This window comes from Cornus florida, unplaced genomic scaffold (assembly GCF_030987335.1).
Source record: "Cornus florida cultivar Cherokee Brave unplaced genomic scaffold, ASM3098733v1 CherokeeBrave_3.0.0_Hap2_Chr02, whole genome shotgun sequence".
Lineage (NCBI taxonomy): Eukaryota > Viridiplantae > Streptophyta > Magnoliopsida > Cornales > Cornaceae > Cornus > Cornus florida.
The window spans coordinates 14,158,670-14,302,848 of NW_026775572.1; the positions used below are offsets into that span (position 1 = coordinate 14,158,670).

The 144,179-nt window shown below is 35.0% G+C and overlaps 9 protein-coding genes across 14 annotated transcripts in view; 4 read left to right on the plus strand and 5 right to left on the minus strand.

The window, feature by feature from the left end:
• Positions 1-6,078: 6,078 nt before the first annotated feature.
• On the plus strand, positions 6,079-63,447 carry LOC132293774 (uncharacterized). Of its 2 annotated transcripts, none has more exons than XM_059791396.1 (39): positions 6,079-6,300; positions 6,608-6,678; positions 8,770-8,869; positions 8,966-9,073; positions 11,301-11,417; positions 12,051-12,201; positions 21,024-21,271; positions 21,436-21,618; positions 24,622-24,698; positions 24,778-24,895; positions 25,822-25,905; positions 28,261-28,356; positions 28,454-28,555; positions 30,455-30,523; positions 31,814-31,909; positions 32,050-32,157; positions 33,446-33,559; positions 33,729-33,812; positions 34,730-34,858; positions 36,818-37,016; positions 37,132-37,278; positions 37,452-37,495; positions 41,663-41,746; positions 41,866-41,934; positions 42,039-42,115; positions 44,677-44,746; positions 53,426-53,575; positions 54,363-54,428; positions 54,584-54,728; positions 56,473-56,537; positions 56,635-56,700; positions 59,467-59,560; positions 60,179-60,215; positions 60,341-60,398; positions 60,581-60,691; positions 60,777-60,844; positions 61,834-61,900; positions 61,985-62,053; positions 63,107-63,447. In XM_059791396.1, the coding sequence occupies exons 1-39, from the start codon at positions 6,235-6,237 to the stop codon at positions 63,197-63,199; spliced, it is 3,900 nt and encodes a 1,299-aa protein (XP_059647379.1). In that variant the 5' UTR covers positions 6,079-6,234; the 3' UTR covers positions 63,200-63,447. The 2 variants fall into 2 exon arrangements, with proteins under 2 accessions (XP_059647379.1, XP_059647380.1); XM_059791397.1 differs by having other exon boundaries at positions 37,132-37,275.
• Positions 63,448-64,108: 661 nt separating this feature from the next.
• On the minus strand, positions 64,109-71,420 carry LOC132293776 (protein NLP2-like). Of its 3 annotated transcripts, none has more exons than XM_059791400.1 (6): positions 71,166-71,420; positions 70,126-70,353; positions 69,234-70,019; positions 67,636-67,683; positions 66,533-67,547; positions 64,109-65,474 (listed from the first exon to the last, which is right to left on the minus strand). In XM_059791400.1, the coding sequence occupies exons 3-6, from the start codon at positions 69,951-69,953 to the stop codon at positions 64,585-64,587; spliced, it is 2,673 nt and encodes an 890-aa protein (XP_059647383.1). In that variant the 5' UTR covers positions 69,954-70,019; positions 70,126-70,353; positions 71,166-71,420; the 3' UTR covers positions 64,109-64,584. The 3 variants fall into 3 exon arrangements, with proteins under 3 accessions (XP_059647383.1, XP_059647382.1, XP_059647381.1); XM_059791399.1 differs by having other exon boundaries at positions 69,234-69,961; positions 70,057-70,353; XM_059791398.1 differs by having other exon boundaries at positions 69,234-70,353.
• A 7,213-nt stretch (positions 71,421-78,633) lies between these two features.
• Positions 78,634-80,262, minus strand: LOC132285556 (zinc finger protein ZAT3-like). The gene has a single exon (XM_059787753.1). The coding sequence runs from the start codon at positions 80,135-80,137 to the stop codon at positions 79,094-79,096; it is 1,044 nt and encodes a 347-aa protein (XP_059643736.1). The 5' UTR covers positions 80,138-80,262; the 3' UTR covers positions 78,634-79,093.
• A 1,248-nt stretch (positions 80,263-81,510) lies between these two features.
• On the minus strand, positions 81,511-94,265 carry LOC132293777 (uncharacterized). Of its 2 annotated transcripts, none has more exons than XM_059791403.1 (5): positions 94,120-94,265; positions 90,816-90,879; positions 85,319-86,051; positions 85,133-85,216; positions 81,511-81,938 (listed from the first exon to the last, which is right to left on the minus strand). In XM_059791403.1, exons 2-5 carry the CDS (start codon positions 90,822-90,824, stop codon positions 81,877-81,879), a joined length of 888 nt encoding a protein of 295 aa, XP_059647386.1. In that variant the 5' UTR covers positions 90,825-90,879; positions 94,120-94,265; the 3' UTR covers positions 81,511-81,876. The 2 variants fall into 2 exon arrangements, with proteins under 2 accessions (XP_059647386.1, XP_059647384.1); XM_059791401.1 differs by having other exon boundaries at positions 85,126-85,216.
• Positions 94,266-98,446: 4,181 nt separating this feature from the next.
• On the minus strand, positions 98,447-108,728 carry LOC132293778 (ubiquitin domain-containing protein DSK2b-like). Its single transcript, XM_059791404.1, has 8 exons — positions 108,239-108,728; positions 104,306-105,088; positions 103,025-103,236; positions 102,819-102,932; positions 102,484-102,542; positions 99,304-99,332; positions 99,108-99,197; positions 98,447-99,003 (listed from the first exon to the last, which is right to left on the minus strand). The coding sequence occupies exons 1-8, from the start codon at positions 108,471-108,473 to the stop codon at positions 98,855-98,857; spliced, it is 1,671 nt and encodes a 556-aa protein (XP_059647387.1). The 5' UTR covers positions 108,474-108,728; the 3' UTR covers positions 98,447-98,854.
• A 4,146-nt stretch (positions 108,729-112,874) lies between these two features.
• On the minus strand, positions 112,875-113,922 carry LOC132285568 (heavy metal-associated isoprenylated plant protein 34-like). Its single transcript, XM_059787764.1, has 3 exons — positions 113,835-113,922; positions 113,617-113,692; positions 112,875-113,418 (listed from the first exon to the last, which is right to left on the minus strand). The coding sequence occupies exons 1-3, from the start codon at positions 113,853-113,855 to the stop codon at positions 113,015-113,017; spliced, it is 501 nt and encodes a 166-aa protein (XP_059643747.1). The 5' UTR covers positions 113,856-113,922; the 3' UTR covers positions 112,875-113,014.
• Positions 113,923-128,865: 14,943 nt separating this feature from the next.
• LOC132293779 (G2/mitotic-specific cyclin-2-like) lies at positions 128,866-132,639 on the plus strand. Its single transcript, XM_059791405.1, has 12 exons — positions 128,866-129,072; positions 129,289-129,365; positions 129,520-129,655; positions 129,779-129,835; positions 129,917-129,962; positions 130,111-130,266; positions 130,355-130,480; positions 131,063-131,152; positions 131,386-131,607; positions 131,704-131,802; positions 131,910-132,088; positions 132,186-132,639. Exons 2-12 carry the CDS (start codon positions 129,311-129,313, stop codon positions 132,313-132,315), a joined length of 1,296 nt encoding a protein of 431 aa, XP_059647388.1. The 5' UTR covers positions 128,866-129,072; positions 129,289-129,310; the 3' UTR covers positions 132,316-132,639.
• Positions 132,640-135,422: 2,783 nt separating this feature from the next.
• On the plus strand, positions 135,423-139,339 carry LOC132293780 (SEC1 family transport protein SLY1). 2 transcript variants are annotated; one of them, XR_009477912.1, is made up of 3 exons: positions 135,423-135,611; positions 135,743-137,781; positions 138,993-139,339. XR_009477912.1 is itself a non-coding variant. In XM_059791406.1 (2 exons), the coding sequence occupies exons 1-2, from the start codon at positions 135,581-135,583 to the stop codon at positions 137,566-137,568; spliced, it is 1,857 nt and encodes a 618-aa protein (XP_059647389.1). In that variant the 5' UTR covers positions 135,423-135,580; the 3' UTR covers positions 137,569-137,898. The 2 variants fall into 2 exon arrangements, 1 of the variants encoding a protein (XP_059647389.1); XM_059791406.1 differs by lacking the exon at positions 138,993-139,339 and having other exon boundaries at positions 135,743-137,898.
• A 2,365-nt stretch (positions 139,340-141,704) lies between these two features.
• Positions 141,705-144,179, plus strand: part of LOC132293781 (isocitrate dehydrogenase [NAD] regulatory subunit 1, mitochondrial-like) — a 4,929-nt gene continuing 2,454 nt past the window's right edge. The window contains exons 1-2 of the mRNA XM_059791407.1: positions 141,705-142,409; positions 143,395-143,634. Coding sequence (XP_059647390.1) covers positions 141,885-142,409; positions 143,395-143,634 — 765 coding nt within the window. The 5' untranslated portion in view covers positions 141,705-141,884. The remainder of the gene's footprint in view (positions 142,410-143,394; positions 143,635-144,179) is intronic.

The window sequence follows — 144,179 nt, forward strand, 5'->3', positions numbered from 1 at the left end:
ATACTGGCTTATAAATTTGTCACATAGGTCCCGGAAACTATCCACTGAGCCTCTTGCCAAGTTCTTGAACCAATTGAGTGCCGGTCCAATCAGGTTTATAGGAAAGCACTTGCACATTAAAGGATCATTCTCTGTGTTCAGAGCCATTTTCAATTGAATATGGTAAACGTGATCGATCGGATCGCTTGTTCCATCAAACAGAATGAAAACTGGCATGGAAAACTTTCTCGGATTTGAAGCATTCAGGATCTCGTCTGTAAACGGTGAATCAACCGTTTGTGCTGCTGAACGGAGGGCTTCATTTTCCCTCAGAAACCGCAAGAGTATCTTTTGATCAACATATTTCCTGTTCGAACTTTTATAGTCATACGTGGCCATTGACAGTCGGTAAGGAGGATCGAATGACCTCTCCTCTATCAATTCCCTCTACCACGACGGTGCGGCCTTATTGCGACCAGATTCCACTGTTTCTTCCCGCCTGAACCTTTCACGGTGTGGATCAATCTCTATGAACTCTTATCTTCTAATTCGTTCACGATGTGGATCTAAATGGACAGATCCTTCCTGATCTTCCACATAATGAACATTTGGTGGACTATCGTCGGGCCTGATCTCCTCACGACGGGGATCCAGGTGAACGTTCCCCTCCTGTTTAGCTTGGTAAGCAACATTCGTTAATATAATTTTTTCTCCTACTGGAGGCGATCGTGGAATGATCAGAACCTCTTAACGCTCCATTCTAACTCTTAGTTCCGCATTTTCTCTTCTCGGAGCTTCAATCTACTCATCAATTCGTCGAGTTTTGTTTGCTGATCAACCTCCTGTGGATTACAATTCTCTCCTCATATCATCGTTCCTGATCGGAGCAGAGTTATCAACCGCGAATTCCTAATCGGATTTGAACTCTGCTAATGCAAATGCACTAGATCTAGTCTCGGTCTGGCTGAATTCTGATCTCCCTCGGTTGAATTTGGATCTTTCCTACCATAAACTCGTCAAATTTGGTTTCGCAAAATAGATCATAATTCCGCAGATCTGGCTCCAATCTCCGAAGATCAACTAGAACCAAGACTCTGCAAGATAGATTATAATCTCGCCAATCTGAATCCGACTTCCAGAGATCGAGCTTCTTATTCACGAATCAATCTCAATCATTTCCCACAGACGGTGCCATTGAAAATGCAAGAAAATGCTCTCTTAATTTGGAAAGAATAGTTCTCCACCTCAAAAATATTTCAACCCCTTTTTCCCTCTCTTTTCAGTCTATTTATAAACTGTTACAACATTCTAGAAGCTTCCTAACTAACTCCTTACGTTGGACTGACCTTCTGGGCTCATCTTGGTTATAGGTCCATTTCCTTTTATCTTAGATTAGGCTTCCAAACTGATCCTCCGGTCCTGGGCCTGATAAGTGAAGACTTGGTTTTGATCAATTGCTTTTACCCGACCCGTTCCTAGTAATCTGGGTCGTGCCCGGCCCAGTCCATTTTTAGTATCCTCACTTGGGGAAATTTTTTAAAGCATTATTGAATTAAGAACAAGGTTTGATATTTTACAAGGTCCGGAGATTCGAATGGGATTTCTGACGGATGGAAAACCCATTCAACTGAGGCAGGGTGAATAAATCACCATCTCCACAGATTACAGCATAAAGGGTGATGATAAGCTCATATGTATAAGCTACAAGAACTTGGCTGAGGATTTGAAACCATAGAGTGTGATTTTATGTTCTGATGGGACTATTTCACTCACAATTCTCTCTTGTGATAACGAATTGGGCTTGGTACGGTGTCGTTGTGACAACTCTGCATTGCTTGGTGAGAGAAAGAATGTCAATCTTCCAGGAGTTATCGTGGATCTCCCAACCTTGACTGAGAAAGATAAAGATGATATCTTGAATTGGGGATCGAATACCCAATAAGATTGACATTATTGCTTTATCCTTTGTTCTTTAAGGTTCAGACCTTGTGGAGGCTCGAAAGTTACTCGGAGATCATGCCAAGACTATCATCCTCGTGTCAAAGGTGTATATATATATATATATATATATATATATAAGATGAATGCTGACGTTTGAATTTGAATGAAATCTAATTGGAAAGGTTGCATGGATCAAAAATTAGTAATAAACTCTAAATTAGTTTTGATGTTAATTTTCTACAAAGTCTCTTACATATTTACAGATTAAGTGTATAATTTGTTATTCAATTTAAAATGGGATTAAAAAGAGGTAGATAAAGCTATGAAAAATAGAACTCATATATATAATATATTTATGAGAATATATATATATATATATATATATATATATGTATATATAGCTAAAGAAAAAAATTAGGGGAAATATGAGAAAAATAAAGTAATAAAAGGACTAAATTTGCATATTTGCCATAAATATGTAGTTTCATGATAATGTCATGAAATTTTTTTTTGCGACATGTACTAATTCTCATAAACAATTTGGGACATATTTGTACTTTAATTGGGTCAAGGAAAAAAAAAAAAAAAATCGTATAGCATGCATATTGGCTCGGGGTTTATAGACGTCATCATTTCGGCGTGTATGTTGGACGGGTAATCTATCCGTTTCTTTTTTTTTATTATTTTCTTTCCCATCATTTACGGTGTAACATAAAGTTGACTGTTTAAGGTCCAATCCTGTCATACATTCTCTCTGTATATAAAGTAATTATTTGAACGGTAGTTTGGTGGCCTTCCATTGGCACTTCAATCGATGGAATTGGAAAGAAAAGAAAAAGAAAGTGATGAATTGTACTTGAGTAATGGTACTTACACCGATTTATTGTATCGAATTGTTGCACCGAATATTTCTGATTGGTTATTTATGCATAGTGGGAGGTCCCACTTCTTTATTTATGCGATTTGTTGTAATGAATTGTCAAACCTATTTATTTTAATCGACTCATTTATGTATAAATAAATAGGGCCTTCCATTACATGTACTATATATAAATAACCAATCAGAAACATTCCATGCGATAATTCGGTACAACAAATCGGTGAAAGTATCTTACTCATAGTACTTTTATGTTTAATTTGTCATAAAACAAGATGAGGTCCCCCGCCCATGCGTTATATCATTTTTCAAAAACCTAAAACTAAGGTGGTAAGTGCAAATGTTTTTAATAATTCAAAAGAGTCATCTTAATTAATTTTAGAGGAGAGGAAAAAAAAGTGGTTGTTGTATAATAAAATATTCAAATCATAATTATCTTTTTTCTTTTATTTTTCAACTTTTTTGTTAAATTTTAATTTATTATATATTAACACTCTAGAAGAATTAATTTTCCAATACTCCATAATTTGTTTCTAATTTATTAAAAGGGCAAAGTGCAATAAAGCCCACTTAGGGTGTTTTGCAATCCCCCTCGATTAATTTTTTACCAAAAAACCCCCCTCAGTTATCTAAGGGTGAGTAGTTAGATGGAAATCAGCCCTATGTTTTTGAGACGAAAATAGCATTATTCTTATTATATAGGGCAAATTGCATAAAAACCCCTCTACTTTAAATTTTTGGTAAGAAACGCCCCTGAAGAAAAAGTTAATATAAAATCCCCTAACTATACAATTTCTTACAAAGTGGTGTTATAATGATCCATTAATCCACAGCCGAAACCCCGACTGTAACCTCTCTATTCTTCTCACAACCTCACTTTGTTTCTCTCTATTTCTCTGGTCCGTGAATAGGGTTTTTATAACCTTAGCAGACCATGATGTTCTATATATAAAGGCTAAAATAAAACCCTAGTCCATGTATAATTAGAGACAGAACCCTAATTAAACCCTAGCCGGCCCATACGTGATACAAAAGACTAAAACCTAATTAGCACCTTAATAATTACAACTAACTATATAGAAAACAAATAGTTAAAACAAAACCCAATTAACTCATTTAGATAACCTAGTAAACCATTTAAAACAATTAAAACCAAATAATCCATTTAAAGCAAATAAAAATACAATTAAATAAAACGATTTATTTAAACAAGACAATTCAAGAATTAACCCAAATAATAAAGTAATTTAATTAAAAACAATTAGACAATTAATTAAAATAAATAGGCAAATACAACTATAAAATGCAATAAAATATTTATTAAAATGTCGAGACCATCCTTTTAAAATTAGGGGCTATCTGGGTTAGTCAAAGTGCCTAACGACTATAATATTTATTTACTGATCTTTTTTAACAACGGTCAGCGAAACAGCCCTTACTGTTTGGTTGACCAGTTGCTGAACAAACAACACATTTTTTTCTATTATCTTTTTAAAAAAATTATAGGTTAAACAAAGAAAAATTATAGCGTGAAATGGTCATAACGGTTAAAACAATTTTTTTTTTATATTTAAAATAAGGTAAAGTGCATAAACCCCCCTGAACTTTCAGCCAATTGCACAAACCCCCCCTAAATTAATAATTGCCCCCTAAACTATGATAAAGTTGTAGTTAAGGACATCAGGTGAAGTCTCCAGCACCGGAAAAAGAGGATTACAATATTACCTTTTAGTGGTATTGTCTTACCCTCAGCTGATGACTTGCCAAACAAATCTTAACCATCCAATAGGATTGTGACAGCACGCCTTATCTACCTCATCCTTATCACCAAACCAACACTCATTTCAGAGCGCCAAACACGGCCTTACACACGACTTCCTCTCTCTCTATGCTCTAGTTTTCTCCCACCGTCGACCAAAAAGGTTTCGCCTTGGGTTTGTATGATGCTTATAAAAAAGGTTTGTTTGTGGTTCACTGGAATGAGACTTCACTGGCTTGCTCGCAGTGCTGGCCATCATGGAGTTTGAGGTTGGCTCTCACTAATTTTGGTGCTTGTTGATTCTTAAAGCTTCTCATCGGCGTCGGCGGTAATGGAGTTTGAAGTTGCGCTCTCACCGGTTTTAATGGAAAAGCTTTCATTTTGATTGGAGTGGCCGAAAACAGTTCCAATCTTATCCCCTTTGGCGGGTACAGTCTTTGGCGGGTACAGTTAAGTGTGATTATCAAAAAATAATCCATCAACACCATTCGCATCCCCATACCATTGACCTAAAAGAGAGAATCCATCAACACCGGTGAACAAAAATAAAGAATTCATCAACACCATCCCATGCTGCACCGGTGACCCAAAAAAGAATCCATCGAAGCTACCATCTTACTTTATTGGGGCCAAATTAGTAAACACTAATCTTTAATCTATACCTCTAATTTATCTGTAAACCATTTGGGTGTCCTCTGTTTCTTCCTGGCAAACGCAAAATAGTTACGTAGTAATTTGCAGAGGGTTTTGTCGCCGTTGCTTAGGCTATAAAAGTGAAATCCCTAAATCAATAGCAGCAATTGAAGCCTTGCCTCTGCCCATTCGAACCCTAAGCTTGCAAATCGTCGATGTTCACCGTTTTGATTCTCTGCAACTGCAAGGCATTTTAGATTCACAAATTGAAGCACTGTATGTGATCTACAAACCCTTATAAGTGAAATTTATTTGATTTATAGTGAGAGAAACTAAGGTTTTGTTGAGCTTTGTTGAAGCTTTCTTTATCTTTGGTTTGGTAGATAAGCTCTTTTACGTTGCCGAAGTAGCTCTGTTACAATATTTATCTCTCTGTGTACAGGTTTGGTTTGTGATGGTTGTGTGGCTCGTAGAGAACCAAAACGGCGAAAGGAGTCTCGATTTTTGGGGTTTCAATAATTTGGGATTTTTTAATTTTGATTTTATACATTTAATAGTATAAGGGTAGCTTTGTCATTTTAAAAATAGAGTGTTGGCATGTGTTCATCACGCGCCTAATTGGCCGGAGAAAACAAAGGAATTTCAGGGATGGATAATTTTTGCAAAAAAATTGATAGTTTAGAGGGTTAATGGTAATAAAAATAGTTTAGGGAGGTTTTTAGGGAGTGAGAGTAAAATTCGTAATACAGTAACAGTTAAAACTTAAAGAATCAAGAAAAATGATCCTAATATTCTTCCGTCTTCATGGTGGGTGAGTGCGTGACAGGTGTCCATTTTTCATGTACAATTAAAGTAACCGCCTCCGTTCCGAATCGCAGAAGATCACTACCTTTGTTTTCTTGTTGACTCGCTTGCTTTCACCGCTCAACTACAACTTAGACAGAGAGAGGGAGGAGAGAGAAATTAGAAATAAAGGAGAAAAATTAGGAAGTATAGAATTGATGGTTTGATCAATTTTCGTGTTCTATCCACCGATTACACGGTCATGGCATTCTCACACACAAAATCGCTATCCTCTCTAGGTCTTCTCGCCGTTATCTTTCTATTACAGGCAAGAATCCATAATCTTCTACTTGCACTTCTATTACCGTTTGTTTGCCGAGAAAAACTTCAAGAGTATGAAAGAAAACAGATATGAAGGAAGGAATGAAAAGGAAAAGAAAAGTTTTACGAAACCTTGCTTTATTCTGTTTCAATTTCTGAAAATAGGAAAAAGAAAGAGAAAAAAAAAAAATGGAGATTATACTCGTATGCTATCTTGGTCAATGTATGTGCCACATTATTGGGTCTTTTTTTTTTTTTTTTTTTTTTTTTTTTTCTCTTGTTTAGTGACTTAATTTTTATTGATTTTTTGTTAGGTGTCTGGGTTCGCATGTTTATCCAGTTCAGAGAAGGGTGAGGCTCCGTTGTTTTCCGATTCCCCTAATGGGTAAGTGATGGCTTGATTCGACCCATACGAGAACGGGATAGTCAATAACTATTTATTTTTGCAGTTTTCTTGCTTTTATTGAGTCTTTGTTTATAAGAGTGACTGCGTGTGAGAGATGGTTGATGTGCAAATGGATTTTTGTTGTATAAAGTTGTAGACATGTATCGGTCGACAAGTTGTAAAACCATCGACGTCGGTTTTAAGTCTCCTAAGCCCAATTTGACATATACCGAATATGGAAGAAGGTTGACACTTGCTCCTAAGTCTAGAATGGTCACCAATGATGCAAGAAGTAGTAGGTGAACTGGGGTCTTTAAACTTTGGGAGTGTGTTATGTTGCAAAATGGAGCTCACTTGCTCGGTCAAGACCACTTTCCTTTGGTGGTGCATTCAAAGGCATCTTCCCTTTCTCTCTAGCAGTCAAAGTACTAGCTATTTGTCCGACTTGGGTTTCTAGCTTAGTAATGGATTGAGAATGGGAATGAAACAATTGAGTATTCGCCTCTGAAGTACCTAGAGCGGTTAACACTTTCTCCTCAAAAGCGGGACTCCTAGAATTTCCTTGGGAATACGATGATTGGTTAGGGAAATGAGAATTAGAGAATTGATCTCCATGTGATGATTGAAAATAAGATCTAAAATCTTGGGAACCTTGGCTTTGCATTGGAAGTGGAACATACTTGTTTTGAAAACCACCTTGGGGAGGGTTTGAGCCTTCGCCTTGGCTTTTCCAAGAGAAGTTTGGATAGTTCCTCCAACTTGAATTGTAATGAGTGCCATAGGGATTATTTTCTTGGTTGACAAATGTAGCATTGACATGCTCAAGGTTTTCACTTGGCACATGTCCATGGGGACAATTGGAAGTAGAATGTAAAATACTTGAATAAGTCATGCAAGATTCATTAGATGCACGATGAGAATGGTTAGGGGAGGAAGACATTTGATCCGCCGAAGTTTGGTTAATAAAAAATTGATCAAACTTTTGAGACAAAGATTTCATCTCGGCGGCTATGTCATTGGAATTGTCAACTTGATATAAGCCAATATTCTTCCTTCCACCTAGATTTCTATCATTTTTTAGAGGACAAAGATCTATGCATTGAATTTTCACTCATACTTTCATACAATTGTCACACATCATCCTCATGCTTATCAAGGGAAGATCCACTCATAAATGCATCAACCATACCCTTGTGACTATCCGGTAAACTTTCAAAGAAATATTGAACTAGTTGCCACTTAGGTATGTCATGATGTGGGCACTTGAATAGTTTAAATTGTTTATCATTACTCTAGCAATTTAAATGGAGGATATATGGTTATAAACATATACTGGATGCATAATAGGATCTTGCATATATCTGGTTTCTATTATGATTGTTTCTGGATGCGTTGGATGTTCAAACGAGTGTTACATCATTTACGGATCATATGCGTTATATGCACCAGTATGGGACGGTGGCATATGAGGATGAAATTAGATCAAAACACTAATCCTTACCTATTCATACATACGGAATGTATTTATATGTATATGTAGAATTTTATGTCTCTGATTGGTTCTTGTAGGTTAAATATATGTAGACATGTATTTCAGATTACGGCACTTTTTTGGTACTGCTTGATTGACTCTGGACTCCTTTGATTTTTTGGGCTTTTAATTTACCTACATTGTTACCCAGTTGCAAGATACAGTTTTTATGCGTTTTCTCTGTGTTGTTTTGATGAAATAGTTTCTTGAAAGAAAAAAAAAAAAAATCTAAAGAATCTGTTTTATCTTAAATAGGGTTTTTTGATGGATATGTTACTGTTGCTTGCTGTACTTGTTATGTTTCCTCAGTTAATTTCTAGGAAAATTTTCTCCTTACACATGGGATGTATATGCTTCTTTATCTGTATGGAAATTGTCCACTAACCTGTATGGAAATTGTATAGCCATTTGTCCGTTTTATCTTCGCATTCTTGATTGTCCTGACCATTTCTTAACTGCAATATTTGAGTTGAAGACTTATATGACCACTTTTGATTTCCATGTGATTGCTGAATTTTCTTGAAAATATTGAAATTTCCTGTGCTTGATTTGTCGATCAGAGAAACACATTCTAGAGAATACTGTGCAATGTATGATATTTGTGGAGAACGAAGTGATGGGAAAGCATTGAATTGCCCATATGGTTCCCCATCTGTGAAGGTATATATGATATCTGTGTTTGTTCTTGAATTATTTTCATTTGCAGTCATCCTGCATATTTTGGGCTCATAAGATTTTATTTGATATGCTTTGCAGCCTAACGAGTTATTCTCTGCAAAAATCCAAAGTTTGTGTCCGACAATAAGTGGAAATGTTTGTTGTACAGAGACGCAGTTTGATACGTTGCGTGTTCAAGTTCAACAAGTAAAGATTTTTTCTTCTCATTTGTTTATTTGAAATTGAAATTAATCACTGACATTTGGTTTCACGCATACTATGATTAAGATTATTTGCTTGGAAAGGGTTATGCTGCTACCAACATATGTTTTCATGCATTATGTGAAAGAGAGAAATTTTCTTGCTGCTGCTAACACAACCATTTTATGGGATTGTTTTTTTTCTTATTTATTTTTTGATAGATGTTCCTATATGAACAATTTATCTGGGGTGACCTAATATGAAACATTTTGGTATTTGATAGCCTCTTTTGCAGTTATAATTTTCTCTAATGAGAAACTAATATTGATTTTATGGGTTTGTGGGCGTTTCTTTTTTCATATTTGACACCATGCTTGAGCACATTCCTTATTTTCCTCATGCTTCCAAGTTTTAAACAAAGCCTGTGATTGATGCTTCAAGATTACATTAAATATGTTTTTTAAGCAAAAATATGCTTGCTTGTCACCTTTGAAATTTAGCGGAAATTAAGTTGAATTGTTGAAGATGTAATATTGTAGACTAGCTGTTCGTGAATGGTGAGTAAAGTGGTGTATGATCGAGTAATTCTTTTCTTCTTGTTCGGTTAGGGTTTATAAATTAAATAGGCTAGGGTTTGTGAATTTTGCTTTTAATGATAGTTTCCCGAAATAAATGAAGTGAAGGCTGGAAATCCCAAATGAAACAAAGGTAACAACCAAATCAATTGACAACTAATTATCAAATACCTTTATGATACAATGACCACATGAATCCATTAGTAAGCAGCCTCAAATTAATCTTATTAAAGTGAGGAGTCTGGAGGGCTCAACTAAGAAGGTATCTAACTCAATCGATTATGGAAATTAGCCAATAGCTTACTGTGCCCAACACTTTAAGAAGCTTGGACACATATATGGGATATAAGTATGAGTCATATGACACGTTGATATGGCAAATTCTCACCAATATCTTACTGGGCCCTGCACTTTTAAGAAGCGGATATAAATACGACACATTGATATGAAAAATTCTAAAAAAATAGGATATGGATATGACGAGGATATGCCATAGGTATCTAACTCTATTGATTATGGAAATTAGCCAATAGCTTACTAAAACAAAAAACACTTTAAGAAGCTTGGACACATATATGGGATATAAGTATGAGTCATATGACACATTGATATGACAAATTCTTGCCATTATCTTACTGGCCCCATCACTTTTAAGAAGTGGATATAAATATGACACATTGATATGAAAAATTCTCAAAACATAGTATATGGATATGACGAGGATATGACATTATATATGTATGTACGTATGTGTCAAAATTATACATATGTTTCTATTTATAAATTTGATTGTTTTATATGTTATATGCATATTTTATGTCTTAACATTTGCTTACAAAAGAAATATGACCAAGAAAATTGTTATGAATCTGTTATATTTTGTATTTCTAACTTATAATACTAAAGATCATACGAGAAGTTGAGAATTACATTGCATTGACATAAACTTGAAACTAAATTACACAATATATACTCTCTATCTCTTTATTTTTTCCTTTAAGAACTTCCAAGTATTCGAAACCTTTGTTCACTTTCTCTTTCTAACAATTGGATGATAATATAATCAAAATGCTACTTTTGATGTTCAATAGTTGTTAGACATGTATCAATGTATCATGATTTGAGAAGTATCAAGTATGTGCTCGAAATAATAAATATGAATACATTAGGAAGTTTCAGGCATGTATCTGTGAGCTAAGTAGCATGGACACATCCTTGCCTCATCTGTCACGTTTGCCTAAGCTCTTTGGATACTTGAATGCTGGTATTGTAGCTTGTGTGGTTTATTAGATAAATTTTATGATTTAATTCGTGGTGTTATGTTAAATCTCTTGTTCATTAAATTCTATATGAAGAATGAGGAGGGCATATCATGCGGCCTGCTGATTAGATTGAAGCTGCTGCTTCTATTTAATTGTTTCTGATGGACTGTCTTTTGTGGCTATCCGGCTATAGGACGTTTGCATGGCATACATGAGATAGTTTTCGATTTGTACCTGTGTTACTACTTATGATGTGGGCCATGATTGAGACTTCTCAATGAGACTCTATGCGAGTCCGTTGAGCCAAGAACAGACATGAATTTTTCTTTTGACTTGCTAAATATCTGTCTAGCTATTTCCACTTGCATATTTCTTAATGAATTCTATTTATTGCAGGCAATTCCTTTCCTTGTGGGCTGCCCAGCGTGCTTACGGAACTTCCTAAATCTTTTCTGTGAGCTTTCCTGCTCTCCAAATCAGAGTCTATTTATCAATGTGACTTCTGTTTCTGAGGTGAGTCATACTTGATTAGTGCTCAGAGCTTGTTTTAAGTAATATGGTGTATCAGTTCTGTTTGATATTATTTATGCTTATAACCTCATATTTGCTCTCTCTAAACTCACATTTAATGGAGTAACCACAATTACTTGAAAAGAAAAATGAAAGAGAAATGGATGAACAGAAAATCTATCTATGAAACTTATAGGAAAGCTCCCAGAAAATGACTTCAATCTGTGTTCCTCATAACATCATAACTCCAGACTATTTGCTTGTGCCATGGAGGTTTGTGCATTTGATACTATTTGTTACCCGATTTAAGGAGTGGGAGATGGTGTAGGGTGGGCAGCTCGCATTCTGAGTTGACTGGCATATGAGATTGTGATTCATAGTTAGATAAATATTTTGTGCATGTGCTTGATTTTAATGTGGGTGAGTTAGTTCTTGCTTTAGCACGCTGAGAATGGACAAAGTGTGTTACAAGCAAGAGCATCATCGGAGATTTCTTAGAAGAGGAGGCTGACAGCATTTGCTAATAGTTATTACTTCCCAGAAAGAAAAAATAGTTATTACTTTTGATTTGATATCGACTATGAAGTTAGTAACACCTATTGTATGACTTCTCTTTTTATAATTGGTGTGTTTCAGATTAATGGGAACCTGACTGTGGATGGCATAGACTTCTTAATAACTGATACCTTTGGAGAAGGGTTGTATAACTCATGCAAGGAAGTAAAGTTTGGGACTATGAATACGCGGGCCATCGAATTTATTGGTGCCGGTGCTCGAAATTTTAAAGGTGACTTCTGCCTTTTATGTTCCATTGCTCTCTCTCTCTCTCTCTCTCTCTCTATTCATACATATGGGTGTAGTGTGCACTTGTAAGCATCATGCTTAGCAGTATCTCATGTGGCTTAATAGTTCAAATAAGAAAAATCTTATTAGAATACGGCTAGAAACAAGATAGAGAACAACTTTTGTTAGAGAGATGACATAGGTGATTCATTTTATTTATTTATTTACTAGAATCTTATTTCTCCTCTTTGAGGTGTCTTTGGGTCTGGTGGGTTTTTTTGGCTATAGATTGTTTAGCATCATTATCTATCTGTCTTGTCGTTATGTTACTGTTTTTTTATTGATTTGTTTGGTCTTGAACATTTCCTTTTTTTTTTTGATAAGTAATAATTGAAATAAAATAGGCGTTCAAGAGGGGAATGCATCCCTTATACAAAAGTGGAACTAGGGATTAAGATCCCAAAGAAGCCAAAAAAATAATTAAATCTTCGGAAGAAGAACAGGACTTCCTTTTTTTATTTCTTATTTTCATTGTATACCCCTCCTCTTGTGTGTGTATCCGTAGAGTGTGTTTCTGTTTGGATCAAATGGATTTTGAGAGTTCTCTTTCCTCTCTCATGAACAATATTTTAAGAGATGGGAGGAATGGAGGGATGATCTATGGAAGCGCAATTCGGAATGTTTTAGAAGATTATTCACTCTGAGAAGGAATGAAAGCTCTTCGGCTGGGCTTGATCTTCGCCGGCAAGAGGGTTCCCGGGAAAGGCAGAAGGGTGGAGGTTTCATCGGGCTTGGCCGTCCGGCGTTCGTGCAGATGTGGAAAAGGGGGAGTCACCATGGTGTTTCTCACGTCAATTAAGCGCGTGGGAGGGGGAGCCTTGACGCCCATACACGTGGTTGGCGCAGAGGGCTTGGCCGTTCAAAGTGGATGACAGCTGCTTCCACTTTTATTTCAAAATCCTGGGCTCCGAAAGATGTGAAGGCCTCTTCTGGGGTTAAGTCTGTGGTTGGGCTTAATATTGGGCCGGTGGTTAGAGCTTCTGGATCGAACTCCCTTTCTTCTTGTGGGTCTGTGGTTGGCAAGTCTGGATTGAAGGATGTTGGCAGTTTGTCATCTTGTGGACCGGATGGAGGTAAAGCGGCCCACCCATCAGATGTTGTTTGTCTTGGCCAAGGACCTGTAGATTTGGGCTGTGAAATGAAGGGAGGATCAGTTTCGCCCAATGTTATTTCTGGCCGGGCAACCGCTTCGGGCCTTTAAGTGATGTTGTGGAAGGCATTGACTTTCATCCGTCCGGTGTTTTCCCTGAAGGATCTAGAAGAGGTCGACGTCCTAAAGGGCTTGTGCAGGGACACCGTATGAAGAAGAAAGTGTTATTTCCCCCTTTTCGCAAAAGATGGTCTAGAAAGGAAAAGCAGAAGTGGATTCCGGGTTTGCAGCTCGACTCTGGTTCGGGTATGTCTTTTTTTTTGCATGATCATTCTCCTTCTCTCCCTTCTTCTTCCTCTTCTCACCCTTATGGGGTGTCACGAAGGAGCTTGGGGCTGAAAAAGGGAGTGGTGTCTTCTGTTTCAAAATGCTTGTCCCCGGTTTTTGAAAGGGAACCGGTGCCTATTTTCGAGAAAAGACCTGGTGGAGACAGTGGTATTGAGATGGGATCCTCCCGGTTGTGTGATGTTAGCAGTGAAGGAATTACTGTGTGTGGGGGCCAGGATATGAAGATTAGGATTGATGATGCTTCCGCTGCTGTGCTTTTGAGGGCTCATCTTGTCTCGAAGGGTTCTCATAGTGAGTAGAATGATCTTTTGGCAGATGAGGTGTTTGGGACCCCGCTCTCTAGCTGCTCTCCATCTTTGTCATTTGTTGAGAATGGGGAGGATGGGTCGTGTTCCTTTGTTCATGGGGATTTGGGTATTGTTTTGTGGAACGGATGTGAGTCTGATTTTGATTTGCTTACCCCTTTGGCTGTTGTTAGACCGGATGGGAATTTTGCTGAAGGGACGGGATTTGATGCAGGGTTGGCTGATTTGGAGGATGATTGGGTGAGGGAAAAGGGAGTTGAGATAGGTTCCCTTTTGGGTGTTTCTTTTGAGGGTCGGATGGAGGAGGCGACAAGTTTATTCCTTGATATTCTTAATGCTCAGTTTGCTGATAAAATGGGTAGTAGGGGGAGTTTTCTAGTGGGGAGAGAGGAGAGGGGGGTTCCAAGCCCCTCGACTCTTGTCACTTATGAAAGGAGGAGGAGGGGGGCTAGGGAGAGGGCCAATGAAAGGAGGGGTGAGACTGTCAACTCTACTGTTTCACTATGAAGCTACAAATTCTTTCATGGAATGTCCGAGGTCTCAACGACCCGGCTAGAAGAAAAGTGGTGAAATTGGTGATTTGGAAAACAGGCGGTCATGTTGTGTGTCTGCAAGAAACCAAGATAGCATCGATGACTGATGTGATTGTTCGAAGTTTGTGGGAGGGAGATTTGTGGAGTGGTTTGCTTTGGATGCGATTGGCTCTTCGGGTGGTATCCTGATCATGTGGGATAAGCGGTGGATCTCTTTGTTGGACTCTCAGGTTGGGTTTTTCTCGGCGTCCTGTGTTCTGTCTATGGTGGAGGATGGTTTTCGTTGCGTCTTTTCTGGAGTCTATGGGCCTTCGGAGGATTGTGTTTGCCATTTGCTCTGGGAGGAGTTGGGGGAGATTCGTAGGTGATGGTCGCTGCCTTGGTGTATCGGGGGGGATTTCAATGTTGTGCGTTCCCCTTTTGAGAGGTCGACAGGGGGCAGGTGGACGGCTGACATGATGGCTTTTTCAGAGTTTATTGATGCTTTTTGTTTGTTTGATTTGCCTTTGGTGGGTGGGCCTTTCACTTGGTCCAGTGGACGTTTTCCTCCTACTCTTTCTCGGCTTGATAGATTCCTGGTGTCGAGTGATTGGGAGGAGAAGTTTTCTGATGTTGTTCAGGCCACCTTGGCTCGTCCTTTGTCTGACCATGTTCTGTTGATGTTGGATTGTGGTGGGCTGCGTAGCAGAAGATCCCCTTTTAGATTTGAGAATATGTGGCTTCGGGTTGAGGGTTTTCGAGAGCAAGTCCAATCCTGGTGGGCGGGGTATGGAGTGGTTGGCACTCCTAGTCATTCTTTGGCAGGCAAGATGCGTTTTTTGAAGAATGATCTCAAAGTTTGGAACAAAGAGGTTTTTGGTAATTTGGCCTGGAGGAAGAATCGGGTTCTCTCTGAGATTGCTGATATTGATAAAATGGAGAGTCAGGGTCTTTTGACGATTCCATTGAAGCTTAGGAGGGTGGAGTGTCAAGCAGAGTTTGCTGAGATCGCTGTCATAGAGGAGATTTCATGGAGACAGAAATCTAGAGCTTTGTGGCTCAAGGAAGGTGACAATAACACCAAATTCTTTCATAGACTTGCCAATGCTCACAGAAGGGGCAATCAAATTGGGAGGATTCGGGTGGATGGGGTGATGTTCAGTAAAGAGGAGGAGATTTGCAAGGGTTTTTCTGACTACTTTTCGAAGTTAGTCACTGAATCAGCTGGTTGGCGCCCTTTACTTGATGGGCTTCATTTTGACTCTATTTCGGGTGAGGAGTGCTCTGCTTTGGAAGCGATATTTTCAGAAGAGGAAGTTTTCTCTGCTTTGAAGAGCTGTAATGGGGATAAAGCCCCTGGTCCTGATGGTTTTTCTATGAGATTCCTTTTGGAGTGTTGGGAGGTGGTCCGTGAGGAGGTGATAGGCTCTTTTCACGCCTTCCTTGTGCAGGGCTCTTTTGAGAAAAGTTTGAATGTCACTTTTATTGCTCTTATTCTGAAGAAGGGAGAGGCAATGGATGTTAGAGATTTCTGCCCTATTAGTTTGGTGGGATGTTTTTACAAGCTGATTGCGAAAGTCTTAGCCTCTAGGTTGAGGAAGGTTATGGTTGGCGTCATTTCTGACTCTCAGAATGCTTTTGTGGGAGGTCGTCAGATTTTGGATTCAGTTCTTATTGCTAGTAGCGGTGTTCCGGGTGTTTTTTGCAAGCTGGATATTAAAAAGGCATATGGCCATGTGAGCTGGAGTTTCCTTCTCTATTTATCGGAGATGATGAGGTTTGGTGGGCGTTGGAGGAGATGGATTCTTTTTTGCATTTCTAGCGCTCGGTTCTCTATCTTTGTGAATGGTGCTCCGATGGGTTTTTTCTCCAGCTTGAGGGGTTTGAGACAAGGGGATCCGCTTTCTACTTTCTTGTTCCTTTTTGTGATGGAGGCTCTTAGCAGATTGCTGAAGAGGGCCATGGAGTTGGGCTTTTTGAGAGGTTTTCGGGTGGGCAGGGATGTTGCTAGTCAACTGGAGATTTCCCATTTGATGTTTGCGGATGACACTCTTGTGTTTTGTGATGCGGACGCGTCCCGGTTGAGATATTTGAGATGCGTTTTGATATGGTTTCAAGTTGTTTCTGGTCTTAAGGTTAATATTGGCAAGAGTCTTCTTGTGCCTGTTGCGGATGTTCCTGAGATTGAGATGTTTGCTCAGATCCTTGGATGTTGTACCGGCTCTTTTCCCATTTCTTACTTAGGATTGCCTTTGGGAGCTCCTTCGAGATGTGTGGGGAGTTGGGATCCGGTTGTGGATAGATTCGAGAAGAGGTTGGCGGGTTAGAAAAAGCAGTACCTTTCCAAGGGGGGTCGGGTCACTCTGATTAAGAGCACCGTTTCTAACCTTCCTACTTATTTCATCTCTCTGTTTCAGATTCCTTCTTTAGTGGCTGAGAGAATTGAGAGATTGCGGTGCAACTTTCTTTTGGTTGGGGGGAGGGATAAGAGTTAAAGTTTCACCTGGTTCGGTGGGATCATGTGTGCCGACCATTTCGGTATGGAGGCTTAGGGTTAAGGAGGTTGTTGCCTTTCAATAAAGCTCTCCTTGGTAAATGGCTCTGGAGGTTTGGGATTGAGAGACATTGGCTTTGGAGGAGAGTTATCGCGAGCAAGTTTGGGGAAAGTAGTGGTGGGTGGTGCTCTCTTGCGATGCGTGGTCCAAGGGGGGTGGGGCTTTGGAAGGTCATTCGGAGGGGTTGGGATGATTTCGGCGAGCATGTTCGTTTTCGAATTAAGGATGGCAGGAGGATTAGTTTTTGGAAGGATCTTTGGTGCGGGGAGCTTCCTCTTGCTCTCGCTTTCCTACGGCTCTATAGGATTGCTTCTCACTGACAGGCTATGGTAGTTGACTGTTATCACCTTGATAAAGGGAGACTGACTTGGAATGTTCAGTTCAGGAGGCATTTTCAGGATTGGGAGATCGATGATGTTTCTCGTTTTTTGGAGCTTCTGTATAGCCAGGTGATCACTTTTGGGGAGTCGGATTGTTGGTTCTGGGTTCCTAATTCGCAAGGCCGTTTCGAGGTTAGGTCTTTTTTCAGATGCCTTCCGTTTGTTACTGGAGACCCTTTCCCTGGAAGCCTATTTGGCATTCCAAGGCTCCCCGCAAGGTCGCCTTTTTTGCTTGGACCTCCATCTTGGGTAAGATTTTAACTCAGGATAATTTGAGGAGGAGGAATTAGGTGGTGGTCAATCATTGTTATATGTGCTTGTGTGATGAGGAGACAGTTGATCACCTCCTTTTACATTGCAGCATGGCCAGAGACTGTTGGGATTTGATGCTTGGATTATTTGGAGTCCATTGGGCTATGCCTTGTTCCTCTAGAGGGTTGATTGAGGCTTGGAGAGGCGTCTCTGTTGGGGCTATCATTCAGGATGCTTGGAGGGCTACGCCTCTTTGTATTTGGTGGTGTATTTGGCTCGAGAGAAATAGGAGATATTTTGAAGGAAAAAAGAAGCCTGTTTCTTTGCTTAAGTTCTCTATTATTACTACTCTTTTTTGTTGGATTTCAGGGAGAGATTATAGATCTACGGAGGAGATTATTGTTTTTTTGGCCTCTTTGAAGGTCTAAGGTGCCTTTTGGCCTTTTGTTTCTTTGGGTTCCGCTCCCCTTTTGAGCGTTTTCAATAAAATCTTACTTATCAAAAAAAAAAAAAAAAGGGCAAATTTGTGAGGAGTTGAACACTCCTTTTCGGTATCAAGATTTAAGAGCACAAGTATAAACTTTCTTGGTTAATATTTTCTTGGAGTGTACTGTAACATTAATAAGATGAAGAATCTTGCTAAATGAGCCAATTTCTCTGGCATTTTATGCCATGATCCCCATACGTTGGTTATGTACGACCAACTGATTTTTCCAAGAACTTTCTTCCATTTGGGGGGACGAAAGAGAAGAAAAATCATATATATATGCTCAATCAAGGACGAATTTATGAAATGCATAGATTTCTGTTGTGAGTTTAAATTTATGCTCCATTTTTTAATAGAAGAACCTCTAAAATTTTAAATATGGAAAATTTTATGTTGAATTTTCTTTCTTTTTTTGGTGATATTTTATGAGCATTAATTTTGGATTTTCATATACCTATTCATAATATCTGAATCTTTTTTACACTTACAAACGCGTTTATTGGTAAAGTAGACTTTTGTATACTTTCTCTATATATATAAATAAACAACCAAAAGGAAGGAAAGAAAGGAAAATAAATCCTTTTCGGCTCATTTTTGCATACCTTTCAGGCTTTCAAATAATTGTAATATCTTATGGATAAATGTCACACAAAAGCTCCTTATTCAACAAAAAAAATGCACACAGAGATTTAGATTGTGCTTCATGATTTTATCTTAGTGGTTCCGTCATTTTCATAATAGTTCCCTCCATTACTTAGTTTTAGAATCTGTTGTTTTTCTTGGAAACAATAAGATTCACCTAAGAAACAAAATCTATTATCATATATTTTCTAGAATTATATATATTTTTTGATAAGTAATAATAAATTAAAAAAGGCGTTCAATAGGGGAACGCGTCCCGTAGACATAAGAGAAACCAGGGTCTAATGCCCCAAAGAATCCAAAAAAGAAATTAAATCAACAGAAGAGGAACACGAACTTCTGTTCACATAACTAAATAGAGAACGAATAATAAAAAGTTTCAGAGTCGCTGTAGACGACTCATTCCCTTCAAACATTCTACTATTTCGCTCCTTCCAGATGCACCACCAAATACAATGTGGTACAGATCTCCAATAATCACGAACACTCCTACTCACATGACAACGTCTCCAAGCATGAAGCTCCTTAGTAGAACATGGCATTACCCAGCACATGCCAAATAGGCCAAGAATGAGATTCTAGCAATCGTGCGCTACAGAGCAATGCATTAGGAGATGATCGACTGACTCCCCATCCTGCTTACATATGCAACACCGATTAACAAGAACATTTCCCTTTTTCCTCAAATTATTGATCGTCAGAATTTTACCTCAAACAGCAATCCATACAAAGAATGCCACCTTAGTAGGAGCCATAGAGCGCCATATAGTCTTCCATGGAAAATCATAGGATGCAAAATTAGACTAACAAAAGAACAAAGACCTTACTACAAAACGCCTGTGAGAGGAGGGAATCCAATCAAATTGTCATAACCCATGCCAATTCCTTCTTGCCGATACAATTGATCCAAGAAAATGCTCACCTCTTCCAACTCCCAATCCTGAAATGAACGCCGAAAATGAACATTCCACGTAATTCCACTATTATCAAGCTGATAACAGTTAGTTACTATGGCATGTTTATCAACTGTAATACTATATAATCTGGGAAATGTATGACATAAAGGCTGGTTCCCACACCAAAGATATTCCCAAAAACGAACGCAACTACCATCACGAACTTTGAATCTGATATGAGTGGAAAAGGCATCCCAACCTTTCCGAATGGATTTCCAAGCCCCAACTCCTCCCGCAATAGAAACCGGACGTGTAGTCCATCCACCAACATCTTCCCCATACCTGCAAGATACTAATCTGCGCCAAGGACGATGTCTTTCCTTCCCGTATCTCCACAACTATTTGCGCAGAAGAGCTTGATTAAAAGGAATCAATCGTCTAATACCGAGACCCCCCAATTTTATAGGCTTGCACACTTGCTCCCATCTAACAAGATGATACTTGAACTCATCTCCCCTTCCTCCCCAAAGGAAATTCCTTTGAATTTGTTCAATTCTATCAGCAACGGAGCATGGAATTTGGAACAAAGAAAGAAAATAAGTGGGAAGGCTTGATAAAGTGCTCTTGATAAGAGTTACTTTACACCCCTTGGATAAGTATTGCTTCTTCCACCCTGTCAACCTCTTTGCATACCTATGAAGCACAGAATCCCAACTCCTCACTAACCTGGAAGAAACCCCTACGGGCAATCCCAAATAAGGGATAGGAAAGGAGCTCACCCTGCATCCAAGAACTGCAGCTAAAGAAGAGATGTCCTGTACATTCCCGACCGGGTTGGCCACATTCACCTTTAGCCTGGATACTGCCTAAAAGCAAGCCAGAATGTCACAGAAAACCAGAGTATCATCTGCAAATAGTAGGATTATATGATTAAAACAAAGAGGTAACTGAAGTAATTTTCAAGCACATACGATGTATTCCCTAGAGTCCTGGTCATAGTCTCATTTGGTAAACCCTTGTCATACTTTAAACAACTTGTGCAGGTTCATAATCGATAAACCTTCATAAGAAAATTCTATAAAAGCCTGAATATTTTTATCAGTGGAGGGTGAGGGCATCAGGGTTGATCAGAAGTGCGTAATGATCTTGCTTATGTAATTTGTTGAGTACAAGTTACTTGCAGCTGATATTTGAGCCGAATATTGCATGAAATGTTTTACCTCTTCTATTTTTGACAAACATTTGCTTTTCTCCAAGTGTTGAACTGTTGATGCTTTTATTTCCAATTGTATTTGCCAGAATGGTTTGCCTTTATTGGTCAGCAAGCAGACCTTGGTGTTCCTGGTTCACCCTATGCCATTAACTTTCAGCCAAGTATTCCTGAGTCATCTGGAATGGAACTTATGAATGTGTCCATTTATTCTTGTGGGGATACTTCACTGGGCTGCTCTTGTGGAGATTGTCCTTCATCTCCCGTGTGTTCCAGTTCAGAACCTCCTTCTCCACACAAGAAGGATGCTTGCTTGGTCAAAATTGGGTCTTTTAAGGTTAGAGTTGACCAACATAGTTTTTCCCTTTTTGTTTTGCTCTACATTGGTTAATTAGTTGCTCTACATTAGTCTTGAAGCTCTATCTTTTGGTAGCATTGTGTGTTAATTTAGCCTTTTGATATATTTTTCTTGGTTTTGGTACCATTGGTTGCTGTTTGCAGGTCAGATGCATTGAATTTTCACTAGCAATCCTCTATATTATTTTGGTTTCTGCATTTTTTGGATGGGGTTTGTTCCATCGGACAAAAGAAAGGAGGAGAGCTGCATCTACCATGAAACCTTTGTTGGAATATAAGGATGAAGGTGAAATCAATTATGTCAATGTGCAGAAGCATGATATGAAGGTGTTTCCTGACTTCTATGTTCTTTATCTTGTGATCTATTATTATCTTCTTTCTAAACTGTGGGCTAGTTCTGTAAATCATGCTGTGTTTAATTATCAATATGTGAAACATTATATTTCCTGGAAACTATTGATCTTTGCTAATTTACAGTGCACTTAAATGGATGTGTGTGTGTATAGATGCTGTAATTATCTAATTTCCAAATATTCTTCATTTGTTTTGGTGTCAGATACACATAGCTAAAAGCCCAAATGAAAAAAGAAAGGAAAAAAGATCCACATACTTGTAACCATGACGAGTCATGTCATCAGATCTTGGAATTTTATTGTTGTTTGCTTTATTAAAACAATTCCTGTAATTTTACATGGTTGAACCATTTCTGATTTTAAATTTAGGATATGCTGCTGTTTATTTTTGCAAATAATTAGCATGCTCTGAATGAGATTTAGTTCATGTTATGGTTTCCTCTTTAATTCAACGTCAATATAATCTGGTTGGACATATAGCCTTTTAAGTCCACACATACTTGATTGAACTTAGCCAAATCTTTTGTGTGTGTTAAATAGCCCTTTCTTATGTTTGTTTGCAATTCCACGTGCTTCTAATTATTAAGGACCTGATGAGCTATTCAAAATACTTGGTATGTTGGCTTATTGAAATGACACACGACATTCAATTTTTTATGTATCACACATTTTCCTTGGTGGTTGTAGCTCCATTATCTTCTAGGTAAAATAATGTCTTTATGCAACATAGTGGTGCACTATTGGTATTTCATTCATTTTGAAGCAATAATATAATGAAACTGAATCATTAGACATGGTTTTTAGGTGCATATCTAATCAAAAGTGTGAGAAACATATGCAATACCCATGCCCGAGCAATGCGTGTCGGACGTGGGTACTTCACCTACTCTTGGAAAAGTCCATCTAGCATAGCATTAAACACGTCATAGTATGCAATGAACAAAAACATAATGATAATGATAAGATAGGAGAGTAATATCATATATAATATAATATATTCTTTTAATAATTAGATAGCTTAATTTTCTAACTTATGTAACTTTAGTATAGAAATTATAAATCAATTAAAGTTCTATAACTGCTTTAACCAATAGATATATGATTGAAAATTTATGTTTATATTTAGATATGCCCACGCCGTATCCTACTTTTTAAAAATTTGACCTGTTGGCGTATCCGTGTCCTAATTGTGTCCAGGTCCATGCTTATTAGTATGCCAGTGTGTGTGTGTGTGTGTGTGTGTGTGTTGGCGTACTGGGAAGACCATAGTAGGAGTTTGTTTGTGTGTTCATTGAAAAAACTATAGTGGCAAGGTATATTTAAAATCAAATATATTGCAAAATGGAGCCACAACCACCAAGGAAAATGTGAGATACATAAAAATTGATCGCCATATGTCATTTCAATAAGCCAACCTACCGGTGTATTTCGAATAGCTCACCAGGTCCTTAGTAATTAGAAGCACATGGAGTTGCAAACAAACATAAGAAAGAGCTATTTAACACAGAAATATTTAGATAAGTTCAATCAAGTATATGTGAACTTTTGGTCGTATCTCCTCTACCTCCCAAAGTGGATGGTGAGGGTTCGAGTCCCCAAAGGGGCAAAGTGGGTGTGTGTTTCTTGCCAACGAAAAAAAGAAAAGAAAAGAAGGTATATGTGAACTTAGAAAGCTATATGTCCAACCAGATTATATTGACAATGAATTAAAGAGGAAATGATAACATGAACTAAGTCTCATTTAGAGCACAGCAAATTATTTGCAGAAAAAATCAGCAAATCCTAAATTTAAAAATCAGACATGGTCCAACCATGTAAAATGTGAGAATTTGAAAAAACCATGTCTAATAATTCAGTTTTATTGTATTATTGCTTCAAAATGAGTGAAATGCCAATAGTGCACACTATGTTACATAAAGACATTATTTTACGTAGAAAATAAAGTAAAAATATTATATAATATAAATATTTAACAGTTTTAATGTATCTTTTTGTTTGGGGATTTGACACAACCGATGCATCTATATATACCCGCACCCGACAGACGTACCTGAGTCCATGTAACATAGATTTAATGCCAATTTTAAAGAAAAAGAGGTTGGGACGCTTTGATGTATGTTTGTAGTTGTTGTATTTAGGACTATCATGTGCTTGTTTTATATAAGACGAATAGTGTAGTATGTGTTAGTCAAGTGTTTGGAATGTGTTGATCAAGTGTCCCAGATGTGTCGGCCAAGTGTTTGTTATAATAAAAATTATATTTAAATTGTGGACACGTTTCACGAAACGTGTCCACGAGTGTCCGACATAATCACAACACCTTTGTTGAAGTGTCCGTGTTTCTTAGCTGACATATATGAAGACATGCTTATATATACATGTTCAGTAATTTTAATCCATAATTTATTTATTTATTAATATCTATAGAAGTGCTTTTATTTTTGCTGATGCTACATTTATTAATTATTTTTAATAAATATCAGGTCCTTGGATATACACCTGCACCCGACGCATGTACCCGAGGCCATGTAATGGTTTCATGTCAGTTTTAAAGAAAAAGAGGTTGGACACTTTGATGTATGTTTATAATGGTTTTAGGGTTTTCATGTGTTTGTTTTATGTAAGACGAAGAGTATAGGATGTGTTAGTTAAGTGCTCGGAATGTATTGACCAAGTGTCCCATATGTCTCGTCCAAGATGTGTCGGCCAAGTGTCCGATACAATAAGAATTATGGACATGGCCATGATATGTCGGAAACGTGTCCAGGAGCGTCCGTGATGTGTTAGTGTCCGACCCGAACACGGCACGTTTGTAGAAGTGCCTGTACTTCTTAGTTGGCATATATGAAGTCATGCTTATATATACATGTTCAGTAATTTTAATCAATTATTTATTTATTTATTTTTCTAATATCTATAGAAGTACTTTTATTTTTGCTAATGCTACATTTGTTAATTATTTTTTAATAATTATCAGGTGCATGAGAGGGTCCCTCAAATGGCAGATGAGGTCCATCTTTCAGTTGTCCAAGGATACATGTCAAGTTTTTTCAGGTTCGCTCCTATACCATTAATATTTAGTTACCCAAGTATTTGGCAGTACATGCTGAGTAATTTTTGGTACTATGTTCAGGAGATATGGAACATGGGTTGCTAGATATCCTGCACTTGTGCTGTTCTCATCGTTGGCAGTTGTTCTTGTACTTTGTTTAGGTTTAATACGCTTCAAGGTGGAAACAAGGCCTGAGAAGGTATGATATTGACATCTCTGTGTCTGTCTGTCTGTCTCTCTCCCTCTCTCCCCTTTCTCTTCTCAGAGTATCCAAGGAGTTTTTTTCTTATCATTTTCAACAACTTTGTTCCAACAAATCAATTTGTGTATTGTCGTCGTAGTATGCTCGACTATAGCTTCAAGATGTTTGGTAAGATCTAGCATTCAAGATGTTTGGTAAGATCCTGGCTGGAAATGTTCTTTCGTTCGGTTTAGCTTGCAGTATAGCAATAATTTGCATGCAAAAAAAATCATTGTTAAAATTTACTGTCTTATATCAAATTGTCCACTTGAGTAGAAATCATTTTCTTAAAATTTGGGCCAAAATTTTCCACATATTTTTGTTCAAGACGAGAAAAGCATATTAAAGCACTTTGGCTTTTCTGTGCTTAGTAATTACCTCATTGCTTCTTGCCAGTATCAAAATGGAAGGACATTTTCATCATGTTTTCTTGCTAGCGAACAGTTTTCTTCACCTCATTTCAATGAAATTTCTGCTTTCAGAAGTAGCATTTCATATAAAGGTGTTCAAAATTATTTAAAATATTTTGATTTAGAGGTTATATGGACCTGTTTGCTTCGTAATCAGAAATACTTCTCTCTTGTGATTGTCTGTTGTCCCCTTACTAAAATGATAAAATTCCGAACTTTTTGTTATAACATGAATATAATTATACCATCTTTTTCTGCTTGATGTTTTAAATTGCGACATCTGACTATTGATGATGGCTTCCAGAAGTTGATTATATATATATATTTCTTTACTTTACTGCACCTACTTTTTTTTTTAGGATTTAGATGTGCAATTTACTAATTCTTACTAAAATGTTATCGGAATACTTGTTTGATGACTTAGACTATTATGCTTGAATCTCAGTTAAATATTTACATTGGCTGTTCTTGCAGCTGTGGGTAGGTCATGGGAGTAAGGCAGCTGAAGAGAAGCATTTTTTTGACAGCCACTTAGCTCCTTTTTACAGAATTGAACAGGTGTCCTTGCTATACTTTGTATAATTTTTTTTCCATTTGGTTGTTTCATAATTTGTATCGTCATCATTTGGGATATGTGATGGACAAATTCCAATTTCCCTCACTGTTAATGCAATTGAACTTCTTTTTCCCAATGAATAGTGCTGCTACTTAATATAGTTCCTTATAACTGTAGCGAGTAGGATGAACCTTGGCCGCTAGTTCTGGATAATCCTCTTGACAAGACTTTTAATTGATACTTGATGAGTTAGCAGCAAATTTATTTATTTATTTATTTCGTATTACGCCCTGAAGAATAGTAGAAATAGTTGAAGTTCAGTATAATTCATAGTATCCATTATGTCACGGGCCTAGAGATTTGGCGCAGCGGCACGGCCCGTGCGGCACCAAGGCGTTGCTTCAGCTCGCGCAAGCGCCCTGGTCAGCCACCACGACCTGCCCTCCCAAGGATACATGCTGACTGGTTTCGGCCTGCCATGGCCTCGTCAGGGGAACGGCTCCAGCTCCCGACCAGTTTGTGCAGAGATGGCCAACTCCCTTCTTTATAGTCAAGTCCAAGACTAGCGACAAGCACCTCGAACTGAACCGAGTCGACCTGCCTGAACTCTGAAGAGGTACCATCCTGTGGTCCTGCACGCCCCTTCCCTGGAACCATTCCCAGTCAATGAATGTTCTTAGCCAACCAGCATGCGTGTCTTCTATGTTCATGGCGTCGTTAGGAATCGGATCGTGACATTCTCCCCCACCCAAATCCTGCGACGCCCTCGTCGCAGTGCGGCGCTGACTCCGCTGCGTCCAACATTCCAAAGCCTGTCTCCTCCAAGTGGTATGCTCGCCTGCCCACCATCGCTTCCTTGTACAACCCCTGGCTGCACTCGCCCAATGATAGGGTTTCGGGCTAAAGGGACGCCCACTTCTTCGGGACGCAACCCCACGTTATGCCGCCTCCGCGACACCCCGAGCAAACAAGCGCCCTCCGGCTGACTTGATACCCGCCCTTCACAACGGTTTGCACGCCTCTTGAACTTGCAAGAACTTTGGTGCGCGCGGCCCTCCGGCTTAAAGGACGCGTCTTCATGGGGAGATGGAGGCTCTCCTCCAACGGCATTGATTGCCCACCGACGCTTTTTCAGTGCACCGTCTTCATTCTCAAGACCCCCGGATCGACAAGGGGGCACACCTCTGTGCTTTTCCCCAAGTCCTGTTCTGATACCATTTGTCACGGGCCTAGAGATTTGGCGCAGCGGCACGGCCCGTGCGGCACCAAGGCGTTGCTTCAGCTCGCGCAAGCGCCCTGGTCAGCCACCACGACCTGCCCTCCCAAGGATACATGCTGACTGGTTTCGGCCTGCCATGGCCTCGTCAGGGGAACGGCTCCAGCTCCCGACCAGTTTGTGCAGAGATGGCCAACTCCCTTCTTCATAGTCAAGTCCAAGACTAGCGACAAGCACCTCGAACTGAACCGAGTCGACCTGCCTGAACTCTGAAGAGGTACCATCCTGTGGTCCTGCACGCCCCTTCCCTGGAACCATTCCCAGTCAATGAATGTTCTTAGCCAACCAGCATGCGTGTCTTCTATGTTCATGGCGTCGTTAGGAATCGGATCGTGACAATTAGCTTTCCACATTGATGGTCTATTGAAAAGTATAGGGTTCTTCTGGAGTTAAAAAAAAAAGGAAAAAAAATCCAGTTTTGGTCCATTGATACTGGGTGTTCGGAAAGGTGGACTGGGTAAAAAACAGATTCCCTCGCATTGTTTGTAAGGGGCCATTGCTTGGTGAAATGGTTAAAGAGCGGGTTGTTAAGTGAGAAGATTGTGGGTAAAGAGGACTTTTTTTTTTTTTCAAGGATGCAGTGGAGGATATGACACTGATTAAGCTACATGGGGAAAGAGGATTTGTGTAGCTGTCCCAAATAGTTCGGGTTGGGTTTTTGTTGGGTTGATTTGAGAATGACTCAAGTTAAATAGAAAATAAGATCAGTTCTACGATTATGCTCTTATTACTTCTTGGAACAAAACTGGCCTTGCATGTTTATGTCATTTTTCTGGTTTTCCTAATAGCTCACGTATTTGAAGTTAGTTATGAGTTGTGATTAGACAGCCACGTGTAAGATATTGTAGTCTTGATGATGCTGATGCCATGCACACTTAACGAGATTTATCAATCCATATTTTACCTAAGGAATGCAGGGAGGCCACCGCTAAATGTCCTTTTTGAAAAATGATTATGCTTTGATGTTGTTCTGAATAACTGATTTCCTCCCCCCTCTTTTAGGTATTGTTTCCCATCTTTTACACACATGGTGTAATTTCCATATGCAACTTATAACATGCTACTAGGTGTTTTTTTCCAGCTCATATTGGCAACCATGCCTGATCCGAAGTATGGCAAGTCACCCAGTATAGTAACAGAGGACAATATCCAGTTACTCTTTGAAATACAAAAGAAGGTGCTTTTATTGCTTGCTGCTACCGTTCGAATGATATTTGTTTGTTCCATTTGTATAGGGAAGATGATGACTGTCTGCTCTTTGCTCATTTTGACAGGTTGATGGAATTCGGGCAAACTATTCTGGAACTGTGGTATCTCTGACTGACATTTGCTTGAAGCCTCTTGGCCAGGACTGTGCCACTCAAAGTATTTTACAGGTCTTGTATTCTCCTGCATGTATATATATCGTGTTGTCCACATGCAGGAATAGATTCCTCTTTGTTGTATTATTTTAAGCTTAATTCTTAACACGTAGAGTTTAGATTGTTGGTTCAGGAGTGGTAAAACGGAGTGAAAGTCTAGGCCCATTCCCCATGAGCTCATTTTCCACCTTTACCCCCTATCAACATAATAATGGTGGTTTGCCATCTTGAGCACCTTAAAGACTCAAATGCTGCGATGTAATACAAAAAGGAATAGATAATTCATAATACGCACTACGCAGGTGAAATTGCTTAATAACTGGTGTCAGAGTTTGACCTAGAGCTGCCTGGTTGATGGGGATGGGTATGGGATGTTATGGAGTATTTATTGGATGCTCCAGTCTTGAATTTTATCTTTTCCCTTTTAAAAATTTCAGTTGCATTTTAAGTATTTTTCAAATGTAAAATCAATTTCATATAATATATGTATATATTTTGTGCAAAGGGTCGTGGGCTTATTTTGGGTTTGGTGGTACTTGGTTTTTTTTGACCTACTTATTTTCAGTCTATCTTAACTCAACCAACTGGCTACTTTGTAATTTGGACATGTTTCAGCCAACTGGCTGCTTTGTAATTTGGATATGTAAGTTTATGGGCATGTCTATTCCTCTATTCTTTATGTCAAAACAATTTTTTATTTTATTTTATTTTATTTTAATTTATTTTCTTCTCCATTGCTAACTGGCTTTTGTTGCACTCCTAAATTTTTTTTTTTTGATAAGTAAATAAGTATTAGAAAGTGTTCAAGAGTGGAACGCGTCCCAAGTAAATAAGTAAATAATTTTTTTTTATGGCTTTTTTTTTTTTTTTTTTGCACTCCTAATTTGTGTGCATTCATATATATATATTTTTATCTAATTTATTTTCCTTCCTTTTGAATTAAGACTCCAAGATAAGTTCAAATCCTATTCCTTCTTTACTCATATTCAGCGTCCAGGTTCTATGAATTATGGAGTGACCTTCTTCGGTTCTTATGAGTCTTCATTCTCTTTCCTCCATTCCCCCATCTGAAAATCAGTAAAAATAAGAAGAGGCGTATGCCACATTCCCGCCATTGTTCAATTTAACCTCATTTTGACTGACGATGAGTTGTTAACTACTTGATATTTTGATTGTCCATGGATAAGTGGAAATTCTTCAAAAAAAATATAATTTTGTTGAGCAATAGTGTGTTTGATTCTACATACAGCAAAGTTTTGAGATTTCTTTGAGCTTCATTTGGTCTATTTAGCTCAAAATAACGAAGCTTGTACATCTATCTTGAGTTAAGGTTGTTGGAAGTGGAAGTACAAATAAATATAGGACATTGGACTTGCCAGTTTGTGTTTTTTAACTTATTTATTTTTCTTTTGTATGGTGCCATTTGGACTTTAGTTATTGCATTTCTACTCATTTCTTAGCTTTTGAGAGCTCTCTCTCTCTCTCTCTCTTTCTATAAATTCATTACTCTGGAAATTATGTTGTTGTAATGCGAGGATGCAAACATAAATGAGGTACTAAATTATGTTTTGCTTCCTTTTTGTTCCTAATTTCGCCAAGTGCTTCTTCTGGGATATTGAGACTTCCTGTCTGCTCTCTTCCTGAATTATCAAGATTCAAAAATCATTTAAATTTGTACCTTAGTACTGCATTTTTCCCCCATTCAGACACTTGTTTCCTTCTAGCACGTAATTGTGTAATTTACTTCTGATTGTTGTCATATTTGCAATAGGCATATCAACTTGGTAAAACTTTCTCTTACTAGAATTCATTTTCTTTTTATTTTATTATATTTTACATTGTCTTCCTTGTTGAAACTGTGACATATGCTGTGCTGTTATTACAAGTTTTGAGATAGAGTTGTATTTCCTACAGTATTTCAAAATGGATCCTGAAAATTTTGACAATTATGGGGGAGTGGAACATGCTGAGTATTGCTTTCAGGTGTGCTTTATGATCTCCATCTTTCTTTCTTTCTTTTTTCCTTTGTTGTTGACAAGTATAATCTCCATCTTGTTTTTGTTTTTTAATCAGCTTCTTCAAATTAGTTATATTTGTTTTTGCGTTCTATATTAACTGTGAGAGAATTGTTACAATGGGAATTATGCTCATTTTATATATTCAGATGGCTGTCTTTTTTAGCTGCTCAATTAGCAGCTGATCTAGTAACTTCCTTAGCATCGATTTGGGTTGAAATCACTTTTCTAATAGTTTCCCGGATCCTATGGTTTGATTTTGACGGAGTAACGGCTTGGAAAATGAGGGTTTGCGTTTAATGATGATACATTTAAGGTGTAGTTTTGAAAGTGGTGATGACTTTGAAAATGCACAAGACAGAGTTGCAACTACTAAATATTGTTCTTAGCTCTTAGAAAAAACCGAAAGAGAGGAATAAAGAGATGGAAAATAAGTAAAAGATACAAAGTGAGAAAGATTAGTGTGCTAATTCTCCCGTGTTAGAATTAAGCAAGACACGCCCTTTGAATTAAGCATTTGAAGTATGTATGATCTGTACCATTCACCCCTACCAGAATCTTGGATTGTGTAGCCAGTTTAGTTGGCCAGAATTTTGAAGCAAACACATCCGTAGAATGTATTAGAGAAATTCTCCTTGATGTGCATGGTAAAACTGTTTTAAGTAATGGTAGCTATATCAGCCAAGTGGGAATACATTGTTTCTGTGCTGATTTGAAGTTTGATCAAGTTGTGGTCATATATGACCTGAATTCTTTTCAATCAACAAGGAGCTATAGTATTGACACGGTGGTGGATACAAGATTCAACAAGATCTTTAATGCCTATGCTTTGAACTTGCTGGGCAGCAGGCATGGATCTATTGCAGATGCCCCCACTGAATTTTTTGTTTTTGTATTATATACCCATAAAAATTTGAAATTGCCCCCCCACTGAAATTACAGAAAACACCCCCCCACCACAAATATAATTTTCTTCAAGAGGTACTTCAAGGCGGGTTTCTTTCTTAGATTGTGTTTCCTAAGATGGGAGTTAAGGGGAAGTGACTTTCTGATGAAATAAGGACTGCTACAATTCTTAACCAAGTACGATATGACATTTTTGCTCTATTCAATGCACGAATCAAAGAGTTAATTGGTCACTTACTTCGTGGTCCATCTAAAATGGTTGCAACCACATTATCATTGTTGGCATAGACATACTGCTCTATACTGTCGAATACATATTTTACTTTTCGTAATCGCGTTTCCTGCTTTGCAGCATTACACTACTGCTGACACATGTTTGAGCGCATTTAAGGCTCCCCTTGATCCAAGCACTGCGTTGGGGGGATTTTCAGGAAATAATTATTCTGAGGTAATATTTTACCCCTTGCTTTATCTATTGGAAAATATACTAATCATATGATATTCCAATTGAAGGCTTCTGCATTTATGTCATTCCCTGCCTTGGTTATTTGAGTATATACTTATCATTTGATGATATTCCAATGACAGGCATCTGCATTTATCGTAACCTACCCAGTCAATAATGCAGTTGATGAAGTGGGCAATGAAAATGAGATGGCGGTGGCTTGGGAAAAGGCTTTCATACAGTTAGTGAAGGTTCTGTAATTTTTTCTTTTTAAAATTTTTCCAAATGATTTTATCATCTTCATTTTTGGTGTGATTATTTGGTTTTGATGCACTTATTATCTGCATTTTTATTTTAATACAGTTTGATGTCTCTCCATTCACTGTTATTGAATTGCTTGGTGTTAGAGAATTTAAATATTAAAGATACACACACTCTAATAACTTAAGCTTGTAGACTAGATGGTTTCTTGACATGGGGTCAAGAGCAGACACGGTCTTGAGTTCAAATCTCACCATCACCATAATAATTAAATTTGAAACACGTTTTGGACCAAAAAGAAGGCTAACATGAGGGAGCGTGTTAGTGAGTTTAAATATTAAAGTTACACCCTCTCTAATCACAAAGATTTTAGAGTAGATGGTAATTAACACTTAGAAAGTCAGATATTCTTCGAATCGTAAATACTGGATTGATGATGTGCTATAACCATGTGGATTATTGACTTCAACTTTTTATTTGTTTGGGCTGTTTACTGTTGGGCATGAAAAGGGTCTTAAATTTCGTTGTGAAGTTAATCAATGACTGTTGCTATATCGCCGCAGTGCTTTGTCAAATTCCACATCCAGCAAATGGCAAGACATTAGTGTGAAGATTTTCTAACTACAAGTTGGAACCATAATGTCCCTGTATGTGTATGTGGTCATGTTTATTTTCGCATAATATGAAGTTTGTGTTGGTCTCTATCTAAAGTTTGTGGTTTTTTAAAGTAGGACAACAAAATCACTCAGGAGACCATTATGTGCATGTAGACACTCAGGAGGTGGGTGTTTTCTGCGTTCTGGGAAAAAAAATGATTCTAGCAACATTTTTTTTTTATTTTTTTTATTTTTGCGATGACAATGAATCTCATTGATAAGGGTTCTAAAAAAGGCGAGGCAGTAGTAACTTGTGTGTTACTCCTAGTCCCTTTTCTAGGAAGGCTACATGATGATTCCTCCTCTCTCTCTCTCTCCCAGAATTTTTTGGGGTTTGATCATTAAAAATTTCATTTCTACCTCTGCATTTCTTTGTCTGTGCATTAAAATTTTGGAGATAACTTCCTCCCAGGTTGTTATGTGGTTGTTTTTTTCTTTAATTTAGTATTTTCTCTCCCTCTCTCCTCAACAACACCAACCCCCCACCCCCCCACCCCCCCTCCTCCTCCTCCTCCTCCTCCTCCTCATCCTCATCCTAAAACAGAAAATAAGGAACTCTCCCTGAAATCCCCAATTTAATGTTTGCTTAAATATTTATTATGGAATGCTTTGTACATGACAGGATGAACTGCTGCCAATGGTACAGTCTACCAATCTCACAATTTCTTTTTCATCTGAAAGCTCAATTGAGGAAGAATTGAAAAGAGAAAGTACTGCAGATGTTATAACTATATTAGTAAGTCATTATCATATTTTTTTAGTTGGTTATGGGCCATTATTTGTCGAATTTGTTGTCCTGTACTTTCTTTTAATTAATTGGGTCATTGTTTAATAATAGTAAGTGCTTATTTAAAGTGGGTTGTTTCTGAGTTTGTCTTTAACCTTCTTGGCCAACTTCCTATCAGATAAGCTATCTTGTAATGTTTGCTTACATATCGTTGACCTTGGGAGATGCAACACATTTGTCTACTTTCTACCTTTCGTCCAAGGTAAGACAACAATGGTATAATTTCCCATTATATCTATGTAAATATTGTATTTATTTTGTTTTATGCCAAGTGTGCTACTCTGGCCAGATAAATGTTTCTCCCATCAATTGTTGTTATAGTTTGTATGAGTTTTTCTCATATCAAGATATGATTACATGACATTTTTGTGTATAACATCATTCCAAGTGGCACGATTTGTTCCTTGAGAGCATGTAGTGCATGCTGAAGTCCTTTTATCGTATGGATAGGTCGTCAATGCTGATTGGTTGTTATATCTTTCTGGTGAAATGCTCCCTGATAGTGAAACAAATTGTGAGTTGTATTAAAGATGTCTTGGAATGGGACATCCCTCTCTCTCTCTCTCTATATATATATATATATATATATATATATATATATATATATGCGCCTGCTTTGCATCTTTCGGTCCACTTTGGTCGATAAGTTGCTGCAAAAAATATATGAACGTCAATATTTCTCATTAAAGAAATGCATCTCTTGCTGATGCTGTTTCTGCCTGCTATTAAAATCCTCTTTATGTCTTCTCTACTTTTGTTTTTCATAAATTTATTTCCGGAATGCTAGCAATGACTATGGTAAAGGCAACCAAATCTTAATACTTCATCTTCATTTCCATACATTCTCAAGAATTATGTCTGATGTGAAGAAATGCTGATTGTTGTTCATCAATACATTCTTATTCTTTTCATTTTGGAAACATTTCTGTACTTTTCCCTCATTTGCTAAAAGATGAGGTTTTGGGTAGGATTTCTGTAGTGTTGAGTTTTTAATTGTTATTTCTTTCTTTCTTTTGGTCTTTTCTGGTCATGTACTGATCTACAAAATATGGGTTGCTAGGCATGTATCTGCCAGTGTTTACTCTGATCATACCTTATATTTGGCGGTTCAAATTTCAGGTGTTACTTGGGCTTTCTGGAATTATCATTGTCGTGCTTTCTGTCCTTGGATCTGTAGGAGTTTTTAGTGCCATTGGAGTAAAGTCTACATTGATCATAATGGAAGTCATTCCGTTCCTAGTTTTGGCTGTAAGTTGTTCATAAAATTATTTGTGGCTGTCAGAGCTGTGTTTATTATGGTTGTTTTTGGAGATGTGTCCTATTTTGATCTAAGGCGCTGATGTTGTAGGATGAGCTCTTCTTATTCTTTAATTTGTTTCTCTGTCACCATGTGACATGCTGAATATATTTCATGTTTGTGAACTGAAAGTTAGAATATATACCTTTTGGATTGATAGACTGCATGTGAAAAAAATGTACTGATAATAGTGTATCGTAGTGAATTGTTACTCAAATACGTTGTATAAAGTATCATGAATCCTACTTTTGACATAGTAATAAAGATGATTGATTGGTTAATATGAAATTGGGTTGAATGAATTACACTATTGGCATTTCACCTTTTAGCTTTCACTCCAGTTCCTTTAATTTCATGATCTTGTATGTACTCAACATGGGGTTTGGTTGGCGCTGCCCTGACTTGGAGTCGCAAACAATTTAACAATTTGTAAATGATACCACATGCTGTTAGCTTAAACTGAGTTGACATTGATGAATTCTATATGACTATATCTAGTGCCTAATTTTTTAAATTGGGATCGAGTTCACACCAAATTTAGCAGCCTTATGAACAATGATAATTATGATCTGACTGTGATGCCCTAATGCAACCACATATTTTCTTCCATTAAGCTTTATTACAGTAACATGCTGAGTTTAGCTGGTTATATGGTGTTAATCTCCAATTGTTACTAACATTTGTTCTCCCGTATCTCCTTTTTGCAATCTTCTAGCTGGCAATTCTTGTTAAAAGATATTATTTTGCACTGTGATATGTCCAAGTTTTTATAGTGGTTCTATATAGCTCAAATCGTGTGAGATATTTGTGTGTTACTGGTCACAAGTCATATCTCTTTGGTAGTCCGTAGTCCATGCAAACTTCTCATGCTTCTTTCAAGTCGATCTAGGGGTGTCAGCAAGCCCTCCTTGGTGATCCATGGAGTCCAGCATCCAAGTCAAATGCCCTTAGGATCTCTTTAGGCGAGCCCTATTGCTACATAAGCCCTCTAAGCCTTTTTTCCAGCCTTTAGTAATTTCCTTGTAAGAGATGAACTCTTCATGGTCTTCAATTATTATTATTTTTTCTGAGTTTCTTCTGTATGGGAGGACCTCTTCAAGGTTTTCAATGTTTCCTCGAGGTTTTATTTTACGAGAGGAGTTCCTTGAGGTCTCAGTCTCGCTATCCATGTTGGGTTCTGTTGAGTGCCTCTTTAGTAAGGCGTCGAGATTATGCCTGGATAGTAGCTCCTCGAGGCAACGGTTATCCGCAAAGAAGAGGCCCTTGCCAGCTTTTTATGTTAGTAGTGAGGCTTATCTGTAGGAGAGGAGTTCCTCAAGATAGTATTAAGTGCTTCTGAAGAAGGTTGGGATTGGTGGAGACTACACGGAGGTGAATGGTGATCCTTTCTCGCCTTGAGATTTATCCCTTCCCCCTTTTCCTTTTGCAGATGTATACATTGCACACATCTGCATTTATTAAAAAATGAAAGAAACATATTTGATGATCATGACGGAAATATGAAATCACCTACTGGAAAAAAGAAGAAGCAGAATAACCAGTTGCATTTGCTTATGAATATTGACATTCATATTTTAATTGGTGTTACTCTTGAAATGCAATATTCTTGTGAGTTTCTCCTTTTTCTTACCAATTGCATTTGGTTATGAATATTGACATCCATAGTTCAATTGATGTTACTCTTGAGGTGCAATATTCTTATTTCATCATATGTTTGTTTCTCTGTACTTTGTTACCTTTTAAAAAATTTAATAGTTCACCCCAGTTTGGTTCAGTATTATTTGAACTAATTTATAGTTAATGCCTGTATTAGTTTAGAAATTTCATTCTTTATTGGTTCAAGTGTTGCATTGTATCCATGAGAGTTAAATTATTATAAAAAACATCTTTTTAACTATTAGTTATATCAGGTTGGAGTGGATAATATGTGCATACTTGTACATGCTGTAAAACGGCAGCCTTTGGAGTTGCCTCTAGAAGGGCGAATAAGCAATGCACTTGTTGAAGTTGGTCCTTCCATAACACTAGCTAGTTTATCTGAAGTTCTGGCTTTTGCTGTTGGAGGTTTCATTTCTATGCCGGCATGTCGTGTCTTCTCCATGTTTGCTGGTGGAGTAGTTTTCTTTTCTTTCATTCTTTCCCCCCCTCCCTGTGATGTCCTAATGCATTTAACTTTGAATTAGCAGTTTTCTAAACCTTTGTTTCATTTTTTTTAAATCTGTAGCATTGGCGGTTCTGTTGGACTTCCTTCTGCAAGTTACTGCTTTTGTTGCCTTGATAGTTTTTGATTTACTGAGAGCCGAGGATAACAGGGTTGACTGTTTTCCATGCATAAAAATTCCTAAGTCTTCTGTGGAATCTGATGGAGGTGGCGTGTGCATAAGCTCTCACTTGTCTTTTTTGCATTTATTTATTTTATCTTTTTGCATTTATTTATTTTTTATTATTATGTCAGGCTAGGTTGGCTGTACACTTCTGAGTTTAATTTGCATCTTTTCCATTTTTGTACATATACTCTGATTAAAGCATTTGAATTTGATGTAGGCATCAGCCACAGGAATCCTGGTTTGCTGGCTCGATATATGGAGGTAAGTTCTTTGGTCATCTAAATGGAAGTTTTGTTTCACTTAATGTCTTACTCAGAATTTTTTCTACTTCAGGAATGTATTTATGTTCTATTGTTTTATTTTATTTTTTATCCTCCTACTCATGAACCTTTTACCAGCTTAAGTGCGGTGTCAAAACTCAAAAGTAACCAATGACGATCTACAGCTTTAGTAAATCAGCGTAGGATTTCTCCAGCACATCATTGGGAAAGTGAAGTGGATTGAAACACTAAAAAAATGATTTTGTATTTACTGAAATGACTTAGAGATTGGATACAAGTGTAATTATTATTCAAGTTTGTGCACCCCTTAGTAGCAGCGAGTCGTCAGGTTTTTTTGCTGTGGCACTGCGTGAACATATTTAGGATCCTGATCCATTGTGGATAGACATTTGAAGTTTTGAGGGAATTAGATATAGTATCATGATGCTCTATTTTGTATAAAAGACAAAAGGATGTACTACTTTGGTTTGAAAACTTGTCAATTGTCATTTGCGAAAGCAACCAATGAGCAAAGGTTGCATGAAAGCTCTTAGAAGTCATATTTCAGTTCGAACTCGGTCATACTGCTGGAAGACTTACTAGAGTAAGTTTGCACCATAGAAGTACAATAGTGTTCTGGTAAAAACTTTCGAAAATCAGTTTCCCATTCAAATTAAAATCCTTGTAACATTAGAATTTGTTATGTTGTGGCCCGAATTTTGTTTCAGCCCGGGTTGCAACAAAATGGCTTTTGTGTGGGTTGTGGACCCTGTTTAGAACTCTCTTGTTGCCCAGTATATAAGGGCATTCATGGTTTGGAGTGAGAAACATGAGAACACTGAAAATTGCAGGAAAGAGAGTGAGAGTGAGAATGTGAGTGAGAGCTAGGGTTTTGGAGATGAAATCTTTCGCTGGAACTTCACAGTGGACGTAGGCTTTGCCAAAGCATGTAATTCTTTGTGTGTGGCCTGTTTACTTTTTCTATCGTGTTTCTTGATTTGTTCTTGGTTCACAGCGTTTGTCATAAAACAGTACTCCTTTCCCTGTATAAAAAAAACTTTCCATTTGGTGGATATGAATCATGGTGCTCTGAGGAGTAAGCACCTAAAGATGCAAAAGCCGCTTTGTGCTATTACTATGACTACCCTAAACAAGTCCATTAACGCATTTTAGGTCTTGGAGCTGCTTTGTAAGTTTCTCAGTGTCACTCCTAATCAAGAACCACAAAGCCCCTCCACTGAAACTCCCTCTTCCCCTTCAACCATCATTGGAGACACCTAAGAGGTTCGATACCACCATCAACACAAAAAGTAAATAAATGAATAAAAAAAGTTTCCCCCTCAACCATCATTAGATACATTAGTTTCAAACCTTATTCAAAAGCAATCAAGCTTGATTGTTCAATCACTTAATCAAATTACATCAAAAGCAATCAAGCTTCAAATTACATCAAAAGCAATCAAGCCTGATTGCTTTTGATGTAATTTGATTAAGTGATTGAACAATGCCTACAAAGGGTTAGATGAGATTAATGATAAATCTATCGCATAGAAGAGAAATTGGGAATTTCGACTGATGAAGAAGAGGATGAATCTGATGGTGGAGTTGGAGCAATTGGTGGGGGTACTAGCGTGTCAGTGTTTGTGCAAGTCTAAGAGTGATTTTTTGTTCTAAGTCATTTTTCATATGCCTATGTAGTTTAATTTTTACTGCGGTTAGGTTAAATGATGTTTTAATAGGACTTGAGTTTTGGGCTGATTCTATCAGGTAAGAATCTCAAAAAATTTATGGTGTTGTCATCATCAATTTCTTCAACTAGGTTGAATGAGTTATTCACTACTCCCTCCGTCCCTTATTAGTAGTCCATTTTTCTCTTTTTACATGTCCCAAATTAGTTGTCCTCTTTGAAAAGTCAAAACATCTTTTCTTTATATTTCCATCGTTGTCCTTTATCTTTTTAAAAAATTTCAAACTTTGTAACTATATATATTTAAATTAAAAAGGACAATTTAGCAATTTTAAAAGGGGACAATGCATTAATTGCATGTCCCCTTAAAAAGTTATAAAATCAAAGATGGACAACTAATAAGGGACGGAGGTAGTATGTCATAAAACTCGTCAAAAGTTTCATACTCTTCCATTCTTTTCTTCTCAAACCTCGCTGCAAACAATTGTAATTTCCTGAGCTAAATTGCATTGATTCTTTTTATGTATAACCTCTTAGTAATCTAAGCCACTCTAGAGAATTCGTTAGAAATTCTTGAGAATTAATTATGTAAAACTCTTGTTTTGGGGGATTTCTGATAGATTCTTCCTTACTTCAATTAATTTTCCAAAAATCTCCCTATCCTACGACAAGTTATCCCATTTTCTAGCATTTTGGTAGCCGGATGGCGATGGAGGTCAACAATATGCTGCTATCACACTGAATATAAAATTGAGTGCTTGCACAACTTAAGTTTTTCTTCAGACCATTTAGCCTTAGTTTCAAAATGGTTCTAGCTCATTTTTTGTCATTTGCTTCTCAGTTTCATGGTTTGTGTCCATCGGACCAACCTACTTTTACAGAATGCAAGATACAGTTTCTTTAGGTTTTTTAAATAACTTTCACTCTAGCTTTCCAATAGCCATAGTTGATTCATTTTCAAATAAAGGAAGTTGAGACCTACTGAATCTATTGGAAAAAGGTTCAAAGAAAAAACTTTCCGAAAATAGATCAAATCATTATTTCTTAATTTTTGAGTGATGTGCTTTGATGTCAAGTGGGAGTGGCATGTACAAAGAACCAATAGCAAATTCGCAGTATGGTAAAGAGTAGAATTTTTATGTGGAAATCTAATTGGGAAAAACCTCAAAGACTTCCGATGGGCAAACCGGTTGACTAAGACAGATTTTGAACCCCTAGAATCACCCATAGTCAATTTACTTCCAACATACTGTGTTACCTAGTAAGTCCAGACTCTAGTGCCTTTGGAATTACCAAACCGACAGCTATCCACGTGATGCAGTCACCTTCTTGATGATCTGTTTCTTTGTTCAGTGATCTAGTACCTTACTCCTAATGGTAGATCCTTACAATTCAGTTATAGGGAGTGGACTGCTGCTTTGTTGTCCTAAAAAGATTCACTATTAGTAGCACAGAACAACTTAACTCACAAAGTACGTGTGTTTATATATGAATTGAAATAAAAAGCACTTGTAATTTACAAAATAATCAAAATTCGAAAATGAAAACTCGCTTTTTATGCAGACGCGAATGTGTTATCCCTTCTAATGTACAAAAAAAACAAGTCATTTATAAATACAATCATGTAAAGGAATTGCACAGAAGACGAATTCTTTAAGTAGGAAAGGCTTGTTTAAGCAAAACAATCGACTTAAAGTTGAATGCAATTCAAATAGAAATCTAATTGGGTTTTAAAAAATCTGTCTTTCTTTGTTACTTTTACTGCTTTACTTGTGATTGAGTTGTCTTGTTGAATTGAAATTGCCAAAGTAATTTAATCAATATAAAATGGAAAGACCTATTAATCTCCTACAGGACTGATCATACTGTGAATTTATTACTTTTTCCGTCTGCATCATTTTCATGAAACACCTTGAAGATTGGTGATTGAATTATTATTTTTTATTATCTTGGTGCTTCGTATTATGGCAAAGTCACCTGAATGCAGGAACACAATCTTTTTGAGAACTAATCCGCCGTGGCAGTTCTCTAACCAGAAGAGCTACATGAAATCCCAAAATCAATGATGGGCTCTAAAGGATCGATAAGATAACAAATTTGATATCTAAACTTGAACAATAATTGGGTGGACCTGCGTTTAAGTTGGCCAGTTCTTATTTTGCTTTTAGTTTGACCTGATTTGGATGTGCCCCAGTCCAGCTTATTTATATATATTTAGGAGAGAAAAAGGTGAAATAGAACCTGGCTGAGTCTGGGATATCATATATGCAAAGCATGTTAGTATGAACCATGTGTTTAATAGGGCTAAACAAAATAGTGTTTGAATGGCAGGCCAAGCCTCCAAAATGTTGTGATAGGGTGCCGTGCTTTTTGTTGAAACTAAATTTTTTAATCTTTTGTTCAGATATTTGAGCATTCTAACTTCTTCTGAGGGTGTCCTTGGTGAGCTGATATAGCTTTTGCATAATTTTTATTATCTAGGAAGTTCATGCACGCATTCTTGGTATCTGGGGAGTCAAGATAGTTGTTATCGCTGTCTTTGTTGCGTTTTCCCTGGCGAGCATTGTAAGTTGCTCTTATTTATATCTAAATGTTGTTATTTGCTGGTTTTTGTGTTTGTTAATTTTGGAATTGAGTGTATCACTGTATCATTTCACATATATTTATATGTTTTATCCTGTTAGGCATTGTGTACAAGGATTGAACCTGGTTTGGAGCAACAGGTTGCTCTTCCCCGAGACTCATATCTGCAGGTCTAACTTTGTGGATCTGTTACCCTATTTCATGTGTTGCCTTACATTAAACATTTTTACCATTTATCTGGTCTTATGTGGCAACAAAGCTTTATCTGCTGCAGGGATATTTCAATAATATTACAGAGCATCTCAGAGTAGGACCACCATTATATTTTGTGGTTAAGGACTACAATTACAGGTTTCAAATCCATTCTTATAACATTATTTTTTTATGCATTGATCCTGTTGTATTCTAAGTTCAATTTGAAGGAGAATTGTGACTATTTCCAAAATTGGGAGATTACCCCATGTGATGCATGTGATAAGATAAAACAAAAGAAATTGAAATAATCCCATGATCGTGCAGTTTCTACAAATGAAACTTGGGGCATAAAAACATTTTACAAACTCGAGAATTTCAAAAAAATTCCCCGAAAGCATCTGAAGGCGCATATTTGTCTTCATATTGGACTTGTAACAAAACAAAAAAATGGAGGAATTGGTAGAAGAAAGTTTGGTGGAAGAAAGTTTGTTGTTCACAAAATATTTTTAGAATAATTGACAATATATAAAGGTAGATGGACATAGTTTTATCTTTTGTTTAATATGAAAATCTATTGTGCCAATATTGATGATTGCAGTAATAAATTTCTGTCTCGAAAACTGGTCAATGGTCATTAGTGGTAATATTGGAATGATGGCCACTGCAGTTTAATCAAGATTTTAAATAATATTTTCTAACTTAAGAGTCATAAATTGAGAAGAGTGGAAGTTGAGTAATTTCTGTAACTTGAGATATAAATTGAGAAAAATGGAAACTGAGTCATGTACTAACTACTTTTCATTCAATGACTTCAGTTTATCTCAAGAAATAGGTCATTATCCAATAACCAATGTGGTCCCCTTTAGTTGAGGGTGCTGGGTGGGATGGACTAGATGCAAACCTAACCTTTGGCATTATTGGCACAAAATAGCTGCTCTCAAGGCAGTCCACCCCTCCAGCACCCTCGACTAATGGTAAAACAGATTCTAGAGTTTGGATGACTCTAGAGTTTGCTTTCCTTGGAAGTCTGTTTGGCGCTCTAAGGCTCCTCTCAAGGTGGCTTTCTTTGCATGGACCTCTGTTCTGGGAAGGATTTTAACCCAGGATAACTTGAGAAGGAGAAACCAAGTGGTGGTCAATCATTGCTATATGTGCCTTCGAGATGAGGAAACAGTGGATCACCTTCTTATTCGTTGTACCATGGCTCTTGATTGCTGGGACTTGATGATTGGCTTGTTTGGGATTCTCTAGGTTATGCCGGGAATCGTTAGAGGGTTTATTGAGGCTTGGAGAGGTAACCATGTGGGGGCCCATATTCAGGATGCTTGGAGGGCTACGCCTCTCTGTGTGTGGTGGTGCTTATGGATTGAGAGGAATAGGAGATATTTTGAGGGGAAGGAGATGTCGATTTCTATGCTTAAGTTCTCTATTCTTTCTACTTCTTTTTGTTGGGTTTTAGGGAGAGATCATAGATCTTTAGAGGAGATTGTCGATTTTCTGGCCTCTCTGAAGGCTTAGCGGCCCTTTGTGGGTTTTTGTATTTCTTTTGGGTTCTGCTCCTGAGCACTTTTATAAAATTTTACTTATAAAAAAAAGGTCAATTAAACAACTCTATAGTTAAACTTTAAAGAGATGAATGAATGTAAGAAGATATCTACAGATATATACCTGCTTCCATACAATGCGTCAACCCTTGTCATATCTGAGGTAACATGAACATCTTTATTAAGATAACTAACATGACCATCTATATTAAGAATTTATTCCATAGTGATCTTGATGTAATCAAATTAATAAGGAATCAATCCTTCACTGTCGAATTGTTAAAGAATTCCTCGCTTTTGATTTCTTTAATTTAGATGCTAACATAAAGAATGGGAATATAATGTAACAAAGATATAAATTAATTAAATTAATCAAATTAATAAGGAATCAATCCTTCACAGCCTTCATCATGCAGTATAGAGTGTTAAGCTCTAATGGAGTAGTCCCACGTTCTAGTTATACCAAGTAGAAAAAAGTCTGATCTTTTTAATCCACAGGATGGAAGTTCGCAGTGAAGATACACAGTTTTTTTAATTCAGCTGAAATGGAAGCCCCCATCCACGAGAATATATAATTTGGAGTGGGATACTTTCTGGTAGTTATCAGTATGACTTAAAATATATCTTATCATATGGTTTAAATTATCATTGGAGGCATTCATCTTTAGAAAAGTAGATGCCACAATGTAGCTAATCACATAGAAGTGTCATCTCAGGTTTAAAACACAGGTATATATAGCAAGTGCATGGACATGACAATCTAGCTCCATTGCTTTTAGATCCATGGAGTTTCCAATTTTGGAAAGAGAAGAATTTTTACCTCATGGTAATAGAAATCAGTTCATATCGTTTCCCCCTTAAACTTAAAGTAGTAGTGTGGTTTTGTATGTCCATGTGGAAGTAAACTTGAACCGAGTAATTTCTTCAATCATGGTATCCGGAACATATATTAGCCAATGCATATTCTAATCAGTTGTCAATCATTAATTCTCTGTGCTTCTTTCAACCCGAAATGAATATTTTTCAATATTGTTGATGTTCTTTTTTGTTTTTTATTAGAAAAATATCATGAAGTTGCTTCATGTTATGTTCGATGCTTTCTCTCTCGGTCCTGTTGGGTGCTAAAGTTCATAACTAATGTTTTTTTTTTTTGGGTGGTGGTTGGTTTTTCAGCTCAGAATCAAGGCATACAAACCAGTTATGTTCTATAAGCCAGTGTGATTCAAACTCTCTTTTAAATGAGGTAATACAGTGGATTAACGTTGGCATTTTTTTGCTTAATTACTGTATGCTAAGTATTACTTAATATGTCCACGTGTGTCTATCCATATCAAAAACTTGTATACCCCTATAGTTTATAAATTAAGCTTCTATCAGAAAGTTACAATTTTCTTGAATGAGATTTTTTGTCTAATTTTTGCATGTCCTGAACCTTAACATGTATTTTTTATTGTTCTATTTTCTCTAAATACGTTGCACTTGCCAAGGTAAACTATCACTTCTTTGCCTTTACAAGGTCGGTTAGTGCATTAATTACCCAAAAAAGGGTCAGTTAATGCATTTATGAGTTTTCACATTGGGTTACATTATTGTTCAAAAGATACTGCTTGGTAACAATATATTATGCCGAATTGTATTTACTTGCTTTTAAGAAGGCCTCTTTGTATGCATTGCATGTGAGCCAACATGATGAGCCAATAATTATCCATTGTGTGTTATCTGCTGCAAATATAAGTAACTGCACCATTGATCCTTGTTGAGGTAATGTTGGGGAAATGAAGAGATCCTTGTTGGAAAAGACTTGGGCCCTGGTGTCTCATGAAGCATCAGGTCTCAGGATCAATTCCTAGTAGGTGCAAACAATTCCTTGGAGGGGGGGTGTGTGAGTACCAACTAGGAAAAAAGAAGACGAGGTCCTTGTTGAGGATAATGCTAGGAGAAGGAAAGACCAGAATTAACATGGTTGAAATCTGAGAAGTATGGATATGGACATGGGACACAGACAGGACACACAGATCATACACCAGAAATCTCAAAATAATATAACATGGATACTGCGAGGACACAAAAATAACATATATATATTTATATAGAAACTGATATTGTATATAACAATTAAATATTCTAAGACAATAACTTGTGATCACTTTTGTTGCATAGAGAAAGACATAACAGGGACATGACATACATCTGTATGCATGTTTTGTGTGTGTGTGTGTGCTGCATTCCTAAGATTGATGACATCTCTCCTGCTCCCATGCCCACTCTCTGGACATTTCGTCTTTTATTTTTTCGAATATAATCAAACTTTATATAAATTCGATATGAACCTTATTGTTTGATTTTTCTTATAATTGTACCATTTCATACTAAAGAAACTTTTATCTAGCGTTAAAATTCATTAGTTACATTTTAGCAAATGTTTAAGAAGTGTGGGTCATTTGTATGAAATTAATAATTTTACTCTTGACAAATGTTTAAGTGTGGGCCATTTGTATGAAATCAATAATTTTATTTTTAACTGAGGAACACCGAACATGTTTAGAGTAAGCTGGATGTATGCCCGGAGTGTCCGATACATATCCAACATGGATACAACTCCTTGGAGGTGTCCATGCCTCTTAGGTTGAAATAGTAAAAAAAGGATATGATAGCATATCCTTGAACTTCAATTCTGGTCTTAAATAGTGCTGAATGACAAAACATGATTCATGTAACCAATCTAAATGGTTGGAACGAGGTTTTGAAAAGTTGAGTTGTGTCAAGTGGATGGATAACATGAATACGTTAAATGTGTGGTGAACAGAAAATTCTTCATATGCCAAATTTACTCCTTTATCATAAACAACGTTCCATTCACTTGTATGGCCTACTGATGTGATAAATGGGAAAAAGAAAAATCAAGTTACACAGATTAGTATTGGCTTATTCTTTTAGGATAGCCTTCTTCACTATTTCTTGGTCAAATAATAGTCATTCTCAAATTCCCACCCCTCTTTACCGAAATGTCATACATTCATGTGTATAGACCTCTTGTGAGGAGTGTACTAGTGTAGATCCACATGAGGGGCATTTTGAGTAAATAAGCTTCAATGTTTACTATCAGTTTAAACTTTCAAAAGTACTAGATAGTTGATATGGTAGTAGAGCCAAGAACCAAGTTATAGGCATGGCCAGCCGCCTATCACAAATTGATTGCCAGATCCCCATTGAGAGTTGAGTGGTTTGGGAATTGCAGGTTACGAGACCTTTTTTTGATTGCCAGACCCCCATTTTGAGTAAATAAGCTACAATGTTGACTATCAGTTTAAATTTTCAAAAGTACTAGGTGGTTGATATGGTAGTAGAGCCAAGAACCAAGTTATAGGCATGGCCAGCCACCAATCACAAATTGATTGTCAGACCCCCATTGAGAGTTGAGTGGTTTGGGAATTGCAGTTTACGAGACCTTTTTTCGATTTGGAGTTGTCCGTTGATGTTGTCTTTGAAATGCTATATAAAGTGTCTAATCATCGGGGAAGAAGGATTGGTTGAGGTGGAGAGCTGATGAGAGTAGCAAGTTTGAGGGGTGGTACTTTTATAAGGACTTAGAAAGGCTGTCAGAAGGTCAAAAAAATGGCTTCAAAGTGTTTTTTTTTTTTGTTTGTTTGTTTGTGTGTGTGTTATGGACTACAGTTTTGGAGGCAATTTTGACTGAGCCTTTTGGGATGTATTCTGTTGTATATGAGGAAGTAGATGAGACAATTTAACCACCTCTTGATTTATAAGCTGGATATATTTGGTGCATTTTATGTTTCCATTTTGGTACACATTGGATTTTGTCATGATGCTTTGTAGTTGCCTGCATATTGGTGAGTGTGTCAGAAAAAGTTTTTTTTTTTTTTACTCAATCACAAAAAGATTTTATACAGGCTTGGACGATAGTGCCCTTGTTTCCTTATGTGCTGTGTTTGGAAGGATTGAAATAAGTTATCTTAGAAAGGATGCTGAACTTCCATTTATCAAATTAAAGCATAGAAGCATTTGATGTTGAACATACTTCAGTTTTAGCTTTTGGGGAAATTCACATTAAAAAAATTCTTTCGATCTTCCATATGGGATAAAAGAAAGGATGATGACGATGAAAAGATTCTTTTGATCTTATTGGTGATTTGTTTTTTCACGTTACACACTTGTTTCTGTTTGCTCCTGCATACTTGGTCTATACAATTATACCTCACTTGCACTCTTTCTGGTGTATATTACCGACATTTATCTTCTCTAATCGGGGAAAAGAAAGAATAACTAAATCACCATTCTAAAAGAGTATTTTCCTTGTGTTCTTAGTATTGATGACATGATGGAGCTTTATTTTCCCCTTTTTTCCCAGTGGGGGAGGGGGGACTACAAAACGGTGCTTTGTTAATACATCTTCTTTTTAATGGCTGACATTACAAATCTGCATCTCTAACAGGTAGACAAGCTTATTCTTTATCACCATAGTATAAAATTGTCACCTTCGGTCCTTCACATTAAATTGGTGCTACACCATGGAATTTTCCCTATTGACAGGAAATTAGTGTAAAACTATAGTTTGGCATCAAGTGACCTTATCATGCTTTGGAATCTTTGATGAACTACTAGATATCCGATTCTATTGTATCAAATGTCGATAATGCCTGGTAGAATAATATTCATATATACATCATGAACACGGCTGAGATATCATGATGATACAATTACCAACTGAAACTTATATTCCATAATGGGTTACAGAGATTTATGGAATAAAATCTCAAGCTTTCGAAGTTACTTGCTTGACAAAAGTTGAGTATTGCCAGAATATGCTAATTAATATACAAGGAGTCACTGATAGTTCTAAATTTGTGGGTAGCACAGTGATGTTAATATATTGACCTGCTTAGAGAACGTTACTGTCAATTCAGGGTCATTTCATCTGCAATATAAAATATTTTCTGCAGTCCCAGACTTCTGCTTTTCACAATTGTACTTTCAAAATTTGATTTTAGTGCTAAAAGAGAAGCAAAGACGAACAAATCAGTTCACAAGTTCAAACGTGAGGTACAGGAGTCTGCTGTCGAAGCGACCTAATTTGAATCGTCTGATGATGTCACTTTAGTGTTTGCAAAACTGGTCACTCAGGCTATTTGGAACTTGCTTCACATTGTTTAATAAAATAGGTCAAGACCTGACACGACATGATATGGCATGACATGTTTAATTAAAATTTGATACTATTACGGTCATTTTTAACAATAAGATGACATGTTTAGTTAAACGGGCTCATTGCTAACGTGAACATGACATTTTTACTTTAAACGGTTCGAATCAGGTTATAAATCGGTTGGCAGGTCGAACATGAAAACGACATGCTTAATTAGCGTGTTAATTCGGGTCGATATGATTACGACAATACAATTAAGCCAAGCCCAAACTCAAATTTGAATCCACTTATCCTGTGTCGTGTTGGAGTCGTGTTAAGTATTGCCACCCCAACAAATGATCTTACTCTAAGAGTGGCACCTTTAGATCACAAAGCTTCAGCTAGGCACCAAATTTTTGTCACACTTGCTGGACAAGCATAGCATGAAGCTTCAGCAGCGTTGACGTGGAGATTCCGGTCGCTAGGCAATTTTAGTTGTAGGAGCTTCTATAGTAGTGGTTTGTTGATTAAGCTTACAGGCTATACTGCAAAGAGATTCTTTGTGAAGTTGGTCATGGTTTTGGCTTGCCTCCAACAACAGTTTCACATCTGGGTATCAAATATAGTTTCTGGAGTGGTGATAATTTGGAAGTGTGGGATTCAATAATGTGGAAAATGGAGCTACAGAAAGCTTCATGCAAGTAAGAGGACAAGAGATGCATTACATATGCAATGTGGAAGTTGAAGACTTGAGGGTATGTAGTGTTAGACAGCATGAAGGTCAAAAACTTTTCTTAATTAAGTTTATAAATTATGCGATAATTATTAGTGCTGGTCTTGGTATCTTTATTGCTATTGGTGTCAATCTCGATCTGTGCTTCAAGAACAAATTTTTTTAAGTCAAATTTAGAATTTCCCCATCAAAATATTTTCTATCCCTATTTTTTCATCACCTTCTCCCTGTGACTTGTTTTTGTGGTGCTGTCAGTTGTACAACAGTTAGTGGTGGAAATGCGGATGCTGAGATGGACATGGACGTGCAGCAAGAGAGAAAATGATAGAATTAGAATGAACACATTTATGACATGGTTAAAGTTGCACCAAAAGGAGATAAATTGGGAGGAAATAAAATGAAGAAGGGTTGGACATGTGCAAAGAAGACCATTAAGTGCACCATACTTAGGAGAAGTGATATGGTCCACATTGAGGGTAATGTTTGGAAAAAGAAAACACCAAAATTAACATGAGTGGAAAGATATGATAACATGTGGTTTGATTGGGTCTATGGAACAGAATGGGAAAATATGATTCAAAAAGCCGATCCCAAGTGGTTGGAAAAATGCTTTGTTGAGTTGATTAATAGTGTCAAACCATGATATGTAAGAATTCCCCTACTACAGATGAGTGTACAAAATACTTGATGTGACATGCATTTAATTTTTTATGCATGCTAGCAAAAAATTGTGACCTATTCTAAAAAATCAAAAGACCAGGGGGGTTACATCAAAATTTTGTTACAGATGGGCACTAATGATGCCACATTTGACCTAATCTTTTTGTTAATAACGTGATTTGTTTTTTATGATGGACTCAACACTTTCTTCTCCTTGATTAACATGTATGGTGTTGGAGCAACGGAAGCACGCGAACAATGAGGATCCAATAAAAGCCAACAAAGCAATCACACACAAACACAACATACGTGATTCACCCAAACTCGGGCTACATCCATGGATGAGAAGAGATTCCACTATGATTCGTAGAGATATTACAACAATAGAGTACCAACACTTCGTACATGTCTTTTCACTATGTACCACTTCACGGCCCAGTAGTAAGCGTTCTAGTTGCCTTATTTTATTAGAGTCGTTTATTTGGCTGGTTACTAGTTATTAGTAAAGGGTCGCGATGAATCTTTCTCTGATCAAAAAGAATGTGTTCAATTATCTTCTAAATTAGCATTTTAGGGGCAATGCAGTCGGGAAGTCATCTTTTAAGGCAAGGGGGTTATAAGGGTATGTTGCCAAAGCACTTCTAAATGCTTCTCGGTGTTTTTCCTACTCTACCAACCCGCATACTACATCTCTCTGAATCTCATAAGTCTCAACCCAAAACCTATGTATCTATTTATAGAGTTCCAAACCCAATTCCTTGTTGGACAAGGATTACAATTTTTTAAAGGCCAAGACTTGCCAAACAAGAAATTACCCAACAGAATACAACTCTAAAATAGAAAGGTAATTAGAGTAGGAATTTGAAACACAAATCCTAAAAATCTCTACCTTGGCTCAAATTCCATCCGGCCAATCTTGAGCTCCATGCCATGTAACCAACTTGATTGACTCCACTTACAACGGAAGCCCGTTGTAGCACATGTTGAGACTTCTTGTGTTTTCTGGATCTCCTTCACCTTTGGCTTTGATACCAATTTGTTGGAGTAACGGAAGCACGCGAACAATGAGGATCCAGTAAAAGCCAACAAAGCAATCACATACTAACACAAGATATACATGGTTCACCCAAAACTGGCATACATCCATTGATGAGAAGAGATTCCACTTTGATTCGTAGAGATATTACAACAATAGAATACCAACACCTCGTATATGTCTTTTCACCATCTACCACTCCACGAGCTTATCTCCTCGCTAGCAGTGTCACCAGTGTTTTTCCTCGTCTACCAACCCACATACTACCTCTACCCATCAGCTTACTCGTGAGACTACATCTCTCTCAATTTCATAAGTCTCAATCCAAAACATAAGTTATCTATTTATAGAGTTACAAACTCAATTCCTTGTTAGACAAGGATTACTTGTTTAATCCCAAAAGTGACATTCTTTTTGTGACAGAGGGAGTAAGAAATTTCCTTACAGAATACAACTCTAAAATAGAAACATAATTAGAGTAGGAATTTGACACACAAATCCCAACATATGGTTTTCTTGTAAAAGCTGGGGAGTTAGGCTTGGGTTGATACTCGGTTGCAACTTGCTTCAAGATGGTTTGGTTAGGATGGATTTAGAATGAAGGAATGTTGACATAGTCTTGATTTACATAACTTAATTTGGAACAGCCTGCGAACTAAATGATCCAATTTGACCAACTAGACGTGTATGAATTTTGTTGGGTTAGCGGAAGCACGCGAACGCTAAGATCCAATGAAAGCAAACAGAGTAATCACACACAAACACAAGATATACATGGTTCAGCCAAAACCGGCCTACGTCCATGGATGAGAAGAGATTCCACTATGATTCGTAGAGATATTACAACAATAGAGTATCAACACCACGTATATGTCTTTTCACCATGTACCACTCCAAGAGCCTATCTCCTCGGTACCAGTGTCACCGATATTTTTCCTACTCTACCAACCCGCATACTACCTCTACCCATCAACTCTCTCATGTGACTACATCTCTCTCAATCTCACAAGTCTCAACCCACAACATATGTACCTATTTGTAGAGTTACAAATACAATTCCTTGTTGGACAAAGATTACAATTCCTTAGAGGCCAAGACTAAAGAGATATTACAAAGATTACAATTCCTTACAATTCCTTAGATTCCACTATGATTCGTAGAGATATTACAACAATAGAGTACCAACACCACGTACATGTCTTTTCACCATGTACCACTCCAAGAGCATATCTCCTCGCTACCAGTGTCACCGGTATTTTTCCTACTCTACCAACCCGCATACTACCTCAACCCATCAACTCTCTCATGTGACTACATCTCTCTCAATCTCACAAGTCTCAACCCACAACATATGTACCTATTTATAGAGTTACAAATACAATTCCTTGTTGGACAAAGATTACAATTCCTTAGAGGCCAAGACTTGCCAAGTAAGAAATTATCTAACAGAATACAACTCTAAAATAGAACCTAATTAGAATAGGAATTTGATACACAATTTCCAGCAAATTTGAATTTCCTTGGTTTTAACTACATGTTCCAATTTGTTGGGTAAAAACTAAAAGGAGTGTGAAATTAATTTCGAAGTTCTTTGAATTGTTTAAGCAACCTCATCATCATCCTTTGAACCTATATATTTCCATTTTATTTCTCGTTTCTTCCCTTTTTCCATATACGATCGTCTTAGGGACCCAACCAAAACAAGCTCTGATTGGGATCTTTTTTAGTTCATGAAATATATGAGCTTTGAACAAACATGGAATGTCATAGCAATTTTTCTTTTTTTTTATAACGTGGCTAACCCATTTATGGTTCTCTCATTATCCTAGGATCTCTTTTCTTCTTCACACCCCCACACCACCCCACCACCACCCCCCCCCCCCCAAACCCAACACAACACACACACATTACATATGGCCTTTCCACATGAACTGCTGCTTTTTATTTATTTTAATATAAAGTTGTTCTTACTCCAGAATTTGAAAAAAACTCCCAATTGATGTCATCTTAAAGGGACAAGAAACCAGCAATGTAATGTGTAGTTAATGAGAAAAAATGTTGTCACAAGATGAAATGTTTCTTGTATATCTCTGACATGCCTAGATTCTCATTTCTGGATCTGTGAACACTAACTGTGCTACTAAGAAATTCATTCTTCCTTTTATTTGTTGTATGCTAATTCATTACATATATCTACTTTCAGTTGTAGTTTGTTTCCCTTCAACTGGTATCCTTATTTCAAAATACTTATATTAATTGCTTTAGTTATATGATCAGTTATGATTGATCACTTTTAGGCTTTACAATGACTGTTTTCTCTGTAGATGAATTATTTTTTCTTCTTTCGCAGATTTCAAGAGCATCTTTGGTACCTGAATCAAGCTACATCGCAAAGCCCGCAGCCTCGTGGCTTGATGACTTTCTTGTATGGATATCACCTGAGGCTTTTGGTTGCTGTCGGAAGTTTGTAAATAGTAGTTATTGTCCCCCTGATGATCAGGTTAGTGATTATACCTTGCTCTAATTTCCATATTTAGTGGGAACTTTGCACTGTAGATTTTTTATCTGGACTTTTATTTTATTATTGGTATCTTTGCTTTTCCCCCTCTGATCCTTTTTGTAGTTGTATTTATTGTTGATACATTTTTATTTATTTATTTATTTTTCTTTTCTTTTCTAAATCCTTATCTCTCACTCAAGTAGCTATTGATATATATTGTTTAGTTGTCTATGGTGTTATGCATAATTAACTTTGTTAGTAAGCTTATGATACCATGATCCTGTTCGTACATGATCTTTTGACTAGTGTATGTGCTGAATTGTTCTACCAGCCCCTGAGTCAATATTTATTTGATAAAAACATACACACACACAAGACCTTCGTCCCAGTGGGAACTTGAACTCTTAACCTTCCCTATAGGAGATGGAGCAGATGCCACTCAAGCTAATGCTTGGTGGAATTGTTATTTATTTTGATTGATAGTGTTTTCTTTTTGTTAAATGGTGTTTGCCTAACTATCATGTTTCATACCATTGCTGAATCATGCAAATTTCTTTCTCTAGCCTCCTTGCTGTTCACCCTTCTCGTTGATATATATGGTTCAATTGTTGTGGTTGTTATTACTGAGTTCATCTAAGCTTTTAATTTTCACATTGTAGTAACATAATTTTGACATGTTTATGTGCTGACTTCTCTTTGACCTATCTGGTATGACTTTTATCATTATCTCATTAGGTTACTTTCATGTATCATTCTATTACTGAAGAAGACTTATTTCTTTCTATAGCCGCCTTGCTGTTCACCTGATGAAGGTTTCTGTGGCCTGGGAGGTCCATGCAAAGATTGTACAACTGTAAGATCTCACTACTGCATGTCTGAAACAAGTCCTAGTACACACTGTTCATATTTTTTGGGGTTTCTTTTGTGGGGCCTATCTTGCAAATCAAGCCAGAACTGTTACATGTCAAGAAATTGGTCTTAAGAACTAACATTTTGTGATGGTTCCAGTGCTTCCGTCACTCAGATTTGGACAATGATCGTCCATCTACACTACAATTCAGGGAGAAATTGCCATGGTTCCTCAATGCATTGCCCTCTGCTGACTGTGCGAAGGGTGGTCATGGGGCTTACACAAACAGTGTGGATCTGAATGGTTTGTACTGCTGCTTAAATGTATGCATGCATGTATCTATATGCATGTATGTATGTTTATATATTCCCACTCGCATATAATATATTTGTAAACCAAAGAAATGTGTGGTGTTTTTTGAACGTTCTATGCAATTATTATTTTTTTGATAAGTAATAATAAATTAAAAAAAGGCGTTCAATAGGGGAATGTGTCCCGTAGACATAAGAGAAACCGGGAACTAAGGCCCCAAAGAATCCAAAAAACAAATTAAATCATCAGAAGAGGAACAAGAACTTCTGTTCACATAACTGAAGAGAGAACGAATAATAAAAAGTTTCAGTGTCGCTGTAGACGACTCCTTTCCTTCAAACATTCCACTATTTCTCTCCCTCCAAATGCACCACCAAATATAATGTGGTACATATCTCCAATAGTCACGAACACTCCTACTCACACGACAACCTCTCCAAGCATGAATCAGCTCCTTAGTAGAACGTGGCATTACCCAATACATGCCAAATAGCCCAAGAATAAGATTCCAGTAGTCGTGCGCTACAGAACAATGCATTAGGAGATGATCGACTGACTTCCTATCCTGCTTACATATGCAACCCCAATTAACAAAATAATTTCCCCTTTTCCTCAAATTATCGATCGTCAGAATCTTATCCCAAACGGCAGTCCATACAAAAAAGGCCACCCTAGTAGGAGCAATAGAGCGCCATATAGTCTTCCATGGAAAATCATAGGGTGCAAAATTAGACAAACATAAGAACAAAGACCTTACTTCAAAATGACCATGAGAATAGGGAATCCAAATCAAGTTGTCATAACCCCTGCCAATTCCTTCCTGCCGATACAATTAATCCAAGAAAATGCTCACATCTTCTAACTCCCAATCCTGAAAAGAACGCCGAAAAAGAACATTCCATGTGATTCCACTATTATCAAGCTGATAACAGTTAGTTACGATGGCATGTTTATCAACTGCAATACTATATAATCTGGGAAAAGTATGACATAAAGGTTGGTTCCCACACCAAAGATCTTCCCAAAAACGAACGCAACTACCATCACGAACTCTGAATCTAGCATGAGAAGAAAAAGCATCCCATCCTTTCCGAATGGATTTCCAAGCCCTAACTCCTCCCATAATAGAAACCGGACGTGTAGTCCATCCACCAACATCATCCCCATACCTGCAGGAAAATAATCTACGCCAAGGGCGGTGTCTTTTCTTCCCATATCTCCACAACCATTTGCCCAGAAGAGCTTGATTAAAAGGAATCAATTGTCTAATACCGAGACCCCCCAGTTTTATAGGCTTGCAAACTTGCTCCCATCTAATAAGGTGATACTTGAACTCTTCTCCCCTTCCTCCCCAAAGGAGCATGGAATTTGGAACATAGAAAGAAAATAAGTGGGAAGGCTTGATAAAGTGCTCTTGATAAGAGTAACTTTACCCCCCTTTGACAAATATTGCTTCTTCTAACCTGCCAACCTCTTTGCATACCTAGCAATCCCAAGCAAGCCAGAATGCATCTCAAATATCTAAGTTGAGATACATCTGCATCACAGAAAACCAGAGTGTCATCTGCAAATAACAAATGAGAAATCTCCACCTGATTTGCAATATCTATGCAATTATTATTATTATTGGTATTGTTCGTGACAGGCATCTGGATGTAATTATTTAATGCATCAAATCTCATATCTGGCTGAGTATTATCGTATGGATTCTTAATAGTGTTTGACCTGTTGCCAGGTTATGAAAGTGGTGTTATACACGCATCAGAGTTTCGTACATATCACACACCACTTAACAAACAAGTAAGGAAGGTTCCTTGTAGTAGAGTGATACTGTTGGTGATATGCTTAGCATCACTCATATTAACATCTTTCTTTGTGGTGGCTGTCATTTATACAGGGTGATTATGTTAGTTCAATACGTGCTGCACGAGAGTTCAGCTCAAGAGTTTCTGAGGCCTTGAAGGTTTGAATTGATCCATATTGTGTTATCCTTCAGTACCTTTCAGAAGCCATATTGCATAAATAAACTATGGGGTATTGGCATCAAAATGGAAATTAATGATTAGAATGTTTCCCATTTACATACACGGTTGATATATACGCAACAAAATGGTCATCGGCATTGTATCAATAGAATGTTTCCCCTTCTTATGATGCATGTTGAATTGTATAGTTACTGGTTAGCGAGTCGTACAGTTATGCCTGAGTTCCTAAATGTAAAGCTTAACAGATGCTTACAGGAATTTTGTCTTCTATTAACAACTGTTTTTGTAATGCTTTCTTTTTTCTTTAACCGCAAGACATCCAACCCTTTTTAGTCAACAATAATTATTTCTGTGCACTTTAACAAATTAATTCTGCTTGTCAAATAATAATAATAATCCATTTCTGTGCACATAATCACTTGCAAATTAAATGCATCTAGCGAAGTTGGGGATGCCTGGCTTCTTATCTATGTTTATTGCCATTTTTTCGTGCCAAGCATAAGAAAATACGAATGAAGTTTTTCAAGATCGGATCATTAATAGGATTGAGAATTATAAGATTCTAATGATTAGAATTAATTATCCTCCCCCCCCCCCCCCCCCCAAAAAAAAAAAAAGGATTATAATGGACATAATATCTAATATTATTCATGTATCGAATTTTTTTAAAGTTTATATCACAAAATGAATGAATGAATAAACGAAATCCTAAATTTGAGAAATGCTATAGAATCACGAGGCATAACGCTAGGGTAAACGCATTAATATGTTCGTCTCTCTGCGTGTTTTGGATGAAGAGGTTAGGCCACACAACATTGCAGCAAAGCGTAAAATCATCCCATAAACATGCTGATTGATTTAGTGATAGTATGTTGTTACCAGGGATTTATAGACTTTTGTGAGATCAGAATGGTTTATTTATCAGGATAGACCAGCAGTATTTGTTGATTGATGAAAATAACGCATATGATCTGTGTGTTTTAGAAATACAGAGTCAGTTTACTACTTGAGCATGCTAATGGAAAAGATAATATCAAATAATCTTAAAGTGCACATCATGAACAAGCTTAAAAGCTTGTTCAAAAGTCATTGTAATTATAAGACTTAAGATGATAAAACTCTCAACAGGTTTGATTTATTAAAATTAGTAGAACATTATTACATTAGATGCAATGTAAGATGAATGATATTATCATGGACAATAATTCAACAATGATCCAAGATTATATGAAAATATTCTGTTCACAGGCCAATCGGCCAAGAAAGACTTGAGAGCAGATTCTATTTGCATAACAAAAATAACAAAATTGAGCATTAAGATCTGTGTAGATTACGGTTTTGATTGGTTTGAAGAAAACTTACTGCATTATAGGTTGCATTCGCCGCCCTTCTGAGACAGATCTTTCAACCCTCTCTTTTGGCTGGACCTTGGTGGTTGAATGTTATACTTGGTGTCCTAGCTGGTTGACCTAGAGTTTAGAGCCGGAGAGGGAGATCGAAGTTAATGGCTTGAAGAAATGCTGTTAAAGCAAAATTATTTCCCCTTCTGCATTAAATATCATTGCAAAATGACCAACCATAAGTAAAATTGGAAAAGGAAAAAAAGTATATCAAACTTGTATCAGTCAAATGATATTTTAATGGCTCAAATTAGTTACCGAAAACAGTTAAATAAATTAGAGTAGTTGTATATTCAGGGCACACATAAAGTGGACACTCTTCGTTTATATTATCATTTGGATCTCGGCCCAAACTTATCAAAAAAGAATACAAAATGTAAAGTTGTAATTAGGATCAGTCTACTCAATTGTAATGGGGATCCCACGGTTCTTGCATCTTGAAGGGATTTCACAAGGATTGCACCTCCTGCGTATTTTTTATGATCTGGATTGATCCTGTTAATTTTAGGATCATAGATTCAGGTTAGGATTTTGACAACCATTACTGGCTGTTCTCCTTTGGTAGGCATTGTAGGCCTTTTACATTTTGTTGTTTGGCTTTGTGAAATCATTTTTTTGTATGTTATGGTACTAATTGCAATTAGTATCAGACTTTAGAAATTATTAATTCCCTCTTACGAACTTTGCAAATTTTTGTAGCCTATATGCTTTACAATTTGAACTGTTTCTGATCTTCTATAATTTGTGTTCCATTCTTATTCTTTTTTGGAGTAGCAGCTTTAATTTTTCCCATTAAGGCAACTCATAGCATCTCGGACCACACGATTAATTGACTGTTCCATTATGTAGTCAATTGGGTTTTGTTATGGTGTTCACATGTATTCTTCAAACATGGTCTGTACGAACTGCAAGAAAAATGAATTCAGTAAACAATTAACCTTTAAAATTAGATTTTTTTTTTTTTTTTGCTTAGATGGGTCAGGCATAAGCCAGAATACATTTAACTTCTTTTATATGGGATGCAAAAGTAGTATCTAAAGAGTATTTCTTCTCTCTAATGAATGTCCTCTAAGATTTAGTCTGTCAGATTAACTGGCCCTGGTAGAAGTTCATGTCTTTTCTTTTTTCCTATTTTTTTTTTTTCCCCGATAAATTTGATTTCATATTAAGAGTGAATAGATCTCCTAACTTCTCTCCTGTATGCCTAACAATCTAGAACTGGAAGGCGGCGGACATGGGCACATAAAATGAAGCAATTTTTTATATTTTATTCTAAAGAATCTATTCTTGTACTTTTTGCTGGAATTTTCTGTTTAGTACACTGATTAGAGTTTTCTCATGCAGATCCATATCTTTCCATATTCAGTGTTCTATATTTTTTTTGAGCAATATCTGGATATATGGGAGACAGCTTTGATCAACATTGTTATAGCACTTGGTTGGTATTTAAACTCTTGAAACCATAGTGGTGTATGTTATAAATTTTGAACATTCAGTTTAACATAGATAATGGTTCTATTATTTAGTTTAGTCATTTGTCCTGCTTATTGCTACAAATTATGTCCAATCCTTTCATTCTGCTTTTCTTTGTCTGTTTTATTTGATGTTCTGGTGCTACATTCAAGATACGCTGTATGATATGATCAATTTATCCTAATTATGATAGGAAGCCCTTATTGGTAGAGAGAATACTTTGCATATTATTTGAGTAAGCGAAAATCCGAAGAGTTCCTTTTCTGAAATTTAATTGAGATTGTTTATTTATTTATTTTTATTTATTTTATTTATCTTAATACAAGTTTTTGAGACTTCAAAATTTTGTTGCTAGTCTTCTAGTGGAAGGTAATATTGTTTGCAGGGATATTACTGTCTTGAATTTTTATTCTTCAACCTTTCTAGACCTTTCTAGTGTGTGTAACTTCAATTTAGCAACATTGTTCTCTATTTATGTGGTTAGTGTGCTTAAGTCATCTCACACAACACAAATTGTATTTCTATATTTCTGCATCTATTGTTGTTAAGCAGCAGTTGTTTATTTGATTTAATGATTTAACAGGTGCTGTATTCATTGTTTGCCTGGTTATGACATCCAGGTTTGTCTTCTTTTTTCTAGCCCGTAACTTAGTTTTATCTTTATATCTAGCTTAAAATGGAAATTTCTTGCTCTTACGTGCTGATGTTTCTCTTCCTTTTCTATTTTCTTGCTTTTGAAATGCAGTTTATGGAGTTCAGCAATCATTATACTTGTTTTGGCAATGATTGTTGTGGATCTCATGGTACACTCTCTGCCTTTGAAAAATATGTTATTCACTTCTTGGTATATATTTCTAATATTTTTCTTTTTATGTATTGCTTTCAAGTTTCAATTCATTTCAGTTTATTTATCTGCATATGTTTCAATAACTTTTTACCCTTTAAAAAAAAGCTCAAGAGAAGTGTTACTAATAAAATTTTGCAGGGTGTAATGGCAATTCTGGATATCCAACTGAATGCAGTCTCTGTGGTTAACCTTATAATGTCAATTGGGATTGCTGTTGAGTTTTGTGTGCATATATCACATGCCTTCTCGGTCAGTATCCAATCCATTTCCATTTATCTGCATATGTTTCTATGGTTTGATAAAAGAATTTTATTTGTTTGCTGCTCTTATGCAGGTTAGCCATGGAGATAGGGGCCAACGGGCAAAGGAGGCTCTGCGTACCATGGGGTCCTCTGTTTTCAGGTTAATTACCATATTTTTTCCTGTTGATGTGCAGACTTCTTTCTAATTCAAACTTCATTTCTGGGCCATGACAAAGCTGTTGTAGCACGGTGGTGAAAGTGCTGGCATGGCATCTTTACAGGGAGGTTGGCAATGGGTTTAATTCTTATCACATCAGTTGGGAAAAAAAACTTCACTACTGGGCCATAAGCATGTTGTGAAAAGTTGATACTAATACTTGATAAGTTGATGTTTACTTTTGATAAGATGAAGTGTCAGATGTGTATTTCTGATAACATCCAAAAAGTAGTCTAATTGTCAAGATGTGCATAAGAATGCATTGTTGTCCTGAAGAGTCATGGATGCACCATTGCATTGTCTTTGGGATGGTTTGCTTAAATCCCCTGGACAAACAGAACTTAGTGGAGACACCAACATGGTTACCTATTGACAGCGTGTCTCTGGAGTGTTCTTTTGCTTCAAAATTAAATCTATTCCCCCAAAATTAAGGTTGCACATATTCAGACATTCATTTAGTGTCCTAAAAAATCTTGAGGAACAAAAACTAGCTCCATAACCTAGGTCATTGTCAAATGCTGTGTGTCTATCATCCCCATTGACAGAAATCAAGATGCCATATCAGAAGAACATAATTTTGCAAATAATTTAAACATGATGGGAGAATCCATGTTGGAATTTTGTAGGATTTTGTGTTTTGATATGCATGCAATTGCGCCTTGAATGATCTTATAAATTTTGATAGTTTGCCTTGCTATTAATTTCTCCAAGAAGTTAGAGAGAAAATCCCAGATTTTTGTTGTTTATTCCTTTTCTCGTACTTTTCTTTTATCTATCTACAATATCACGTCATTACCTATTGGGCTTTGGCAACCATTTGAGGTTTACTCAGGTGCTTAAGCCAAAACAAGGATAGCCCTGATGGCTTTGGAGTTCTTTTGTGTACCAAAAAATGGGCTCACTGACATTATTTTATCTTATTTATTTTGCAGTGGAATAACTCTTACAAAGCTAGTTGGAGTAATTGTTCTTTTCTTCTCAAAATCAGAAATTTTTGTGGTCTCAATCCTACCCCCTCAACCTCTAATTTTTATGTGTCCGTACGTTTTACCAGTTTTTAACCTGTGCGTCTGCATGTTGCAGGTTTATTACTTCCAAATGTATCTTGCATTGGTTCTTATTGGGTTCTTGCATGGACTCGTGTTTTTACCGGTAAGCTAATTGAAGCATCCCTCCCACACAAGGTGGTGGTATTATGACTATTATCAGGACCCTCTAGGATCTTTTATGTGCTTTTTGAATACTCTAATACAAGTTATCAGCTATGAGACATTACGGGGATGCTGACACAGGATATGGACATAGCAACAGAGAAATATATTCTCACATATAAAATAATAATACATAGGACAAAAATTACTTCATAGTGAATATCAAATCTTGTCAGTCAGGTGTAATAATAATTAAGAATCAATGATGTTGCTTAGACAAAGGGGCCATTACTTGGAGAGCAGTCACTTTGTTCAAATAGTGTCAAAAGTTTAGTCTGCATCCCGTTCATCCTTTCCAGCGCCCTCAATTAACAGAGACCACGCCTAGACATATCCAGTTCACCCCTTTCAGCGCCCTTGATTAACAAAGATTGCACTTAAACAATGGCATAGTAAGGACGAGACTTATTGAGTGTATGTGATGTGTATGTATGTCCTCCCTCCCTACTTCCTCAACGGGAAGCAGTTTCTTTTATCTTCTTTTAGTGTGGTTGATTTTTTTGGAACTTTATTGTGAACATATAATTTGATTTTTGCTTAGAATTTCGCCTTTTCTCGTGCTAAAAGAAAGATATCTGACATTAAAGGTAGTCATGCGATTTTAACTAGTGTCAATGATGTATTGGGCCTAGTACATTCAAAATTAAGAATTTTTCTTTTTAAGATATTGACATGTTCTCGTTCTTGTTCTTGATGTGTTGGACACGTGTCTAAAAGTGTCCAAGTGCCAGCGTCATTAGGCACAAAAAATTAAAATCCATTAGAAATATTAGGTGGTCAACATCATGCAGTGGGGTATACTTCCTCTTTAGTAGTGCCTCTCCAATTATCCACTGGTTTTGTACCGTGCTTTGACTGGCACTTTTCACCATGTGCCCACTTAAACCATTACATGATGGGAAAATATTTCAGGAAAGTTTTTGAAACCCATTAAAATTGAATGAAACATTTTAATAATCTGTTTGTTACAGTGGTCTCTTTTCGCGGATTGCAGGTGGTATTGAGCATGTTTGGGCCACCGTCAAGATGTGTATCTATTGAGAAACAGCAAGAGGTTGAAGATTTTGCTTCATCGCACTTGAGCTAATGGATGAAATCCGTCTGGAAAAGTGGTATAGGTGTTGAAGGGTGCAGTTTTAATATGGTATTAATTCACAGTGCTGAAAAACGAAGCTGAAGCTGAAGCTGAAGCTGAAATCAGAACATCTGCCCTTTTTAATTTTTACTGTATATTGGTTGTATTTTGGAGTTAAAATACATCTCACAATCATTTACATCAGAATGTATAAATCAATATGTTTCAGTAATAGAAAATTTCTTTTTATGTTGTACTAAGGTATTCTCTATACCATCGCATTGTTAACTATTGTTACCTATAGCTGAAAGACTGTATTCAGCTTTCTGAAGTTTTCCATCGGTTGAATCTCGTGAAGCTTCGTAACACTGAAAATTTCTTTGGAAGATTATGCATCAAGGTAAATGTGAATTTTTTTTGAAGAGTGTTCTCTCTCTTTTTCCCTTTCCAACTGGAAGGATTTTAGATTCAGGCAGTGCTGAAATATGAAATTCAATCAGGATTCTCTAAATTATTTTACATTTTGTCTTGTGTTAACCTTTGCTATATATATATATATATATATTTTAACCTCTTATATCTTGTGGAGTCAGCTTTAGTGTGGGTTTACAATTGGTCTCCAACCAAAGGTGTCCGAGCATAGTCCACTTATCCAACAAATTTTTTTTAAAGTTTTCCTGAGGTTGTGGTGAAAAAACAAGAGATGCCTTTCATATAACAGTAGAAGGCATTTCTTTGTTTCACTTCAAGAAAGTGCGAGGATTCTCGACTCCTTGGTGGCAAAATAGACATGTCTCCTCTTACGGTCCTACCCATTATATATTAAGAGCCTCCTAAGCAAATTTTATCAGAATTTCAACTTTGATGCCTCAAATCACAATTATGAATAGATAAAACCAAAATCAAGCAAGCACAATTGAATGGAGAGCTCCAAAAATTGTTAAAATCACCACTCTGTAACTGAATGTACAAGTTCAGTCTCAAGGATACATCACTTGCTAGTGATGTAATTACATGACTCTAGATAAAGTGGTGAATCTTCTTCACAGTTCCGACATTCGCGAATTTTTACATCATTATTCCAGAATCCGTGAAATCAAGATGCAACGTTGGCATTGTTATCATGAACAGATTCCTGCCGTGTAGAACCTCCCACCATTTGACAAGCTGTTACCTTTGTAAAAAAACAAAACAACTTCAAAGAGAGACTAGCCATTTATTTTTTTCACCCACCCACCCACTTGGGTGGGTGGGTGAGTGAGAGCAAAGATGGCAAAATCTAAGTCACCGGAGTGAAAACAAGAGCGAGAGCATGGGGAGAACACGAGAGTGGCATCAGTTTAGAATAATTGTGTGACTTAGTCACCCATCACAAGCTACTAAAATGGGCCATGGCATTAGGATGGGTCGTTGCTACCAAACGAACTCCCATAATTCGGATGGGAAGCTAGGTGGAGGGAAAGCTTAATTGTGCGGATATTAGACGATCTGTATATGTCTATACATTCCTCAAGATCAGCATCACATGTCAAAAGAACCCACTCCGAGTCATCATCCAAATACTTGAGATCAATTCTACTGACATCCTCTATACTGAAACGCCTTGCAATCTCTTGTTGTAAATCTCCAAAACCCCAATTTTGTGGCATGCTGAAACGGATCTTTTCTTCCCCAAAAGTGGCCTTAATTCTAAGTATCCCTGCATCTCGTACAACCTGGCTGCTTGTTTTCAGTGAGGGAAGTAGAGCCTCAAGACTAGGATGCTCACCAAAAAGTTTATGGCTCTGGGATCTTGCAAGAACTTTCATTTCCTCTTGACAGGAATCATGCAAGTATGCTTCGCTGCATGTTCTCTTGAGCAACCCAGTTGGCTCTTCTGCAAACAAAGCATCTCCACTACCGAAGGCGCTGGCAGTGACAAGTGGCTGCTTTGCTCCAGTGGAAAAACATAAACTTGAACTGGAGCTATGATTGCAAGAAGAGGAAGGTGATTTTGAAGAAGTGGAGTCAGGGTTCAATAGGCTGCCTTCAGGTTCAGTCTTTAACTCCTTCAAATCATCATTTATCTTTGAAGTGGAGAAGGAAGTGGTACCAGTTACGGTTGGAGATCTTAATTCTGGGAAGTTGTTATAGAAGGAGGCAAGTTGAATAGCGCCCTCACTGCCTTCGACAGATTCTATAACAAGTTGGAGTTTCTTTAATGAGTGGCTTACCTTCTTGAGCTTTCTAGAAGGCCATCTGGTGATGCCATGTTGCCTGCATATCCTTTTCAAAGTAGTGGGACACACTGCAAATGCATGAACTGACTGAGTAAGAAATAGTGAGCAAGGATGGCTTATTTGCATGCAATTAAGGATCCTATTCAATGAAGTCAAACCCAAAATTAAAGGATAACGTATAGTAAAGAAAAAGCAAAGCAGCTAGCTATAGGTCTGACAAGGTCAGTGAATCTCTTTATTAAGAGAAGACACCGCCTTGCAACTAGTGAGCAGAGAAATAGGGTAGCGACCAGTGGCAGTGCAGATTTCAGAATTCAGAAATTTCAGGGAAATATTCAGAATAAATCATAAAAAAGTACTCTGGAGGCAGCAAACAAATTTGATGAGAAATTTGGGAAAATCAGGGGTTATTTCATTGGGAAAGCAGAACATGCAAGAAATAGAGAAGAACAAATAGTGATTCTAGATTAACTATGTTGCTATTATCCACAATATAGCTTCGAGTAATCTTGTGACACTGAATTATAGGTGACAAAATTAGAGTAGGTACACCTGATCTACGTTTCAGACTTGTTGCCATGATGGTCCCTGACCAAAATTAACATACCAAACTACCCTTTTGATAAAGATGCAACACTGCATCTTGTAATTAGAAACAATAAAATTTGAACTTCGAGAGTAAGTATGCAGCAGGAATAATTGAAAGTCCTGGATTCATCAGGATTTTATCATAACATGTTGGGAGCTTATAATAACAGCAAAAGGCAAGACATCAGAAGAAATAGAAATATATAAAGAATGATTACTAGCCATAAACTATTCTACATTATCAGTAATTGTTGGAAACATTTCTGGAATTTTGCAAATAATCTACAATAGTTAAAATCTGCATGCATACTTCTCAAACTAATTTTAGTTCTAAAGAAACATTTATGTAGGCATAATGGAGAAAATGGAAATGGTTTAAGGATTTTACATATTTCTAAATATTTTGCTGAGTGATCCTGGCCAAAAAAAGACTGAAGGTCCCTAAATGAAATGTTAATCGATGCTTTTTTTGGAAGTCAAATAAAAAAATTCAAACAAGAATAACATATTTGCTTTAGATGTAACGATATTTTCCTACCCCCAATACTCTTAGCAGCATCTTTTAGGCTCCCAGCAAAGTATTGCCTAAGCACTTGCAAGCTGATAGTCTTTTCCGTCTTTGCCCGTCTCTTCTCACCTGCTTTTCTGGCACCTGCTGGGCAATACCTGCCAAAAGAAGAAAGATCTCCAGTACCCTCAATTCCTTTGAGTTCAGAATCTTGCTGGAGTTTCTTGGGGCTTGGAATCGATGCATGATGTAGGTCCACCTCGTTATTATCCCAATGAGTTGTCACCTTGAACTCATCTTTTGGCTCCTCATTTTGATACCCCAAGGAGACAGCAACGCCACTACCATTCTGTTGGCCCTCCATCATATGGGCAATCCAGGAAGACTTTTCTTGAGAGAGAGCATTCGAGGAAGAGGATGCATGTTTTGGGGATAATTCTTTATTAAGTATCCCACTTGAAGGGGCTACCATTTCACTAACTGGCAATATCGTTTCTTCCTCTAGCTCCTGGCCTGTGACGACACGTAAACTCTGACAAACATGTTGCAACACAGAGGATAATGAATTCAGCATTCCCTTTTGTTCGTCAGAGTCTTGGCAATTTAATGGCAAGAAAAACTCCAAGACAAAATCAGCTGATTCAGTATAGATGCTCCGAAGACGTATTGCCACAGTGCCATGCAATCCAAACATCCTAGCATAGTGAGAAAGAGGATATTCAGCCTTGCTAAAGACTGTAACGTCAGCAGCAAAACAAGGTTGGTTTGTCATGAATGCTCTCCCAGCAACGCCTTCCCCTCTGAGTAGGTGATGCTCGGAGCATGCTTCATGAAAGCCCAAAACTTGTGGATTGGGAACATAGCAAGCAGAATCAATGGTGGATACACAAGCAGCATAGTTCTCATCTGAGTGCCGGCACCTACCCTTACCATGTTGAATACATGGGGCCCAAGTCTGAGCTAACGGCAACCCGTGCATGTCACAGACAGATTTTAAAACCATTTGTATCTCTGTTAATACATTTTGGTAAGAGTCATTCCAAGCCTGATAAAGAATCATATCTGCAATGTCAGGAATGAAATTTGAATTTCAAACAATAAAATGACTTCTCTTTGAGATGTTATAATTCTACCTTTATTTTGGGAGCACAGCAAGTTTCAGAACTCCTTAGATCAACAGCCTGCAAAAGGAAAAAAAAAATGTTAAGACAAGAAGAAAGACATTTGCATTATAGTACAGAGTTGTAAGGCTATCACAGAATGAAGGTAACCATTGGTGGGTTTTTCTTTGCTTTGGTTTTGTTGAAAGAAAAAATCAGAGAAATTCATTCGATGAAATATGGTAAGCATGGTCACGATGAACAGGTGCAGAGGATATTAGAAGCAATTTTGAGGACATAAATGGGAGTTAAGAACAGTAAAGTAAATTATGCAAGGAAAGACAGAAAAAAGGACAAAAAATAGATATAGAGGGCCATGTGCAAGGAAAGACAGAAAGGAGATCCGAGATCATGACATCAAAATTGTTAGTAAAGTAAATTGTGCAGTCCAATGACTAGAATTATGGTAAGTGCTCATGAATTTACTGCAACTGATGGTGTTTGGGCACATCTATGTTACCATGGATTTTTTTTTAAATAAATGAGGTAATAAGAAAGCTCGGATTAAATCTGTACACCATATCAGAATAGAACAAGTCCACATGAGTATGGGATATATGTCAAACACATCTAGTTGGAGATGCACTATATCAAATCATTCAAGTTTGTTATATAAAATTTTCCTATTATTCTCCTTTTGTTACATTATTACTTCAAACGAGTTAAGTGCCAATGCCAGACACTCAATGTTATATGAAAACATTATTTTACTCAAAAAACAAAAGAATAACAAAAATATATAAATATTTAGACATGTTCCCATGTCCTTAGGTATAAAAATTTTACTAATTCTGACACTTAGACACATACCTGCACCTGACAGACACACCCATGGGCAGAGCTACCTTAGGCCCAGTGGAACTCAATTTTTAATTTCATTTTAATTCTATATGCATATATTTCAATTACTATAGAATTTCCAACATCAATTTGTTTTTCAACATGTAATATTCACATCACATAATAGCCCTCAAAAGTAGGATGTAAGAGTTCCATTTTGAATAATTGTAGTGTGAAAATGCTTTTTTAGGGACAATTGTATCATTTCATTTTAAACACACACATACATATATATGGAGTGAGGGAGTAATTTTGTGAAGTGAAAATGTAATTTTCTATCAAAGACACCTCAGTTTTTAGCTTGAAGAACTTTTTTGTAGCTTGTTATTGTCCAAAATTGGACCCCGCGGAGTCCAGGTAACATAGGTGAAAATGAGGTTCAAAGTAGTTACTGACATGCATCGGCTATTACCAAAGAAGAAAAAGAAAATTGAAGACCAGGAGTATCTCTGGATGGGTTCCTAAGAATGTTCTTCAATGATGAAAGGTCCATGGACAGATGATTTAGACGGTACTCATGTTGGTCCAAGAATTAATCTTACTATGACAGGAACAAGATTCTAAGCTAGTTGTTTCTAGATACTGTGTGATTTTCTTCATTCTTCAACCAAACAAATGATAATATTTAGTTCTTCACAGTTCAAATAAACATTCTAAACTCTACATTAAATACATTAAAAAGAAAAACACTACACAAATATAAGTTATATATTATGAAAAGAAGAGGAGACCTCAAGAGCTTTGCAGATGTTTTCAAGTTCGGGGTGATAATTGGCTTTCTGGGTAGTTGTCACAATCTCAACAACACCCAGGCATGTCCCACTGCCTCGTTCAAAAACAGGAAGTGCAAGAGACCCACGAACATTGTACTGCCGAGCATAATTAACACGCGGGTACTCCTCCCTTTTGAAGAAGCGAACATCAGGAGTCCACTCAGGCAACTTCTTCAAGAAAACCCGGCCAGGCAATCCAACCAACTCCTCAGAATTCTCCTCAGCTGCAAAGCTATAGCTTGTGGAAACCTCTCTGTAATCTGCAAGGTTTTTGCAGTTGGGATTGAGGGAGAATGGCTGATTGTAGGTGGAAAGGACACGTCTACCTCCTCTAATTGTAGGCACCCATATTTGAATAAGGGCATCTCTATCCCTTGCCGATTCTTTTAGGTATTCAACTGCCTGCCTCAATCTCTTTTTAACAGAGGAAGTAGAACTTAGATTTCTACTTGGTGCAATCCATAATCTTCTGCTCATTTCAGTGCTTTCTACCTGAAAACTTTCAGATTGGCCTGAAGATGCTGCAGTTTGGATTGCTTCCCGGCTTTGCATTTGACTTCCAGCGGGCTCTTTTATTTGGGAATACACAATTTTGGAATAAACAACAGGTGGGGGGTTGTCACCGAAGTTTTGTTGTTGATTGCTTTTCTGATGCGGGTTTGTATTCAAATCATCCATGTTATTCTCTGAAGTAGGAAAGCAATAATCAGGGAAATTTGAAGTACTGGAAGTAGATGGACAAGGCTGCCAAAAATTAGATTCATTATTAGGAGTCTCTAACCAGCATCCATCATACAAGAGGTCATCCATAAGATCAAAATCCATATTGTTCTCTGAAAGTGTTACCGACACGCAATTAGGTGTAAAGGCACCATCTTCCATAATGAATTTTCTTCAGAACCCCATCTCATAAAAAGCCTAAATCATCTGTAAAGACAAAAATCAAGACCCAAAACGTAGAAGCATAAATATGAAAAACAAAAAGAGGAACTTCCAGGAAGGATTCGTTTCCCCGGTCTTCAAAAACCCAAACAATCTGAGCTGCGAAAACATCTTCAAAAAAGATTTCCCTTTGAAACTGCAATCAGAAAAAAATTTCAGAGGAAAGAAACCAAGCACACTTCATAGAGATCTGTGAGCATATTAATCTTTAAAAGCTCAATACATCATGATTATAACTTAAAAATTAGCATAGTAGCATGGAAGAGAAAGATACCATACTTAGATAAAGCATTGAAAGAAGAAAAATCCAACGCAGTATCATATATAACAAAAAAAAAATAGTTTGGCCAAAATTCAAGATTTAGATTTCATGGAACAAAACCAACTCAAAAAGGGATTTCAAAAAAAAAAAAAAAAAAAAAAAAAACACACTTCCGTTAAGAATAAAAAACTGAGACACTTTTGGGTTGTTTTTTTTGTTGCTTCTACTCTGTAACCTTTTGGGTTGAGAGCTTTGGCTCCTTTTAACAAATTCTTGCTAACCAAAAAATAAATAAATAATTGAGCAATGGTTGACCCTGAATGGATAGCAACCACCATTATACCCAAATTCCAGCATCAGCAAGCGTTATAGAAATCAAAAGAGAAATATTTTAAATACTGATCTCATTACCAATATAAGAAAGTATAAACCCATTACGAAAAAAAAAAAAAAAAAACCAAGTTCATCAAGTTTGCTGTGATGTCAAGAATCACAAACATGACCTGGAAAGTAATTAAATTAAAATTTACACAAAATAAAGCTGACCCAATTCTTAAAATCAAAAACCCATAATAAGAACACAACTTTTCCATCACCACTTCTCTATTCGTAGCACAAACCACAACAGCTACAAACAAGAAAGATAAAAGAAGAGGAAAAGGAAGAAGAAAGTTTAAGTGACTCACTTTTGTGAAGATTCTGTAAAACTCTTAAGCGGGCATGTTGTAAGTCGTATCATATGCCTCAGCAACAAAGATTTGGTAAAGTGTAATTCATATATGATGAATGGGTTTGCTTGTTCCTTCCTATTAACCCCATCCACAAGAACATGAAGCACTTTTTTTTTTTTTTTTTCTCTCTCTCTCTGTCTCTATATCCCCAAGTTTGTTCTTGGATGTGCTCAACTCTCTGTTTTTGAAGTAGATTTGTTTCTGTCGTTGGGCATCTGGGAATGTCTATAAGCGGTGAATCGTGAAGAATCTACTCGAGGTAGGACCCACAAATGCCACCGCGGATTTGCGTCCCTTCGTTTTTGTAAGGTCAACTACTGTAGACTGCAATTGAAAAAAAAAAAGAAAAAAGAAAAAAAGAAAAAAAAGAAAAGAAAAAAGGAGTTCTCTATTTAATTAGTACATTTGGAAAAGAAAATAAAGTTTAGAATATTCTATTTGATATGTCCATCGTGACCGGTTTAATAAATCTGTCAAGAACTTTCGAGTTTTGTCATTTTATTGAACATGTATGAAATGATGGAACATGATACCTAAATAATCTATTTAACACACATCATCTAACGACACAACTCATTTCATAAATTGTTTAACCTATTTAACTTAAATAGGTCATGTAATCTATTTATAAACTAAAGTATAAAATTATATTTATATATATATATATATATATTGAGATAATAAATGACTAAATTCACAACTAGGAATATAAAAAGGACTAAATTCATGAAATAACTTAATTTGTAATATATAATTACAATAATATCTATATTGAATAATTGTACAGATAGGAAGAATCCTTCTAACCGCATGGGCAGCAAATGTTAATCAGCTTCAATTTCACAGGCTCATAACTCTCTCTCTCTCTCTCTCTCTCTCTCTCTCTCTCTGCAAGGTAATTTAAATTTCAATGGTGTCGCTTCTGTTGACTCTCCAATCTAAAGTTAAGCTCTCCAAGTTAGCATCATCCTTACGGAATCTCTTTTTACAGGCCACTTTGTATTATAAAATGTTGGCTTAATTAAGGACCACCTTACACTAACCGGAGAATAAATATTGGCTTAATTAAGCACCACCTTACACTAATATATATATATATATATATATATACACACACACACAATTATATATTTATACACATATGTATACATAATAAGTACCTCTCAAAATTATGGGGTCCATGCCCTTTTAATCTACTCTCCACCCGCCGCATCCAACCAGTGTTAGGCCACAACTCATCAAAATCTTGTTTATTAGCTTTGTGCTTCTAATAATAATAGTACGGATATATATGTGTGTGTATATATATGGAGATAGTTTTGGTTTTTGGAGCATGGTGTTTTATCACTGCTTGTACAAAAACTACAGACCTCATGTATGTTGCTGATGGGGGAAACACAACCAATTACGTTCAAAATAATTCCATATTTAAAGAGTTTATCATTATTTAATTAAAATGTACGAATAATCAACTCATAAATAATATAAATGATTTTAATCAATCAACCGTGACGACCATGTTTACTCAATTGCAAATATAATTATTATTTTATAACTTTAATTAGACATTGAAAGTGGAATAAAATGTTAATTAATTAGCAGGCCACACCCTTGATTATAAAAGTCAGCATGCTGATTCAACTTATCGAATATTTAAGTGGTGTCAAGTGCGGGTCGTGATGACTAACCCGAATTAGTAAGTCCAAAAAAATGTTGTAAATTAAGGATTGTCTTACGTGCATTCCACAATTAACTCTAATAATGCCCAATTATTCTCTAATATAATAATGTGGTTAATTTAATGATGGATCGGTTGAGTCTGACCCATCCACTTGTTTCATTAAATTACTTATAATTAGTGAATCTTAACCAATGATTTTTTCCTCTGACATCTGCAGATATGTCAGACTCGGCTGCGTGATTAATTAAAAATGATTAATTGAAAACTTTGTGTAATCAGGATCTGTACTTTATTTTGTTTTTTTATGCTTAAAACTAATATATCTGTGTGTATATATTTTGTTCTTGGTAGGACGAAAAAGGCCATTTGAGTTTTTCTTGATGTGATCAAAGTTTTGCACCCAAACTCAAGAAAAAAATACTAAAGGTTTAACAAGGAAACTTGGAAACTCTAACCGTGTTGTTGGATCTATTAATTTTATATTTTTGTTAATGTTGCATTTGGGAATTTGGTGGTTTGAATTTAGAACTTAAAGAAAATTTAATTTAATTTTTTAATTAAATTTCCTTTTAATTCAAAAGTCGCTGATCGATACTTCCAAACATTACATAAATATTTTAGGTATAAAATTGTCTTCAACCGTACAAAAAAAGATTGATTTAAAAGTCACAAAGTAACTTAGTAATGATCAATATCAGTGTGATTAAAAGGACACTTAAAAGACACTTATATAACCACCTATTTTTAAGACTAGCGAAATTACCCGACAAAAAACAAATTTTCTGGAAAAAGTTGCCTTTTTAATTTCATTCACAATAAACAGTTCGATTCTTTTCTAGATTGTAGTTTTAGTTTATGAGGATGTGTTCCAAACAGGCCATTCTAGATCACTCTAATCTAAATATGTTTAAAGTCACACTTGATGTTGATCCTAAACATACACACACACACAAAATTAAATTGTCATAGATTTAGGAGCATCATTACGCTAGAGTTAAAGTTAAGCTCTCCAAGCTAACATCATCCTTACGGAATCTCTTTTTAGAGGTCACTCTGTATTATAAAATGTTGGCTTAATTAAGGACCACCTTACACTAATATATATATACACACACACACACACACAATTATACATTTATACACATTTATATAATATGTACCTCTCAAAATTATGGGGTCCATGGACCATGCCCTTTTAATCTGCTCTCCACCCGCCGCATCCAACCTGTGTTAGGCCACAACTCATCAAAATATTGTTTGTTTGCTTGCGCTTCTAATAATAGTACGGATATATATATATGTGTGTGTGTGTGTGTGTATAGAGAGAGAGATAATTTTGATTTTTGGAGCATGGTGTTTTATCACTGCTTGTACGAAACCTACAGACCCCATGTATGTTGCTGATGGGGAAACACAACCAATTACGTTCAAAATAATTCCATATTTAACGAGTTTATTACTATTTAATTAAAATGTACGAATAATCAACTCAAGAATAAATATAAATGACTTTAATCAATGAACGTGACGAGCATGCTTACGCAATTGCAAATATAATTATTATTTAATAATTTTAATTAGACATTGAAAATGGAAAAAAAAAATGTTAATTAATTAAGCAGGCCACGCTTGATTATAAAAGTCAGAATGCTGATTCAACTTATTGAATATTTAAGTGGTGTCAAGTACGGGTTGTGATTAAAATATGTGACTAACCCGAATTAGTGAGTCCAAAAAAATGTTGTATATTAAGGATTCTCTTACGTGCATTCCACAATTAACTCTAATAATGCCCAATTAATTATTCTCTAATATAATGTGGTTAATCTAATGATGGATCAGTTGAGACTGACGCATCCCACTTGTTTCATTAATTACTTATGGTTAGTGAATCTTAACCAATGATTTCTTTTCTCTGACATCACCAAAAATGTCAGACTCGACTGCGTGATTAATTAAAAATGATTAATTGGAAACTTTGTGTAATCAGGATCTGTACTTTATTTATTTTTATTTTTATTTTTATGTTTAAAACTAATATATATGTATATATATATATATATTTTGTTCTTGGTATGAGGAAAAAGGGCAGTGTATTAATTTATGGTTTGCAAAGGCCGTTTGAGTTTTTCTTGATGTGATCATCAAAGTTTTGGACCCAAACTCAAGAAAAAAAATACTAAATGTTCAACAAGAAAACTTGGAAACTCTAATCGTGTTGCTGCATCTATTAATTTTATATTTTCGCCAATGTTGTATTTGGGAGTTTGGTGGTTTGAATTTGAAACTTAAAAAAATTTAATTAAAATCTCTTTAATTCCAAAATCGCTGATTCGATACTCCAAAACAAAACATAAATATTTCAGGTATAAAGCAAAATTGCCTTCAACCGTACAAAAAAGATTGATTTAAAAGTTACAAAGAAACTCAATAATAATCAACATCAATGTGATCAGAAGGACGCTTAAAAGATACTCATATAACCACCTATTTCTAAGACTAGTGAAATTACCCAACAAAAATTGCCTTTTAATTTCATTCACAATAAACAGTTCAATTATTTTCTAGATTGTAGTTTTAGATTATGAGGATGTGTGTTCCAAACAGGCCATGCTAGATCACTCTAATCTAAATATGTTTAAAGTCACACTTGATGTTGGTCCTAAACACACACACACACACAACCACCAGAATTGATTAGTCATAGATTTAGGAGCATGATTACGCTAGAACCAGTTTAGATGCCAGCAGCTATTTATAAAGTCAAACCTGAATTATTAGATGAATCATCTCAATATTATATATATATATCAGATGTGGCCCATGGACCACACAAGCCAATTGAAACAATCCATGATACCAAGGGGATCCACTATGGATGTCTGTTAACAATTTTAAATTTACAAAGGAGATACTTCCACACTTTCATTTAAAATTTTAAAAGTTATATTATAATTGAGGAGGAGTTGCAAGAAAGAAAGGTGCATATTTTAACATACAGTTGGAAATTCACAGCTGAAACTACAGAGCAATATATTAAATTGTAAAGCAAGTTTTAAGAATAAATCACAGCAATTCAAGCCATGCAAGATCATGATCAGATGAGCAAAGTCATGTCAATTGTCAAACATGTCACCTTCAGGTAGGAGAACAGGTTCTAGAGTCGAAAAAATATCAAGGGTGAGAGAGAATAGTTTATTTTCTCGGATGCCAAACAGGCAAAATCTGTAGCCCGTCTGCTGCCCTTCGCGTAACATGAATACATCGACATGAAAGTAAATGGAACTCAAACAGAGAAAAGAAAACAGTCGTTGAAAGCGATCAAATTCTACCATTACACAGTTCAATGGAAATATCTGATATATCCATGGCTTCAAATGTAGAGGGAAAGAAATTATACTTATCCATTTTCCGTGGATATCAATAAATTTTTTATATCAAGTTGTCTAATCCAATTGCATTAAACCACAAACTGGTTTAAAGACATAATTCAAATCGCCACCAAGATGTATAAATCGAAACATTACAATTATTATAGAAGAAACAAATTATATATTGTTCATGTAATAATAGGCACACACAAGTGAATCAGCAAAACATAAAAGCATCAATGCAGTCCAGTTGCATCAATATCATGACACCTAATGCGCTCAAGACTGAACAAAAGTTTTGTAATCCACTGTCACTTGATAGATATGAAGCATTATCTGCATTCAGATTGCGTTTTTTTCCCCAATGAAATGTGTGAAAACACACACACACACAACTACTACTAACATTGCTTCTCATCATATTTGTCACTACTAATGAAACATCATTCTGAGAAAGAGAGAAGTACTCATTCATGCATTTTACACGAACAAAGCTAGTCCGACATTCAGAAAAGGGTTATACATCATATATCTTGTAAAGTCAAAGCTCAATTATAGTTGACAAATTGCTTTATATTAATGATTCTGCATTAAAGCTAGTCCAACATTCAGAAAGAGGTTACACATCATATACCTTATAAAGTCACAGTTCGATTATGGTTGACTAATTGGTTTTCATTATTATAGACAACAAATGAATAGCTCAAACTTTCAATATAATCACATATACTGATTGAATCTAGGGAAGATACCAAGAGGATTCATGTTGTACTGAAATTCAGTTCAAAGAAGTGATAGGAAAAACATAAAAAGCAGATTCTTTGAATTTCAACCGCTGATTCGACAGTTACAGTGGAGATTATCTGTCTGTGATGGTGGTTTATTTACTGAACTGATTGTAGAACAAACGGCAAATAAGTTTTCAGTGGACGCTTAGGTTAGGACTGTCTAAAAGAATTATTAAAAATCATAAAACATCCCTTACTGCTTGTGAACTGGTAGTTTGTAGGTGAACTATAATGGAATTAATCTGATGTGTATCTAGAAGTTGAAAACTTAATCCACAGTCATTTTAATATTTCAAAATATCAGATAATTCGACTGACTCATTACAGCCTTCGAATTGGAAAATTTTGTTGGCTGGTAATAAACTATTTTCGGACTTGCAGAAAATATCATACTCTGCTCAAATTCACCTCACTGGACTCACTTAGTCCTAGCAATTCATAATTTAACTGTAAGAATTTGTTATTAGTGGAACCAATCCGAACCATAGGTTTTTCCTAGAAACCCCGATAAACTCATTATGTCATAGAAGGTTTTTAAGAAGTAGAGCTCTGATTTGGAGACATTTCCGAACTGGTTTGCCATTTAAGCTGATAAAATCTGAACTGATATAATTTGATGAGATGAGCAGTTATAGTACTCATGTTTTATCCATTTATTATCTTGATTTTACTTACTCCCCCGGGAGAGGAAGAGTAAAAGGGAACTCTACAGTCCATGGATATACCCCATAAAGATCTTCTCTATTAATATACTTTTATACATTTCAACCTATCAAGAGAATAATAAAGTTCTTTTTTTTTCTCTATATTGAACTACCATGTTGACTAATTGATCTTTGTACCATTTCACTTGAATGGAAAATGTTTACAGTTTCTCTTTTAAAATTTGCTGAATCCTAAGAAAAACCAATGAAATTCAGAATTCGCAATATGCTTGTTCAGTGCTAGTGTGGAGAATGTCGTTCTCAAAAATTGAAGTGAAAGCTAATCTTTTCTCTCCTTTTTCCTAATTAAGTGAAAGCTAATCTTCCATTATGCTCAGCCTAAAAAGTATTTATATCTCTGGAAGAGCAAACTATGGTTCTCATCATAGCAAATGGAACCTAAGAATGTGTCTAAATGCAGTAAAAAGTGAAACTTACATAATATACTTCGAATCTATCACATGGAAGAGCAAACTAAGACTTGTCAAACCAGCTCTCATTTGATTCTCATATAGTTTGTCAGATTCAGGACTTAGATTTTGATAAAGAAGTAACAATCCAAGTTCTTAATAGCATACAAGTATATCGCTTTGTTTCTTACAGAAAATTTTAGAAGCTAAGATCAGTATATTTTGTTTCAATTATGTGCTCCTTGTGGACCTAATTTCTGCTTTTAATCAACTTACAGTAAAGTATGTCCTCCAATATGAACAGTCTAAATGTGTTTTTTGTGGCTAAGTAATCCTAAATCTTGTAACATTTTTCTCCTCTGAAAATTAACAAGGTTTAGAGAATCCATTTTCGTCATCAGTTTGGAATTTGGATAGCCCAATACTGGTGTCAGATGGGGCCTTACAACCATTCAATTACTAGGGCACATTCTACATGTTCTGTCAATCAGCAACCATGAGCTTGATTTTTGCCCAAATGACTCAATTCTGACAGAATATCCGAAAAAAAAAAAAAGTACATGAGGAAAACACGTACAATACAGATGCGGATACAGATAGACGTATTTATGCACAGATATCATAGCATTCAAACCTCACAACATTATGTGCTAAATTTATGATAGAAAAGTTATGGTAACAACAATAATGTGAACATCAATATTCACCAGCTTCACATTATAACTATTCAATATAAGAGTAGTAACTACTGAGAAATATGTGTTTATCCAAGTTGTTCATGAACAGCATTTCTTGTTTCTCCCAATTTTGGAGCTAACAAGAACCCTCCTTCCCCAGTCAAAATACTAATTGTACAAAGATCACTAACCCTAGGTTAGAAAACATATATCAGTTTAGAATATATCCAACAAAAGACAACATTTATATCTTCAAAGTCCCAACCTTAAATCCAAAGCCAGTCCTGAAGAATAAGAGCACGACGAATGGTCCTCGATCGGAGCAGGCAAGTTGAGGTCCAAACCACAACCCTCCCCCCTTGTTGCAAAAGATGATGATGGTTCATCCCCTTTCTCCCAATGGCACCTCTTGTGTCCACCCAAGGCCTGTCCACTTGGGAAAACCCTAAGACATATACTGCACCTGTGCCCTAAAACCATCACCATCTTCTCCTCCCCACATTCCTTCACCTCCCCTTCCCCATTCCTCTCATCAACATGCCCAGCATTGTGCTCAACATCCTCACTGTCACACCGGGTTATCGCGAAACAACCCTTCACATTCTTGTGGCTAGCCCTGTGCCCCCCTAAGGCCTGATGAGACCCAAACACTTTCTTGCAACTCGAACACTCAAATCGACAATTCGGAGCCGAAGAACCACCGGTCCCAGCCCCATCTCCGTACCCATCACCACCCATTGCAGCATCCCTAAAACCAGTCTCATAATCCAAATTCCCCAAATTGGCAGTACTAGTTATAGTGTTAGTAACACTTGGACCACTTGGTGTCTCAAAAGTACCACCCCCATTAGCCAACATCAACAAACAAGAAGCAACCTCATGATCCTCCTCTGTCAACATCTCTGTTTCAACAGGGTCGTCCCTGGTGGTTTCCGGCGAGTTGGGCCGCCTGAAATTCGGCGGGGGGTTAATTCCCCGCCACTGACGCTCCGGGTGGCACCGCATGTGCCCGAAAAGGGCCTTCCATGACCAGAATTTTTTTCCACACTCACTGCAGGGTCTGGTGATCTTTGGAGCACCAGGGTCTGGTTTTTTTCCATACTTGGGCTTCGAACCACCGCCGATTGAACTCAATCCAACTGGGTTATGATCAATTCGCATCAATTTGGTGCGCCTTTTTCTGGGATTGTGGTGGTTCTTCACGGCGGCCGGAAAATTGCCTCCGGTGACACTCTGAGAAGCTTCGCCGGCCAGAGGAGACAATCGGAAACCAGTTATTTCGTCGTTGTCGTTCATCACTCAATGGTTTCAGAACAAAGAACAGATTCGCGAAAAAAAGTTGAATAGTGACCGATGAGTGTCTTATGTAGTTTGAGCAGTTACCATGTTTTTGTGTGTGGGTTTGTGTGTGTGAGAGAGAGAGAGAGAGAGGAGAGAGAGACCACTTTGAAATTGGGTAGTTATTTTCAGTTATGGATCTTTATCGTCTGAAGAGATGGCGTCGTGTGAGGTGCCACTAACATGTTCGAATGTTTCTATGTGGGGTCAGAGACATGGTGAGAGAGATTTGCTTATCTTGGCCGTTGACTTGTTTGATTTTTTCTTCGAGTTGATCACTAAAGGATGATGAATGATGATCAAGGGATGTTGTGCACCGAGATGAAAGTAATGAGATGCACTGTGACATACACTTGATTTTCTTGGGAAAAAAGAGATTGATTGTAATTGTACGGCCTCAATTGGGAACATGATTACACCAAATCTTTCCTTGATTAACCCCGCTTTCCAGGAAAATTCCGATTTTGTTACCTTTTCTCCTCTTTCCTCTTTTCCTTTTTTATTTTTCTATTTTTTAATTGCAACCTTTGGGTGTTGCCCACACCCACCTGGAGTGAACCACTCTCGATTAAGCCACGGGCCACAACCACTCTAGAGTCTAAATGTTTATATATATATTACAGAGTATATAATATTCTTTTATACGAAGTATATAATTTTCTTTCTTTTACTTGTGGGGTTTTAAAAAAAAAAAAATTGAGTGAAGAAATTTTGAAAAATGAAGTCAAATGTGAAGACCATCGACCCATCAACTTGTATAACTTGACTTTTAGAGACAAGTTTTTATTTGCATTTTTTTTTTTTTTTATAAACATTTTATATAGAATTATAACTTAAGTCATACAATCCTTATTTTCACGCTCTGTGTGCGCACCTGCTCTCAAATTCGTTTTCACTCCCGCTTTATGTGACTTAAATTATAATATTAAAGTGTCATTTTGCTTTAAGCTTTTGATAAAAATCAAATAATTGTGGAAATAACATCTTTTTAAAAATATATATATTTTCTTTAATTATTATTACTTTTCCATGGCATAAAACATATTCATACACCCACCCACTTTTTACCCTTCTAATAACAAATTCAATTCAATAACATCTCATCTCGTAGAGTTAATCCTAATGTAGAATAGTCAGGTCATTATTATATATTTTTATTGTTGTGTTAATATATATATATATATATATATATATATATATATGTATTTTATTTTTTTTTTAATTTTTTGCGGATGAATAAATCACACACGCACACATTTGTCCCATTGGAGATTCAACCCTTGACCTTCCATTATTGTATTGCCTTCTCTATAATACTTGTTATGCAAATCTTGACACACTTTAAAAATAATAATAAATAATAATAATGTTGACACTCTTTCAATGACCAAATGAAATTATAGAACACCACACACACTAAAAACAGAAGCTACAGTAACAAGTGCACTGGATAAATTTACAGAACGGACAAATGACAGTTAAAAGAAATCATTATTTGGAACCTTCAACAGGTTTCACTACAAGAAAACAGCAGAAAGAGTAACCAGAATATTACAGTAATTTACCAGCAACCAAAGGGATGATGACCAATGCAGAAAGACATGGAAAAATAAGTCAGTTGCAGAACACAATGTACCCCCCCAGGTTGATCATTGCAACCTCTAAATCCTCTGAATGATACTGATGAGTTGTTAGTCTCAAGAATTCTTCGAGTATTTTCCCAAGAAATTCAAATGTTGAACACGTTGCATCTCTTTCGCTGTAAAACAATAAAAACAAATAAATAAACAAATTAGCCTCCTCTTGCTGCACTACGTCCAAAGAGGAATAGAGTTGATTACAGCATAACAGGCGCAAAAGAATGCCCAATGAGAACCTGTAACCAATGCACTACAAGGTAAAAATATCACATTCAACAGAATTGTAATCAACAGGGTAAGTCATTAAATTGTATAACCACTACCCAGTAATAGAAATAGCTTCCCGGTAAAGAAGTTCAGACTACTAAATATGATATAGGAATAGAAATCATTCCTGGAATCTTGTAACAGCAATTTCAAACCATGATCTTTACAGCCCAACATCCCTTCCTTCCCCTTGATTTATTTGGGATAGTTGATGTTTGATGGACAGGCAACCTTGCAATGAACTTCATCATTGACCTGTATATGCTTGCCTACCACCTAGAGAAATATCCAATAGGATAAGCCTTCCCTCGAGATGGTAGGCCCTCCCCACTGGCAGACGGCAATGGAGCAATGGACAACGTTAGACACTCGTTGTTTTTCTTTTTTCTTTTTTCTATTTATTTTTTCAACCTTGCTGCACAATAAACAGAATCCAACCTCCCTGCAGTAGGTCAATCCTACTGTATACTTTCCCCTGCCACCCTCAGACATGCACATCCACATATTTAGGTAAACGTAACAAACTAACATATGATTGACGCGCAGACTACCAACTCAGTGCATTGCAGAGCCACATGCAAGTCTTTGTGGCTGGTCTTATGCAGCAAGGTAATCCGTACAATGATCTGCTCTGCAAGTGGGTTCGGCTAGTTCAAACCAACTTGAAGGCTCCATTTGTTTCAATAGACACATGTATTAAATAAATATATAAAGAAATTAATTTACGAGAGGAAATAATGAGGTAAGTATAAATTTTTATTCCGTGGAGCTAACAGGAAAACACAATATTTCCCCAAGAGTTGACAAAATGTTCCTCAAGATAAATAAATGCTTAAAGGTGTTATTATTCTTAAAACTTATCCAAGGAACCATGTCATATTACAACAAAATGGAGCCTACGAGTTCAAACAGTAGCTTGTTGCTCAAGCCAACCTGGCTAGCTTGAGTTAGCCAGGTTTTTTGAGTTGAGTGAAACAATAGTTCTCTTATATATCCTATATATCATGGCTCTTTTAGTGTCCTCAACAATAATCATCACATAAAACAACTTCCAATCAGAAATATAATATCTATCCTAACCAAAATCCAGTAACAAATAAGTATTTATAAAGATATAAAGCAAGAAACATAATAAACCAAGCGAAACTCTCTTTTCTTAACCATAGTTATGCTAATGACATGATTATAAATAATGTAATAATATTCTTACATACATATGCAAAAACCTCCAATCACATTGTTACTGCCACAGCAATAGTGTGAAACATGCCTAAATCCACAGCTTGGATAGTCAAACCAGAAAGAACAACAAAAGGATACCCCAAAAAGTTAGGTGTTACGTGCCGGGCACTGGTCATTTGACCCAAAATCTTAAGTTGTTAGGTGGTGCAGCCTATTCGCCCTTATATGCCCAAGACCCTCCCCATCGTATCAAATATGGGACAAGACCACAAGACCCCTGTGATATTCTCCCCCATCCAAACCTACAATGCCCTTGTTGCAATCGGACCATCCTGCCAACCCATCCACCCTACCGGCAGAAGGACCTGGTAACGACCCGGACACATCATGTGGGAACTTGGCATAACACCAAATAAGGGATTGGGCCTGCTTACCACTTGTTTCGGGTCGGGTGCTTATCATTCGAGCCAAAAGCTTAAATTGTTAGGTCCTACTCCTACCCGCCCTTATAAGTCCAAAACTCTCCCCATCTATATTCGATGTGGGACAAGACCCTTGTGACACTAGGTCCGTCACAATACACCACCAGATGTCACTCCAATATAACACCAGTAGGCAATAAACATTTGTGTATACTATAAGGCTGCAATACCATTTCTACTTTTCTTTCTAGCAGAAAGGAGCAAACAGTTATTGCAAGGATAGGATATTTATTGTAGTGGGGATAATTTGTATGTAGACCACGCATGGACCAAGACGGCCTCAGACCAGTGTCCCAAAAATGATAGTCTAGATAGATATAAGCATAATTTATATGGAAAATAATATTTCAATCAGTAGATTCAACTCAAAATAATCAACTGTTCATTTTCAAAACATCCATAATAATTTTAGTAACTGCACTATACTTTTTATGGAGAACATTAAAATACGGTTACCGGGCACTATATCTACTAGTTTTAGTCTTATCAATGTGAATATGCCAAGAGGGAGTGCGAACCATCACTGAGATGAAACATACATGTTAGATGCCAGCACTGATTCTACATTCTAACATACCGCTGATGCTCCAAAATAATGGCATATCCCCATACTATAATTCACTTTACATAATTCCAATATTTATGAAGTACATAACTGTGACTCACAAGAAACATAGGATGGCAACATAAAAAAAGAAAAAAGAAAAAGAATCTACTTAAGATGACACTAGTTTTTTTCTCCATCCAACAACGTTAGGCACCAAGTATCCATGTCAGACCTACCATTCATGTTGTAACCAAAATAGCATCGCAACTTACATTTCAAGAGATCACCATGTTAGAAACCTCATTCCAGGCTAGACACACATAAACCCTTCTTACATAAAACCTTAAAGAATATGAAACTAATGGTGAATACTTAGAACATCCAAGAGAGTATGAATTCAAGAAGAAAAAGTTGTAACAGGATGAACTAAATGTTATTGACCAAATAGTGCTACCCTAGCAGACTGACTTCAACTAATATGCCCTGAGAAGTGCTCGTATTGAAAAATATATATAAAAGCATATTAGAATTATCAAAAAGCTTTTTTTTTTTTTTCGGTAAGTAAAATTATCATAAGATTCATAGACTAGCACGAGGTTAATGTAGTTAAAATTGTGACTAGAAGTTCACCAAGGAAAATCACATCATATCCCCACCATAAAACATCTAGTTGCTGCTATAACCCACTGGTGTCAATAGAGGTCCCATCTAAAAAGATCTTGCATGTGGATGTTTTCCTATATGCGTTACAATTATAAAGTTTCTGCATGTTGATATTTTTCTTCCTGTATCGTTCCATAATTTAAAAAGAATACAAGCCAACATTACATGTTACCTTCCTCCAGTGAAAGCTGAATTGCTCTCTTTTCCAGTTCAACAGCATGTGTGCTAAGTTCAACTGAAGAGAGGGCTCGAAGCACTAATAAATCAAATAAATCCAGAGCAAAATCAGTAATATGGGAAAGACAGCAATGAAACAAAGAGTATCTAAAAGCAGCTTTGTTAAAATTCAAAGACATACTCTGGATGTAACTGTCTTGATTTGCTTGGTCCAAATTTTTCAGTAAAATCTGCAATTGGCGATATCGTTCTTCCGAATGTTGATTATTCATTCTTTTCGGATAGGCCAATGAAGGGATAGCAGAAGTAATGGTAACATAATTTGAATCTGCGGATGTTATAATGTTACCGGACTTTCCAAGAGAAGGAGGGACTGAAAGTTTTTGAGACGAGAAGCACATCAAAGGATCCCTAGGAATAGGAGCAGCTTCAAAATTACAACTCTCAGTTTCTTTCATCTGGCATTTTTGCTGTGTCGTCTCATCCTGGTCAACAAGTTTCCCTGATTGTGGACAATTATCATTCCTGCATGTGTCATCATAGGTACTACTTTTACTTAATTCTGCTTCCGCTTTTCTACGAACATACACTAGATGTCCACTTGCAGCATTACTGATTGATGATTGTTGATGAGGGGGGCTAACCAGGCACTCAGGTGCAGTTCTTTTAGTGCCAGAGACTTTAATGGCATCACTGTCCTTTGAAAATTCAGAGCTTCCTGTAATTTTGGGAACCAAAATTCTGTTCTCATTCTGCAAATCTCTTAGTGCTGCCTTCTTTGCAGTTACCGGCACCGGTTGTTGCTTATCATGATGAGGCAAGCCAGTTTCAGTATTCATCGGCCCATAGTGACTGAACTTAGAATCAGTCGTTTGTTGAACCATTTGATGTAATTCAAACTCTTGCAATAATACCTAAGTTCAGGAGAGCATTCTTAAAAATTAGAAATCAAATCAACAGCACTGCAACAAAAAATGGTAGTTTATGTGTGTGTGTGTGTGTGTGTGTGTGTCTGTGTAAGTGGGTGCATGAAAAATTTATTGTAAACAGCCTTCCCTGAGTATGTGTCCCGGCTATGTTAGTTCCACAAAGAACACACATTATGCGTGGGCTTCAGCATGAGATCTAACAAGTAAACTCTGTTAATGGCAACTTTGGGACACAAAGTTAAAGGACAATCAATTAACCTTGATGGATATGATGGAAATAAAGGACTAATGTTCCTTGTACCAATCTTGGAGTTTCCAAAGATTATCAAGGTGAGAAATCATGGCCTATTATCAAATGATGTCGACTTAATACTTCTGTTTATCTGAATAGACGCAAACCAACTAATGGTAGCAATGATAATATAAAAGAGCGAAGCAACTAATGTAATAGTGCATGAGGAATAGCCCAAATGATCACTCATCTCTTGCTAAAAAAACTGTAAATGAAGAGAAGGTGACAGAGACGTTTATATATAGAAAATAAGGTATGCATTTAGAAAGGAAAAAAGTACAAAAGAAACAAATAATATTTAAAGTCCAAGTTTCATGGTAAAACATCCTTTTTTGTTAAGAGCAAAAACAGTTACAACAGTCAATGAAAATTCAAGTAAACTAAAGCCAAAGCCATAACGTGTTACAGTCAAAAATCACCACGATGGCTGGTAATAAAAGAGGATCAGATTGATAAATGTTCGAAGCTGAGCAAACTAAAGTCACCTATAGAGGCCACAAATGGATCACTGGAACAAATCCTAATAAAAATAGTTTAGCTGGTAGATGAAAATGAAAGGAATAAAATACGTCTTGACCAACGAGCAACATAACAACTAGGGATATGGTCAACTTTAAAAATAAGAGAACTGACATTTTTTCTCTTAAAAACATATCTGGCTTATAGAAGCCTATTGACAATATTTAATAATCGAAAACAATGCACAAGTCTATTATTCAACCATCAAATTTTTTTTTAATAAGTATTCTTCAATCATCAAAATAAATAGTGGTAGAACACAAATTGAATTCAAAACAGAAGGGATAATACTTGTCAATGCAGTATTTTAAATTTTAAAATGAACCATAGTATGGTGGATCAAAACATAACTACTCATCATCACCATCCTTGTTTTTATCATCCAAGCGAATTCTCTTTTTCCATTTTTTCCTATTATACACCATGTCCTCTCTAATATTTAATTTTTAAATACTTCATCCCATGTAAGTTTTGGTGAGTCTTTTTGTACGGACACGGATACAGGACACGGATACGACACAACATGGACACGGCGACACGGCAAATTTTAAAAAATTAGGACACGGACACGGCAGGGACACGACGAATAATAATAATATATATTTATATATATGATGTTGTAAGAGTAATATTATTTTTTATCAACTTAATAAAGAAAAAAAAAATTTGTGCTCTGCCGGGGAAAAGAGAGAATGATAGAAAGAGGTTTAAGAAAGAGGAGAAAACAAAGAAACATAAATATGCAAGAGTTTTTGAACCATTGAACTAAATAAAAGCATAAATATCTGATTGTTTAGGGCCCGTTTGGCAACCACAGTTGCTTTATGTTTTTGCTTTGACCCGAAGCAGAAGTAATGTTTCTGCTTTAGAGTGTGTTCAACACTATTTAGAAGCTTGTTTGGTAACTTAAATTTATTATAAGATTTTTAAAAAGCAAAAATATGAAAGCATGTTTGGTAAAAGTGTTGCAAGTTTGAAAATTTGAATGGTTAGTTAAAAATGTTATTTTAGATTTTTTTTTTTTTTTTTAAACAGTGCGGAAGCAAACAAAAGCATCATTTTGATGCTTCCGATTTTAGCCTCAATTTTGGAAGCGCTTCGGTAGTATTCCAAAGCACAGCAAATATTACCAAACATGTTTCATGCTTTTGTTTTGCTACAGTACACTAACAAAAGAAGAAAAAGAAAAAAAAAACACGAAACAAAAGCACTAGCCAAACAGGCCCTTAATAAAAAACTGTTTTATAAAACAACTTTTACATAATTATTGTATAATGACCAACATATTATTGAAAACTATTAAACAACTCCTCATAGTTACACTTCAACCTAGCTTTCTTTCTACAACTTTCTTAAAATCACCAAGTGCCCGATTTAAAAATAAAAAATAAATAAATAAGCCGTGTCCAAATATTCAAACAAATAAAAAAATCAGACATGTTTTTTGGCATGTCCGACACGGGTCGGGGCATGTCCGTGTCCAACACGTGTCGTTTTGCCCTTTTAGGCGTGTTTGTACTTCCTAGTTAATATGACCATACCACCTAAGTTTACTTGCTCTAATTTTATCATTAATAGGCAATATTCCTAGTTTTTCCCTCACTTGTTCATTACTAATATTAAATCTTCTACTCCTATCATCCATCTTAACATTCTCATTTTCACTACATGAATGCGTTGTTCTTATTTTTTCAAAACATAATTACTAAGAGCACATTTTTATAACCATGATACCAAAACTAGATTTCCATGATTAAACAATAAAATAATCTTCAATATTAATCAACAGATTAATCACCAACCACTGGACACAATCCAACTTATTTCAAATCATGTACATGCACAAGTATGTGATTAGCTACTATTCAAACATGACAAAATGAAAAACAAGATTCAAAGCAACTTTAATATTAGGGTAAATTACACTCAGACCCCCTGAGGTTAGGACATATTTCAGCTAGATGAAGATTTTGGTTTTAGATTTCACTTATATTTGAATTAGTGGTTTAGTATTTCATTCACACCCCAAATGTCATTTTTCATGAGTGGCAGAGTACTTTTACATGCAAAATAACTATGTTGCCCCTGTTGACTAATTGTTGACTTACAAGAATGATGTTTAAATTTTTTGAGGACAAAAATACCCTTCACCCAACTCAGCCCTCTACTCTCTCTGTCTCGCTCTCTACAAAAATTAATTTGGTTAACAACGGTATACACACGCCCATCTTCTCCAAAACCAAGAATGTTATAGACCCATGGCCGCCACCTCCAAAACCAGTCACCACCACCAGTCACATACATATATATACACACTTGCACACATATACAATCTTTTCCCCTCCCTTACCAAACCTTAATTTATACACAAAATTAATAAATACAGTCAAACACCCATATATACACTATATATCTATATCTATATTAACACACTATATATCTATGTGGTGGTTGTGTGCCGTCTACTTTCTGACCCGTCGACGGCATCGTCGGCTCCTCCTCCTCCATCGTCGTCAGTGGCATCTTCCGCTCCACTACTGCCTTCTGCGCCTTTGGGCAAGTCGGGGCAGCCGAATCTGAACAATTGCCCAAGCACGCCTCGCCGGGTCACTGCTTTTGAACACACCCAACCCGACAAACATCCCATCGCATCCCAATTCCATCATCCACGCCTATGAATCCAACACTGCAGGTCACTTTGGACCTCTGCCGGAAGGGAAACTCTGCCCAAAACCCACAAATCACTGCTCTTCGACGGCTGTGAATCCAACGCCGCACCGCAGCTCCCATCTCGGCGCAGCATAATACCCGCCGACAGCAGCAAGTTCAACGAGATTACTTGTTCCTTGCCAAAATTCGAAGGCGACACCATTTACACCGTCGCCACCAAAATTGACGCCGCCGTAGCCCCAGTTGCGACGAGGATACATTTTCCCATTTGGAGGCTGCCACTGCCGCAGATCGTCATCATTATTGTGGATTGTTGTCACTGCCGCCACCACCGCTGGAAATTGCGTCGATGATTGTCGGATCGTTTTGTGGTGTGGTGTGGTGTGCCGTCATCATTGTTGCAAATTGCTGTCACTGTTGCCGCCGCCGCCGCCAAAAATTACGTCAATGGTCGTCGGATCGTTCTGTGGTGTGGTGTGGTGATTGTTAGGAAGGTGTTTTGGAGCTTTGACGGGGAGAGGGAGTGTGTGATTTGCTCTTAATGATTTTCACCATAAAACAAGCTTCCTGGTTTCGCCCGTGGCGAGATGAGAATCTCCGACCAACCTGTGATGGCGATAGTGACTTGAATGACAGTGGAAGGGGAGGCGATGGTGATGTGCTGCGCTGCTGCCCATTTTTTTTAGATAGATGAAAGAGAAAAGAGAAATAGTGATTTGGAATATTAGTATTACATAGGGGTATTTCTACCATTTTAGTTTTTAGAAATTTTGTATTAAATTGTATTGAAAAAAGTGAGGGTAAATAGGTCAATTCACATGTGTTAGAGTTCAAAAAGCAATTTGGGGTGTAAGTGAAAGTTAAAACCAAAATTTTCATATAGGTGAAATATGACCTAACCTCACGGGGTGTCGGTGTAATTTACCCTTAATATTATGCTATGCTATGAAAAGTCACAAACCATGCCATCAAGTTTAAAGGTTAATAAACATTGAGTATATAAAAAAATTTAGTCACAGAATCTGAAAAGAAAAATGAAAGAGATGCGAGCCTTAGATTTTGTGTGCACGGGGGAAAGAAAAAGAGAAAATATTTACGAGACAAATGCTACTTGAATTCAAAACCTAGTCTCAATCATTTGGTAAGTTCTAGACAAATGCCATAAATAGTTATATAAACATGTAACCACAGGTTAAAGATCAATTACCAGTGCTAAATGCCATTATTAAAGGTACTTGGAAGTAATAAAGGTAACATTATATACTTACTTTGTACATGAGTTATCTGCCCTTATGCTCAAATCTTCATTCGTGCATTTGATAATCTGTGCTTCTATCACAATACCAAATGATAAAATTTAATAAATATAAGCTTAAAATCATTCATATATGTGTGTGTGTGTATATGCATCAGCAAAATCAAATACAATTGAAAATGTGCAATAATGAGTACTATAATCATATAGATTTTAAACATATATCATCATAATGTAAAAACCAAGCACTACCCACATATAATGCAAGTATTTAACCGCAATCCCATGAATTACAAAAAAAAAATTACCCAAAAGGATTAAAGAATACGATATCTCAGGTATGATTATGATATAATATAAAGCATGTAATGAAAGGTAAACAAAAAAGAAAAGGAAAAAAATATATATATGAATGATTGAGACGTAATCACAGACGCGCTATGGTTATGCCTTGACAAGTCTGTCGCTTTTGGGGGCTTGGGCACACTTTTAACGACTATGGACCCAAGTGCATTGAGAATGCTTTTCTTCTCTAGGTTAGTACAAAGTAAAAAATGCAACATGACATAATATTCTAAGTCATCTACTCTAATACCTTATACAACTCTGACTGATGAAAATTAACTCAACAGCTTCAAGAGTAAATATTTATGAGACAAATGCTACTTGAACTCAAAACCTTGTTCCAATCATTTGGTAAGTTCAAGACAAATCCTAGTAATAGTTTTATAAACACGTAATCACAGATTACAGATCAATTACCAGTGCTAAATGCCATTATTAAACGCTACTTGGAAGTAGTAAAGGTAACATTTTATACTAACTGTGTATACATAAGTTGCACCCCTTTAGGAATTTTTCTAATGTTTTTTTTATTTATCAAAATAAAAATGTGAATGAAACAAAATCATTAAACATTAAGTGAATCTGACTCTAAGATTTCTTCGATTTTATCATTTGGTGTTGCGATGGAAGCTCAGATTATCAAACGCATGAATGAAGATTCAAGCATAAGGGCAGACAACTCATGTACAGAAAAGTAACAAGTGTTAGCACGTGGTGGAATTATCAACCAAATATAACTGCATCTCCAATAAATTGAGTAGCACGTTCCGTAACATTGGAATTTTCAACCAAATATAACTGCATCTCCGATAAATTGAGTAGCACGTTCCGTAACATTGGAATTTTCAACCAAATATAACTGCATCTCCGATAAATTGAGTAACACGTTCCGTAACATTGGAATTTTCAACCAAATATAACTGCATCTCCAATAAATTTTTTTTTTTTTTTTTGATAAGTACTGCATCTCCAATAAATTGAGTAACACTCACCGTAACAAGTGTTAGTTCATGTACACACAAGGAAGCCTTTGTCCCAATTAGTTGGGGTCAGAGAGCCAGGTATGCTAGTTGTGTTTCTCCATCCCATTCCATCTATGTCCAGACTCCCAATTAAATAATACAGCAAGATGGGTTTTCACTACCACGACGCTCATCCTTTCTAGTCTCCCTTGTCTTGATATACCTTCACTTGAATCACATAATTCTTTTTTTGCAGTTCAGTCATTAATTTTCATTCACACGTTCATGACATCTTAACAAATTTGTCATTCTTTTGGTTCCTTTTCTTGCTTCGGGTACATAATCGTATGCTAAATTCAAGGAAAAATATATTTTTGAAGGGAAAAAGGTAACAATGACATAGGAAAAACTTTCAAGGATAGTTAGCAAAAGTTCACCATCCTGAAATCTAAGAGTGACCCAACATAAGATGCGAGTCTAAACAAATTAAGTCATACTTTTTTGTTGCATACCAAGTAAGAGGCCAAATGAATGTAAAAATATCATTTTGATATGTATATGCATCCGCAAAATCATACAGTTGTAAATGTGCAATAATGAGTATTATAATCATATAGATTTTAAACATATATCATCATTATTTGAAAAAACCAAACACTAGACACATTTAATGTAAAGTATTCAACCATGATCTCATGAATTTAAAAAGACAAATTACCCAAAAGGATTAAAGAATATAATATCTCAGATATGATTTGCGATATAATATAGAGCTTGTAATAAAAGGAAAATAAAAAAGAAAAGCAAAAGATATGATTGATTGATTAAAATATTGAAGCGATCATTTCCTTTTAGCTGGAGCCTAGTTAAAAGCATGCACCTGAGAGTTTTATGTGCACGTGAATGAAGTAGCCTCACTGTAGTAGGTTGAGGCGTTATGGTTATGACTTGACAAGTCTGTCATTTTGGGGGGCTTAAGCACACTTTTAACAACTAAGCACCCAAGTGCATTAATAAACACTTTTCTTCCTATCACAAAGTAAAAAATGCAACACGACCTAATATTCGGAGTCATCTACTCTAATACCTTGTACAACTCTGACTGATGAAAATTAACTCAAAGGCTTCACGCTGGAAATTATTTCGAGACAATTCTGAACCACCAATAGATACCATTTCCACTGGTACAAATACAAGGTCTCATGCCTATCCAATTTATAATGCCTCTTTTGTTGCATTGATATTAACCTAGTTTTCATGTCTCGGTTCACAAAGTAAAAAATGCAAGAAGACATAATATTCTGAGTTCTCCACTCTAATACCTTATCAACCCAACTGATGAAAATTCAATCAACAGGCCCAAGCTGAAAATTATCTTGGCACACTCTGAACACCAATGGATACCATTTCCAGTGGTACAAATACAAGGGCACATGCAAATCCAATTTATAATGCCTCTTTCACGATGTTGATATTAAATTAGTATAATAATGCATCAACAAAACCCAAGATGAATTCAGATAAATTATAGGCCAATCCCGGACAGTTAATTTGCCATTAACAAAATTTGTCAAATGAGCAAGATTACCAAAATTATTGTAATTAATAACAAGAAATCAAATGGGGGTAATTTTATGACAAAGAAGCCAACGGAGACCTAATCCCTCATAACTTTCTAACAATTTAGAATCATCTCATCCCTAGTGGACAGAGTTGAGTATCGCGAGATATAATCACAGATTCACAGAAAGAAAGACAGCGAACAATAAACATGTGCCAAGAAATGGAAAAGGGTAGCCAAAGAACCACAGGATTTTTCCAAAATTGAACAGAAATTTAAATTGGATTATCATCCACCGCAAATTAAACGCATACAAGAACGAAGTTCTGTAATCATGTATACATAAAAACACATGTTATATATATATATAAATATATATACGTGTGTAGGTATGTATAAAGGAAAGGCGAAAGAAAAGAATCAAACCCACAAAGAGAATAGCATTTTACCTTGGACCGCTGAAAACGCAGAGTAGGGGAGAGAGAGCTTCAAAAGCCGAGAGCTTTGGCTCTAACATTGACAGAGAGAAAATAAACCCATCATTTAAATCTGGTACTCCATATAAGGAGGTATTCCATAATCTGGTAATATAAAGTTGCCCCGAGCCCGATGTTATTCTTTTTTATAAACGGAGCACTCCGTTTGACTAAGGGCATTTTAGGGATTAAAAAAAACTTCTTCTCAGCCTCTTTGGTGATTTTTTTTTTTTTTTTTTTCAGGATGTAATTGTAGCCCAAATCACATTGACCGTTGTGAAATTAAAATTTTAACCTCAATTTCGATTGGCTATGATATTTCAATTTATCAAATATTACTCTTACCATCTTATTTGCATGTTCTTATCATTCTTATTTACACGCTTGATAACTTGCTTTTGACACGTGCTAATAAATATTTGGTAAGGCTTCAAGACTATTTGACTAGATGTTGGTTGATCTCAAAGAATAATTAAAGAGTACAGCTAATAAACAACCAAATGAAAAAACTAACTTTTTAATTAGCTTATTCGATCATTTAGATATCAATTATAATAGTTCATTATAGATCCTTAAAATTTAAAGTATATTTAACTACTTAAAGTGTCTTGAATTATCTTAATTCTTTGAAACTTAATGTCTCTCTTTAAACTGTGTATTTTTTTACGTGATGTTTCTGATTTTCAACATTTTTTAATTTTTTAGAAATTTCATCGTCGTAAGGGCATTTTTGTCTTTTCACGTTTTTCGTACGAGATTTTAGTTGAGTCCATTTGCCTTTCCTACATTTTGAATTATGTGAGCTATGTATCATTTGTATGATGATGTGTTACATGTATTCATGTGGTGTAAATTAAAGAAAAGAGAAAAACAAAAGTGGTGGCGGGACCCACCACTATCCCATTTATTTCTAGAAACCACATTTTTGGTCTCTTATCTCTCTCTCCTGTAAGTTCCCTCCTCTCTTTCTAGTTCCTTACTTTTTCTTCTCTATTTTGTGTCAAGCTTTGATCTTTGATTCCTCTCTCTCTACTTGGAAGTTTTATGTGCCATTTGACGCAAAACGGAGAACACGACGAGCTCTACGCGTGAGTACCAATAATTTCAGCAAAGGGCCTCCATAGGGATTTCGAAATTTGGAATCCATTTTGAGGGTTTTGCACAAACTTGAGGTAGGGGCTTCCTAATCCGCATACTCTTGTACTTTTGTGAGTCAAATTACTTGAATTGTGACTTAACATGCTTATTTGTGCTAATTGTAGTTTAAAATGATTGAATTGTGTATATATGGTTATGTGAGGACATGTATTAAATGTATTATGTGGAAAGCATGCTTATATGATGAATTTTTATACTTATTACGTTATTTATATGCTATGTATGATGGATGAAGGCATGTTTCGTTGTGTTATGTGAAAATCTCTTATTGTTAAAGCATTAAAAGTAAGAGACATGCATGTAAGTCATTGGGTTTCATAATGGGTAATGTTTTGGATAAAGTAAAAAAGAGGATTTTCGGGAGAAAATTATTTTGAATCGGTTTTGAGAAACCCAGTCGTCGCGGGGGTACCAAAGGGCCGGAGTGTTAATATAGCCTAGAGGGAACTAGGGAATCGCCCTAGCGTGATTGAGCTAGCTGGGCCCCATAATGACGCCGTGGGAATACCAAGGGTCAGGGACACTAGCCAATCCTTCTCTCGTATTGCTACGGGGTCACCAAAACGCGGGTTATATTAACAGTTTGAAAGTGAAGATTTTAAATGTGAAAAAAATGGGGAGCGACATCGGCATACATTGCATCCCCATTGCATCATATTATTTATGTTGAGATTGGAAACCATGTTGTAATTTCCGACATTGTATGACCCTGATTTCCATGGTTCTATTCTTTGTTTTGGATTTACGGGGACTCAAGAGGTGCGTCTTAAGCGCCACTTACTGAGCAAATTGCTCACCCCACCACATTTAAATTTTTTTCAGGTCACGGCAAGGAGTTGGCGGATGATAATCCACCTCATGCTTGAGAGCACTTAGGAAGCATTTTGGATGTATTTTTGTAGAGCTTGAACTTATTTTGTAAAGATGTTGACTTAGGATGTATTACTTTTGCAACACGTAAAATATTTAGATTTTAGCATGTACATGGCCAGTGGTGTAATGTAATTAAGTTTTACCATCATTTAATCCTTTACTGTATTTTGGTAACGTGTGGTAAATTATGTTAACGTTGTAGTTGTTGTTATTATGGATGTTGAAATGTACTTATGTATGTAAGTGAGTGTAGTGGTGTGGATGATTGGCTTTCAAAGTTGGTGCATCCCGATAACAGTGAGTGAGGAAGAGCCAAACCAGTCGACGTAAAATTCCATACGTCGACCGAGTTGCATGAACCACACGTAGTAAGCTTTTCACTGTGCACATTCCAAACCAAGTCGACGTGTAGCTTCCCACACGTCGACGTTGACCGGTATCTCGGCAGTGGTTTTTTCACTGTTCATAACCGAAACCAATTGACGTGAGCGGTTCCTGTTTCACATATAATTTTTTTTATTTAGCTTTCCCAATTACTCTCTAGCACCAAATTAATGTTGCGAAGAATTATTTTATGACCCAATAAAATGCATTAATTATTTTTTAACCACCGAAAAGACTATATTATCCCGGACCTTATTTTATTTATTACGTGATACAAATAAATGACTATTATACCCTTTGAATCTCAAACAACTTGAATTATAACAAATTACCATCTTGCCTTTTTTGGACCATGATAATTGAATTTAACGTGAAAGGACCGTATAACCCTTGAACAATTCCGAGTCAGGTAAAGACCCGTTTAATGATCCGGATCAATGAAAATTTGGATCGTTACACTTTAGATAAAAAAACAAAATCGATCAATTAATCCTCCAATGTGAGTCATCTCTCCCCCGTGAATCGCTGGCGAAGGTGGACTTCTCATAAGAGGCTCCAAAGTCGTCTTCTTCCCCACTACAAACAGCACGTTTCTGTTTTTTTTTTTTTTTTTCCCAACTAAATTCTACCCTTCCACCCTCAAATCAACAACCAACTAACACACATTAAAAGTAACTAATTTCATGAGGCTTTAATTATGATTTAAAACGAATTTAAATATTAAAATTGAAATCATATTTACCAAAAAAAATTCCGATTTAACTTTAAAGTAGGAGGGGTTCAGCCGTGCCCTTGGTTCTTAAATCTTATTTCCTCACCAATATTTAATTTCAGAGATTCCTACACGTATATGAATATATTTAAATACAAAACCTTAAAAATAGAAACAAAAAGAGAAGAAAAAATGATAGTAGATGATTTTGCACTCCTCTCTCTCTTTCGTATATAGATTTGATGCTTCAACACATTTAAAACCGTGTGCGCATCCCAGAAAACATTACTCTTCTTGGGGAAACCCTAGACTCAAATCTTCCATCCTTGCCTTTGCTTTCTCTCTCGTCATCCTCTCTATCCTCTTCTCCTTCTCACTCTTATCTCAATTCACACCTTTCAAAACCCTAAATCTCATTCCGGTGAGAGTACTCCTCTATGCCTCCCTTGCCTTTGAGTTGGAATTCTGTAGCGAGTCTCGCACTAAATAAAAAAATAAATAAGAAGAAAGTGAAGATATATTGTTTTTAAAACCATCCACACACACACAGTTTTGAATAGGTATTAAAAATAAATAAATAACGAGTAAAGACATTTACTCTCATTTTTTTTATAAAAAGGATATTGATATGTGAAATAAGGGGGTTTCATTCACTCTCTATGACGAGTCTCGCACAGTAACTTTAGCATAACAATCTCCTTCATCAGGCGAGATGAGTCTTACACTAGAAATTTTAGTAGAACACAAAAGGAAAAGAAAAAAATCATTAAAAACAAAGCTATTTTATATTTTTCGGACCTATTAGTAGTCAAAAATTTGTATCCATTTTTCATGATATTATGCATGAATCAGATATATCATGGCGAATTCTTCAGAAAAAATTGTGCCTTCCACAATGGAATTGGATAAGTGAGATTTCGAGTAAGTATTTACATAATCTTCTTCTCCTGTCCGAAGAAATGATTCATCGAAATAATAAGTCACCATTGATATCGACACGTCTGATATTGCCAAATGTTCGAGAGTTCCACTATTCAATCCTTCAAGAACCAATGAGTACCATAGCTCAAGAACGGTACATTGAAAGAACAATTCATTTGCTTAATGAACAAACCTAATATCTAACAAGCACATTAACAAGGATAATGAAAAGAAGGGGAAAAGAAAAAGAAATGAGAAAAATTGCATGTTTAAGCACATGTATTTCTAACAGAGAAGTTGTTCAACACCTGAAGTATAATTCAAGTCAGACATACAAACGGAATCTGACAGTAACAATGCCAACATTGTCCTGAAGAACCATAAATTTAGCAAATATTTCACCCAAATATACTTGAATGTGTATGTACATTGTCCCGTGGAGGGGAGACAAAAAAAAAAAAAAAAAAAGGGAAGGGGAGCCGAGGGTCTAACAGTCTCGCAATGCAAAAGCCTCTATCCACCAATTCACAGCTCTCGCTATCACAGTGCGTACTTTCTTATTCACACCCCCAAAATGGAATTGGAAGTGCCATCATTAAAAAACTACTTCAAAGTTTACACGCACACATCAGGCCCCCCTAAATACGAAGGTGTAACAAATTACTGACCGAGATTCCCCAAAAGTCGCTCCACAGCAGCATGAACATTCCCGGATGTGGCACGAAGTGCCCTGATATTCTCTTGGGTATCGATGAAACCCATTTCTTGAAGCTGTGACAGTTGAGTTGAGTAAAATTGTTCAGGAGGTACTGTAAACAACAACGATGAAGAAATTCTCAGCAGACGAAAGAAAGAAAATCAAATATTATAGGATAACACAAAATATGTAATGGAAGGGTAAGAGAATTGTAACCATCTGGGGTGTTTGGAACAGCCAAGCCACTACCCCCAAGTCCACCAAACATGTTCATCATCAAGTCCAACCCCAAATTGCTTTGTGCTCCTGTAAGTTGAAGTGATATTATTGGAATCTTGGATTGAGGAACAATAATAGACTGAACATTGACTTATAATTAGAAAACAAATTTGCATTTGTGTTGCTTAGGTACCTGTAGTCCTGCCAGTCTGATCTGGTTCCCTGGAAAAAAAATGCAACAGCTGGTCAAAAAAGTGTACCGACTATGGATATAATTAACACCAAAAGAGAACAAAGTCATAAAGTTCATTGAGAAATCTAAATCAGTCCATAAATTTTCAAATAGTATCATGTGTACATACTAGAATGGATAACATGGTGAAGCCAAATGGCAGCCTGTTAAAAGGGCACACTAACAGTGACCAGTGCAGTCACACTCCAGTAATAAGAAATCATGAAACATTCTATTCCAGGAACCTCATTCCATCATTTCAAGATACTAGATTGGTAAAAAACAGAATCCTAAACTCAGAACAGTCTTTTCTTCCCTTAGATCGAGATAGCTTCTCCGATTCTTATTTATTGACCTTGAACTGAGATCCTTTTGGGTAGACCAAGTCAAGGGTGGCACTCTGGCCTGACCCAGCAAATCCCCACTCCATCACTAACAGCAAAGGGATAGTATGCTGTTTAACCTGAACTGGGTTCGGGGTTATATAAAGTAATCCTCGCCCCCCCCCCCCCCCCCCCCCCCCCTTTTCTCTTGTGATTCTGTGAATAGTGAATACTCTCTCTCTCTCTCTCTCTCTCTCTCTCTCTCTCATCCTTCAGTTGCACACACTGACACAAGAAAATGCCTTCAGATGCACACACAATGAACAGCAAGAAAGTACAAAACTCAAAAACTTGAGTCCTCTCTTTTCTCAAGCAGAATGTAAGAATTAGGAATCGAGACTGGAGTAAAAAAAATCCAAAAAGAAGTGCAAAAACTGACCTTGAATCTGTATTTCCTTCTAAATTAGGGTTCTGTTCCTTTCTAACTATTCAAAATTGAAATGATGAGAGAGAAGGTACAGTTTCGTGGAGAACCAAAAACTTTTCTGCTTTCTTGTGGTTTTAATTTTATCTTCGGGCCGAACAACAACAGTTTGTAAAAGCACCACCTCCAAATGAGGGACAACCTCACCCCATTACTCCCTGGTATAACCCACCCTTCTCGGTTCACTAAACGGGCTGGGAGGGGGCAGGGACTGGCTCTTAACCTTCTTCTCAGGGCAAGGATGGTATTGTAACTGAAAACCCTTCCCAAGGGATAAAATAAATAAATGCATCATGCCTGCGGGGCAGGATAGGGTTTAGGCCAACCTGTGCCGAACCCACACCATTGACATCCCTACGTATTATGGATGAAATTTTGGGCTTCAAGCGGGAATTCTAAAATATACCTATTGCAAATAAAAAATAAAAGAAAGGAAGAAAAACAGAAAAAGTGAACCCCAGGTGCAAGTTCTAAGAAACTTTTACTTTCCCAATAGAATGTAATGTGCCAGACATACGTGTTAAAAGTACAATAACAGATAGCTGCTTAGTGCAGCATCTAAAGTTCAAGCTAACAAGTGCAAGAATGCACCCACTCTGCATTACTGCAACGCTTTTACTGTCAGGCCAAAAATGCTTATAATTTGACAGCTCAAGTGTTGTGGATCAATTACTGAGGAGACAGGTATCATAGTGCTTTTCTCTATATGCAGCTTCTATGGGGCCGGATACATGCAAGTATGCAATGTCCACCAGAGTACAAGGCACTACGAATCTCGGCAAATTAGTTGTGGTGTCCATTTGAGATGCACATACAACTCTCTCTCTCTCTCTCTCTCTCTCTCTATATATATATATATATATATATATATATATATTAGGGTGGTTGTATAAATTAGAGATTCTACCTTAGATCGAGATGAGAGCACTTCAACCAGTGATATATTGTACCATTTAGATCTTCCAGGGAGAGATAAGGTCCAGATCGATTAGGGTTTCAGAGCAAGAGAGAGAGAGAGAGCTGGGGTGATTGAGATTATGTGATTGTGAGAAGGTTTTATATTTAGCTAAAAGTACATCACTCCACATAAAGGAGTATTAATGGCATTTTAGATTAACACAAACAAACACACACACACACACACACACACACACATATTCCCTTGATTTTCATAGAGTAAAATTGTAATTTTACTCTGCAATTATTTGCAATGAACACAAGGCCTTATTTGCAACATTTGTTATACTCTAGGGGGGACTTGTAACTCCCTTAGGCTCTTGAAAAGTTCAGGGGGGCTGCTGCACTTGACCCTAAATAATATTTACCAATTTAATCATAAGATACAGCAGAAAGATAGATGATTGCATTTTTGTTTAACAATTATGTATCTATAGTACTAAATTTGAGAACAAAAACAAATGTGATTTTAGACAAATTCCAAGCTCCAAGTAAAAAAACAAATGCAGCTACAAAAGCTTTAGAATCATTCACAATCAGTTGATTTTAAATAAAGAAGAATAAAAAATATGGCAAAAGTTAAAAGTTGTAGGGACATTGAAATAAATAGAAGACACAAAGACCAACTTTTTGGTGGAATATATACGTTGAACTAAAAGAATGTTTATAACAGTCTATGACACAAACGACTTCCTGGATCCCTTCCAGGAATCAGAGGCTTGATCCAAAGATCCCATACTCCTTATTCTCCATGGAGTTAAGTTTGGATTCCAGATAGCATCTTTGTCAGTTACTATTAAGTTATCTAACTAAAAAATGTGAGCAATCTTCAACTTTACATATGCAGTTTAAATTTCATGGCTTGATACATCATGAGCTTCTCCTGTAAAAGAAAAGACACAACTTTCCCCTAGATGATTACTTGTTCTCAACACATCCTCGCATCACTCAAAAGCAAGAGTTCATTGCTGTCTCTCTCACTCTCTTTCTTTGTGTGTGTGTGTGTTGTGTTTCTAATAAGTAAGATGCATATACCAACACCCCACCAGAACTTTAACTCTACAACTCCCCTCTTTGGGGTACAACTTGCAGGAGACACCACTTGAGCTAATGGCCAGTGGACATGGACATAATATTGAATAGACATGCACACACAATCATAAAAATACACTTTGACTAGTAAGAGCAATTTATATATCCCAAAAGGAGGAGAGGGAAGCAGATGTTGCCATATGCCTCGTTCACCTCAACTAAATTTCTATAATTAATCTACAAAACAGAAGCAAAGACTATACAAATCTTTCAAAATTGAAGGAAATAAAAATCTTAATTTAGGATTCAGCCACCTAATTAAGGGAGATATTTATCATCACTCACCGAGTTGATTGCTGCCGATTAACTTGGGATGAAAGAGATTGCTGTAAAGCCAACATTTGCTGCAGCATCAAATGGAAAAGGTAAAAAAGAAAGGTCAAGCATAGATCATCAAGAAACACCATATTTATTGAACCATTATAAAAATAGCATCAAATTCAGACAATCTCGCTGAAGTCATGGTATCGCTCTGGAAAATTGTTGCTTAAAATAGGATGACTTAAAACAGACAGAGGGATCCAGACGCACCCCGATGGATAATTCAGAGACTTACATTAACTATCACGCATGTCCATTGTCACACACACACACACACAAGACTGCTTAAAGTAATATACCTGCATTGTTTCAGGAGAGCTTAACTGACGAAGAATTTCTGGGTTCTGCATCATTTCTCTTAATTGAGGGTTCAAATCGAACATAGCACGGAGTTGTGGATTAGTGCCAAGAAACTACAATTCAAGAAATGATGTTATATAAGTATACATATCTGCAAGAACTCTAACATCCAACCAGCTCTTCAAATGTGTAGTTTTAGCAATACCTGATTCATGTATTGGGGGTTGGAAAGCAGGCTTTGCATCATCTGGGACACAGCTGGATTTTGCAAAAGCTGATTCATTGCAGAGGGATCAGGCATGCCATTAAACATGTGTTCCAACTCTGGGATTTGACCAAGCCCTCCTAATCCACCAATACCTGGAGCCCTTGTATCCCCACTAGGATTAGACCTTGTAGTAGTATTTGCTTGAGAACCTTCCAAGCAATCACACTTTTAGTAACAGAGTAAGCATGGACAGAAGTTTCAAATAAAATCTAAATAAAAATTAACCAATAAGGAGATAAAAAACAAAAAAGACAAAATACTTCTTCATATGGAACCAACTAGGTATAATGACCAAAATTGCAGAATTCAAGGTTATCAGAGGGAGAAGCCTTCTTTCTCTAATTAGCTGTTCCTTGTGAAGTCTTATTACTTACAAATTTTAGATAGTGTATGTCAATCTTACAAGGGAGCCTTCAAAGTACATATATAAATTCTTGTTATGGCACACCTGTTAACTATTTCCAAAATTATATATAATTAAAATTCCAGATTATTGTTAAGTTTGCATGACCAAATCTTCTAACATATAATACTTTGCTTACAATTGTCAGTATACCTTTCCTTTTTAAAAGAACTAACATATGGCTTCTAAAATGAGTGTTTTAATAACAAGACTGGACTGCCTGGTAGAACAGCCAAAGTCATTGACCAGTCAACTTTCTGGCTAGGTACAACTACAACCTGCAAAACCATCCCCCTCTAGAACCACTTTAAGTTGATCAATTAGAGAAATCACTAGAAATAACAGACAGATAGAGTCTTCCAGGTTTTACTATAAGGTCGGACCTTCCATTCCCACAGCAACAGAAGTCCACATTCTTATCAATCATGCCAAGAAAATAATTTCGGAGTTCCTTTTAGGGCTTTACTCACCAGAGATCTAAAAGTTTTCTTTCAAGCATTCTGATTCAGAAGATAGATGTCTCAATTGATAAAGGGCAATAATACCTCCCTTAAAATATTGAACAAAGCTGTTATAAAACAATAAACCATTTATTTCTATTTTATTTTATCATTTTTTATAATTTATGCCACCGTACGGATGCACAAGTCAACTTGCCAATGCAGAAGGATGAATTTTTGGAATAGTTCCTTTTATGAAGCTGGTGAAAATTCCTCTTTTTAGACCATTGGAAAAAAAAAAAAAAAAAAAGAATCAAACAGAATAGTCATACAACAAAAATGTCTTAATAAAAAGGACAAATTATTAAAGCTTACCACCATTACCACCCCAAGGATTAGGAAGTGGGTTAGTATTTGGAACAGCAGTAGGCCCTGCAGCTGCTCCAAACCCAGGACTTGGGTCGTTAGACCCAACCCTTGTTTGGGCCCCACCACCACCTTGGTTGCCCAAAAGGGCCGCGAATGGATTTGAGCCTAAATCATTTCCAGTGCCTCCCGCCATTGTTGTAGCATTCAGAAAAGGTTCCTGAACATTTTCATACATTCGTCTGAGCATGTTGAATCCCTCAGGAGAAGCTTCAATGTTACTCATTGCCCGGTCAGTGTTTCGCATCATTTCACGCATGAGCTCAGGATTCCTAGCAGCTTCTAATGTCTGTCGGAGGATACCAGGATCATTAAGAATATGAGCAAGCTCAGGGTTCCGGTCAATGATCTCGCGCATCTGAGGATTGTTCATTATCAAGCTACGCAGTAGGTCAGGGTTATTCATTAGGCTCTGAATGGCCGGCATGTTCATAATTTCTCTCATCATATTGGGGTTCCGAGTCAGCTGTTGCTGCACCTGTTCAAATTCCGGAAGTCCAGCTCCAAGTAAACCAGATTCTCCAGTGCCACCTAGCGGATTGAAACCAAGTCCAGGAAATAGAGATGCTCCAAGACCAGCACCTCCAACGCTCCCAACTTGGTTGGAACCAACACCCTGTACAACACCTGGGGTTGTATTAGGAATTCCAGAATTGGTTCCGCCAGCAGTGGGTGTCGATGCAGCAGGGGCGGAACCACGCACCATGTGAACCGTATGATCTGCCTGTAAACCTTCAGTGGCAGAAAAGAACAAAGAAAAATATGTAAACCTTAATAAGAAAAAATGAAGAATGAAAAGAAAGGATCTAAAAACATTGGCAAGCATGGCAAAAATTCTGATGCTCAACTTACACCGATCACAAACCTAACTATTACGGTTTAACAACGTAGCAGTGAATACGAAAAAGAATTGCAAGAATATAAAGGGCTGGTCTGCAGCCCCAAGTACTTAACCACATTCTTCATAAACAAGTATGCGGCCTCATCCACAGTGCGGGTGGTACTTACTCGGGTAAAAGAGATATAAAAAGAAAAAATCTGCACCTCATACAATCACAACTGCCTATAATGCCTCTCAAGTGTATTGATCACTGGCTTTCAACTGCTGTTGGACAACTAATACTAAATTAGAAACCAATCTCTCAATGAGAAGGCCAATTACTCCATGTAATATTGGACGCAAATTCCAGACACTAACATTCGACTAAAAATATATGACGAGATAAATGAACGCTACCACAAGAAGTGTTGAGAAGTGTTAAATATTAAATTACTAATTCAGTAATGACATACCACAAGCTTGGGAGTTCATAATTGACAGATTAATTATCAGCCTATGCTAGTTATGTAGTGACAAGCAAAACAGCATAGTCACAATACCAAAACAAAATTTCCAGACCATAGGTTTTGAGAATCTTTAAAAGATTCGACTTGTGAAACGTATAAGGTGATAAAAAAATATCATAATCTTTTTTGCAAGCAAAAGAAATATAATTTAGACACTACCTAAAAAGCACGGAAACAGATACAATCATATGGGACACATATACAACACAACACGGATACAGCGACGAGGAAAATCCTAAAAAATTAGGAAACGGAAACCTAATAATGGAAAAAAAAAAATGTGTTTTGCTGGGAAAAAGAAAGAATGATAGACAGATGATTAAGGTAGAGGGGAACAACAAAAAATAAAAAAGAGGACTTGGGTTTTGTTAGAAAAAAAAAATTAGGGCTTAATTAAAATAAAGGTAAGAAACCATGGAAGAGAAAAAAGTTCTTGGAAACAAGAGGAAAAATGAAAAGGAGACACAAAAAGAATTTTGTTGTCAAATGAAAAAAGAAGTATCTAGGATTTGTGAAGAAGAAGAAGAAAAAAAAGAGGATGAAGAAGAAAAGAGAAAATAGGAGAAAGAGGGGGGGAGAGAGAGCAAGAGAGACCATCCACCGACAGCGTCAAAGATGATCGTGGAAGAGTTTGAACCTTTGAACTATAATATAAGCATAAATATCTGATTATTTTAATATAAAACTGTTTTATAAAAACAACTTTTAAGTAATTATGCAATGACCATCATATTATTGAAAGTTATTAAACAACTTATCATTTTTACACTTCAACCGAGCTTTCTTTCTAAAACTTTATTTAAAACCCCCAAGAATGCCTTACTTAATGAAAAAATCCCCAAGACCGGGACACGAGTGTCCACTGAGCGTTCGAATATTCAAAAAAATTAATAATAATAAAAAATAAAAATAGACATGTTTTTTTTGGCAAGATCAACACGTGCCAAGTCCAGCACGTGTCGAGGCGTGTCTGACACGGATTCTTTGCCATTTTAGGTGTGTCCATGCTTCCTAGGCCACTACAAGCAAGCAGTTGGCTCCAATATAAAAAAGGGGGAAAGAAAAAATTAATCAAAAAGGGAAAAGTAATAAAGTGATAACATTAATCATGCTTTGAGAACAGGAGCGTCTGTATGTTACATCTATATGTACTTACGTCACTTAATATAATCATATTAATTTAATAAATATAATTAATATAATTTTCTTCACTTTAACGAGTCCATAGTTTATATAAATTCTATGATCTGCTACATTGGTGTGAATTTTTTTTTTTTTTTTTTGATAAGTGTATTGGTGCGAAATTTTATCAACCATTATAAATATAAAATATAAAATATAAAAATTAGTGAAACATTCTCATACAGCTGTCCTACTTCAATGGTAAATACTCTCTCTTCCTTAACTTAGGTCAATCATATTATTATAAACTATTTAATGCAGCAACGCAACTTTCTACATTGTATGGTACTTAATGCCAGCAAAACAACCTTACACAACTTTCCATATTTTATAGTATTTAGTGCCAGCAAAACCTTCCATTCCCTACTAGAAGTCGGAACACTTGAAAACATCTGAATTCGCAAATCCAAAAATTGAATGCTGCGAATTGCAAAATCTGAGAGTGCGCCAGAGCAGATTACAGATGAATCTGCTCTCATACGCGGTAAGGCGAGTGAAGCGAGAAAGCAGTGATTGTTCACGCGAATTATGTGACTTAGCCCCGGCACATAAACCAACCTTATACAGCCTTCCAAACCAACGAAACCAGTGAGTTCAGAAATATCCTTTGCATGCCATTTGCATCCTCATCTTCAACTACTTAGACTCAGTTACATAAACCTTGCTTTTTTGTAGCTATATATTGTATCATATCTTCAGGAAAATCACAGGTCAACCGGTCTTTCTTATTACCTTGAATCAGTTAATCCTTGGCATTCCCTCTTGACCTTGCTCGTTCAAATGCAACACTGTGTTCGGGAATTGATTCAAAAGTGTCTGGGGAGCAGTATACGAACAAGACGTGTGTTTGTCATTCAACTCAAAACACCAGTGTCATAAAATGCAAGACAAATCTACAAAATTATATAAATCCAAAATTTTTGGGTACTCCTAGTATACTCTTATTATGTTCATTCCTTGCTGCCAAACTTAAAGGCGAAATGCAAATGCCACATAGTTCGAACAGTCCAACATCAACCACAGCTTACCCACAAAGATTACATAACTCATCTAGACACAATTTTTCAGTTTAAAGTACCACCCCTTTTACTGCTCCAATGGCAACTTCAAGTTACAAATCTTGATCAAAAACAAAATACCATCAAAACTTAACATTTGATAATGAAACACAGCAGAAATATATAGATTTAAGATCAACGAAAAAAAAAAAAAAACTTAAACCCAAATAATTAAGAATGGTCACCATAAACGCCATCAATAATTGATCAAATTTAACAACACAACATCAACACCAATACCGAAAAGCAATAACATGAAAATACTAGTAAACAGTAGATATACCCAACCACGTACCATAGCTATCTAGGGTTTGGTCATCCTTCAAGATCCGACCCTTGTAAATCAGCCTCTGCTGATCAGACGGAACGTCACAGTTCTGGGCCAGAATAGATTTAAACGCCCCAACGGTCGATCCAAGACTCGTCCGTACAGAGAATTTGGAACCATTGGAACATCTAATGTTAACGGTAACTTCTTCACCGCCAACAACACTTGTGGCCGACTGGGTTGACTCGCCCTCAGCACCCATATCAAACAACAGATCGATCAACAAACCTAACCCTAGATATATCAATAATCTGAACTACAATATATATATATATATTTTTATATTTGTGTATATATATTCAATTAGTATAAAATAGGAAGAGGAGAATTTTGAGAAAATGAAATAATTAGAAATAAAAATTACAAAAAGGTCAAAAGAAAAAGAAGGGAGAGATGGAGGACAGGAGAGAGAGGAATGAACAAAGTATGTTTTTTTTCTTTTTCGAATGTAACGAGTTTGTTCTGAAAAAGAAAAGGTTGAGAATGGTCGGTGGGTTTAGTTCTGTCGAGGAACCAAGTTGTGCCACGTGGAGTTCACAGGGACAAATTTGTCATTCAAAAAAATAAAAGGTTGAATTACTAGTAAATTAAATACCATAAGTTTCTCATTTCACATTATATATCATTCACTTTGTTTTAGAACCCAAGTTACCCACCCAACTCACGTGCCGACTATCAAAATATGTCCGTCATTAATGAGGTTAAAATATATATATATATATATATATATCAAAATATGTCCGGCATTAATGAGGTTAAAATATATATATATATATATATATATATATATTAGGTTAAAATATATTTATACTAGTGCTAAATATATACATAGAGAGAGTGTTATCATCAATCCATTTTATTCAAAAATATATACTAATATATATATGTGTGTGTTTTACTGTAGCTTAAAAGTCACGAAATCGAAATTAAAATTAAAAACAATTCCCCATACATCTGACACATCTCAAAAGTATTTGTCAAAAATCTAAACACACTCGAAGGGTTGAAGGGAATATTGTAAAGTGATAGGTCGAGTCACTTCCATTTTATGATTTTTATGCATAATGCTAGATTTGATTCATCCATTAAATTGTTAAAACGTTTGAAATTTGAGATGAACCCTTTAAATTATAAAACTTTAAGTTAAGGGTTGTTTGGTATGTATTATGATATTATTTTTCTGATATCGGTATTTAATTTTGGACTTATATCATATTTGAGACTTGATATTGATTTGAAATAGTTTATAACATATTAGATTTTCTTAGTTCAAACTCATATCACCAAAATGGTAACATTGTGTATTTTGGTACTTTAACAGATGAACTAAAGTAAATTTTTTAATTTCTCAAAACAAATTTTTGTTACCAAATATTATTTGGATTTCTATCCAAAGTACTTCTATAACAAAACGATTATTATTGACAAAAAATATAACGTCTAAAACACATTGCACACTAAACATGTCCTAAACTATTTTAACAAAATTAATCCTTTTTTCGGCTGGCCAATATTTAAACCTAAAGACACTTTAGAGTAACGGGATATAAAATTAATTAAAAGTAATGCATAAATGTTAAGATAAATAGTTAATTAAAATAAATTATTAAATATTAAATATTTTTATTTTTAAATATAAAATTAAAATGACTAACAAGCTGTAAGATGGTCAACAATCAGTTAACCACATTATCAATTTGTAAAATCTTTGAGGGAGGGAAACTTGAACCAACCCTTTCAAATAAAAATATCAAAAATCCAATCAAAAGAGAAAAAATAAAAGGGCGAATTGCAAAAAAACTTCTTAACTTTCACCTGTTTGCAAAAGATATTTCTTATGCATATCTCTAACAATTAATCCCTCTCGACTATCATGAGAGAGTCATTTTAACTAACCTTTGTTAGAGTGATTGTGTGATAAAATTTTCAGATAAAATTATCCTTAAAATCAAAACAATAAATTAGTATTACTAAAGTACCCACCACTCATTTTATTTTTATTTTTTTAACAGCATAAAACACTAAAACAATGCCTTTTATTATGAAACGAGGTCTTTGATTTTTTCGTGCATTTGAAATATATATACTAATATGGTAATTATTTATCAAATGTCAACTTAAATTGAATTTGGTAAAAAAAAAAAAAAAACTTGTACCATGATTTTTTATAAAATAAGATAAAGAAAGAGATATATATACATATACAAGAGATCCAAAAATACCAGTATCATAATTTTTTATAAAATTTAAAAATAGAAATTTATAAGATTCTAAAAAATTATAGATATAGCATACCTAAAAAAAAATCCAGTGATGTCCACCATAATATCAAAACAAAACCCCCCTCTCCCACCCCAAAAAAACATATGTCACACTTGTTTTTTTATTTTTTATTTTTTTACAGTTAAAAGATATTTCACTTAAATAACAAATATTTGTTTGGACTATCTTTAATTATATATTTATTCTATAGAAAAAGCGTTTAGTATATATCTTTTTCTTTATCTTATTTTATAAAAAAAATCATTGTACAAGTTTTTTTTTTTTTTTTTTTTTTTTTCACCAAAATCAATTTAAGTTGACATTTGATAAATAATTATCATATTACTATATATATTCCAAATGCAAGAACATTTGGAAAGAAAAAATCAAAAGCCTCGTTTCAAAATCAGAGGCCTCGTTTTAGTATTTTATGCAATTAAAAATAAAATAAAAAAAAAAAAAGTGAATGGTGGGTACTTTAGTAATACTAATGTAATGTTTTTATTTTAAAAGTAATTTCGTCCGAAAATTTTATTACACAATCACTCAAACAGATGTTTCATGTTAAGTGTAATTTTGTCTAAAAATTTTCCTTACACAATCAGTTAAAAATACACCCTCATGATAAAAAGGTTTTTTACAATTCACCCAAAATAAAAATAAAAAACCACCATATCAACATAATCTGTAATACCGTAGAATGGAAATAACCATTCCATTCCCACACATTATGTTCGTATTTTATTTACTCACCAAATTAAGAAGAATAGAGATATTTCCTAAAGAAGATAATGGCATCAAAACATAATTATTTTTATATAACATTGATTTTCATTAAATTATCATGGTTAGAGTGTGGAACACAAAAGTAGGATCACGAATATATATATATATAATCAATAGCATGGATATTCAGTAACATATGATTAGAGTGCCGACATGTTACTTCATTTTTATCTCTTTCCTTTTATTTTGTTCTCAATCAATCGATTGCTTGGAGTAGATCCACCCAAATTCTTAGTTTTTTCAGTCAATAAAAGAACAAACATAATAGTTTCAGTGTCACCAATCACCATCATTGCTTAATTTGTCAAGTAACAGAAAGAACGTTTAATATACGCTTGACGCTAACTACTAATCAATTCGATGTCTCATAAAGTAAGTATGAACACATTACAATGTGTGAGACCAAAGTGTCATCAATTTTATTATTATTTTTATTTTTACAGCGGCCATTCTCAATTGGGTGAATTATTCACTTACATGTATATTACATTTCACAATTATACAATAAACTAACTAATTTGATCTAAAATTGAGATTTAAACTTTGACTCTTTCACTTTTTTAACAAATTTAATTTAAAATTTATATGAGTTCACAAATCTCGATCAGTTTCGATTTATTTGTAACATGTTATTTTGAATATTTGTTACGTAGGCATCAGTAAATCATTTGACAATCGAGAGGAAATAACCTTAGTGTAAGAAGATTGGCTCTCCTTATTATAATGGTTTAATGTCAATGGCATTATGATCAATATATTGCTACTGGTCCAACAATTCATATTATATATATATATATATATATATATATATATATATCTGTGAATGTATCATAGAATGGAGACCTGACCTGGCAATTGGCCTCTCACAACGCACAAAAATCCCTATATTGCCCCGGCAATTGGCCTCTCACAACGCACAAAAATCCCTATATTGCCCCTTTAATGTATGGCTAGTAATTGACATATGTGAAGCAAAATTCCAATCTGCACCTGCAACTCTGGAAGATGTTACTCATTCGCTGAAAATGGATGGATATTCTTTTATCCTCGTATCCAGAAAAATATATAATAAAAAAAAATGAATAAAATGTTTGCTAAAAAGGTCCAAGGATGTCTGTTGGCATATACTGATATACACAGAGATACTTGTACTTTTCAATTGAGCCACAAGCTTCCATTCTAAGATACTTACCCAAAATGATAACAACAAAAACATAGAAACCACAAACCCTAAAACCCTAAATCCAAAGAGAAACATTAATTGGCAGTGCTACGCAACAATATATTCCTAGAGCTCTTTTGCACTTGGGAAATTTGATAGAGAAAAACCACCCTATAACGTTGTCGAAGATCTATTTTTGAACTCCAAATTCTGCTATTCCTTTTTGATGCATGCTTTAACAAAATTTGTGTTTTCAACTCCAAAAATTCACATTTTTTACAAATCTAGTGTAAGTGAAAAAGGCTAATTGAGGTGATTCTCACAATGATTATATAAGTATGTGCTAGTGAATATGCTAAAGAAGGATGCATATATACAAGAAAGAATTGTAAATTAAAACCATACTAAATGTTTATTTATTTATAATAAGTTATCCAACATTCCCACAGGGCCATAATCAAATTCAAACCCATCATTCAGGTTGATCGACTACTGAAACCCTAATATTTGCCAGCTATATATTCCCCCAAAAATCACATAATACTGCAAACGTTGATAGGTTTGCCATGTTCATATGGATCCATATGTGGCAGCCCGGGGACGTACCTAGCCGGTGGCAGGTAGCCGTAGTCTACATTGTACCATGGATCCAACCTTCTTGATGTGTTGTACTGTAAATTCATTCCATAACCATAACTTTGGTCTAATGATCCATACCCATATGAACTACTATAATCATCGTTGTAATAGCCCGAGTAACCCGAGTAACCCGAATAACCCGAATAGCCCGAACTCCTCCTCGGACTACTGAACTTGACCCACACTAACTCTGCATGACTTCCGGAATTTGCTAAAGCCCATAGTAGCACATTTGGATCCACCTCACCCCCAACCTCTACAGTCCCTCTCTCTGCATTTATTGTCACCGAATACACTCCTACAAAAAAAATTATTTTAATTCATTTAATAAAGTCTTTTTCTAACTATTTAGATTCCGATTAAATCGAATAAGTATTAAAATAATTAAAATGGTCCCATGGATACGAGTGTGAGTGTCTCATTACAACCAAGCTCCATTGAGGATATGGTGCTTTTAACTTCCGAGAAAGAAAAATATATGAGATAAGAAAATTACCGCAAATGGAACCTAGCACTTCCATCACCTTAGACTTACATAGACCACACTCAAAATTTATTTTCAGAACACAACTCTGCAAAATCAGAGTCCAAGTAGATACAATTAGTATTTTAGATGCGTAATACAGAAATAAACACATATATAAATGCAAATATATATATATAGAGAGAGAGAGAGAGCAGAAATGAATATAGGTATTCAAGTGTGTGACCGACCATGTCTGCGTAGGACTCCATTGATAATCACTTGCGCGCCGATTTTGTAAAATGAAGAAAAGAGAAGAAAAGAGAGGGTACTAGGTTACAAGAGGGTTAATATTTATTGACGGTATTAAAAATGGAATGGATAATTGATGGATATGAATTGTTAAGAAATCTGTGATCGATATGAATTGATATTAAATCTTACCGTTACCATTTTAAACCTAAATCTATATCTATTTCCAAAAATAAAAAATATGATTCACTTCCAAAATTGATAGAAATATATATATACATATATTTTAATGTAATCCTTATATCCAATTGTATGTTAAAATAACATCATCACTAAAAGTAGGGTAGAGTGCAATATCCCGAATTATCTTCTCTCCCATTAAACCCCCGAAGTGCTATTCTGATAGTTGATCCCCTAAACTACATATATGTATATATTGGCAAAATCCCCCAAGCTGCAACTGTTACGATCATGTGATCAACCAATTTTTTTTAAAAGATAATACTGCCCTTTATGACACTTAGGGCATACCCATATCTAATGGGTTAACCCATACATGTAGGTTTACCTGTATTTAATTGGTATCCTTCCCCCAACCTTCGTTCAATCCGGTAACCCTAACAATTCTCTCCTCTGCAATTCTTTTTGCCACCACCATTCAAACAAAATCAAAACCCTAATTTCAATAGAAAAAATCAAGAATCTAATTCGATAGTTTCGTGTAATATACAAAAAGACAAAACCCTAACTTCTTTATTCCAATACAAACTCCATCAAACAAACAGTCAAATTTAGCACCAAAGAAAAAAAAAAAAAAAAAAAGTGTAAAAAACTCCTGAACTTCACTTTGTTGCAAATACCTTCCAAATTGCAAATACCCTCGAGATCCACCGGATCAACTTTTCCGGCTTGTGTGATTTGAAATGACCAAAATGACCTTATTTATTAAATTATATTAAAAAAAAAAAACCTAATTATAAAATACCAATTTTACCCACTAACTTAAGTTGTCCTAAATTCTCAATTTGGTGATTAGAGAGACAGACAGACAGAAGAGTTACGTTTCATTCTTCACATGGCAATATGTGTACTCCTTGTGTTGGCCAAGAAAGGTGTAGAACCTAGAATCCAATATTTAATGGTATTTCCTCATCTTTTAAAATAATAGATCCAGATTTAAATTCTCATATGAACAAAAGTGAGTGAGTGTTTCTTGTAAATAGAAAAAATAAAAATAAAAAAATAAATTCCCATAAACAACTACAAAAATGGCCACAAGCCAAAGGGAAAACGAAAGATCAAAAGCATGTCAAAGAAGGCCCATGGCCCAAATCCAAACCAACTAACCTTTGCAATGGTATTGTTCTCTATGCAAAATCGAATGGAATCAATGATGGAGTTCAGAACTCCTGATACTGGAGATTTAAGGATGGTTTAAAATTGTTTTGAGAGAAATATAAAAGAGAGCTATTCAAAAGCAAACATTTTTTTAATTAAGTTTTAAAAAATCAAGCAAATTTTTGTATAGTTTTTCAATTTACATTCCTGAAAAAATTGAGCCAAGTGGGCCTTAGCTTTCTTCAGGGGCACTTGCGGATTAATTAGGTTGAAATAAGTGTAGCTCAACCACACTATTTGCACAACTACTTCAACCACACTGTTTGCACAACTGCTTAAGCCTTGATTTAGCCCAACCTCGGATTAGAGAAGGTTAACACGAGAGTCGATCATCGTTGATGTTAAAAAATATCCTACATCAAATCCAAATGAAAAGCGAAATGAATATAAATACGATGGACAAGGATCGCCAATTAATATAAGAGCTTTTTTTTTATAAAGATTCTTCTTTAGTGCCTTTCTCTCTCTTTGGCTTTGATTTTCTAATTAGTTGCACCTTGTTATCTCACTAGTTGCTTTTTTTCTAATCTAAAAGGTCCCTTTATGAGAGCAAGTTTCAAGCAAGGTCCCTTTGAAGTTATTGAAATAATAATGTAATAATCCCAATTCTTTTCATCGTTGTGACTTTTTTCATTTATTTCTTTATTACACACACACACACACATATTTGTTTATCTAAGCATTGTCCCAATGTCCCATATATTTCAGGGCAGCTGCAGATGCTTTATAATCCATATTTTGGATTTGGAAAATGATTTTGGCTTCCTGGATACAATAAAGTGAAATCATCTCTTTATAGTTAAGTCACACAATTCTTCTAAACAAAGTTTTATTTCCTCACTTAATGTCAATTAATTGGTACTTCCTTTTGGTATTTGATGATATTTTTTTAAAATATGCTACAATACGAAATTTGAGGAGACTTTATATTATATCTTCTTGGCAAGTTCAGAATTTATAGGTGCCGGAGCCATGATCTTGAGGTTGGGTGGCCAAAATTACAAGCAACATTGCCTAGCTAGAACTTTTGAAATAAAAAAAATATTACTTAGGCAAAAATATTTTACTATTTATTATATTCGTACAAAAATATATCTATCGAAACTTTTGTCAATTTATTTAAATAAAAAAATAGTTTTTTTAATAAACTTTCTGAACAAATACAAATAAGATTTATGCCAAAATTATAAAAAAATTCAATTAAACAATTAGATTTTAATTTATAAAAAAAAAAAAAAATCCATGTAATACTTGCACAAATTAATAATCATTACACAATATATCAATAAAAAACAAACAACAATAAATCGCTTCTGACTAACAAAAATCAAAGAATATTGGCAAGTGAAAAAACAAAAAAAAAAGTGATAAATAAACATTGTTACTTTTTTAGAAACTTATTTTAAATTCAAAACAAAACTATAATACAGTATTAATATTGAAAAATGCATATATTGGATCTGAAAATAATGCTATGTATTCTTATAAACTAAAAATCAATATAACAATATACCAAGTAAAATTTTGAGAAATTCAACTTTTCTAGAGATTAAGAAAATCATAACTAATTAGTCTAATCCAATCCAAATTTAAGAAAGCTAAAAAAAAAAAGACATACCCCCACACAAAAATACATATATACATACAAAATTTATAAAGAAAGGAACAAAAATAACTTTGGGATTAACCTGGGTTGCAGTGTGCATAAAAATCATCTACATTGATGAGAAAGAAGTGATTCTTTAGGTCAAATCAATATATATATGCAATGAAGTAAGTGATATGTGTGCAATGAAATAAGAGATATTATTATTTTTTTTTCCCGAAGTTACATTGAAATAAGAGATTATAAGGATAATTCTTTCTTTATGTGTGAAACTTTCTCTCTACACTCTTTTTTCTCTAGGGAGAAAAACGGCAAACAAATTCAAGTAGGAAACAAAACAAAACAAAAAGGTCAAAAGTATGGATGAAAAGCATTAAATGGCAGTGTGAAAATAGGTAATTTGAAACCAAAATATAAAATGCCTTTCAAAACCAAAACTCTCCAAAAATAAATTAACAAAAATCACTCTCTTTATTTACCGAAAATTAAGAAAAACAAAAATAACTTAAAAAAAAGGTAACAATTGAAAATTTAACAAAACAATAACTATGATAAAAAAAACACAAACAAATTAATAAAATTAGAATTTAGATTCTTCAATCGTCGATTTTGGTTGATATTCAAAACTTCAAATAAAAATTTTGTTCTAGATTTTGTAAAAATTAATTTCTTATAGAATTCTTATAAAAGCATTCCAATAAAAATAAATTAAAAAAAATGATGGTTATGGAAATAATCATGCTTGAGTTAGAAAGATTTTAAGATGGTCACGAAAGAAATGTGTTTGAGTTAAAATTTTAAGATAGTCAAATTAATTTTTTTTTATGTGAATTAGTTTTTATCAAAGTTCTATAGTAGTCAATTAAATCTCTTTTGTTAAATGTTAATAAAAGAGAGAAGTTTTTTTAGGGGTCCAAGTATAGATTTTATACCATATATGCCATACTATTTTTATTTTTACCTATACTTCAAAAAAATTCAAAAAATTAGGGGGTCTTCCTTCCACCCAGAGTCTCGGACAAGGATCCTCCAAGTTAAAAGCCCTCTACATTATCATAAGTTGAATCACTTACACATTGACACATGACATTTTAAGTAAATGTATGGCTAATATTACACCACATCAACCAATTTAATAAAACTTGAAATATTGTGTCGTTTTAGGGCTATAGGAAGAAACGCGGTTAGTGAAAACTCCCTATTGAATTATCTGTTGAATCATATAACACGTTCATGTAGTTACATTCTATGTACTCTACCGGATTTGATGAAAAATAAAAAATAAAAAATCATGGAAAATCGGAAGATTACAACAACTAAGAATATCAAAACAATTAAAAATATTAGATCTATTGGATCCCTAAAACGACGCAATATTTTAAGTCTTATTAAATTGGCGGATTTGTGTAATTTTAGCCATAGATTTACTTAAAAATGCCATATTTTAATGTGTAAGTAATTTAACTTATGACAATGTAGAGAACTTTTAACTTAGAGGATCATTATCTCTTTTTTAAGAGTTGTTCGGAAAGTATGAGAGAAGTTCAGAATTTATAGGTGGTAAAGTCTTTTAGAGTTGTTCGGAGGGTATGAGAGACTTTTAGAGAGTTGTAATTGTGTAAATAGTGTGGTTGAGCTACACTACTTTTCAACCTAATTAATCCGCAAGTGTGTGTATATATATATATCTATACTATTATTAAATGTGCAAAGTGTTTCAGTATTTATTTATTAATTGATATAAATTCTATAATACTCAAAATTACCTAACAAAATTCAAATTAACAAAATATAAAAAGAGTTTAATTCAAATTACAAAGTCCCACATTAGTTTTAAGTAGAAAGGATTACATGAAATCCTCTTATAAAACTATAGAGGTAAAGAAATAATAATCACACCTTCTCGGCCTTTTGGCTAAAATTAAGTGTAGTACTAAATTTTTTTAGGTCGGCCTTTTGGCTAACTTTTCTTGGTCTTTTGGCTAAGATCAAGTGTAGTACTATTTTTTCGGCCTTTGTGCAAAAAGTTTCAGTTTTTATTTATTAATTGATATAAATTCTATAAAACTCAAAATTACCTAATAAAATTCAAATTAACAAAATATAAAAAGAGTTTAATTCCCAATAAAAAGCTCTCATTAATTATTATATCACACGATATAAATTGTATAAAACTCAAAATTACCTAATAAAATTAAAATTCAATCTAAAATCAATTGTGCTTGACCAAATGGTCCATAAATTAACCTATTTATCTATTTATTATTATGAATTTTTTAATAAAAGAAAATCTAATTAGACAAGATTTATTAATATAAAAATATTTATTAATTGATATATTAAACAAAATAATTTTTCTAAAACTCTACCATAAATTAGCTTTTATTATGAGTCTCTAAGTAAAATTAAATCTAATTAGATAAGGATATATTTTAAAAAAATATAATAATTTCTATAAAATTCTATCACAAATTACTAATTTTGTTTTCAATAAAATGATATCACACTAAACAAATATATATATTTAAAGAGTTTCTATAAAACTTTAACACGAATTACTTATTTATCTATTTATTATGAGTTTTTTAATAAAAGAAAATCTAATTAGACAAGTATTGTCAATATAAAAAATTATTTATTAATTGATATGAAAAGAGGTTTTTAAAGAGTTTCTATAAAACTCTAACACAAATTACCTATTTATCTATTTATTATGAGTTTTTTTTTTTTTAATAAAAGTAAATCTAATTAGACAAGAATTATTAATATCAAAAATACTTATTAATTAAAAATTACCTAATAAAATCATACAAAGTGTTTCAGTATTTCAGTATTTATTTATCTATATAAAAAAATATTTATTAATTGATATAAAAATAGTTTTTGTAAAAATAGTTTATATAAAATTCTAAAAATTACCTAATAAAATCAATCACATTCTATATAAAACTCTAATTTTTAGTTCAATATAAAAAGAATAGTTATTTTTTATCAATAATTATCACAATATAACTGGCCCGGCCCAGTTATGATTATGTAATTATTAGAAAAAGATACATGTCATCATCCTATTAATCCAAGAAGTCTATAAATAGATGCATGGAGGAAGGAGGAATGGGTATAGAAATTGAGAATTCTAGAAATCCAGAATTTCAGAGTAAAATACAGAAACTCTGCCAAAGAGTTTTAGTATTTATTTATTTATATAAAAAAATATTTATTAATTGAAATAAAAAGAGTTTTTATATATATTATTATTAGATGTGCAAAGAGTTTCAGTATTTAAGTACAAATTACCTATTTATCTATTTATTATAAGTTTTTTAATAAAAGTAAATCTAATTAGACAACAATTATTAAAATCAAAAATATTTATTAATTGAAAATTACCTAATAAAATCATGCAAAGTGTTTCTATATTTCAGTATTTATTTATTTATATAGAAAAATATTTATTAATTGATATAAAAATAGATTTTGTAAAAATATTTTATATAATACTCTAAAAATTACCTAATAAAATCAATCACATTCTATATAAAACTCTAATTTTTAGTTCAATATAAAAATAATTTTTTTTTTTTTTATGGATAATTATCACAATATACCCGACCCGGCCTAATTAAGATTATGTAATTATAAGAAAAAGACACATGTCGTTATCTTATTAATCCAAGAAGCCTATAAATAGAGGGAAGGAGGAAGGGGTACAGAAATTAAGAATTTTAGAAATCCAGAATTCCAAAGTAAAATACGAAAACTCTGCCAAAGAGTTTCAGTATTTATTTATTTATATAAAAAAATATTTACTAATTGATATAAAAAGAGTTTTTATCTATACTATTATTAGATTTGCAAAGAGTTTCAATATTTAAGTATTTATTTATTTATATAAAAAAATATTTAAATCACTAAAATCTACATAATAAAATTTAAATTAACCTATTTATCTATTTGTTATTATGAATTTTTTAATAAAAGAAAATCTAGTTAGACAAGAAATACTAATTGATATATAAAACAAAATAAATTTTCTAAAAATGAACCACAAATTAGCTTTTATTATGAGTTTCTTAATAAAATTAAATCTAATTAGACAATGATATATTTAAAGAAAATAAATTAATTTCTATAAAATTCTATCACAAATTACTTATTTTATTTTCAATAAAACTCTATCACACTAGACAAAAATATATTTAAAGAGTTTCTATAAAACTCTAACACAAATTACTTGTTTATCAATTTATTATGAGTTTTTTAATAAAAGGAAATCTAATTAGACAAGTATTATTAATATAAAAAATTATTTATTAATTGATATAAAAAGAGTTTTAAAAGAGTTTCTATAAAACTCTAACACAAATTACTTATTTATCTATTTATTATGAGTTTTTTTTATAATAAAAGTAAATCTAATTAGACAAGAATTATTAAAAATATATATATTTATTAATTAAAAATCGCATAATAAAATAATGTAACGTGTTTCAGTATTTCAGTATTTATTTATTTATATATAAAAAAATATTTATTAATTCATATAAAAATAGTTTCTATAAAAGTTTAAAAATTATAATAAAATCAATCACATTCTATATAAAACTCTTATTTTTAGTTCAATATAAAAAGAATAGTTATTTTTAATAGATAATTATCACATTATAACTGGCTCGGCTCAGTTATGATTATTTATGATTATGTAATTATCAGAAAAATATACCTGTCATCATCCTACCAATCCAAGAAGCCTATAAATAGTGGAATAGAGGAAGGAGGAAGGGATATAGAAATTAAAAATTCTATAAATCCAGAATTCTAGAGTAAAATACATAAACTCTGCAAAGAATTTAAGTATTTATATAAAAAATATTTATTAATTGATATAAAAAGAGTTCTTATCTATACTATTATTAGATGTCCAAGGAGTTTCAGTATTTAAGTATTTATTTATTTATATAAAAAAATATTTTAAAAATTAAAATCTAAATAATAAAATTTAAACTAACCTATTTATCTATTTATTATTATGAAATTTTTAATAAAAGAAAATCTAATTAGACAATAATTATTAATATAAAAAAATATTTATTAATTGATATATAAAACAAAATAATTTTTCTAAAACTCTACCACAAATTAGCTTTTATTATGAGTTTCTTAATAAAATTAAATCTAATTAGATAAGAATATATTTAAAGAAAATAAAATAATTTCTATAAACACAAATTACCTATTTTAGTTTTAATAAAATTCTATCACACTAGACAAAGATATATTTAAAGAGTTATTATAAAACTCTAACACAAATTACTTATTTATCTATTTATTATGAGTTTTTTAATAAAAGAAAATCTAATTAGACAAATATTATTAATATTAAAAATTATGTATTAATAGATATAAAAAGAGGTTTTAAAAGAGTTTCTTTAAAACTCTAACACAAATTACCTATTTATTGTGGGTTTTTTTTTTTAATAAAAGTAAATCTAATTAGACAAGAATTATTAAAATAAAATATATTTATTAGTTTCAAAATTACCTAATAATATTAATCACATTCTATATAAAACCCTTATTTTTAGTTCAATATAAAAAGAATAGTTATTTTTAATGGATAATTATCACAATATAATGGCCCCGCCTTGTTATGATTATGTCGTTATCAGAAAATACCACATGTCATAATCTTATTAATCTAATAAGCCTACAAATAGATGCATGGAGGAAGGGGTACATAAATTGAGAATTCTAGAAATCTAGAATTACAGAGTAAAATAGAAACTCTGCCAAAGAGTTTCAATATTAATTAAAAAGAGTTTTTATCTATACTATTATTAGATGTGCAAAGAGTTTCAGTATTTATTTATTTATATATATAAAATATAAACACTAAAATCTACATAATAAAGAGTTTCTATAAAACTTTAACACAAATTACCTATTTATCTATTTATTGTGAGTTTTTTAATAAAAGAAAATCTAATTAGATAAGTATTACTAATATAAAAAATTATTTATTAATTGATATAAAAAGAGGTTCAAAAGAGTTTCCATAAAAAAATTGTAACACAAATTACCAATTTATCTATTTATTATGAATTTTTTAATAAAAGTAAATCTAACTAGACAAGAATTATGAAAATCAAAAAATTTATTAATTGATATAAAAAGAATTTTTAAAAAAGTTTATATTAAACTTTAACACAAATTACGTATTTATTTATTTATTATAAGTTTTCTAATAAAAGAAATTCTAATTAGACAAGAATTATTAAAATAAAAAGTATTTTTTAATTGATATAAAAAATAAAATAATTTTTCTAAAATTCTATCACAAGCTACTTTTTATTACGATTTTTTTTTTAATAAAAGCTAATATAATTTGACAAGAATTATTAAAATTTAAAAATATTTATTAATTGATATAAAAAAAGTTTTTAAAAGAGTTTCTATTAAAATTTAACACAAATTATTTATTTACTTATTTATTATAAGTTTTTTAATAAAAGAAAACCTAATTAGACTAAAAAACTCTACCACTAATTACCTATTTTATTTTTAATAAAATTATAATATATTAGACAAAGATATATTTTAAGATTTTCTATAAAAACTCTAATACAAATACTGTTTATCTATTTATTTTGAGTTTTTTAATAAAAGAAAATCTAATTAGACAAGTATTGTTAATATAAAAAATTATTTATTAATTGATATAAAAAGAAGTTTTAAAAGAGTTTGAGAGTTTCTATAAAATTCTAACACATATTACTTATATATCTATTTATTATGGGTTTTTTAATAAACGAAAATATAATTAAACAATAATATATTTAAAGAAAATAAAATAATTTTTATAAAATCTACCACAAATTAACTGTTTTATTTTCTATAAAACTCTATAACATTATTTACAAAAACATTATATATATATATATATATGTATATATACATGGTATTCGAGTGTGTGACCGACCATGTCTGGGAAGGACTCCACTTGCAATGTGACAATTTTGTAAAATTACAAAGAGAGGGTATTAGGTTACTAAGGCTCAGTTTGGTAGAGTGAAAATGGGAGGAAAGGAAAGGGAATGTGATGGAAGGTGATTAAAAAATTGTGTTTGGGTAACATTGGTGGAAGGAAAGGAAAAGAGAGGGGAGGGTTTGGAGGGTTAACACAAGGCTTCTACAGTAGAGTTCTTAACCTCCCAAAAATGGGCGGAAACGGAAGGAAAGGGAAGGAGAGGCTTGGTGGGTGATTTCTTATGCCAAAATTACCCTTGATTACACACAAAACCCATATGTACAAACCCTTCCCAATTGCAGAGAGAGAGAGAGAGGGGGGCAAGCTCGAGAGTTGAGAGAAAGAGGGCCGGCTGAAGCTTGCGAACGGCGAACCCGAATTGGAAAGGCAATGGAAACTGAAAGATCTATATGGCTGAAATTGGGTTTTGATTTTTTGAACAATTTGAAATGATGCCGATATGGGTTTTGTAGTTTTGATTCTTGCAGACAAATATATAAATTGAAATATATGGGTTTTGAACTTCTGATTCTTGTATTTGCATTGCAGAGAGAGAGAGAGAGAGAGGGCAAGTTCAGAGTTGAGGACGAGAATAGAGATGGAGGCAGGGAGGCTAAAATGATTTGCCCTAAAAATATTATATATATATATATATATATATATATATATATATATATATTACATACGGTTTGTTATATGGTTTTTTTTTTTTTTTTTTTTTTTTCAAATATTACATACTTAAATTTATAAATATTTCTTTTAAAAATTAAAAAGGTATAATAGTAAATTTACTAAAATACTTCTCTTTTCTTTATTTTCCCAAACATGATCATTATACTTTCATTTCTTTTTCTTCATTAACCAACCAAACATGACAGGGGGTTAAATTTATCCTTCATTTCCCTTCCCTTTCCTTTCCTTTATAACTAATATTATCCTCCCCTTCAAACCCACCTTACCAAATATAGCCTAAGAGAGGTAATATTTATAGACGGGTATTAGAAATGGAAATGGATCTGTGATTGATATGAAATCCTACTGTTATCATTTTAAACTAAATGTATATCAAATCAAATTTACCTTAATAATCAGTGTTATTCAACGAATTTTTCACCATAAAATAAACTTTGATCCTGTTGGAGTTTTATTCATTCAAGCAGTAGATTAGATAACAACACTTCTTCTACTGTGCTAGAAATACCAGAAGTACTGTGCTAGAAATACCTTCTGTATCCTATCCAATTGTATGTTAAAATAACAGCATCACTAAAAATATAATAAACGTAAAAATAGATAAATTATAGGAAACTACATATAGTAGACTTAGTCGCACTTTAATTTTTATTTACTTTCTTCATAACTCTGTCTGGTCTAAATTTTCAGGACTTGAGCAATTATTTTTATAATTAGAGTTGTGTTTGGTTTTAAAAAATTTTAAGTTAGAACTTATTTAAGGTTGAACTTGGAATGAGGATCTAGCAACCTGAATCCAATTCGAGCCCAAATTTTAATATTATTTTAATATATATTTTATTTTAAATAAATTACATATTATATTCAAATTATGATCACAATTCTTTTTTTAAATTTAAATTTATTATTTATAATTTATTAAAAATTTACAATAAGTTTTATAAACTTTTATGTTTAGAAGTAATTTATTTTGAAACAACATCTAGATCACATTAAAATTTATGGTCACATGGGTAACCAAATTAACTGAACTTTTTAGCCCGCAATCTCTCCCCGAGTTACAAATTTGAGTTTAAAAATACAAGAATGAGTTTGGTTTGGGTAGAGCAATTAGTGTTGAAAGTCTGATTATGATTGAATTATAGTTGAACATTTCAGATGCAGGGATGAATTAGAGGTAACATTTCATATGTCGAGTTGGGCACGTACCTTTAACACGCGGTCTGCGGAGCCCTAATTTTCTTTACCAACAAAGAAAATAAAAACGAAATATAAAAGTACAAAAAAATTACATGGTATTCACGTTAGACTTTCATTCAAGACCGCAATCTACTCGTCCAAACATGCTTTTTTAATATATATATATATATTTCTTTTCTTTTTTTTTTTAACTGCGCCATGCATGTTCAAGATAACTCCCTTGAAAAAAAATTTGTGCATAAAATCATTTCAACTATCACATTTAGTTGCAAAATGCCCATTACCTTAGACTATTTTAATTAAATGACCACAATACTCTTTCTTATTGAATTACACTTGATCTATTTCTCTTGTTGAAATAAATTATGAAAAAAAAAAATACTAATTTGATGAAATATTCTCCATTAAGTTTGCATTATTTTTCCTTCAATTTTGGAATTAATTATTTAAATAAAAATCTTAAGTAGAAAATTTTAAAATAATTTAAGTAATTTTTTTTTTAATTTTTCATGAATATATTGCATAAAAAAGAAGATATATTTTTTATTTATTTAAGTAATTTATTAAATTTTCATGAATATTGTATGAAAAAGAATGTATTTTTTTTACACTAATTTTTTTTTAAAGTGAATATAATAAGTTTTATTATAATAAGTTACTCATTTTAGAAAATGGTAGCTACTAATCTATTTGTTATCTTTCATTTTTATGATAAATTGAAACTAATTATAAAATTAAGGTAAATGTATAATTAATTTTTAAATAAGAGAAAATATAAGAAAAGATAATTTAATAAGAAATGACAATTTTAATAAGAAAGGGTAAAATAGTTTTTTACGATGAATTTGTCCATATTTGCAATAAATTAATAGTTCAGATGAGGTATTTGCAAAAGGGCAATAGTCCATAGAGTTTTTTGCACTTTACCTTATAGATTAAAAATACCTAAAACAACTTAAAAACATTTAATATTAACCTACTCTATTAATATTCAGAGAAAAGTTTAAAATTATAAAGACCATTGTAGGGATGGCAACGGGGGCGGGTTTGGGCGGGTGTATCCTCCCCCGCCTCCGCAACAGTTTAAAAATCCCGCCCCCATCCCCGCCCAAAACCGCAAAAACGGGAGGACTTTTCACCCCATCCCCGTAACCGTTTAACATTTTTACCCCCGCGGGTACCCGCCCTGCCCTGTTTAAGACCATAATTTATTTATTGTAGAAATAAATTTATTATTTTTTTCCCCTCATCTTTAGTTCTTCACTATTGCAACTTTCTTTCTGATCAAATTCATTTGTTACTTTAATATTATTATATAGGGTACTTAATATATATACTGGGAAATATATATACTAATGAAATAAGGGTACTTAAGTAATTTGCTTATCTAAACAGGGCGGGGTGGGGCGGTGCGGGGCGACCTCACCCCGCCCCTGCACCAAACCCGTGCGAATTTTTATTACATCAAACCATTCCCGCCCAAATAAGCTAAACGGTCCCCCATAACCGTCAAAAACGAGCCGGGGTGGGGGCGGGTCAAATTGCCATCCCTAGACCATTGTTTAGTTTTGCATTTTTTAGATGTGAAAATTTAAGTAATAAAAGACCTAACATTTTGGATATTATTTATGTTCAAAGCAAGTTTAATTTAATTATCTACTCTCAAAGTATGCAATGTTCAACTTAGTTTTTGAAATAACTATTTTTTTAAAAAAAATTGTAAATCAAACCAATTTTTTTATCGATAAAAATTAATATATAAAATCAAAAACAATTGTACAAATAATATATGGCATAACTTATAGGCATACTAAGGGTCTTATAGTCTAATGGTATTTTATTATTTTTTAAAATAGAAGGTCGAGATTCAAGTCCTCACACCAACAAAAGTGAATAGATAAGTGTTTCTTGTCAATGAAAAAAATATATATATTGAAAGACGGCGAACAAATATGACTACATGACTAAACATCAAAAGCACGTCAAACAAGGCCATGGCCCAAAACCAAACCAACTAACCTATGCAGTGGCTGAAAGAGAGGAACATATTCTTCTCCACGCGAGACCGAATTGAATCAATAATGGGGTTCAGAACTCTAGACAGTTGGGATTTAATGACCTTTTGGTTTGTCACTCAAAAAATGAAAAATTATTTTGAGAGAAATATAAAAGTGAGCTATCTAAAAGCAAACATTTTTTTAATTAAGTTTTCAAAAACTAAGCAAATTTTTGTATAATTTTTCGATTTTCATTTCTCAAAAAATAAACCAAGTAGGCCCTAACTTTCTTTAGGGGCACTTGCGGATTAGTTAGGTTAGCTCAACTGCTTAAGTAGTTCAACCACACTATTTGCACAACTATTTAAGCCTTGATTAAGCCCAACCTCGGATTAGAGAAGGTTAGCACGAGGGTTGATCATCGTTGATGTTAGATGTATTCTACATCAGATTCGAATGGGAAGCGAATTGAGTATAAATGGATATGTATGCAACACTAAAGCAAACGTCCATCCGTTACCATTAGGTCTGGTCTTTAATTCAGTGTCATGGCAAATATCTCACCCAAAGGTGTCTGGGTCCGTTACCCTGAATAAGCAGGGTGACCCGACTATAACGAGAGCATTACAAGTTTGAGTACTTAATAATTTAAGTTTTTGGATCGGATTCTTTAATGAAAATTAAAAAATCAATACATGCCATTATGATAGAGTCTTGAATAAGTATGTATTTAATTAAGAGCTTTAATTAATCTACAAACAAACTATGTTTTTTGAAATTTCTTCAAACAAGCTTGAAGAGGACAAAAACACGAGATGGACCCAAACTCCACCCTAATCCAGAAGCAACCTAATCTAAGCCCACCTCTAACTCGGATTGGGTCGGCCTTGGCCCAACTGACTTGCACCTAGCTCCATCCCATGTGTGATGTCGGTGGTGAAGAGCGTACCCCTTCTAGGCTATGCCACGCAAGTCACAATTTTTAACCGTTAATCAGACAAACGCGACTTTACATCTTTATTTAGATCGAACGGTCACTATTCAGTAGCCGTTATTTTCAAAACACATTACTTACATGTCCCCGATTTTTCCGTTTTATTTTCCAGGTGACTTTCATTCCCAATTCAATTTCTTTCTTTGTTATTAAATCATCCATCAAATCGCAGAAAAGAACCAGAAATAGAGAGAGAGATTTGGAGATAAATGCGTCCAATTCTGCTTTAATTTCATGAGTTGCCTTTCTTTTTCGATTTGGAGTTCGAAGCTTCACACCTTCGATCCATTTGATTCAGAGAGACAACAAGCATAAAACAGAGGTAGTTGTTTTCTTTTTCATTAATTGGTGCTGCGTTACGTTTATATGATCTTGGTTATGTTGCTCATCATCCTCATCTCTCTCTCTCTCTCTCTCTCTCTCTATATATATATATATATATATATATATATAAATGTAGACCCCTAAAAAATTTATGCATAACTGATATTCTTGGTCTTTTAAAGGTTTCGTGGAATTGGGTTTGGGTTTCTTGTAGGTTGGTCTTGAAGGAAATTAAAATGGGTGGATCACTTGAGAACAATCCAGTTATCAACAGACCATCACATCTTCAAGGTAGTCTAATTTCAACATGAATTTTCTTCCCAATTTCTCTTTCTTTTCTGAAGATTTGGTTGTGTACTCCATATCAAATGTAGTTTATTTAGCTGCCGAACTTCATACTTAAAGACTTAAGACTCTTTTTTTTTCTTTCTGTTGAATTCAAAAGGAGGTTTGAGAATGGGTGCCAAGTTTCCCCAGCAGAGTACTACTCAAAATCATCGACAGGCTCTGAGCAACATAGATCAGAATATAATAGGAGCTACCCTTTGCCCTTCTCTACTCAACAAAACTGGATTCTTAGGGTAATTTCTATTATACTGATCTGAGGTTTATCTTAGGATTTTGTTTCATTACAACCACTTTTTTTAATTTTTTTATAGTCTTTTTCAATTTCTGTGATTTATTTGAATTTTATTTGTGTGCAGGAAAGTTGAGAACTGCAACAAGAACACATCAGTATCTGCATATGGGTCGATTAAAAGGTTTTGGATTCAATATTTTTTCTTGATTCCCACTTCTTCCTCTTTTAAAATTAAGTTTGACCTTCTTTGATGTTTCTTTAGGAAGTTTGCAGCACAATTGATGAGCCATCAGCAGACTTGCCATGAAGTACTATTTTTTATACCTCAAAATAAGAGTTTGTTATTTCCTAATTGAGTCCAAATAAGGCTTTGTTGAGTTGGATTGAGTCTTGTAATCCACTTTTCTCTGTTTAGTATACTGGGATTGATGTTTCTTTAATGGATGATTTTTGTAGGAAACTAAGAAACCAACTCTAGCAGCCTCAAATTCACATGGATTGGAAGAATATTGTACAAGCATAGATGTGGATGGTTATGAGGAAACTTCTGATGTTCCGGTCCCAATGTTCGTGAAGCACACTGAAGCAATGATGAATGAAATTGATCAGATGGTATGTTCAACTAGTGACCTTGTTTTTATTGAAGTTGGTTTGTAGATATCTTGGTGGAGAACATCATTGAAGTTTTTAAATTATGTAGGTGGAGATTGAAATGGAAGATGTTGTTGAGGACCCTATTCTGGATATTGACAACAGTGATGTGAAAAATCCTCTTGCAGTTGTTGAGTACATTGATGATATCTATGCTTACTACAGAAAAACTGAGGTAAATTTGCATTAGCTATCAGCAGCATACTTGCTTTATGAAGGAAATTTAACCTGTTATTATCCCACTTATATAGTATTTTGTATGTTTAGACTTTAGACGATTGATCTACACAATGCTTTGTATGTTAAGACCCTCCATTGTTTTGATTTACCAAAAAAAATAAAAACTGGAATACTAATCTCAAGTGTGTCAATTAGTTGTTTTTGTTGGGTTTAATGGAGTTTTTGTTTTCAACTTATGGCGAATTGAAGATTTAATCTATCTTTTAATTTTATTTTCATACATATCCCTCAGCAACCAAACTTGGTAGCTCTTGAGTGATAAACAATTTATTTAGTTTTCAACTTATGGAAGTGAACATTTAATTGTTCTGCCATAAGAAGGAGATTGATAGACAATCTGTTTGAAATGTCAGGTGGATTGGATATTTAAAAAATTTATTTAGTAATCTAACAATCTGATAGTATTAATTGATGAGATGGTTCAGCAGTTAGAAAAGTGGTTTGAAGAGTATGGATAATAATAATTAGTATCTTCTGTTGAATATATTTGCCATCTGAATCTAGTCTTCTTGTGCAGAACTCTGGCTGTGTCTCTCCAAATTATATGGTGCATCAATTTGACATTAATGAGAAGATGAGAGCCATCCTCATCGACTGGCTTATCGAGGTATCTGATTTTGACCTTAGTTTAATTCTCTGAGGGGATACTTGTAGGGTCAATTTTCTTACGATTTTATAAAATGACATCATTTTATTTTAGCTAGATAAATTTGCAAATGGTGGATCCATATCCCTGTCATGTATTTATTCAAGCGGAATTGTTAATGCCATTAAAATGCTATATTGATTGGTATTTGAACCCAGTGAATGGATCACCAATTGGCTTGATTGAATTAACAGGTGCACTGCAAGTTTGAACTCATGGAGGAGACGTTGTTCCTCACTGTCAATCTTATTGACAGATTCTTAGAACGCCAAATGGTGGTCAGAAAGAAACTCCAATTAGTTGGTGTGACCGCAATGCTATTAGCATGCAAGTATGAGGAGGTATCAGTCCCATTTGTGGAGGAATTAGTTCATATATCAGATAAGGCTTATATGAGAGAAGAAGTTATTGAAATGGTACTTTCTTTGATGACTATCACTTCTTATATCCTTGGAACCTTTGAAAAGTTCTTTATTTATGCTGATCTTGATCTTCTTCTGTGATGCCCATAGGAGAAACTAATGGTGAATACACTACAATTCAACATGTCCGTTCCAACCCCATATGTTTTTATGAGGAGATTTCTCAAGGCAGCTCAATCCGACAAAACTGTTAGTACCAAATTAACTGCATTTTAGGTGAATGGTCTAAATCAGGAAAAAAATTAACAATATTGATTGATGATGGTATATATATATATTTTTTTATGAAATGACAGGTTGAGCTTCTGTCCTTCTTCATCATTGAACTCTGCCTGGTAGAGTATGAAATGCTACAGTACCCGCCATCTTTGCTTGCAGCAGCAGCAATTTACACTGCTCAGTGTAGTCTTTATAGGTCTAAGCAGTGGACTAAAACAAGTGAGTGGCACACCAATTACTCAGAAGACCAGCTTAGGTGGGTTATTACTACATTTCCTTTTTCCATGTTTCATTCTAGTTTCTTAGGAAATGATGAAAAAATCAGACAATACTTTTTTATTATGTGCTAACAGGGAATGCTCGAGACTAATGGTTAGGTTTCATCAGAAAGCTGGGACAGGGAAACTCACCGGAGTATACAAGAAGTACAATACATGTAAATTTGGTTATGCAGCGAAATCCGAACCTGCTCAGTTCCTCTAAGATTTGTAATTGTGTGGATGGATAAATGAAAAGTGAGACTCAGACGTTGTGATTTTGGTTATTTCTTTGTGTGCAACTGAGCAACACAAGTTGCCACCAGGAAGTTTAAGCATTTGAGAGCCTTGTAGCCCTACTACTACCTTGGTGGGTTTCTTTCGTTGCCAAAACTTTATTTTGAGCTTTGCTGTAAGTAGTTAGTTTTCAATTTTTGTAATTATTCTTCTATCTCAAATTTATTTCAATCAAATGTTATCTGTGGGTGACTTTAAATGTTTGAAATCTTTGTCTTGAAATGCAAATAGTTCGCGACAAAGAAGTATTGTCTAATATCAATAACTTTAATAGCATGCATTGTATTGTTCTCTATCTCCAAGCTGGTCTTGTACTCTCTAGCTAGAAGGTGTCGACTTGGATCCATGTTGAAGAAACATGGCACGGAAGACTTTGAAGTTAAATACCCGAAATTGTCAGATGTGGCAATTAAATTGGTTTGAACTTTGAAGTTAACCCTAATGCAGCTTAATTTTCCCTCAACAGTAGATATAAAACTAAATGACATTGCGTCCTGCAATGAATAGTTTCTACACACTGCATGGTAGGATTGAAAGGCGGGAATGCTGTATATTTCATCCAGCATGAACAAAGTGAGAGTACTGGGGGGAAACGTTATAGCTTTCACTCAAAATGAAAATGAAAGTTGCATACATATTTCAACTTTCAAGTTTCGTTAATTTCATCCAGTTACATGTAAATATTAAGGCCTAGAGAGGTGAGGATAGTGGAAACATGAAACATACAAAGAAGGGGGTTATTTTCTATTTTTGCATATTGAGGAGCAGGGGCGGAGTCAAGATTCAGAGGGGGGCCTAGGGGCGCCCCCCTAGGCCTTAATTGGCTCAGTCCCTTGAGGAGTATTGGAGCATTGGAGACTTTTCTGGAGTACCAATAACAAAACTATTTACTAAAAATTGGAAGTAAAAAAAGAAAAAGAAAAAGAGCACACATAGGTTTGGGACACTTTGTTTTTCCTGATCATGGGCCATGTATGTTAATTTTCTTACTTATTCATCATCATCACACTCTGATCATGGGTTTTTGAACTAATTATGCCCAAAAGTTTAGTGATAGCTTTGTAGCAAAGACGTTTTAACTAAGATTTGTCTTGTTGATTTACATATCCACTGATATGGTTGTTGGGCAAACAAAGCATAACATTGATTTAGGGGTTGATATACTGAAACCCCACCCTGATTTCTGGACACTATTACCCTGTCATTTACTTGTGGTAAGATTTTACCCCTATTAAAAATGCTTCAAATTGTCCCTTTGTATCTCAAATTGTCTAAAAACAGGATAAATTGAAGGGAGGAAAAAACAAAAAGGGGAAATTTTTTCAATTCCTTGTATACCTACTATGTAATACTGCGTGCCAATGAAAACTCTCTATTTTTCCTTGTATGCAGGTGCCCAAAACTCTCTAACAAAAAAGACAGGGCAGCTCAATATAGTTTGAGGCCTTAGGCGAAAAATATAAAAGTGGTTTTTTTAATATCTAATTAGAGTTGTAAAACTTAATGAAAAAAGGGAAAAAATATGTAAGAAATAAGAAAGAATATATATATATATATAAAAGCCTCTTGGCCACAGCGACGCCCATTCTTGTTTTTGACTTTTCTCTTCCGTCCGATTTCCGAATCAAGTGATTTTTGAGTCTAAATTCATTAATTTTTTGCTATCTATCTAATGGTATGCACGGTAGCACCCATAACTTTCTGAAAATTATAATTTTTCCCTTAGGGGCTAAACTTATCCGTTTTTAAAACTTTGTTTCTGCATTCTTGTTTTCTTTTAAGTTCCCTGGTTTCATGGAAGTAATGTTTGTGTCTTAGAGATGACATACATCTCTTAAGACCTTGTTTGCATGTAAAATGACCATTTTGCCCTTGGGGACATACTTGGTCTATTTTCACCTTGATTCGTTATTGGATTCGTTATTGGGTTAACTTTTGGGTCGCATTGATTATTCAGGTTTGTGAAAATTCGAAACGTCAGAAAAAAGAAAGAGGAGTTAAGAGAGAGAGAGAAGAGAAGAGGTAAGCTAAAAGATAGAAATCTTTTGGCCCCTATTAAATCTCTATTGATTACGGTTTAATAATAGATACAAATAAAATTTTTAAGGAGGCTATAATATAAGGAAATAAAAAATTTAGGGCATTTTTATTGGGTATAGGTTAGTAATAGAAGGAAATAACATTTTTAGGAAGGTTATAATATAAACCAAAAAAATTTCGAAAGTTATAAAATAAGGGAAAACAAATTTTGGGGCCATTTATATTGGTTGGAGTTTGATAATAGGAAGGAAATAAATTATTTATAAATGATATAATATAAAGAAAAAAAAAAAATTGAGACGTTTCTATTAGCTGGGCCTTAGACAACACCTAAATTGCCAAGGGTTCGGCCAGTCCTGGAAAAAGAAAAGGGAGAAGAATGGAAGGAGGAAGAGGGAAAGAGAAAAGGAAAAGGAAAAGGAAAAGAAAGTGACCTTTCTTCAAAACCTCTTTAGAGTGAAATGGAAGAAGAATGAAACATATTTATTCTTTTCATCAATAATTATTACTCTTTTTAATAAACTCAAATTAAGTAGTTGGTGATATGGTTACAAGTGAATTGATTTTTGACAACTTGAGTATGATTCAAATTCGATTAACATTGGATTTATTTTGAATTTGTGCTCCATTTGATAAAAGGGATGAAAAAATAAATTGAAAAGAAGACATATAATATCAAATGAAGTATTAGATATGAGAGCAGTTTGGAACAAAGTTGATATTTTTTTAGAATTTTTGTACCATAGGCCAGTTTAAAATGATTTTACTTTTAACTTTTCCAGTCTAATCCAGCCCGGTCAGGTTATACCTCACTTGTTATTAAACTTATTTTTGTAGAAAATTAGACAAATTTTTATACCTTGACGGTGCTACCTTTGGTGAAATTAAAACTAGTTCAAAAAAAGGTTCCCAACCAAACACTTGGCATACAACAAACAAGTTCCCCAAGCACCAGTGACCAAACGCAAGTTACGCAAGCGTCACTCATAACACGTTAACTTCGTATCCAAACGGAGTCCACCACCAGCCCAAAACACCAACGTCTGTTTCTGGGTAAACTCTTGAGAGCAAAAACGCAAGCACAAGAAGCTCAACCTCAGATCTCTTCGAACTGCAACTCTCATTCGCATCAAAGAGAGAAACTTTGCCCTAAAATGGCACTCAATCTTCGTCAGAGACAGACCGGTAATACTCCCTCACTATATCTCTCTAGATTTCTCTCTCTAAATGTGTGCATATATATATATATATATATATATATATATCGATGTTTCGATATAAAACTGTTGTGAATTTGATCTGAAATTTCTGTACAGAATGCATTACTCGATTGTTGAATATGAATCAACCGGTGAATTCAAGCGGAACAGCGAACGAAGAGGTGTACAAGATCTTGATCTACGATAGGTTTTGCCAAGACATTCTCTCTCCTCTGATCCATGTCAAGGACCTCCGAAAGCATGGTGTAACCCTGTATTTCCTCATTGATAAGGATCGAAAGCCCGTCCACGACGTCCCTGCCGTGTACTTCGTGCAAGCGACTCAACTCAACGTCCAACGGATCGTCGCCGACGCCTCTCGATCTCTCTACGATTCGTTCCACCTCAACTTCTCGTCGTCGATACCTCGGCCGCTTCTCGAAGATCTTGCATCCGGGACGCTCAATTCCGACGCGATTCATCGAATTTCGAAGGTACATGATCAGTACTTGGAGTTTGTAACCCTAGAGGATAATTTGTTTTCGCTTGCGAATAAATCTTGTTATGTTCAATTGAACGATCCCTCGGCTGGAGATCGTGAAATTGAGGAAATAATTGAGAAAATTGCGAGTGGGTTGTTCAGTGTGTTGGCTACACTTGCTGTTGTTCCGATTATTAGGTGCCCACGTGGTGGGCCGGCCGAGCTGGTGTCGGCTTTGCTTGATCAGAGGTTGCGAGACCATTTGTTGGCTAAGAATAATTTGTTTTCTGAAGGAGGGAATTTTACGAGTTCATTTCAGAGGCCGATTTTGTGTATATTTGATCGGAATTTTGAGTTAGCAGTTGCAATACAACATGATTTTAGGTATCGGCCACTTGTTCATGATGTGCTTGGTTTGAGGCTGAATAGGTTGAGTGTGCAAGGTGAAAAAGGTGGGATGAAATCGTATGAATTGGATAGATCTGACCCATTTTGGGTGGCAAATGGCTTGTTGGAATTTCCTGAAGTAGCTGTGGAGATTGAGACCCAATTGAATAAATATAAGAAGGATGTTGATGAGGTGAACAGGCGGACTGGTGGGAATGATGGGGCTGAATTTGATGGGACGGATTTGATTGGCAACACAAAGCATTTGATGAATGCAGTGAACTCGCTGCCTGAGTTGACTGAGCGGAAGCAGGTGATTGATAGGCACACTAATATTGCTACTGTGTTGTTGGGTGAGATTAAGGAGAGGTCTCTTGATTCTTATGCCAAAAAGGAGACTGACATGATGGTTAGAGGTGGCATTGATCGGAGTGAGCTTATTGGTGCACTCAAAGGAAAAGGGACTAAGATGGATAAGCTGCGATTTGCGATCATGTATCTTATTTCTACTGAAAGCCTTCCTCAGTCTGAAGTGGAAATGGTTGAAGCCGCTCTGAGGGAGTCTGAGGTTGATACTAGTGCGTTTCAGTATGTAAAAAAGATAAAGTCACTAAATGTTTCTTTTGCGTCGGCAAATTCTGCCAGCAGAGGCAACATTGTGGATTGGGCAGAGAAGCTCTATGGTCAGTCAATTAGTGCTGTGACTGCTGGTGTGAAGAATCTGTTGTCTAGTGATCATCAACTGGCATTGACAAGGACAGTTGAGGCCTTGATGGATGGGAGACAGAATACTGAAATTGACCCTTACCTTATGTTTGATCCTCGTGCTCCTAAGTCAAGCTCTGGGTCAAGTAGCAGCAAAGGACCATTTAAAGAAGCTATTGTATTTATGATTGGTGGTGGGAATTATGTGGAATATGGGAGCTTGCAAGAGCTTGCACAGCGTCAGCAGCCAGTTAAACATGTTGTATATGGAACGACAGAAATTCTCACTGGAGGCGAGTTTGTTGACCAGCTTGCACTGCTAGGGCAGAAGATGGGATTAGGCAACAGTGTTGCTGCTTCAGCCCAATAAAACTGATGTATCTTTTGTCTGCTTTCTGAAGCATACTTTTTGGTGATTTATGTATGGAGAAGGCTGTGATCTTCAACGAGTCCATGTGAGTGAGTAAATTCTATACCTGAAGCTGCTAATCTGGGAAGTAATGGGGAGGTTTAGCTATGCCTTCTCTTTTTTATTTTGATCCCCAATGATGGTTTTCAATTGTGATGCATACAGAAGAACCAAGTGAGTAGATTTCTTTTCTTTTTTTATAAGTCGATGCGAGTAGATTTCTTCCATGTTTTCACTGTATTTGAAAATCTTAGAATCAAATATTCAAGTCATTCCCTTATTTATATACAAGCTTATATTTGGAATTTAAATACTAAGATAATACGGTCATGTGAATGAAAACCTATAATTGCACTAGTGAGGAAAGACTGAGACTGCCACTTTGAAAGACTGTTTGGAGGGAGTGGAAGACCAAAATTAACATGAGTTGAGATGGTAACCAAAGATATAATAACTGAAGTTATAGATTTTAGCATAGCATGTATGTAGGCAATCCCAAAGAGTTGGGAAAAGACTTTGTTATGTACATTTAGGACATGGTCCACATTGAAAAACATGTTAATAGGGTGTGGAAGACCAAATTTAACATTGAGTTTAGCCTTTAGATAGAAAGAAGATATTGTAGTATGCGTGCTTTTACTGAAGTTATAGACTAGCAAAGATTGTACATCCAATTCCAAATTGTTGGGAAAAGACTTTGGTACCTATATTTGGGATATCAATTGACTTCAATTATATCAGTCATTCCACCTGCATATGTTGATTTCAGAGATTGCTGGAGTAAGAACTAGGACAGTAATAACAAGTAGTGTAATTTACAAAAGAAATTATTTTCATTTATAATTTTTGAAGTTTGAGATCTTATATAGTTGTTGCTTCCAGATTGCTGATGGTTTGCTAATACTGCCTTTTCACCTGTTGAAAGTAACTAAGATAGAAGCTCTTTATTATTATTAATTTTTTTTTCAACTTGAGACGAATTAAAATAAGATCAACCGAATGAGTAATCGATTTACAGCAACTTGGTTCGGCTACAAGAAACTCTTATGGTAGTTAGGCTTTATGCAATTTGCTCAACATCGTCTTAATTTTCAACTACTGGGGATGGTTACATGATATAGGATTCATGTTCTTAAAGGTTTGGAGTATAGTGTTTATTATTATTATTTTTGGCTATATAGCATGTACAAACTGTCTCCTTTGGATAACACTATAAAATATATGACACCAAATACATTTTTATTTTTCTTTTCTGAGTAGGTTAGAGATAAACACCAAATTTCATACAGAGGAATAGTTCTCAAGGCATGAATTTGCACATGCAAACATGTTTTGTTAACCGTTAACCATATCCTACATTGACATTAGTGTGCATGAATTTGCAGATGCGTGCCTTACTTTTGGTGCTGGTTTCTGCATGAGCTGCATAGCCTACCATTTTTAGTGCGTGTGGTTCTTCCTCTATTCTTATGCTGTAAATTGTTGGAAATCTATCTTCTCGGATGTCCCCCATTTACTGTTTTCGCTTTCAATTAAACTCTCAAAGCGTCGATGTTTAAAAATATAAACTTTATGCCTATTGATTTAATATAGGGGATATTACCCATATGCGTGCTAGTGAAGTGATCGTAAGCAAACACACAGAATTTGTTTTTCCCATTTCATTGGCAAGCATGGTTGTAAAGTTTGCCTTTTTACTGCTACTTGAGAACAATTGGCTGTTTACCTCCTTCATTTGGGCTTTTTGATTATTTTTGTGGATTTTTAAGCTCAATGCGGTGAATATCATTACATGATTAGTCGGTGATTTTGCGAAAGATGGAATCCTCATGGCATGCTTGTTTTTACCTTAACAAGACCTTTTACAATCGAGACCGAAGCAAGACAGCTCGATTCGTCCATCCACTAGTTCATCACCATCATTGCCTTAAAAACGTAATGTTATTTAAATCAAAAGGCTGAGGTCTCGTTTGATATAAATTACTCGTAAATAACAATCTAATTATGTGCATCTTCAAGGGAAACACAATGTAATCTGGATATTACTTGATTTTTTTATTTATATTTTATTTTTTTAAAAAATTTTGGTAAGAAACTCGTACATCTACTTTTCCTCCTGTGATAATTTGAACCATCAACCTTCAAAATTTTTGAATGGGGATGAGCAGAGCCGGAAAATAATTTGAGAGGGGCGACCTTGAGCCTGAGAATCGAAAAAAATTTAGCATTTCAAGTTGCACAAAGCACTGAAAAAGAGGATAACAAGAAAACAGAACTCTTTATCACTGCTTTAATCTCCCAAAAAAATAAAAAATAGAAAAATAGAAAAATCTCTGATTTAAAAAACTGTGTGCGCAATTCTGTAGAAGGGTTCTGTCAAAAATTTAGTTGGGGTAGCGGCTCCCACTGGGCCCGTCTAACTCTGATTACAAGTCTACAACTTTTGGTGTTGAAATCCTCCTACGTAATAAGTTATTTCAAAATGGTGAAAAAAAAAAGAAGTTATTTCAATGGATGAACATTGAAATAATGGAGATTTTATACCATTAAATACTTAAAATTGAGACAAGCAGAAAAAGTTCTCAATTCACGTTTTAACATTTCACTTCTATTGAAAACACAAACCTGCTAAACAATATGAGAGAAAAATAATAATAATTCAAGTAGGTACAAATAAGGGCGGAGTTAGAATTTTATTTCAGAGGGGATACAGTTTAAAAAAAAAAAAAAAAAGCATTCAACTAACACTGATATAGCATGCAAAAAGAAGAATTTTAAGAAGAAAAAAGGAAATAAAATTGAGATATGTTTGAAAGGAAAAAATTAGAGTATGATTCTCCCAAAAAAAAAAAAAAGATGACTTTTTTTTTAAGAAATTTAAAGAATAAAGTTTAGAAAAAGTTAAGATAATTTTAGAAATAAAAAATTTAGGAGGGCACACTATATATAAATTTTCATATATATTAAAAAAAATTATAAATTAACTATATAAATTTTATTGGGCGGGCCAGGTCAGAGGGCACGTGCCCTCGGCCTTAATTGGCTCCTGGGTACAAATAAACTGTACCATACGATGTTTTTTTCTCTATCAATTACTTTTTTTATTCTTTTCTTTTCTTTTCTTTTATTTATTTTTATTTATTTTTATTTTTATTTTTTGACTCATTTGTGTATGGGCTTAGCTCGGGCTTGACTACTCTGTTGAAAGGTTGAGCTTGGTTCCATAATATGTTTAAAAGTTTTGGGCTTAACCCATTTAACAAAAAAAGTCTTTTTGGGCTCGATTTAAGTTTGTATTCAAACACCGTTTTAATTTGTTCCTAAACTTATCCAAGCTACACAAGCCAACATTTATGAACATAAACAAAATTCTATGATTGTGAATGTGTTCTTCAACCTATACGAGTCTAAGTTCACGAGAATGTACGTGAGTCTATGTTTACAAGTATATGCGAGTTGAGTTCAATGTTATTTACGATCGACTCATTTATCAAATAAGTTTAGAAATAAAATTCGAGTTCGACCCGTTTACTTAACTAACGAACCTTAAACGAATCATGAACACCTCAGTTGGTATATATAAAAAATTAAAAGGAAAGTAACAAAAAGGAAACGGAGCAATGTTGGTTTGGAATTGTGTCAATCGCTTAAAAATACTTTTTATTATTATTTAATAATTAAACAAAAAATACTTTTGAATGCTTTTATTTTTATTTTTTTATCCCACTGTAGCGCTTCTGATTGAAATTAAAATTTCTAACTTTTGTAATGAGTAGAAATTCTATATTTTAAGTAATTGTTTTTGTTGATAAATTTATACTCCAATATAATTTTTTATTTATTTATAAACAAACAATTGGACGGGCATTCCGCCTAAAGTTGTGAATTGGATCGTGCGAGAGGCGCAGCTCGAGGACCGTCAATTTATTGAAACCACACTCAAAAGGAGATTAATACCAACCAAAATAAAAAATACTTTAATAATAAAAAAAAATTTATATAATTGATTTTAAACTCCTGACATGTTTTTTATTCACAAACGGGCCCTTATAGTCATTTGGATTATTGGAGGACTTAACAAAAAGTACAAAACAGAATGTTCTGAACCTTATAAGTATTTAGTTTCCTTCTGCTTCTGCTTCTGTCTCCTCCACCTTTTTAGCTCTTTCATGGCGTCTCTACAACTCTCCACCTCGCTATTCATTTCTTGAACAAGAAAACAACCAATTCAAACCCTAATCTCATCCTTTAAAACCCCCAGTATATCGTCAATATCAATGGCCAAACGAACCCTACCGCTCCTAAAAGACCTATGTGCTCGATCAAACCCTGATCCTCACCCTCTCCGATTGCTAGGGTTGAGATCCGTGACCTACATGCCCCGACCCGGAGACGGCACTCCGAGGGCCGTGACCCTAATACCCGGCGACGGAATCGGACCCCTCGTCACCGGCGCAGTCGAGCAGGTCATGGAGGCGATGCACGCGCCGGTGTACTTCGAACGGTACGACGTGCACGGCGACATGAAGAGCGTGCCACCGGAGGTGATCGAATCGATTCGGAAGAACCAGGTGTGCTTGAAGGGAGGGTTGATGACTCCGGTGGGTGGTGGTGTGAGTTCGCTGAATGTTCAGCTCAGGAAGGAGCTCGATCTCTACGCTTCGCTTGTGAATTGCTTGACTCTGCCGGGTTTGATGACGCGGCACGAGATGGTTGACATTGTCGTCATAAGGGAGAATACTGAAGGGGAGTACTCCGGCCTAGAGCACGAGGTCGCTACTGGTGTTGTTGAAAACATGAAGGTATTGTCTATTGTTGTTTCTTGATTGAAATGAAGTTTGGTTTTTATTCTATTTTATGAATTTACATAGTATATTGATCTTCAGGGACACTCTGTTACACTGTTTTGTTATGTTTTGATTAGAGTAATTTAAATAAGAATTGAAATTTAATGCTAATTTATTTGAGTGTAGAAGGCTGTGAAGCATAAGTCTAAATTACAAGTCATACCATGTTGATAAATTCTAAAGGTTTGTTACGAATTGGGTTTGATGCTTTTCAATTGATTTAATTGGCAAAATTATGTAGACAAATATCTTAGAAAGCTACCTACTACCCGTTTCATAGTACAAGCAGAGGATTGGGAAGAAGAAAAAGAAGCCTCTATGAGAACTATAATTCCGTAAAATAAATGATTTTTTTTCCTTAACCTGGAGGGACCAATCTCCAAATAGGATACACTCTAAAGCCAGGACCGCTTGTCTACATGATCATAAGCCTACTCAATATCAAACTAGCCCCAGAACTGACTTATTTTATGTTTTTTTCTTGATTTCATGTGTCTCAAAACAATTGTTCTTTATTATGCCTGCATAATGCTTTTATTTTATTTTTAATTTTTTCTTTTGTTGACAGACGTTGTTTTGAATTTGGAGAGACAGGCTATATTACAATAACATGTATTTGGAGAGACAGGCTATATTACAATAACATGATATAGTACGTCTTAGACTTCATTTATGCTCATGCCATATCTATGTGTAGCTCGTATTTGCTTCTGAAAGCAATGGGTTGGTTCTTTTATTGACTGAACTCTGTACTTAGTATCTATGCTTGATGCATCCAGATCACCTTTTTGGTCTTGCCGAGTTACTGTTCCTTGGATATATTTGAACCATCAAATATTACAGAGACTACTTCCATTTTCTTGTCTTATTTTCCTCCACTTTTCCCTTTGTTTCTGAGAGTCTGGAGATATGCCTATTTCTCATCCAACCGTTTTGCTAGGTGATAACAAAGTTCTGCTCAGAACGTATTGCAAGATATGCCTTTGAGTATGCCTACCTCAACAACAGAAAGAAAGTAACAGCTGTGCATAAAGCCAACATTATGAAACTTGCAGATGGCCTGTTTTTAGAATCTTGTCGGGAGGTTGCAAGCCATTATCCCAGTATCAACTACAATGAGATTATTGTGGACAACTGCTGCATGCAACTTGTTTCAAAGCCAGAGCAATTTGATGTTATGGTATGTGACTATGATCCAAAGTGTCTCAGCTTATGTGTAGCACATTATGTTATGTTAATTTGAAATGATAAGGTTAATTTAGAATGTCTTAGGAAAATTGGGCTTCATGGAAGGAACCATCTCTTATTGTAGGTAAAAATGTTGTTTTTGTATAAATGTTTTTGGAACTCCTAATTAACTCTAGGTCAAACAACAGTGTTCTACCCAATATTTCTCATAATTACAAGGACTTTCCTCCTGCTTCTAAAAATGACACCTCCTTTGATGTTTATATGTTGGTAAAAGTTCATCCTTTATTAATGCTCAACATTTGTTAGCTGCAAAATTTGTTGATATAAGTGAATATACATTTCAAAGTACCAGTTTGCTCCAACAAGTGCTGGTCAACTAAGATATTAATGTGTGTTTGTATATATAGTTGAGGACCTTGAGTTGAAAATAGTAATATAACAAGCTTGAAATGATATAAACAGCCTAAGATATGGTGAAAACAAATCTACAAATGATAAATCATATTAGATCACAGAAATAATATAAGCTCCATT

What these genes read in the sequence shown, in the direction of transcription:
- LOC132293774 (XM_059791396.1), top strand. Translation starts at nt 6,235, where the DNA reads ATGGCATTCTCACACACAAAATCGCTATCCTCTCTAGGTCTTCTCGCC. An exon ending in TGTGGAATCTGATGGAGGTG is followed by an intron (nt 37,279 to 37,451) that starts GCGTGTGCATAA and finishes AATTTGATGTAG; the next exon opens with GCATCAGCCACAGGAATCCT. An exon ending in TGCCTGGTTATGACATCCAG is followed by an intron (nt 60,216 to 60,340) that starts GTTTGTCTTCTT and finishes TTTGAAATGCAG; the next exon opens with TTTATGGAGTTCAGCAATCA.
- LOC132293776 (XM_059791398.1), bottom strand. Translation starts at nt 70,157, where the DNA reads ATGGAAGATGGTGCCTTTACACCTAATTGCGTGTCGGTAACACTTTCA. An exon ending in ACATCTGCAAAGCTCTTGAG is followed by an intron (nt 67,684 to 69,233) that starts GTCTCCTCTTCT and finishes TTCCTTTTGCAG; the next exon opens with GCTGTTGATCTAAGGAGTTC. An exon ending in TGCTGCTAAGAGTATTGGGG is followed by an intron (nt 65,475 to 66,532) that starts GTAGGAAAATAT and finishes ATGCATTTGCAG; the next exon opens with TGTGTCCCACTACTTTGAAA.
- LOC132285556 (XM_059787753.1), bottom strand. Translation starts at nt 80,137, where the DNA reads ATGAACGACAACGACGAAATAACTGGTTTCCGATTGTCTCCTCTGGCC.
- LOC132293777 (XM_059791401.1), bottom strand. An exon ending in TCAAGACAGTTACATCCAGA is followed by an intron (nt 85,217 to 85,318) that starts GTATGTCTTTGA and finishes TTGATTTATTAG; the next exon opens with TGCTTCGAGCCCTCTCTTCA. An exon ending in TCACTGGAGGAAGGTAACAT is followed by an intron (nt 81,939 to 85,125) that starts GTAATGTTGGCT and finishes ATTGTTTTACAG; the next exon opens with CGAAAGAGATGCAACGTGTT.
- LOC132293778 (XM_059791404.1), bottom strand. Translation starts at nt 108,473, where the DNA reads ATGGGTGCTGAGGGCGAGTCAACCCAGTCGGCCACAAGTGTTGTTGGC. An exon ending in TCCTTGGGGTGGTAATGGTG is followed by an intron (nt 103,237 to 104,305) that starts GTAAGCTTTAAT and finishes ATTGCTTGGAAG; the next exon opens with GTTCTCAAGCAAATACTACT. An exon ending in AATCGGCAGCAATCAACTCG is followed by an intron (nt 99,333 to 102,483) that starts GTGAGTGATGAT and finishes TTTTTTTTCCAG; the next exon opens with GGAACCAGATCAGACTGGCA.
- LOC132285568 (XM_059787764.1), bottom strand. Translation starts at nt 113,855, where the DNA reads ATGGAGTCCTACGCAGACATG. An exon ending in TGGAGTCCTACGCAGACATG is followed by an intron (nt 113,693 to 113,834) that starts GTCGGTCACACA and finishes CTGATTTTGCAG; the next exon opens with AGTTGTGTTCTGAAAATAAA. An exon ending in AGTGCTAGGTTCCATTTGCG is followed by an intron (nt 113,419 to 113,616) that starts GTAATTTTCTTA and finishes TTTTTTTTGTAG; the next exon opens with GAGTGTATTCGGTGACAATA.
- LOC132293779 (XM_059791405.1), top strand. Translation starts at nt 129,311, where the DNA reads ATGGGTGGATCACTTGAGAACAATCCAGTTATCAACAGACCATCACAT. An exon ending in TGAATGAAATTGATCAGATG is followed by an intron (nt 130,267 to 130,354) that starts GTATGTTCAACT and finishes TAAATTATGTAG; the next exon opens with GTGGAGATTGAAATGGAAGA. An exon ending in CTTACTACAGAAAAACTGAG is followed by an intron (nt 130,481 to 131,062) that starts GTAAATTTGCAT and finishes CTTCTTGTGCAG; the next exon opens with AACTCTGGCTGTGTCTCTCC.
- LOC132293780 (XM_059791406.1), top strand. Translation starts at nt 135,581, where the DNA reads ATGGCACTCAATCTTCGTCAGAGACAGACCG. An exon ending in TCTTCGTCAGAGACAGACCG is followed by an intron (nt 135,612 to 135,742) that starts GTAATACTCCCT and finishes ATTTCTGTACAG; the next exon opens with AATGCATTACTCGATTGTTG.